The sequence below is a fragment of the Anabrus simplex genome, chromosome 1 (assembly GCF_040414725.1).
Source record: "Anabrus simplex isolate iqAnaSimp1 chromosome 1, ASM4041472v1, whole genome shotgun sequence".
Taxonomy (NCBI): Eukaryota; Metazoa; Arthropoda; class Insecta; order Orthoptera; family Tettigoniidae; genus Anabrus; species Anabrus simplex.
The window spans coordinates 1,119,030,557-1,119,174,735 of NC_090265.1; the positions used below are offsets into that span (position 1 = coordinate 1,119,030,557).

The 144,179-nt window shown below is 40.1% G+C and overlaps 1 protein-coding gene across 10 annotated transcripts in view; it reads left to right on the forward strand.

The window, feature by feature from the left end:
- The window catches only part of Obsc (Obscurin), a 980,481-nt gene extending 972,137 nt beyond the window's left edge, over window positions 1-8,344 (forward strand). For all 10 annotated transcript variants that reach the window (XM_068225413.1, XM_068225414.1, XM_067137343.2 and 7 more), the window contains 4 exons: window positions 3,007-3,187; window positions 3,744-3,969; window positions 7,122-7,227; window positions 7,308-8,344. In XM_068225413.1, coding sequence (XP_068081514.1) covers window positions 3,007-3,187; window positions 3,744-3,969; window positions 7,122-7,227; window positions 7,308-7,451 — 657 coding nt within the window. In that variant the 3' untranslated portion in view covers window positions 7,452-8,344. The remainder of the gene's footprint in view (window positions 1-3,006; window positions 3,188-3,743; window positions 3,970-7,121; window positions 7,228-7,307) is intronic.
- The last annotated feature ends 135,835 nt before the right edge of the window (window positions 8,345-144,179 follow it).

Below are 144,179 nucleotides of genomic sequence, written 5' to 3' on the forward strand. Positions count from 1 at the left end.
AATGGTGAAATCCCCTGGGGCGGCCGACTCTCTGAGCGAAATGCTAAAAGCTCACGATGACGTAGCCATGACGTGGCGATGACTTGGCAGAATCGCCAGTATAGCACAATATAACAATGTCATATCCAACATCTGATACATCGAAACTCTCACTGTACAGGTATTTAATGTTAATCTACATATACGTATATATGCATACACTCAATTATAAATAATAATTATAACAAAATAATAGTAATCTCATAGATAAAATAATAATAATAATATGGACATAATAATAATAATAATAATAATAATAATACAGATAAAATAATAAAAATACAGATATCATCTTGTAACGGGATTTGAACCGTTACACTACGTTGCTCCAAAGTTACCAGTGTGTTCTTTCAAGGGGGTGAATAATTTTTTTGTCTGGTGTGCTTATGTTGTGGTATTTTGCTTTTTAATAATAATGCAACAAGAAACAAGTATTACATACTAAAAATTCATTGGATTATCACCTGTCGGTCTCATACTTGCCTTGTAGCTTGTGGTCTGCTTGTTCACTTGACATGCCATACCAAGCTCTGTCAGACATTCTATGTTGCAACTGTTATGATATGGATTTGTCTTGATGTTGACCTGAGAATCCCTGTATTTTTCCCTGCATGGGCCTGACTATGTTTGATAAGAAAATGCATCCAGAGTTGCCAACACTCTTTACAATTAATTGCTGTTCCATCATAGAGCAAAGGTAATGTGGTACTCTCCTGTTGCTTTCTGCATTGCATCATGGTTGTTACGACTGGCAATCAAAAGTGTTGACAAGTGTTTTAAGATCATTCATTTATGCATTACTTTTATAGCTTTAGAATTCCTGCCTGAACATTCACGGCTAGATTTTTTCCCCTCATTTAAAAGCATTGTATCATCATATTAAAACACTTGTCAACAAAAATATCGGCACATTCCTTACACACGATTCAATGAATTTACATTTAAGAGCTGGACAATTTTCCTTTTAACTTGAAGCCTACTAACAGAAAGAAAATCTATAAATTTAGCCTCAAAAACATTCAAACTTTCCCTATAAGCAATACTTGCTATAATCCCATTACATTAGGGTAAAGCAAATTTGCATTATCATATTGTTTCAACAAAGTATGTACATTTCTTAAATCACCCAAATTTTCTTCAGTGCTTGACAACGCATTACGGCATTCCAAATGGGGTAACTTGGAACACAACCAGCCACACTCATATGCATGTGTATTTTCCTGAATTAAATCAAAGCCACAGATCACACCTACAACACCACATCGGTATTGAAGGTTAACTGCTGCACTATACAATAAAATATGCGTATTATGTTTTAAGCCAGTTAAAATATGGGTCGAGCAGGTCAGAAGATTATGAAATACTATAAAACTCTCTTTGTCACTGGAAGAATATATATGCAAACACAATATTACTTACATTTTCTTGTCACGAGGGGAACGGAAGAAAGACCGGGCATTCTTCTCTACTTCATAGTTACTGCAGCCAAGCAGAGCACATACCTTTCCCCTCATGTTGAGAGGAGATATCAAGGAATGACACATGCTACTATTTAATTATGTCAACTCACTGAAAACGTATAAATAACACCGAAAACTTCACACACAAATACACGTGCTTTTATGACAGAATCAGTAGTTCTCAGGTCAATCCGCTAAAGAGCTCTAATAGCTGTCCCTCGATATCTCGCTAAGTGTCGCGTATTGTCTCTACTGTATTTGGTATATGCATGTAAACTGGAAGAAAAGCTACAATGTGGTACATTTTTAATGCTCTCTGAGCGAATTTCCACAGAGAGGTAAAGGTTTTACCAATTTAAGTGCAGTAATAACAGTTTTTAAGATGATGATTCAATATTAGACTACAGAATAAAACTTTCACCAAAGGAACAATATACATATGTATTACAATTAAACAGAAGTGCAACATGATTATACAATTAAAAATCATTTAGTATTTGACTACACACTAAGAAACTAACAGACAATAAAGAGACTGCCAGACGGATGAATGCGCGCGACAGTCGGTGAATCATACTTCAGTATCTTTGATCTTGGCAAAAAGACATACCCCTGCTACCCTTTTTCATAGCACATGCAACGTCTCCACCATTTAATGAGGCGATATGCAAATCGGTTAGCCGTGACGAACGACATTTTGTACGTATTTCCACTAATAAAGAAAATAAACTAAAGAGCTAGCTGATATAATGGGGCTCGTACAGGTTTTTAAATAATTCCAAGAATTCCTAGTTTCAGCCGGCTAAGATGGAATAAAAGTGTAATGTTTTCTCCACAAAGTGGGGTGGCGACTGCCCCCCCTCGCCCCCCTTAGTCGCCGCTACTGGTTACGACAACATTCAAGGGTCTCACACTGACAGTCTGCATCGTATTCTTGTCTGTTGGCCTATCAGCAGATACTGAAATAGTTTGCTACCCCTGTTTATACATAAATCTTATACATCCCCTTAATGAAGAACAACTACCTTTTCCTCTATTTTCCAAGTACTGGGCTGCCTCCTCTGCTACCTGCACTGTACCAAACACCTACTTCTTCCCCATAGTCCCTGTTGAGGACTTCACTGATTACTCTGAGCTTCAGCCCTCCATATTTATGACCCCTGAAGGAAAGGTGTCCCAGTGCTGTAAAGCTCCCAGGAGTTGGGCTACTTCTTGGTCCATGGATTCATTTTCATGAGACCTATCCACCACCTGAAGACACACCCTCTACAGATTACGGGCACCCCCAAGAGATTTCTACCTTTCTAACCTTATTCTCTGAATGGCATATCTGAATATCAGGCATTCCAAAATCGGATTTCATTTTGTATACATTTCCTTTCGTTTTCCTTTTCTATAACTGTTTGAATGTTTTTAAACATCTTTGGCTCAATTTATGTACTATATCTTGAATGATTATACATATTCTGTTATGTTAGGATGCCAATAATTTGCAATATTGTTTCAGATTCTGGATGGTCTACAGTACCTTCATTGGCGGGGTTATTGCCACTTAGATCTGCAGCCTGATAATGTTGTCATGGCTTCAGTTCGGAGTGTGCAGGTAAAACTGGTGGACTTAGGCTCTGCTCAAAAAGTCAGCAAACTAGGATCCATTGTGGAACGTGTAGGAGATCCAGAATATTCAGGTATACTTATCATGGTATTCAGATATATCTGTTCAGCAAGGACTGCTTTCTGAGTGACGCATTAAAAATTGAGCTCAATAAATTATAGTACTGTTATATTTCTAACCATTAGCCAGTATTTTATTCCAGACTGCAAACATTTAATGCTAAGTGTTAATATTCACATGTGAACTAGAGAGGTACCAGTTCTATTAAAACTAGACTTTTGATATCATCTCAGTTCCTATAAAAGATAAGTTTTGGTAATATTGAAGGATTATTCTTCAATAGTTTTGGAGGCCTATTCAGTTTTATCTTCTAATCACTGTTTCATAAAAGTACCAATATTGAATAGAAGTAGAAGCAGTGAGAGTTGAGCCTATTGTGTTTCTATTAAGTTGCAATGAAAGCCTTCAATTTTCATGCCTTGCATGGATTTTTTGCTGTCATATAGTGAGGTCTTTCACCTCAGAGGCGGCTTTCTTAAATCAGAAGTTATTATGAGTAGAGAGGGTCATTTTATTCAAGTCTATTATGCTATTTGCCAAACATTTTGAATTCTTATCATCTGTTACAGCACCAGAAATACTCAATGATGAAGCTGTGTTTCCTCAGACAGACATATGGAGTGTAGGAGTACTCATTTACATAATGTTGTCTGGAGTCTCGCCCTACCGTGGAGTAGATTCTGAGGAGACCAGGCAAAATATCACATTTGTGCGATACCGCTTTGAACACCTTTACAAGGAATTGACACAAGAAGCAACTAGGTTCCTTATGCTTGTCTTCAAGAGAACACCAAGGTGAGAACTTGACACTCAACAAATCTATCACTATATGTGATATGTTTTCCTGACCTTCCTTCTATCTTATTGCTGAATATTGGCTGGACCTTTTTAATTAAGAGATTCTACATGTATTCACAGTTTTCACACAAAATATGTAGAGGACTTGGCATCATAATACACTATTTACCTATTTACTCTCCATACTATGTACCATCTAAATATACTTGGTATATTTACCAGAGAAACATATAATTTTTTTGACATATTTACTTGTAAACAGACTTTCAGAAAATTAATGAAAAGATTATTGTGTACTTCAACAATAAGTTACAAGATTTCTTTAGTACAAGTATATTTTTGTCAATTCTACTCAAAAAGGCTCTCTGGGGCATCACGCGGAGCTCTGCCTGCAATTTCAGTTTGATTCCTTCATTTGACTGAAATAGTCATTCTTTCAGTTTGTTGGAATAGGAAAGAAGTCTGCCGGGGATAGGTCAACTGAGTAGGGTAGAATGAGAAACACAGTTCTTTGTATTGGTCAAAAATTCACAAATTTGATGCGTGATTGGTGGGTTGTCAATGTGGAGACTCCAGGAGTTGTTTCTTCACAAGTCTGATCTTTTTCTTCTGACATTTTCTCTCGTACATCTCAAAATTTTCAGATAATACCAGCAATTCACTGTTGCACAATACCATTATCATTATATTCATGCAGAGCTTTCATCCACTGGCTGAGTCTGTTTGGAACATGGGCCTCTCCATCATCTTCTGTCTGCCCGCCATCTCTCTGTCATCATTTTGCTCCAAATCTCCCCTGTGTTCTTCACCCACTCCTCGACTCCTTTTAACCATTTGTCTCTTAGTCTCCTGCCTTCCACTCCCATCTCATGCATCTTCCTAGATACTCTCTTCTTCTCCATTCTCTTCACATGTCCATACCATCTAAGCCTTTATTCCTGTATCCTATCTTGCAATAGTTTACTTGCACAGGTTCTCTTCCATTTTTGTTACTCCAGGGATCCTGAGTTAAATTCCTCAGCAGGTCAGGGATTTTAACCTTAATTAGTTCATTCATCTGGATCAGGGACTAGCATGTGTATGTGTGCTGTCTTCAACATTATAAATCCTCACATACACGCAGGTCACCTATAGGAATTCAAAAGACCTGCACCAGGCATTTCTGGAGGCCATATACCATCAGTATTTCATCCCATGCATCCAACTGCTCCTGATCTTCCTCCTTCCTATTTCTCCACTCCATAAAATTGCCTGCAAACACCACCGCTTTCATATTTTCTTCCTCAGTTTCCTCTGTTACTCTCATCATCGTATCATCCATTTTTACAATGAAAAATGAGAATGAGTTGTTTCAAACCATTCATTTCTTCCAGCCAATCTGTTCTGTCTCCTCCTCACACAGCTCACACTCATTTGATACACCTTCTTTACTCTCCATATAGTCTGTTCCCTAACTCCTTTGTTTTCCAGAGCCTTCCATATCTTGCTTTTGCAGTCACTGGAAAAAATAATCTGTTCTAAGGGAACACCAGCTCACATTCAACTTGCTCTCATTTAATACTTTAATATTCTTAAATAAAATTATTTCTGTGTTTAGATTGTTTTCATGCACCAGAATAATAGGTATGATATATTTTGGGTTATGCTGAGTGCAAAAGACAAATTGAAGGGAAACTTTACATTATGCAAAGACTTTATTCTTCTTCCTCAGAAATGAGCCACAACCAATTAGGATTGTTTTAATAATTCCAGCACATTTGAATTCAATTGATTCTTGAGCTATTGATGCTGTATAGTAGTGTATAAAGTTCCCTGTACTTGCAGCAGGTGTACATTGGCCAAACATGCTGGTTCACTGTGACTTGCACTGACGAACACACAAGAAATATCTGTCTCAACCAGCCAACAACACCAGAACATGCCTTATCTTCAGGTCATGATGTTGTTCTTTAAGACATTCAAGTTCTTACCCATACAAAGCACAAAATGTTAAAGGATCATATGGAAAGAGAATACTTGCAAAAATTCCAATAATTTTAACAGGGACTCATGCTATAAGTTAAAAGTTAAACAATACCTGGTTGCCAGTCATTAAAGATCTGGGAAGGTGGTTCTCTTCCCTGCCCTTCTTTGTCTCCATTCTTGTTTCTTTTCTTATTTTATTTTTAAATTAGTACTCTCCTGATTACTAGATGGTCCATTCATTGTGTCTGTTCATACATATCAATGAAGCAGTGTTTGATACCACACTGCAAGAAATCCAACCAATTAGACCCATTCTGTGCATATCCATTTATTCATATTTCTCTCTCTTGTCCTCTGAACATCTACCTATTTTTTCCAACCTTTCCATCCTCTCACTTTATACTTAGTTCTATCTTCATTCTCATCACAGTATTATTCTTTTCTGTCTTCTTCACTGTCTTTCATTGCTCCTAATTTTATTTTTTATGGGTATGATCTCCTTCTGTTAGCCTACTGACCTTGTTATTTTCTATTTCCTAACTGTCCAACTCTATGGCTGAGTAGTTAGCATCTTGGTCTTCAGTCCGCAGATTTGATTCCCAGCTGGGTCAAGGGTTTTTAATCTTAAACAATTAATTCCCTCTGCTTGGGGACTGGGTGTTTGTGCTGTTCCCAACATTCCTGCAACTTGCACACCACACTCAACACTATAATATCTTCCAGCACACTAACATGCAGTGTCTCATACATGGCAGGTGCTGCCCACCCTCATTGGAAGGGGTACCAAGAGCTGCATCAGGCTAGAAATAACCAGAGAAAATCATTATCATTTCCTAATAGATGGCCAAAAATGTCAGACTGTGTGAAAAAATGGTGAATAAGTCTTGCTGCAATTTGTCTCTTTTCATATGGCATAACCCCTAAGGTGTGATGGCTAACATTATTCCCGAGTTCTATACCTCTTTTACTTAATATACGTATCCATATTATACTGATCTGATGTAAAATATTCTCTTTGCTTTAAACTATAAGCACAGATCCTTTTCATGTTAATTTGATTACTATAAACTTCTCAAATTCTGTAGGGAAAAATCTAATTTTCTTACTTGAATGATACATTAATACATCAGAAGAATTGTTTAGATATGTGTTGCTAAATGAAATAATGTGCTACTTAATTGCAGCAAGCGACCAACAGCTGAAGAATGTCATGAACACAGATGGCTGTTGCCAACAGAATCCATGATCAAGAAACGTGAAAGAGCTGTTTTCTTAGGTAACAGACTAAAGGTGAGTCTAGGTTTAAGCCATACATAAATGGAAGAATTTTTGGAGTGAAACATTTACTAATGACTCTGGATTCATTGCAGGATTTCTCTGAGGACTACCACTCACGTAAAGCACAAGATGCCCTCAAATCAGAATCCCTGGCAGCTGCTTTTGATGGTGGAGCAACAAGAGCAAAGCTTGCCCGATCAAGCAGTATTCAGGAGGAACTACTCACATCTCCTTAGGCCACTTGGACCTTTTGTGATTAAACAGGCTACCCTTGCGATTTCTTTTGGGGAAAGGGATAGGGTGGGGGGTTTAGGGGTAAATACGTATTGAACGAATGTGGAGAAAGCGTGTTTTTTTTTTTTTTAATTACCTTTAATGAATAATCAAGGGTGCAAATAAGGGAAAAATCCTTCTCAATGATTACAGTGTACTGTTTTTTAGGAGGAAGTGATCATCAAGAAAAGTTATTAGTGACAGTGCATTCCTTAGACACTCGTCGGTTGTGAGTGCAGCGTCTGTCCAGGTGAAATACAGGGACTAGTATGTATACTTTTACAAACCAAAAACTTGGAGCATGAGATATCTGGAAGATGATCTCCTCATCTTGAGCTGGTTTTTTAAGAATCCAGCAAAAATATTTAATTAAATATTTCAGATAATCTTTCTAATTCTGAATCTAGCTTCATTTAAAAAAATTGTAATTCATGTCAGTAAGTGTAATTTCCTATATGCAACCCCAATGTCTTTCTTTTTTTATTTCTTCTCTTATTTAGCACCTGCTGTCAACAAGTCAATTTTTATTATCATAATTATGACAGTACAAGGTGCTCTGTCTAGTCACAGTGTCTCTAATGGATGACCAACGAACGAACACAAAACCGCCCTCGATTGCATGTGAAAAAGACTCTGCTTGTTCTTTATTTCTCTACAATAATATATTGTGGCTAACATTGCCTGAACCTTCCCTATGCTTATATAATATTGTCAATCATATCTACACCAATTTTAGCAATAAGAATATCATACATATTCAAAAGAAATTCTGGGGGAAATAATGAACAAGTCAGGTTCACATAAAGTGATATTACGTCCAAAATGTAGGTATAAATAAAATATTCTAAAAATTTCATTCAATGTTTACTTTGAATATTTTACTTAGTATCACCCATTATGATTATCCCCTCTTTGAGATTAATCAGTCACTACTGATCTGCATTTAGGGCAGTCGCCCAGGTGGCAGATTCCGAATCTATTGTTTTCCTAGCCTTTTCATAAATGATTGCAAAGAAATTGGAAATTTATTGAACATCTCCCTTGGTAAGTTATTCCAATCCCTAACTCCCCGTCCTATAAATGAACATTTGCCCCAATTTGTCCTCTTGAATTCCAACTTTAAATTATCCTTGATATCTTTGCCTAACATACCACTTAGTCGAGCAGCTCGTCTCCTTTCTTCCAAGTCTTCCCAGCCCAAAGTTTGCGACATTTTTGTAGCGCTACTCTTTTGTCGGAAATCACCCAGAACAAATTGAGCTGCTTTTCTGTGAATTTTCTCCAATTCCTGAATCAAGTAATCCTGGTGAGGGTCCCATACACTGGAACCATATTCTAGTTGGGGTCTTACCAGAGACTTATATGCCCTCTCCTTTACATCCTTACTACAACCCCTAAATACCCTCATAACCATATGCAGAGATCTGTACCCTTTATTTACAATCATATTTATGTGATTACCGCAATAAAGATCTTTCCTTATATTTACACCTAGGTACTTACAATGATCCCCAAACGGAACTTTCACCTCATCAACGTAGTAATTAAAACTGAGAGGACTTTTCCTATTTGTGAAACTCACAGCCTGACTTTTAACACCGTTTATCATCACACCATTGCCTACTGTCCATCTCACAACATTATGGAGGTCATTTTGCAGTTATTCACAATCTTGTAACTTATTTATTACTCTATAGAGTATAACATCATCCACAAAAATCCTTACTCTGATTCCACTCCTTTACTCAAATCATTTATATATATATATATATAAGAAAACATAAAGGAGGAATCCCCCTCTTAATTATTACAGGGTCAGATAAAGCTTTGCCTACTCTAATTCTCTGAGTTCTATTTTCTAGAAATATAGCCACCCATTCAGTCATTCTTTTCTCAAGTCCACAAGCACTCATTTTTGCCAGTAGTCTCCCATGATCTACCATATCAAATGCCTTAGATAAGTCAATTGTGATACGGTCCATTTTACCTCCTGAATCCAGGATATCTGCTATATCTTGCTGGAATCCTACAAGTTGAGCTTCAGTGGAATAACCTTTCCTAAACCAAACTGCCTTCTATCAAACCAGTTACTAATTTTGCAAACATGTCTAATATAATCAGAATGAATACTTTCCCAAAGCTCACATGCAATGCATGTCAAACTGACTGGCCTGTAATTTTCAGTTTTATGTCTATCACCCTTTCCTTTATACACAGGGGCTACTATAGCAACTCTCCATTCATTTGGTATAGCTCCTTCATGCAAACAATAATCAAATAAGTACTTCAGATATGGTACTCTATCCCAACCCATTGTCTTTAGTATATCCCCCGAAACCTTATCAATTCCAGCTGCTTTTCTAGTTTTCTCCTTTTGTAGCTTACTGTAAATGTCATTGTTGTCATAGGTAAATTTTAATACTACTTTAGCATTAGTGGCCTCCTCCATCTGGACCTTATCCTTGAAACCAACAATCTTTAGATAGGCTGACTGAACACTTCTGCCTTTTGAAGATTCTCACACACACACTCCCCTTGTTCATGAATGATTCCTGGAATGTCCTTCTTGGAACCTGTTTCTGCCTTAAAGTACCTATACATACTCTTCCATTTTTCACTAAAATTTGTATGACTGCCAATTATGCTTGCCATCATGTTATCCTTAGCTGCCTTCTTTGCTAGATTCAATTTCCTAGTAAGTTCCTTCAATTCCTCCTTACTTCCACAGCCATTTCTAACTCTATTTCTTTCTAACCTTTCTTTCCTTAAATTATTCTTTGTACCATAGTCTACACATAGTGTGCTATTTTGAAGAATGCAAGGAAATATCCAAACTCATACTATAAATATAAGCTTTTCTTGAAGAACTATTTTTCTGTTTGAATGAACAGGTACTTTAATATTGGTAGGACCTTGAAACCACTGAGATAGAGTTATAGCAATGTACGACGATTGAGTGATTTTTTTTCTCGCGAACAGGAGACAACACGGAAAATCTAATATATGCATTTGGAAATATAGGGCATATACTTATGCATAATGCCTGAAGACAAATTCTGACTTCAGGAGATTCTCATAGGAAAGTTTCACAACACAGGTCATTGGTAAACATTGTTTTATTATGGTATAGACACCAAATACACAAGACTACATACAAAGGACATGTCTCCACTGGTTACAGACCTTCGAAGTAATCACCCAAGGTTTCCATTGTGTGTTGCCAGCGGTGGAGCAGGCGCTGAATACCATTCGCTGCATGTGTATCACTAACATGTGACACCTCTCGCCGAAATGCTGTTACGATGTGCTCTTTGTTAGCAAACCGTTGTCCACTTAATGGCTTCTTGACTTTGGGGATTAGATCATAGTCACATGAGCTCAGATCAGGCGAATAAGGCGGGTGTGGAAAACCCTCCCATCCCCACCGTTGTAAGCAACGCTGAACAATGGCCGCTGTGTGAGCTGTCGCGTTATCGTGTAGGATTGTGGCATTATCCACAAGATCTGGATGTTTGGTTCACACTGCATGGCGCAATTGGTACAACAAAAAGGAATTGTAATAAACTGCAATGACAGTGTGCCCCTCACGCACTAGATGACTGTTTGTTGACTTCCATTTTGTGACGCTTTCACTCACACACTGAATTTGGGGGCATGCTTAGACCCACCCTGTTGTTTACATACACCATCTAGTGGCATCTTATGCAAGTACATACCGTACGTTTCCAAAATGGATATCTTAGATTTTCCGTGTTGTCTCCTGTTCACGAGAAAAAAAAAATAGTTGCCATGATTTACTCGGCCTATGTACTTCATGAACTTAAATTATTGTATAAAATGGTCTGCAATTCCCATCTAAATGCCCAAAGGCCAACAAGAGGGAAAAGAATAATCTCTCCACTATTCATACTTACCAATGGATATGTATGGTACTAGGTGTTCCGGCATATCTGTGGAACAGCAGAGGTGAAAGAAGGTGCCGGGATGAATGGGTCTAACTAAAGAGTCAAAGTTAATTTAAAATTTTAACAAAGATTATATTTTCCAGAAAACAATAGAAATTTGATAGCTTTTCACTTTAGGGAAATTACCAGGACACAGCAATCTAAACACAAAACTTAGAAGGATCCAAGAATTTTAACTCTCTTGGGCTACAAGACCCTAAGTTTTACAATTTCGAGCTCCTAGCTCAACGCCCAAATTTGTTCAAGGGCAGAAATCCCCTAATAACATTGAGCACTTGCCCAAGGCAATATCAGACTTCACATTTACTTGCCATCAAGGCACAACTTACACAAATGAAACGGGAGTATCTCGTACCCAATCTACTGGGCCGTAGCAGAAAAAGAACAGGTTAAGTAAATGGCCCGAAACACCAAGTTGAATGGAAGCGTGTACTTGCACTCCTAAATATGCATTCTTAAAACCTAAAAGGCATTAGTCCGATGAAACAGGGGCTGTTCCCAAACTACGGAGGTGACTCGTATAAGAATAATTTAAGACATTACAGAAAGGAAGAAAACCAGTTACAAAACGTAGTTACCTCAAACCAATAGGAAGGGGAGCTCGAGAGGGTAAATCATTCTCTATCCCCGAATTACAGTTGCAGATTTTATGGAAGTTTTTACATAAGCCGACAGAAAATTACATTTTTAGAAAAGTAGATTACATGGTAAAAGTTTCAGACCTTTCCCACGGGTTAAACTGCTGAGCTAGCAAGAAATAAAGATGTTAAACGGCCATTACCTTGCTGAAGAACTGCTGCCTGATGAAAGAGGCACCACTCAGATGTTGATCAAATGGCCAAGAGAAGTGAAAATCCGCAGTTTATAAACCCTCAGGGAACATTGGAGACCTTTCGTGAATAATCAAGCCACACCCTCTCACTTTTATTGGCTACCTTAAAGTTACACACCTAATCGAAGAAGAGCCGGTGATTGGTTAGAAATTAATTACAGAAATTCTGGATTGGCTGAATTCAAAACTGACGGAAAGAAAAGATCAATATTGCCAACCCAAAAATGAATGAACATAATTTAGTAAAGAACAAACTTATGAATACAAAATTTCTTCAAATAAAGTTCCTTCACTTCGCACCAGGGTGCATGATCATAGTTTTTTTTTGTAGTGACCTCTATGAGAGAATGTCCAAATTTCTTGATGAACGAAAAACGAAAACAAGTTGAAATACACACAGTACAGGAAACTTCACCATCACAAAATGAAGGTAGTGACATCTTCTGAGTAAAAGTTTAAGTAGGTATAATTCCAAGTTCTCTGTTTCTCCTGTAGAGAAGTTCTAATTGGCGCAAGATTTAAATGTGCAGCATAGAGGTGTACCTCCCGGTACACTAGGAATAAGTAATGTTCCTAGTCACAAAAATGTTAGGTCCCACAGCGCATGAGGCATTATAACCGTTATATGTAAGTTTGCAACATGAATCATACTAACTCTATGGAAAATATTGGTATATACTAATGCTTCTGATTATCCAAGTACACAAATAAACATGTAATACGGATTATAAGCTATCCGTTTCTCAACTAAGTGCATCCATATGAGTCAGGGTATGTGGATGTAAACCAGGGTTGCAGAAATGTTCTCAGAATTGAGGAGCCAGCAAAAATTCCACCAATCTGACATCTATAAATAATCAAGTTGTGCTACTTAGCGTTGTCCTAGGTATTACTTGTTCTAACCTTAATTTTTAAACCATCCAGAAATATTAAATTAAAGAGCTATAGTAGGAAATGTATTAGTGATAATGCATTCCTCAGGCATTCGTTGGTTGTGAGTGCAGCGTCTGTCCAGATGAAATACAGCAACTGGTATGTGCATTTTCACAAACCAAAAACTTGGAGCATGAGATATCTAGAAGATGATCTCCTCATCTTGAGCTGTTTTTTTTAATCCTACAAAAATATTTAATTAAATTCTGAATCTAGCTTTATTTAAAGAAAATTGTAATTCATGTCAGTAAGTGTACAGAAGAAATAAGGAGCAGAATATCTATGGGAAAAGAAGCCTTTGGAAAGGTGAGAGGGCTTTTGACATCTAAGGTAATCCCTATTGATTTAAGAAAGAGGTTCGCAAAGTGTTTTGTGTGGAGTGGAGTGTAGTGTTGTATGGAGCTGAAACATGGACATTAAAGAAAGAAATAAAGTATTTGGAAAGTTTTGAAATATGGTTGTGGTTTGAATGGAAAAAGTGAAGTGGACAGATAAAGTGAGAAATTATGAAGTGCTAAGAAAAGCAGGAGAGAAGAGACACCTGATGAAAACGATAAGGAAGAGGAAAATATCCCGGTTGGGTCACATACTATGTAGAAATTGTCCTCAACAGAAGGTGATGGAGGGAAAAATAGATGGAAGAAAAGGAAGAGGAAGAAGAAGGTTTAGAATGTTAACAGATGTCAAACAAGGGAGAAGCTATGAACAACTGAAGCAAGATGCTCAAGACAGAGAATCATGGAGGCTGTTGATACCTGTCTCAAGGTAGATTCACAGAAGAAGAAGAAGTGTAATTCCCTATATGCAACCCCATTTTCTTTCCTTTTTATTTCTTCTCTTCTCTTTGTTTTATAAAATTCAGGTGTTACTGAACGCAGATTTACAATCTTACAGAATAATGATCTAATTCTTGCATGGTCATTTGTGACCATGGATGTGTCTTGTGGTCTTGCTGCAAAAAACCACTTGCCCATAAACCCTTGCAGGTTAAAATTGGTTAACTGCAGATACATTCATATTCAGATCACCAGATCACACAGAATGTTTGTTTCTAATGATGATCTGAATCTGTCTTGTGTAAGGTTCATTTGACTAAATCCTCACACACATGATGCTATAAAGATCAGAAGAACACGCACAATAGATAGTAGGTGTCCTAGAATCTGTCACTGCTTGTGAACTCTAACAGTTCGAACAATGTTTTTCCTCTTCCAAGAAATTTGAACTCATACCACTCATTTTGTATGTGTTCTATGTAGTTCCCACCCCTTAAGTTTTGCAAATTGCTTCCTGAAGAGTTTTACCAACATTGAGATGTCATCAACACCATACTGTAATTTTCCAGGTGTTTCAGTTGGCCTTGCAAAGGTATCAGATAAGGTTGTGCACTTTTTTACAGTTCCATGAACCAAAAATCTTCTTTTTAGTTATCTGACACTATGACTAACCGGTTTTTCTTTCTGCAAATTGACAGCAGCTGGTCCCACTGCCTTCAGTTGTATGTCTTGAAAGATGCCACTGATGGAAGTGTTTGTTACAAATTTATCTTTATTTGGAAGAGCGGATGTTTTGAGTAATTAAAGTGATGGTATTGTACTTTTTACACATAGTGCTGAGAAATAGTTGCTCCCTCTGAAATAGGAGACAAATTCTTCAGGATTTCTAAAAAATCCAGAAAAAGGTGCAGCATATGAAAAAATATAAAATCAGTGAGTTTCCTCAAAAGACCTTTTCCCACTGAAGCTGCTTTATCTTTACTTGCAATTACATTTTTCAAGTGCACAATGACACATTTCCAATTAGTCACTAGAGCTGATGCACAACCAGCCTTGCTGGCCACCCATCTCACACTGTGCAAATACTGAAATTTTGAAACTTTCGCCTCAGTTTCTGTAGCCTCTTTGGAGGCTGCTGGTAGGGTTTGTAGAGCAACTGCAGTAATGAAACAAGTTCGTCAACGTAGTTCACAGTTTTTACAGAACTTGATACATTTAATTGAACCCTATATGTTATGCAGTGCACAGCAACAATTTGTTTGACCTTTTGTCTGATGTTATGAATTAAATCATTTTCTGCACCAAGCAGAGAAGCAGCACCATCTATCCCAATGCCAACTACGTTTGAACCTGACAATCATTTCAAGTTACTTTTCAAGTGCTTCCATGTACCCAGCTGCACTTCCACTTTCTAAAGGTGTGAGTGATCAGAAAATTTCTTTAATTTTGAAGTTCCTTACAAATAATACATGGAGAATTAGTTCTACAGATCCACTGTCACCCGATCCATCCAGCAGTAAACTAACATACCTTGCATCTTTCAGTTCAGAAATTAAGTCACTTCTTAGCACTTTAGCTATTTGACTAATAAATTCCTTATAACTATTGCCATATTCCTCTCTCAGCCCTGCTCCCAATTTCTCACCCAGTTCCATAATCCAGGAAAATCTGTGATTGGCTATTATTCTTTGCAATATAATATACAATATTTCAAGCTTCTTAAAACTGGCAAATATACTGATCAGCCAGAACATTATGGCCACCTACCTAATAGCTGGTATGTCCATGTTTGTCACGGATAACAGCAGCGGTGAACCTTGGCATGGAAGCAATGAGGCCTTGGTAGGTCGCTGGAGGGAGTTGGCACCACATCTGCACACACAAGTCACCTAATTCTCGTAATTCCAGGGAGAGGAGGCAATGAGCTCTGGCGCCATGTTCAATCACACCCCAGATGTGTTTGATCTAGTGAGTTGGGGGGCCAGCACATCAATTGCAACTCACCACTATGTTCCTTGAACTATTTCCATCACACTCCTGGCCTTGTGACATGGCGCATTATCTTGTTGAAAAATGCCACTGCTGTTGGGAAACACGATCGTCATGAAGGGGTGTACGTGATCTGCAACCAGTGTACGATACTTCTCGGTCATCATGCTGTCTTACACGAGCTCCATTGGATCCATGGATGCCCACGTGAATGTTCCCCAGAGTATAATTGAGCCGCTGCCAGGTTGTCTCCATCCCTCAGTACAGGTATCAAGGAGCTGTTCCCCTGGAAGACGACCGATTCGCACCCTTACATCGGCATGGTGAAGAAGGTATCTGGATTTATCAGACCATGCAACGCTCTGCCACTGCGCCGAAGTCCAGTGATGATGGTTACGTGCCCATTTCAGTCGTAGTTGCCGATGTCGTTGTGTTAACATTGGCACGTGTATGGGTTGTTGCTGCGGAGGTTCATCCTTAGGAGTATTCAGTACACTGTGTGTTCAGACACATTCTACTCTGCCCAGCATTAAAGTCTGATGTTTGTTCCGCCACAGTTCGCCGCCTGTCCTGTTTTACCAGTCTGCCCAGCCTACGACGTCCCACATCTGTAATGAGGGGTGGCCGCCCAACCCCTCGACGTTTGGACATGGTTTCACCTTGGTTTCGCCACTTGTTGAAGACACTCACCACAGCACTCCTCGAACACCCGACAAGTCGTGCAGTTTCCGAAATCCTCATGCTGAGCCTCCAGCCCATCACAATCTGCCCTTGGTCAAATTCAGATAGATTGCGCGCTTTCCCCTTTCTACACACGGACAGCACGCTCGCTGATACTACATGCACCGTGTGTGTGTCTGTCTAGCAGTCATTCCTCGTCAGATGATGTTGCTATCGCTCGGACGGATTTATATCGATAGTAGGTAGGTGGTCATAATGTTCTGACTGATTAGTGTATATTAGAACCCATTTTCTTTACACACATAGCCGGGGGTGTTGTTTCTGGAAACAGTGTTCCATTACAAGCTGCCACACTATTTGTGTGTTGAAGAGATTTGTTATGTTTCTTAAATGTTTCTAGTTTAAATAGTCCTGTAAATTTGTTACTACTTTCAAAAATTGATTTGAAGAATTTGTGAACAAAACACAAGATTTACATTGAGTCATATCTGCAGTTTTATCAAACACTAGTTAAGGCAGTTCCTTACACCACTCTTCTTTGAAATTTCCTTTACTTTGTTGTAGGCTTACTACAAATGTTACATTTCTGACTTCATGTTTAACTTCATTTAGAAGCTCTCTTGCTGATGTCTTGAAAGCCTGAACTCCTGTGCTGATTATGAAAGAACCAGTCATATTTTCTGTGCCTTTGTTTTCTCCAAAAACTTGCTTAATATGTTTGATACGTGAAGAATTGTGTCAACTTAGCCTGGTTTGATTTATCGTCACACTTGGGATTCTTATTGCATTTTATGTCAAAAGGGCAGCACAATATTAAATGTCCACACAAACACAAGATTTATGATTTATAGGCCTAAACCCTCCATTTATTAAAATTTGAATAATAAAAAAGAACAGGCATAGAACCACTAAAATGTAACACAGTACCAAGTTCACTGTAGTTTTGCCTACATGCGACTACGAATTAGTTCTCAATTCTTCCACCAAAGGCTCTACTGCTGTAACAGTTTATGGCCAACTGCATTATGCACATTGATTATCCACTATCATTAGTGTTAAGTCTTTCATTCATCAATATACATCGATGGTCCTGTGCCGAGAAAAAAAAATTCTCTTTGGTCCCACAGTTATTTATTTTAGAGAATATCATGACATGGTTTTAAGCTTGTTCAGTGATGTCACATCATATCTCAGAGGGCTTTATTGCAGACAGATGGTTAGGAAAAGAAAGAGAGTATGAAAAATCCCAGAAAATAGATTGTTTCGGGGTTCCAAAACTTAGGTGCCAGTAGCAAAAATATAGTCACCACAGCGACCTGGCTCCTAGGATTTCTGCATCTCTGATGTAAATGGTTAGATTCACACATGTAGTCATGGTTTTAAAAACTTGTTTTCATTTTAACATATACGTCTTCCAGTTATTGTGCTCCCTTTTCTTCCTCTATTTCTGTATGAACATCACAACCAACAACTTTTCTGAAATTTAACTTCTGTGAGGAAATCCACAAGGGATAACTGTGTTAGAACAAGGGGTACCATACAGTAACAGTATCAAAGAGATAGTAACGAACTGTAATGCCAATTAAAAATCAACTTTTAAAAATAAAAGGTTGCTTGGTCACGTAACGTCTTAAATTTATTTATTTAATCGTATAGTGATTATAACTACAAATGTGTAAGTCCAGGTCCAAGTGTTTCAGCCACTCTACAGCACTTTCTGAAAGATGATACAGGTCACTGGGGCTTCCGGAGTAGGCATGAAGAGGGCAGCGCAGGATGACATGGTCCATGGTCTGCTCCTCTTAACTGCATTCACACATTGGAGAATCCATCCAACCCCATTTATGGCGTAAGAAATTGCAGCGTCCATGCCCAGTTCTCAGTCTGTTGAGGCGACACCATAGTTTTCTTGGGAGGTCGAATCCCTTCATTTTCTGGGTTGGATTTAGGTCATGAGCATTTGTTCCAGATGTTGAAATTGACCACTCATCCCGCCAGCTCTGGTTTAGATTAAAATTATCCCTCAAGAGTCAGCCGGCGAGTATACTTGCTGGTCTCCTAGATCGAAGTCGTCGTGGCGATGGGTAACAAAATTCCTGGTGAACTGGTAATGAGGGAAATGACCAGATCTTCTTTGCTTCCCTCAGCAGAGCTTCCTTTCTCCTCAGGTGGGGTGGTGGGATATGACTAAGTACGGGTAACCAGTGGCGAGGTGTTGACTTTACAGTACCAGTTATTCAGCGCATGGTATCATTCAGCTTAGTATCCACTTTATGCACATGTGCACTTTCCAGCCATACCGGGGCACAGTATTCCGCTGCAGAGTAGACAAGACTGATACCCATTAATCTTAAGCAGTCAGCCGAGGCTCCCCAGGAACTGCCACAAAGCTTGTGCAAGATGTTATTCCTTGTAGCGATTTTGTGAGAGAGCTTGGTGAGATGTTCTTTGTAGCTCGGAGTTCTGTTCAGTAAGACCCCTCTAGATATTTCGGGAACGGGATGTACTTTAGTTTTTCATCAAGGAATAAAACAGATGGCTCGTAGTTTGCGAGTCAGTTGCTGAGATGAAAACATGAAACTTTGGTCTTAGAAGCACTTGGGACCAAGCGCCAAGACTTGAAGAATGTTGCCATTTTGACCAAGTCTGCTGAAAGAATGACTTCACCATCCTCAAAATTTCTGCTTTGAGCTACCAGTGCAATGTCGTCTGCATAGATGAACTCAGTAGCTGTGGTTGATGGTAAGTCATGGATGTAGAGGTTAAAGAGAACTGGGGCCAATACTGATCCCTGTGGCAGACCGTTATTTAATTTTCTTTTACGACATTTAGAATCACCTAGGAATACTACAAACTCTCTCTCACAGAGCATGTTGGAAATTAGGTTTGCAATTTCCAATCAGGGAATTACTTCCAGCACTTTAAGAATTAGTCCATGTCACCAGACAGTATCATATGTACTTGTCAGATCAATAAAGACAGGTGTTGATTTTAACTTCTTTTGGAAGCCTGCCTCAATGTGAGTGGTAAGGGACAAAACTTGATCAGTGCAGCTACGATTTCTTCTGAAACCAGCTTGCTCTTGGGGGATTACAGCTCATTGAGTGGTGCTATCCTAGTGAGGAGGACTCGTTCCAAGAGTTTATAAATGCAACTGACAGTGAGAAGTGCTATTGGGCATTAGATTGTTGGTGTGGTAGTCACAATAAAGTGTTAAAAATCCATTTTGAATTATATATAGGTTCACTGCACATCAATTAAATGTCATCAATAGATGCCTGTGCATAGTTCCTCTAGAGTTCCTTTTATACATAAATTATTAGATATACCAAACAATATTTAATTCTGCAAGGCAACCTACTGTCAGATTTAACATTATGTAAACTAAAGTTTAAACCTCTATAAATATTGAACAAGTGGACCAATCTCAACTTAAAATACACCAAAACTTATCTCCTTTTTTTCTGCATTTGGAAGTGGTATAGAATATATTTTGATGGGATTGGAAAAATAACATTTTTTTGACCTTCCATGTATATACCTCAATTTTAGAAACCTGTACAATGAAACTTCACCAGGCAATCATAAACAGATTTTACTACAAGCTTCAGAATTTTTTTTTTTTTTTAAACTACATTAATGAAAAAGTTATCATTCTAAGTGAAGAAATGTTTTTTCAGTAATGGGAACCTGGATGACGTTGGTGGTTAAAAGGTGACTTTACTTCCAAGTCACTGATGTTCAGTACTTCCATACTTAAGTAGACTCTTAGAGCAGGAAATGAATAAAATGGCAGATATTTCAGTGTAGTTAATTTTGTAGACAACACTGAAGAGATCCAGGAAATTACTCAGTTCGTTGTCCTAATCCTCGGCATGTTATAAGATATGCACAGAACCCAGTTGAATTTTATACAGAAAATGAGTTTTTAAAAAATGATGTATAAATTCAATAAAACTTATAGTAGGCTATTAGATACAGTATACTAATGAGATTTGAAGACTAATTAATGAAATACAATAATAGAGGCCACACCATATTTGCACTCATTTTAGGGGGACAGATGCTGCTTGATGGGTTTCAGCATCATTTCCTATACTGAGGGAACCTTCACACCATCTAAGAGAAGTCCTCAGCCCAAAGCCGTTGGTCCTCTTAGTGGGTCAAGTTATTTCTCGCCGCCTGACACTCAGTGCAGTGTCGCTAGCTGTATTCTATTTCCGTAGCGGATGGGACCAGCCAGAGAGATAAGGAATGTACTGAACAGAAGGATTGAACAATGGGAATTGAGGATCAAGATGATAAGTGCAAGACAATGATGATGAGCATGGAAGTAATTTAAGTATTTGATTCTGAGAACTGAACCGGGGCAATGGGACCAAAGGCAAGCATTCTATCCATTTAGCCACAAAGCCGCACTTTAATTTGCTAAACCTTAGGCTACCATCTCTACTGATCAAGTGTTGAGTATTGACTGTAGCAGAGGAGAGGACAGTAGCTTCTGAAACAGCCTTGACAACACAACAAGGTACTCCGTTGGCTATTAGCTGCAGCTCAAAACCTTTAAAAGGCTTGACATTCACTAAATCAACCATCGAAAAGGGGTAACCTAAGTCTAGTGGTAGCCCATATCTTGAACTCAGCATCAAATTAAATGAAGATTCTACTTCCTCACAAATGAAGAACAATATTATAAATTTTAAGAAGAGTTTCAGCAATGCAGCCTGTTTATGTTAAGAGTACAGAAGCTATGATTTTGATTGTTGGATATAATTACATGCTAACAATCAAAACCATCATTATCTACTGCAGATCCATCACTGCACTCGGTAGGACCGGCTTTCTTTTCGTATCCACTGGGCGAGTTGGCTGTGCGGTTAGGGGTGCACAGCTGTGAGTTTGCATCCGGGAGATAGTGTGTTCGAACCCCACTGTCGGCAGCCCTAAAGATGGTTTTACGTGGTTTCCCATTTTCCCAACAGGCAAATGCTGGGGCTATACCTTAATTAATGCCACAGCCGCTTCCTTCCCACTCCTAGCCGCCATAAGACCTACGGTGCGACATAAAGCAAATTCTAAATAAAAATAATCTTTTCATAACCGCTTTCAAGGAAAAGTTGTATCTGCGCTACTGGTCTGGACTTGTACCAAACCCACTGAAATAATTTTGTAGGTACGCCACTGCATCCACACACCATTTAAAGTACAAGGTAGGCCGGAAGAATGGTTGGATACTCAAAATACACCACCATAAATGATGCGGTTATGGATCAAAAGTACTAAAGAAAGGTAAGGGACAAGATCTAGTGGTTTAAGTAGAATCCGAATAAACAGAACGTGACTTCCCATTTTAAAAATGAGTCATGCATCGATTGTGATTCAAGCCTCGGCCATCTTGATGAGAAGATCGAACGATTGGAACTGAGTTATCACGCCCGCTAATTACAAAATAGTTATCTGCACTTTTGATGGTGCCATTTGAGGTTCCTATCAGTCCCCGGGCATTTAACAAAATACATAGGCCTTTCTATAGAACTTAGACACGCATCCGCGATCTGTCTTGCTATTGTTAGAATAAAAAATACTTTTTTCAAGTACTTACCAAGGATGCACATAGTTTTGGCTTCTTTATGACAAAACTGTCGATCTTCAAGAAAAGTTACTTATATGGCACAAAATGAGGAACTAACGTGCACCTCACAATCCTGTCAGTCTTCCCAATGCTGCAACTTAAACACAGCACCTCTCTCAACCACGGTACAACCCCAGGATCCCTAGGACATTGTTGTTTCCTAGAACCGATGTGCAAAAGCTGGCACGATATTGTAAGCTTGCAACTGTTTCTGGCCATAGCCCCCATTATCTCGGTGGTCACGCTCCGGCCCCCTACTGAGTAATCCCTTGCTAATTGCCTTTTACCTCTTCTCTTGACATTTGTCAACACAAGGTTATATTCCCTAGGCCTACAGGGAAATATCCCCACGCATCACAATCCTAAGTGTTTTCCTTTCATTCAAGCAGTACAAATATGGAGAATTATGCATGGCCCTACTGAGCCTTGCTAGTAGATTCTTTGTCACTGCGTTAATTTAAAATTTCGGCGTGAGTTTTTAAGCCAGACATTTGTAGAACAGAATGACAAACAAGGAAGGAAAGCAGTAATGAATGCTTTTATTATATTAGCAGACAATCCGTCCCAGCCGGGAGCTTTTTTTGTCATTCTGCAAAAGGATAATACGTTCAACTTCCTGTTGAGAAAATGGTGCATCATCTTCAGTATCAGGATGAATTTCTGAAAAATGTTTAATTGATGCTTGTTGTTCTGAGTCATCTTTTCCATCTGAAAATAATGTAGTTATCAGAACGTTGGCGGTATCAGAGAAATTTCTTATGTACCCGTTTTCAGTTTCGATTCAGGTGAGGTTGGTATTTACATTTTCTAGTTTCCTAGATAATTTATAAATATACCCCCAAGTGTTTTTTTTTTCGTTGGAGCAGAGCAAAATTCCTTCCAACATACTGACTTCCGTTTTAGTATTAATTTTCTGTAGTCTTCCTTAGTTTTCAAGTAGCCTACCGGTATACTTCTTCATATGTGACGTAAAAGGGGGCAACGACTAGGTACTCTTATACCGATACCACTTGTGACAAGCCAGTACTCGCTTTCGAAGTATAAGAAGTTCTTCGTTCCACCAGAATTGTTTACATGGCTTTTAGGTAAGTTAACCTCTGAAAGCTTTATTGTGGTTTCATTTAAGCAGTTTACCTACTATTTCATCCAACTCGTTCGCGAATTTCAGGCCTCTATCTTAGTTTCCATTTTTCCCAGATTTCTTCTGGCTGCCAAATGAAGGTGATCCATTTCACATTTTTGTTCTATATAATCTTGTTGGATAATTCGAGGCATTAATAGTAGGCCTGCGTGGCGTAGATTGATTGTATAGTCACAGTGGTTAGAGCATGGTCTGGAAGTGTTGGAACATCACTTACTTTCCAGTCTAAAATGAAAAAAATTAGTGAAGGATTACCCAAGCTCTGGGAATTACTTCGGAAGTACGATGGTTTGTCACCGTTATCGAGAATAGCTAGGTTATTGGCGCTTCAAAAGTCGTAAAAGAGTTTTCCTCGAGAATCTTCGATTTGGCTGCCCCATAATCCGTGTTTGCGTTTATGTCCCCAGTGAAAAGAATTGGTTTTCCTATCAAATCATCATATATCCGCTGAAGGCCATTCATATCGATGTTGATGTCCCTTGTGGATTTAAAATCAGCATTAAATAGATAAAGTTCACGCTGATTGAAGGTTGTGCAAATAACAACTCTGTCACCAGAGCAGTATTGTGATAACATTAACAAACTTTTCGCTTTTGTTAAAATAACTGCATGAATCCGTTCTTCAGGTGTATTATTTCTAAATACAATAATCCGAAATTCTTGACCAAATCCAATCATTTTACCTTTCCTCACATTGGGTTCTTGTAGGCATAAAACTGTCCTTCATCACGTTCTGTGTTAAGGAGAAGATCCTGTGTAGGCACAAGTGATTAATGCAAATTTTGTTGATACCGGTATATTAATAGATTAATCATAATTGATTCTTTATTTGATATTTAATATTTTCTTATAGATTAGACAGTCTATAGAAGTAGAAAGATGCTGGGTGTTTAGTGTGCCATGCTGGTTTCATAAAGTAATTTTCTAGTTTTGAGATTTACAGTTTACACATCCAATCTTCCTTTTGGGACAACTATCGATATTATGAGCTTCTGAGCAATGGGAACAGGTCTGTTGCTTTCTGCAGTCAGTAGAGATATGTCCGAAACCATGACACGTGAAACAACGTAAAGTGAATGAACATGCAAACACATTTTACGAGGTTTTATTAAACATTAGACGACCAACTGGTGCATAAACAAATTCAGTGGCAACAGTAACATCTGACTAGAAAGTGTCAGGGAAAATATTCTTCTTCTTCTACTACTTTAAATGAATATGGGCTCGTTATGTCACCCAGATGCAATACTTATCAATAAGTGTACCATTTCTACACTCGTACGAAATTCCTATAAATTAGGACACTAATGCTGTTCTCAAGATTATCCGATTTACAAGGACTTGCAGATTGAGTTAAGCAGAGAGTGCAGCTGACACACAGAATGTTTCCAGCGCACATCAAGTAGTTCACCAGAAAACGTAGCACATATACAACTGATGGTGATAGAATCACATATATCATGCATAGGATATATAGGAAAATCACAAGGACACAAGATATACTAGTCTTCACGCTAGAGTGACCCACCTCAGCGACTTTTTACAAGACGGACACGACCGGATCGACATTTAAGGTATAATGAGGGGTGAAACATGAAAGAATGTAGGACGCTGGACTGAAGGAAAGTAATAACAGGACAAATGATATTGAGGACATAGAATGAGGAAAGTGTTGTTGATGTCGGAAACAACTATCCAAGTTTCGTAACGCTGTGATGGTATGACGTCATTGAAAGTGTAAACGCGATTGGGGGAGGGGAGAATATGACAGTAGAGAGTGGATATGTGGAGTGGGTTAAAAGCGGGCGTAAGAGGGGAGGTAAGTCAAAAAGTAGATTCATAATATGAAATATACGAAGTGTTAGGGAAAATATTAAGAAACAATTGAAATTATGTCAAGTAATGTTTCTAATAAATGATTAGAGTTGTATATTAAAGTCATCTAAGAACTGATTTATTATACTGAATATCGTGTGAGAGGGATTGTATACCAGACATGCAACTGACGTCGGAAGAGGGTAATTTAAAGTTAGTAAGCTCGAGTACAGGCAACGTCGAGAGGGGTTATACAAAGGACATTGAAAGACGAAATGATTAATATCGGCATCTGCTGATCCACAAGTACATAGAGGATGCTGTTGTAAACGAAATAAAAAAATTTATAGGGGTTTGAGAGCGTGATTAAGGCGAAGGCAAGCGTGCAGATGTAGTCCATAGGTGTTGCCATGAGTGTTTTTATTGGCATTTTATCAGAGGAAAGAAGTCAGATACTGGAGCAGAAAATTTGGACGGGGTTGTAGTTAATATAGAAGCATCTTTGGCTAATCGATCAGCCTGTTCATTACCTGGCATGTTTTTATGTGCAGGTATCCAAATGAGTGTAATTTGGACTCCTAATTGGTGTAAATTAAATAGGTTGTGTTTTACATTATATACATACCAATTTAAGGTAAACTTGTTGTATTTTAATGATTTGAGCACACATAGGGAATCAGTAAATACAGTATGTTGGCGGAATGTATCGATGAATTTTTATGTAGGGTAACGTTTGTTGTATGGCAAGCAGCTCTGCAGAAAAAATAGAAAATGTGACGCTAAATGATACAATTCTACATAATGGGTTTGTTCGTAGTAAAAGGCAGCTCCGACACCACAAGAATTTTTGGATCCTTCGGTATAAATACTGTTACAAGCATGAACAGATGAGATGCGAACATTTTTAGAAAATAGGGGAAATATGTAAGCCGTTATGGGAGCATAGCAAAGGATGAAGCTTTAGAAAAACTAATTGAAGGAGTCTATTGGAGCACTTCATATGATACAGAGTAATGTGGTAACACATTGCTACGAATGATGTCAGTTTTAAATGGGGAGACGGACTCATAAGCTCAAATTAATGCTGGGGCTCTGATATTTTGTGAGAGAGGTGATGGGAATGATTCAGCAAGGAGTTGTATTTTGGGTACGAGCTTATTTGAGACCACGAGAAGTCGTTTGAGAAGATATTTAGAGGCAAGAAACATGCGGCGAAGCAGAAGAGAAGGTTCACCAGTTTCTACTAATAGTGCATTAGTGGGGGTGGTATGTAATGCACCAAAACAAATTCGCAGCGCTTGATGTTGTATCGTATTGGATTGAAGGGCGGAGTGTGATGCGATATCAATTATGTGTGCACAGTAATCAAAGCGAGCACGGATTGTGGTGCAATATACTAATTTTGCTGTGACAGGATCAGCTCCCCAGGAACGACGTGTGATATCTTTTAGTAGTTTTTTTTTTGCTAGGAGCTTTACGGCGCACCGACACAGATAGGTCTTATGGCGACGATGGGATAGGAAAGGCTTAGGAGTTGGAAGGAAGCGGCCGTGGCCTTAATTAAGGTACAGCCCCAACATTTGACTGGTGTGAAAATGGGAAACCACGGAAAACCATTTTCAGGGCTGCCGATAGTGGGATTCGAACCTACTATCTCCCGGATGCAAACTCACAGCCGCGCGCCTCTACGCGCACGGCCAACTCGCCCGGTTTTTAGTAGTTTAAGATATGTGGCAGTATTGTTTCGTAGGCGTTGCAAATGTTAGGAAAAATGTAATTTTTGATCAATTATAATGCCAAGATATTAATGATGCAGACGGATAGAAATTTCATATGTATTGCATTGTAAGGGTTCTGAATTATACACACGCTTGTTAGTAAAAAATTACCGCAGAGCATTTATCAGGAGATAATGATGACCCATGAGTACTTAACCAGGACTGGACTTTAATCCGGAGCTGAGTTATGCAATTCCGAGCGACATCGAAGTCTTTATGGGAAAAATAAATGACTATGTCATCAGCATACATGAGGATTCTCGCAGATTGGAGGGCGAGTTGTTCGAGGTCGGATGAATATAATTCAAATAGTAGGCCACTGAAGATATCTGCCTGAGGGAGCCCGACAGTAGCTTGACGAGGGGATTGTGCAAAGAGAGGAGGTTTGAAAATAAGAGTGTGATATATAAGCAGGTGGCGCAGAAGAGTTACGAAGGTAGTCGGGAGATCTTTCCGCGATAACACGTCCCATAACAGGTGAAGGGGTACTGAATCAAAGGCTCGTCGAGTATCAAGGAAGACAGCAACAGTGTGCTGTTTCCTAGATTTAGCTAATAATATATCGATTATAAGAATATTAATCGCATCATGAGGGCATTTACAGTATGCATATTGGTAGTTTGGGAGGAGGGAATAATACTCTAAGTACCAGCGAAACCGTTGTAGCATTATCATGGCAAATATTTTACGTATACAAGATGCTAAGATTATGCCCCTGATATTTTGAGTGGTGGTCGTGGGAAGACGAGGCTTTGGAACAGGGACTAAGAAAAAGTGTTCCATTCTGGAGGAGGAGTGATAGTGGTTAACACAAAATTTAAATACTGTACAAGCACTTGTAGGGCTTTGATAGGCAGTACATTTAACACAGCATAAGAAATATAATCGGGACCTGATGTGGATGCTTTACAAGAGGTAAGAGGATGTAAGCTCCAGGAGAGTTATGGGACGCGAAAGTACTGAAGACTGACTAGAAGAAGAACAAACTGCTGGGGTGAAAGATGGGACCACATGATCTGGAGTTAGGGATGTTAGAAATGCATTAAGAATATTCGACGTGATATGACGGCGTGGGATATGATTCGAAGCCCTGGTAAGAGCACGTACGGCGTTCCATAACTGAGATGCAGAAATATGTGTATTAAAGGAGGATATAAAAGTTTTCCAGGCTAGTCTTCTTTTTTGACTGAAGACACGTCGGACATGTGCAATATGATGCTTAAGATGAAAGTAGTGTGCAGGGGTTAAAGTTTTTCGATATGTTCTGAAAAGTCTCTCTCGATTAAGTGGCATTCAGAATCCCACCACTTTAATCTAGAGGTGCCAGATGTTCTGGTATTCGAAGGTGTTTTAAAAGGGTGGTAGAGGTCAAGATACTTTACTATCATTTGCATAATCGAATGATAGGATAATTCTGTAACTGGGCATGTCTCCAGTTGTTTTACCACGAATGACTGAAAGCACGAAGCATCAAAATGTTGTAGAGAGCGAAACTGTTCTGTGGCTGTCTAAAATAAACAATGTCACCCTTTTATAAATTCGTTACCATAATCATGTAATATTATTTGTCTCATAAAATTGTTTTATTAATGTCCCAAATGATGTTCTGCACAGTTAATATATAATATAATATAATATAATATAATATAATATAATATAATATAATATAATATAATATAATATAATATAATATAATATAATATAATATAATATAATATAATATAATATAATATAATATAATATAATATAATATAATTATTATTCGTTTCGGCCGGCTGTGGACCACGTTATTTCAACCGTTTGCATCCTTGAGCTTTAATTCTTTGCCAATATTCCCTCATTCGCTTTCTGTGAGCCTCATTTCTTTCATCAGTCCACTCTTTGCCAGTTTTCAATTTCGGCTTATCTTGGATTCACTGGTATGCTCGAAGTTTCTTCTGGAGAGGAACACGTTCCCGAATGTCTTCATGTGTGATCCCTATTTCTTGAAGGTCTTTTTCAACTTCGGTGAACCAGGGTCCCTTGGTTTTCTTGTTTACAAAGTAGGATAAGATCCGGTTGGTCAATCTCTGCGAGCTCATACGTGTTATGTGGCCATAAAAATTAATCCTCCGTTCCCGAGTGGTGTCCGTTATCGTTTCCACATGCAGATACAGTTCGTTGTTTTGCCGTCTCCTGTACTCGCCATTTTCTCTGATTTGTCCTAGGATCTTTCTCAGGATTTTTCCTTCTTTGGCTTCTAACTTTTCAATTAAACCCTTCCTGTTCAATACAAGGCATTCTGCTGCATAAAGGGCCTCTGAACGAATGACTGAACTATAATGTCTAAGCTTGGCCTTGATGGACACTGATCTTTTGTTTAAATATTTCTAGTTAGTTTGTATGCCACTTCCATCTTGTTGATTCTACAGTAGATGTGATTGCTAGTTTCTCAGAGTTGTTAGCTGATATCCACTCGCCTAAGTGTTTAAACTTTTCTGCTCGTTTTATTTTCTCCGGTTCTAAAATTGACTCTCTAGGAGCTGGCTCGATATTCGTTATAAACTCTATTTTTTTTCAATGGAGATCTGGAGGCCAGCCTTTGCTGCTTGGGTTTTAAGTAGGTTGATTTGTTTTGCAGCGGAATGTAGGGAATCAGAGAATATCGCACGATCATCTGCAAAGCTAGGCAATCTATCGTCAGGCCAGTTCTCTTGTATCCTATTTGAAGTCCTATCCCGTCCTCTTCCTTGGACATCCCATTGCGCCATTCGCGAATTATTTTCTCCAGTGCACAGTTGAAGAGTGGAGGTGATAATCCGTCTCGCTGCCTTACACCTGTCTTGATTTCGAAGATGTACGAAATCTCTCCCCTGAATTTCATTCTAGAGGTTGTGTTGGTTAGAGTCTATTGGATAATTGCTCCCGTTTTGTTGTCTAAACCCATCTCCTTTAGAATGTGGGGGAGTGTATGTTGATCTATGGAATCGTAGGCTTTTTTGAAGTCGACGAACGTAACCACAAACGTCTTATTAGATTCAGATAGGAAAGAACAGAGTTAAGATTCATGATCTGCTCTGCGCATGATCGTCTTTTTCTAAACCCACCTTGATATTCACCCAACAGTGAATCGAGCTGCTCTTCTGCCCGGGTCTGAAGGGCTTTCGAGAGTATTCTGTACGTTATCGAAAGGAGGGAGATGCCACCGTATTTGTTTACAACTGCTTTGTCACCTTTCTTATGAATGGGGATTAATCAGGGCTGTTTTCCAGTCACTTGGAATTTTCTCTGTTTCCCAGATCTCATGAATGATCTCTGTTTAGTTTGTCGATCGCCTTGTCACCTGCGGCCTTCCAGAATTAAGCAATTATTGCATCTTCGCCAGGTGCTTTGTTTTTCTTTAATGACTGAATGATCTGGTTGATTTCCTCTTTTGTGGGTTGGGACACGTGGTTTCTTCAAAGGCAAATTTTGATTCTGTTTCTTCACAGTTGAGAAGAGATTCAAAATATTTTGCCAAGATCTGACAGTTGTCCTTGTCGTTGTAGGCAAGTTTACCTTTGTGGTCTCCGAAATGTAGACTTGGAGGGGTATATTTTGTGAGGTTGCGTTTGAACGTTCTGTAGAAATACCTGGTGTTGTTCTTATTGAAATCTTGTTCGATCTCTGTCAGTTAGTTCTTGTCAAATGAGCGCTTTTTCCCACGAGTGACCTTTGCTACATATTTTCTCGCTGCCAGGAAATCCTCATACCTATCTTGATTCTTCTGTGAGTTCCATCTTTGCCAGGCGAGTTGTCTTTGTGCTATTGTTTCATCACATTCATGAGTCCACCACGGGTGTTTCTTTTGTTTTGTTAGTAAGACCGTCTCCTCAGCCGTTTTAACAATGGCGTTTTTCAGTTGATCCCAATTCTCTGGATCCAAGGACTCAAGTTTATGAGCGAACTCTCTGTCAGTTTTCAGCTTTTCAGTGTCAAATCTAGTAGTTTTCTTTGTCCGGACTCTTCTGTTGTTTCCTGGAAGAAGCTTAATTTTGATCTTGGAGAGAGAGTGGTCCGAATCAAGGTTAGCGCTTCTCAGGACTTCCACATTTTGAATATCTCGTGTTGCTTTCCGTGCAGTGGCGATATGATCAATTTGAAACTTGCCCAGGTTTGAATTTGGGGATGTCCACGTCTTTTGCTTCCTTGGCAGATGTTTGAAGGCTATCGATTTTAGAACTAGATTGAAAGCCTTGCAGAGTTCTATAAGTCTTTCTCCATTTCGTCGATGGGATAGGTAGTTTCCAACGTTTTGGAATTTCCTTTCTTTGCCAATTTGAGCATTGAAGACTCCAAGCAAAATGATCGTGTGTTTATCGGAAATTTTTGAGATGACATCTTCCAGCTCTTCCCAGAATTTATCTGTTCCATCTGGATCTTTCTTGTTTGCCTGGTTGATTGGCGCATGTGTATTCACAAGCGATGTCGATGACCGAGTCTAGAATCTTCTTGCTGACAATAAATCCTGTGCCGAGATGTGGAACAGTTTTTTTTTGCTAGTTGCTTTTACGTCTCACCGACACAGTTAGGTCTTATGGGGATGATGGGATAGGGAAGGGCTGGGAGTGGGAAGGAAGCGGCCGTGGCCTTAATTAAGGTACAGCCCCAGCGTTTGCCTGGTGTGAAAATGAGAAACCACGGAAAACCATCTCCGGGGCTGCCGACAGTGGGGTTCGAACCTACTATCTCCCGAAACAGTTTTCATCACACGTTTGCCAGTTTTCGCTTTGAAGATTCTATAACCTTGTGACTCAAAGGCATGTTCATCACTAGAGACGAGAATTATAGGCACTAAAACAGTTAAAATAGGCAGGCATATAGGCTCTTAAATTGGTCAAAATAGGCTTTTAAATAGGCACTAACGTATAAAATAGGCAACAAAAATAGGCATGAAAAATTACTTGCAATTTAATAACACACTCAATTACTATAAAAGGAATTTACAAGCAACGTTTCAATGTCTTCCGATAACAATATTGTTCTCCTCTGATGCATAATGTTTTTGTACTGAGAGAACTCTCAACATCACATGAAGCGATTGGACAAAACTTCAATGAAGTCACTTCATCTGGTTTTATTTCACTGACAGCGGCTGCCTTCCCAGAGGTTCGGTCAAAACTTCCCCTGACTTCTTCCACAATCCTAAATGACTCCACCAGGGGCATGCCACTCTTATCCAACTTGGTGATTGCTCCCGGCAGCTTGTTAAAATTTGAAGATGCTCCAGTATATGCAGGGGCCCATTAGCTCTCAACATTGTAGTTCATAGGTCTAAAGAAAATGGTTGTTGATCGCTGCCCAAAGTGGATTGGTAGGAAGGCTGCGTCGATACAGATTTCTGTACTCATATCAGATTCATCGCAGTTCATCTGTGTGGTATTTTTCTCACGTTTAATCTGAAATAAAATAAAATTGACATAAATTACATCGTCCCTATATCTTAAATTTCTGCAGTTGGGCTAATTGGTAATAATGCTTAATATATATCATGCATTTGTTTCATTAAATAAAAACTATTAGAGATGATGTTTCTAGAATTACAAAACTTTAAAGTAGGAACAAGGGAATTAGTAATTTACGTGGAAATATGTCCTCAAGGCTTTTCAGTTATAATTTGGCAGTATCGTGTCGAGTTCACCGGGTGAAAAATATAATAAAAAGATGTGAAACGATACCGGAGTAGCGTAGAGGAGAGATCCGTCCTTTATGCGTGCCAAGGACCCACCAAGCAGTATTCTTACTTATATAGAAGAATGAAAACGGAGGTACTATTAATCTCAGATTTGTGAACATTTTATTTGTTTCTATTCGCCGGCTTTGGTCAGCCGGGTCAGCTCTCATGAAGACTATTTTCTGTTGCCTGCAATAGATCCTGCATCATGTGTGCCCACAAGGCCACCACCCTCGTTGAAAATTAAAAACAGCGTAATTTGAAATTGTCGTGACATGCGCCCATAACTTTATTTTTATCACAATTTATCAATACTATAGAGGGGATGCTAGAGGCTTGTTAACCTGGGAGCTTACGCCCCTCAGACTTTCTTTGCTTCCCTCTCCCGCCCCCAAGCACAGCGGTTACTAACCGGACCTCACCAATCCAGACCAACGGTCTTTCCGCTGGCCTGATCTTGTAAAGATAGTCTTGGCAATCTTGTAAAACACGCTGTGGCATCGTCCTAGCCAGGCTACATTGGATCGGCAACCTGTTTTTCGCGAAGGCTTGGCGTAAGTGTAATCAAATTCACGATTATTAAGAGGAGTTTTAAAAATTGCATTTCAGTTGTAAATCTCTATTTTCAAAGGAAATGAATCACAGTTCAAAATACCGATTTAATTTTCATCCATTCTGTGACAAGAGACCACCGGCGTTCTAACTCCTCGTTCAGTAATTTAATGATTATTGACATTTGAGCAATATCAATTATTGAAAGTTCATGACTAATACAGCATTGCAACAAAACAACTTGCCACAATGCGTAAATTAATAGGCCTCTATATGCTACAACGAAATGTGATAATAGTTCTCAATCCCAAAAATATAAAAGGAACAAACGAACTTACCTCCTTACAGCAAGCTTGACAGGCTACCCGTCCATCCGTAGTGAAATTGGGATACCCTGTGATCCACTGCTTCAGCCAGTAGGACATCGACGATATTTCTTTGGGCATTGCCGCAAACAAACTTCTTCTTCTTCTTCCACTTCACAATAAATCACAACATGTTCTGAACATAAAGTGTACGCGTACAACAGTTCACATCGAAAAGGAGGTACAGGGCATATGGGTTGTGCAACATATAGTAGTTCACCGTTGACTGGTTCTCGCATATGTCTAAGGAGGGGTTGAAGGCTTCGAGGTCAAATTGTTCCTTGTTTCTCCTGATGGAAATTTCCCTAGAACTATTTCTGGTGACTTCTGAGAATTCCCATTTTTGTTCGTGGCGTAAACAGATATTGAGAAAAGAGAAGATGATTCTGTCGAGCACACTAGCTACGATGTAATGCAGTGGAAGAAAATCAACTTTTTAAAAATTCAGTCAAAAGGCATCAAATAGGCATGTATACTCCAAATGGGCACAAACCGCTGAAATAGGCATTTATAGGCACAACAAAACCAACGAAATATAGCTAAAAGACCCTAAAACGGATTTATATCTCAAAAGCTTACTTTTCTGAACACAGGAATAAAATAGGCAAATTCCCGTCTCTATTCATCACTAAACCTTGTTTCTTGAATTGCTGCGATTATGATTTCATAATGAGAGGGGATGTCTGTGAGTTGTTAGAGTTTACCAACATTCAAGAAGGAGTTGACCGGGCGAGCTGGCCTGCGGTTAGAGTCGCGCAGCTGTGAGCTTGCATCCGGGAGATAGTGGGTTCGAATCCCACCATCGGCAGCCCTGAAGATGGTTTTCCGTGGTTTCCCATTTTCACACCAGGCAAATGCTGGGGCTGTACCTTAATTAAGGCCACGGCCGCTTACTTCCCACTGCTAGGTCTTTCCTATTCTATCGTCGCCATAAGACCTATCTGTGTCGGTGTGACGTAAAGCAAAATAACAAAAAAGAAGGAGTTGGCATTGAAGGTTGCTGATCTTGTTTCTAGGAGTCTCCGATACCTCCAAGCATGTCAGGCTCCCCAGGATCCGAAGGTCCACGTGCGTCACTCAAGGCGACGGTGGATTGGTTACCACCTGGGGTACTATTTCCAGTTGAATTTTCCTCCATGCTTTACAGCTGAAAACTTGTAGTTTGGGGTCGATGGTATTGCACATCGACCAAGTTACTGCCTTGGAGAGAGCCTGATGTTCGGCTAGGAATGGCATTTCCTCCATACCCAACACTTCGGTTTTCCCGCCGGTACTCGGGTGGCTGATTGCAATATAATATAATATAATATAATATAATATAATATAATATAATATAATATAATATAATATAATATAATATAATATAATATAATATAATATAATAGAATATAATATTCGTCATTTGAGGTTAAGTTTTACACATTATACAATAGTTGTTATATTTTGCTTTTTACGTTTGACGGAGTTCATCCATGTGCATGAGAGTCAATTTATGCACCTCCTCTAGGAATCTCATAAGGCTCCGTGATTCAGGTGGCAGGCTGGGTTCCGTGGCTCAAATCCCGGTTACTCCATGCGAAACTTGTGCTGGAGAGGTTTTTCTCCGGGTACTCCCGTGTTTCCTGTCATCTTTCATTCCAGCAACACTCTTCAATATAATTTCATTTAATCTGTCAGTACCGGTCGAGTTGGTCGTGCGGTTAGAGGCGTGCGGCTGTGAACTTGCATCCGGGAGATAGTGGGTTCGGCACCCCTGAAGATGGTTTTCCTTGGTTTCCCATTTTCACACCAGACAAATGCTGGGGCTGTACCTTAATTAAGGCCACAGCCGCTTCCTTCCCACTCCTAGCCCTTAACTATCCCATCGTCGCCATAAGACCTATCTGTGTCGGTGTGACGTAAAGCCACTAGCAAAAAAATATAATCTGCAGTCATTAATCATTGTCCCACAGGAGTACGACAAGCTTCGGCAGCCGGCACAATTCCTATCCTCGCCTCTAGATCGGGGCTACATTTATTCATTCCTTACCAGGCGAGTTGGCGGTGCGGTTAAGGGCGCGCAACTGCGAGCTTGCATCTGGAAGATAATGGGTTCCAACGCTACTGTCGGTAGCGGTTTCCCATTTTCACACCAGGCTCTACCTTAATTAAGGTCACGGCCACTTCCTTACCATTCCTAGGCCTTTCCTATCCCATAGTCGCCATAAGATCTATCTGTGTCGGTGCGACGTAAAAGTAAATAGCATTCATTCCTTTCCTGCAAGGTCTATATACAAAAGTTCTGGTCATGATCCCACAATTCTTTGTGACAGCGGCCATTTTCGATACCAAAGCTTTCTACTTGGTGTCGTCTGCGTATTAGTCAATCAAATACGTTATAGAGAATACGTGACACTTTGCGAGATATCGCAAGCCATTGATTGCCAACGCACCTAGCGGGACGGCCTTGAAACTAAGTGTAGTAACAATACCGATCAGCTGATGTCGTGTGAAATTTTGGTCTTGGATTTGCGTTAAGAAGGTGATTTTCGTCAAAATTTAATTTATCCTGTCACAATTTTTTTATATACAAGCATTGAGCCATGTTTCATAAGGTTTGTGCTGTTTTGGCTGCAACAACTTTGAACTTGTTCAGGTATCGAAATCTTTCTTCCGCTTACCTTGAGACAAAACATTGTAAGTAAATTCCAATATTGTAAAATATTAGTGTATAAATCTCATTAGGTTTAATATTTATTTGTCGAACAAGTATTCCTATTATAGATTAATTACATGAAGAAAATTACAATACATAAAAAGTTCTTCTTATATCGCTTGTCCCAGATCTGTGGATTCGCGAGTACGAGCTGTGTCGCACATGTGGATTTAGCCCTATTTTCACGGCCGAATGCCCTTCCTGACGCCAGTCCTGTATGGAGGGATGTAATCACTAGACCTCGGATTTTAGAGAAAGGCCTATTCTTTATTCTTGCAGAGAAATGAAGCTGTATTTATGAAGTTAGAAGCGGTGGTCATATGGTGCCTAACCATACCTGAAATGACGTTAGAACCTATATTTGTTTATATACCTATAATCCAGGGGCGTATTCTCCTTGAATACAAAGCATTCATTGCATGCGTTATAGTAACACAAAGAACTGTCTGATGTACGATTTTAGGTTGTTTCAAGTCGAATATTAACGATTTCATCTCTCAGAAGTTCAAAAGGTCCGCGCAACTGTACTGGTTCCGTTGCTTGACTACGTGTGGTGCTCGTGTAGTCTCGCCGTCTACATCACTTTAGGAGGAAAGAGATAGCGAATGGAAGATTTAAGGATGTAAGGCATTCAATCTTAAAATTGCATTCGGTGGCAGACGTAGTTCTGAAACCCTCCGAACGATGTCGCTGCAATTGAAACTTGGTCAGAATTTGTTACCCCATACCCGTGCTACCCTCTGCCATCTGGGGGGAACTTGGAGAAAGTCGGCATCTTTACAGCGAACGGGACCCACAGATTACCCCCCAGTGAGAACCCAACGTGACGAAACTGACCAATGCCACTGGGGTGACTTACCTCCAGTGCTTGAGTTGTGGCTAACTAGTGAGTTAATTCATTGTGCTTTATTATATTTTGCGCACATGTGGTATTAACGATGGATGAGTCTAAAACGGATATAATTGTAAATCAGTTTGAAAAGCCAGTTACTGGCCGTTCGTTTGATGAAAAGATTCAAATAGTTAAAGCCGGGAGACCTCTACCTTCCCTCGTAAATTTCTTCTTCTTCCTCTTCTCAATCGGCTTACCCTCCAGGGTTGGCTTTTCCCTCGGACTCAGCGAGGGATCCCTCCTCTACCTCCTCAAGGGCAGTGTACTGGAGCTTCAGATTCTGGGTCGGGGGATACAACTGGGGAGGATGACCAGTACCTCGCCCAGGCGGCCTCACCTGCTATGCTGAACAGGGGCCTTGCGGGGGATGGGAAGATTGGAAGGGATAGACAAGGAAGAGGGAAGGAAGCGGCCGTGGCCTGAAGTTAGATACCATCCCGGCATTTGCCTAGAGGAGAAGTGGAAAACCACGGAAAACCACTTCGAGGATGGCTGAGGTGGGAATCGAACCCACCTCTACTCAGTTGACCTCTCGAGGCTGAGTGGACTCCGTTCCAGCCCTCGTACCACTTTTCAAATTTCGTGGCAGAGCCGGGACTCGAACCCGGGCCTCCGGGGGTGGCAGCTAATCACACTAACCACTACACCACAGAGGCGGATCGTCGTAAATTTAAAAACAGAAAACAGAATTGTGTACGCACGTTCAATCCAGAAACTTACAGTAAAACTGTTTGGCTCGAGTTCACCTACATGTAATTAGGGTGAGTAGAATTGAAATTTACTTAATACATTGTGTTAACTGCATGGTTACTAGTTGCATGCCTCAGTGGAGATTCCAGGACACGCCACTGCTATAATCTGTTTTTATCCCTAAATCGGATAAAATTCTATAACATATGCCGAGAAAATAAACCATTTCCTGACTAGTTTTCAATATCTTCAACAAAGTATTGAAATCGGAAAGCTGTAAAACACACTCCCGGGAAAGCCTTAACAACCTCCCGCAGTGAACAATTCAGTAGCCTGTACCAGGCCGTAGACAACATCCATTGACCTGACAAAAGTAACCTTCATTTCATTCTGTGAGAACATTTCGGTATTCCCGTTTGTTCAGTGTATAAATTATGCCGAAAGTGTCAGGTTCCAAGTCATGTTTAATTAAAGTGGTTGCATGAGTTTATCCATTTCACATCGGATGGTAAAATATTATACCTATTCTGTGACGTTTGCAGCAAAGACGTGAGTGGAACTTCCTTTATATTTCCCCCTAACGAGTTATTATCAATTTAGCATAACAAACATGGTATTTTAATTGATGCCTATTAACATACGTAAAATTGAAGCTGCCTAAAAAATACTTTAGAACCTATTTCAGAGTCTATTTTAGGCAGCTAAATAACATTTTAGCACCAAAAAATCCGAGGTCTAGTAATCACTATTGCATGTTTCTGTGGTGGTTGTTAGTGTAGTGTGTTGTCTGAATACGAAGAGAAAAGTGTTGGAGCAAACACAAACACCCATTCCCCGAGCCAGAAGAATTAATTAGACTCGATTAGCATCGCGGTCCCGTCGGGAATCTAATCCGTGACCTTTTGAACAGAAGGCATCAGCGCTGAACATTCATCCAAGGATTCAGACAAAACGAAATTAGTACGATTGAGTTTGATTATTTCTATCAGTATAAACATCCAACTTCTGTAGTAGAATTTCATTATTTCTATCAGTTTTGACACTCAACATTTGTAGTGTCAAACTTGGCGCCTGATGTTTAAGGTCTGGCCGCTAGGTGCACCACTGTCAACATGTCTCTCAGTTTAATACGGGGGAATACGGAAGTGTCCAGTTTTGTCTATAGGCTAGTGTATTTGTGTCAATGCAATAAGATTAAAGTAATAATATATCTCTCCAGATTGTGAAAGTCACTCATCTAAAGGGACTAGGTTATATAGATTCCCGAAATACAACAATAGGAGGGGGAAATGGGTGCTGAATTGCCGACGTCATAAATGACAGCCAACAGAACATTCACAGCTGTGTGAGGTTAGTATAAATTCTGCTTGAGAAAAATGTAATAATCACCAAGTTTATTATATTTTCTTTTGTAAAAAAAACCTTGTCTATCAAGTATTTTTAACTGACCATATCTTGATTATAATCTTTTCCTGTAGCTTCGTTTTGAGGAATGCCAATTCGAAGTAAAGAGAGCAGATGGAAGGAAACTGTTAAAATAGAATGCCACACTTCGATTTTGCTAATCCGCCGAAGTCTTTCTAGTGAGTCTGAAAGGCCCCGACCGTAAGAGGACTGCCTTCAACGCTGGTATATAAAACTGTGTTTTCCAGTTTATTGGGATGCAGTAGCAGTTCTTGACATTTTACTCTGGCAGGGCTGTGCCGCCATCTCTTCCCCCTCCTCAATCGGTTCAATTTTCACTGATCAGCACCACGATACTTCTAGATGAATAGACTAATAATAATAATAATAATAATAATAATAATAATAATAATAATAATAATAATAATAATAATAATAATAATAATAATAATAATTGTACCAGTTGGTACACCTCGACGCCGCAAATCTAAATTGTGTGCCAATTGAAACTCCTCTACAGGAGAAAGCCTGAACTTTAAAAACTGTATTAATTCAGCAGTTTCTCCGAAGAGGGCTCTGTGTGAATTTTGATGTGTTTTTGTTTATAATTGATCAAGAAGTGTGGGCGTTCTCTACCTGATGTCTCTACCAAAACTTTGATAACGCACTCTGGCGTAAAGGAATGAACTTTCTTGAAGGAATTTAGCATTCATAAGTTTTGTCTTTACTAAATTTTGTTCTGTGGTTTGTGGGTTGGCAACAGTTATCCTTCTTTCCGCCTGTTTTGAATTTAACCAATAACTAAATTTTGTAATTAATTTCTGACCAATAGTGTCTTTCTTTCTCGATGTTGATGTGTAACTTTTAGCGACCCAATAAAATTGAGGGGGTGTATCTACTCATTCTTGAAAGGTCTCGAATTCTCCACGAGGGTATAAAAACTGCTGATTTTCTTGTCTCGGGTCCACTTCAGTAACATCTTTCTTAGTGGGTGAATATGTAGCGGGGGGGGGGCGGGAAGCGCCAGTTCATCTACAAGGTAATGGCCTGTTAACATCTTCATTTCTTGCTAGCTCAGCAGTTTAACTCTCGGGGAGGGTTCGAAACCTTTAGTATGTAACCTACATTTTTAAAATGTAAATTCTTTTCTGTCTATCTATAAATTACAAATCTGTAAAGCGGGGATAGAGAGTGCTTCACCCTCTCGAACTCTCCTTCATTTTTGAAAAAGGAGGTGACTACGTTTTCATAACCGTTCTTCTCTTCTTTAATATAGTAAAGTTTTCTCATACGTGTCACCTCCCTAGCTTGGGATTAGCCCCTGTATGATCGGCCTAGCGCCACATAGGTTTTAGACAAATCTTGGTGTAGGAGTGCAAGTTATCGCCTCCATTCATTTGGTATCTTGGGCCATTCTTAACCTGTTTTGTTTTCTTCGTGCGAAGGCCCCGTAGGTTGGATATTAATAACCCCTGTTTCCTTGTGTGCCTTAAGGGCAGATAGAAGTGAAGTTTGTTGTAGCCTCTGATAGGCTTGTAAAATTGAGAGCGGGTCTGCTCTTTTCCTTAACATTGTAATTAGGACCAAGTGCTCCTCGTACTTTGGGGTTTTCTGCCCTTTAGCAATTGTGGTTGTGAGCTGTGAGCTCAGAAATTAGACTTGGGGCTCGAAGCCTAAATCTTGTAACAAACTGTAATTTGTTAATTTGTTGATCTGCTACTTGGTACCTGTTATACTTTGTTAATTGTTGATTTTGAAAAGAAAATATAACCTTTGTTAAAGTTTTAAATTAACTTTAATTTTGTAGTTGAGACCTATTCCAGCCCGCACCTTCTTTCACCTCTAACTACCACGGACATCTCCGTAACAATAATAATAATAATAATAATAATAATAATAATAATAATAATAATAATAATAATAATAATAATAATAATAATAATAATAATTCATGAGTTATATTTTTTGGGCTTATCCGTGTAAATAATTGTAAACACACTCTACGTTTCTAAAGGAACCTTGCCTTTCTTCATCAGGAGACAAAAGAGGAAAGAAACGACGTATTGATGGTTGCTAGGAGAAAGCAACAAGGAAGCTTCAAATGGTGCCCAAAGATGTAAAGGGGACGCCCAACGAGCTAGAAAGAGGACTATAGAGTGGCTATTGGACCACCATATGTGAATCTACTTGAAAGCCACGTCCGCCATATTGTAAGCGATCAAATCGAGTGGGCTTGTGATGAAGCAAGTACAGAGGCTGCGGGAATAAATACCGTTTCACAGTTTTTTATTTTTTATTAGGGAAGCACTCAAAGATGCGCAATGTCTGTTTAAAAGGACATTAAAAATACAAGATACAGGCTACGTACTTACATATTGTATAAAGAAAGAAAATTAGCGCATTTCCAGTAGTCCGAATTACAAAACAAATCACAAGACATTGCCAAAAATTTAAACCCACTTACAAGGAATGAAAATATAGAACAGAAACCCTTGAGCAAAGTAATATAACATCGAGAAATAATTCATATAACTTTAATAATAATAATAATAATAATAATAATAATAATAATAATAATAATAATAATAATAATAATAATAATAATAAATCCTAGTAACTTTCCATTTACCTGGAATTGGAATTTTGTATGGATTTAGCCTAATTTTACGACCGGATGCCCTTCCTGACGACGCCAACCCTAGGTGGAGTGATGTATTTACTATTGCATGTTTTTGTAGTGGTTTGTAGTATGTTCTGTTGTGTGTAGATGAAGAAGGTTATCCAGTCCCGGATCCAGAGTAATTAACTGTCGACTACCCGGTTAAAATCCTCAACCCGGTCGAATCCGGTGCCCTCTGAACCAAAGGGCAGCACGCTGATCATTCAGCCAAGGAGCCGACACTAAACAACTTGGCAGGTTCGATCCTGGCTCAGTACGATGGTATTTGAAGGTGCTCATATCCCTCAGAACTCCTGCGGGACAACATTCCGGCACCTCGGCTTATCCGATAAAGTAGTTAATAGGACGTAAAACTAATAATAATTTACGAAAAATAAGTATTCTAGAGCCGTGGGGTACAAGGTTTGAAGTGAACAATGGTGTAATAAAGTATCCCTTAATAATAATAATAATAATAATAATAATAATAATAATAATAATAATAAAATAACAAGAATTTGAAACAATTGTTGAAAAAGAGAACAGTTCTTCTTGTGATAATGATCTTAAATCACATAAGTTAACTTTCCTGAATAATTCACTTCGGTTATCTTTGGAAGAAGATTATGGTAACGCCGATTTTTATTTGCGTTATGTAGCACCCACTCAGACACGCCTTATAGCTACGATGGGATAGGGAAATGCTAGGACTGCGAAGGAAGTGTCAGTGGCATTAAGGCACAGCAGCCCCCGTATTTGCCTGATGTGAAAATGGGAACCACGGAAAACCAGCTATCAGTGCTGTCGGCAGTGGAATTAAAACTCTATATCCCGAATGCAAGCTAAGAGCTATATACCACGAAGCACGTAGCCAACTCGCTCAGTAGTAGTGATGATGTAGGACTGAAAGTCATCATATTACTCCGTATCGTTGGCAGAGGGGATGGGGTGACTAGGAAATTCTAAATATTGTAGGTGTGGCGTTGGACAGCAGGCGTCTTGTAACACCGTTGTTCACTTTATATTTATTTTCAAAATGCTGGGGAAATGTGCTCTGTAGGATACAATGTAATAATAAATAGTGGTCTTGGTTTTTCTTCCTACCGTCTACTTAGTACGGTTTTCGGAAAAGCTGAAGCGCCGGAGTTTTGCCCCGGCGGAGTTCCCTTACGGGCCGGAAAATCTACTGACACAAAGGCGACCTATCTGAGCATCTTCAAATAACAAATATGGCAACTTGGGCTCAGAAAGCTAGCGCTCTACCGTCTGAGCCACTTAGTCAGGCAGGATACATTTTTATCGTGTTTGGCTGCCAGTTCCTACAAGAAAATAAAAGTAGGCCTAGTGTGCACGTGCTGGATTGTGCTACACAGGCAACGTAATTCTGCTAATCGCCCAAAACTGTGTACTTTAGTAAAAAAAATCTTATGTGAAATGTGATATTTATTCTTCGTGTTTTCTCTGCAATTTATGCAATTGCATGCCACACACGTAGACAGCATAATTTCTTCGATCTAATCTGTTAAAAGTATCGCACCGTATGCGGAAGAAATTATATGAATGGCGCTTAAACTATGGAGTCGCTATTTCGTCTTGGCACCACCCAGAGCGCTGTAGCAGCCATGTTAGCCACTCTATAGTCCTCTTTCTAGCTCGTTGGGGACGCCATTTTAGCCCAATACTAGAGATAATGAATAGTAACAGCAAAGCATTACTCTCTAATCAACGAGCTAGAAAGAGGACTGGGCTTACACACACCAATAGATATCTCCACGCAGATTCTCACCATCACCCTGCCCAGAAACATGGTATCCTTACAACTCTGACTACCAGGACCAGGAGGATTTGTGAAGCGTCAGATCTACAAGAGGAAATTAACACCTTAAGAACCACCTTTGAGAGCAACGGTTACAGCAGAGCTTTGATCACAAGGGTTCTGAAATCGGCACATAATCGGACGTCTGTTAAGAAAAAAGATGTAAAAGGAACTGCTTACCTACCTTACATACATAACACGACGGATCTTATTGCTAAAATCTTACGTAGGTACCCTGTACGAACTGTTTTTGGAACATCAATTAAGATTAGGCAACTCCTGCGACCAACTAAGGATAGTTTGCCTAAATTACAACAACCTGGTATCTACAGAGTTCCCTGTACTTGTGGCAAGGTTTATATTGGGCAGACTTCGAGAACGGTGTGTACTCGCATCAAAGAACATACCAGATGTATCAGACTCAACCAACCTGATAAATCAGCTGTTGCTGATCATGCCTTAACACCTGGTCATGATGTCTTGTTCCAAGAAGTGGATGTTCTTGCCCGTATAAAGCAATATCGCCCAAGAATTATCAGGGAGGCGGTTGAAATACGTAAACACCCAGATAATTTGAACCGCGATACAGGTTACAACCTCAGTGAATCATGGCTACCTATAATCAGAACCATTAGAGAGTAATGCTTTGCTGTTACTATTCATTGTCTCTAGCATTGGGCTAAAATGGCGTCCTCTTTACATCTTTGGGCACCATTTGAAGCTTCCTTGTTGCTTTCTCCTAGCAACCATCAATACGTCGTTTCTTTTCTCTTTTGTCTCCTGATGAAGAAAGGCAAGATTCCTTTTGAAACGTTGAGTGTGTTTACAATTATTTACACGGCATAAGCCCAAAAAATATAACTCATGAATAGTTACACGGGCCGTGAAAGTCTAAATGATGATGATGATGATGATGATGATGATAATAATAATAATAATAATAATAATAATAATAATTGTACCGGCTGGTACACCTCTACGCCGCACATTTGAATTTTCCGCCTTAAAGTACTCTACAGGAGAAACACTGAACATAAAACTGGACCTACTTAAACTTTTGCTCTGAAGATGTCACTGTGTGAATTTGGACTTGTTTTTGTTTTCTATTTATCAAGAAGTTTGGACATTCTCTCATAGATGTCTCTACTAAAAAACTATGATCATGCATCCTGGTGCGGAGTGAGGGAACTTTCTTGAAGATATTTTGTACTCATAAGTTTTCTTATTACTAAATTTCGTTCTTTCATTGTGGGTTGGCAATATTAATCTTTTCTTTTCGCCAGTTTTGAAGTTAGCCAATCAATTATTTCTGTAATTAATTTTCAGTAAATCCCGTATGTCTTCTTCGATTTTGCGTGTAACTGTGTACTGTAGCCAATAAAAGCCTGTGGGTGTGTCTTAATTATTCATGAAAGATCTTGAATCTTCCCCGAGGGTATAAAAACTGCTGATTTTCTTGCCTCTCGGCCACTTCATCAACATCTAACTTAGTGTATGGACGTGTAGCAGGAGGCGGGAAGCGCCTCTTTCTTCAGGCAGCAGTTCTTCAGTAAGGTAATGGCCGCTTAACATCTTTATTTCTTGCTAGCTCAGCAGTTTAACCCGCGGGGAATGTCCGAAACCTTTACCCATGTAACCCATCTCTATAAACATGTACATTTCTTCCAGTTTATGTAAAAACTGCATATATCTGTAACTGTAAATCGGGGATAGAGAGTGCTTTACCCTCTCGAGCTCCCCTTCATCTTGTCTTGAGGTGACTACGTTTTGGTAACTGATTTTCTACTCTTCGTTAATGTGTTAAATTTATTCATTATACGAGTCACCTCCATAGTTTGGGAATAGCCCCTGTTTCATCGGCCTAATGCCTCTTAGGTTTTAAGAAGTTTCATGTGGGAGTGCAAATTCACGCCTCCATTCATTTTTGCATTTTTGGCCATTTACTTAACCTATTGTTTTTCTACTAAGGCCCAGTAGTCTGGGTACAAGATACCCGCGTTTCATTTTTTGTAAGTTGTGCCTTGATGGCAATTTAGGGTAAAGCCTGGTATTGCCTTTGATATGCTCGGAAAACTGAGAGCGGGTCAGCTCTTTTAAGTATTGGAAATGTGCCTCTAGGAGGCTTGACATTGTTAGGCGGGAGCAAGTGCTCCATGTTATTAGGGGATTTCTGCCCTTTGGTAAATATGTGTTTGTGAGCTGAGAGCTCAGATATTGTAAAACTTGGGGCTTGAAGCCCAGATTGTTAAATTGTCTCTAAATCTTGGCTTTTCCTGGTCTTGTACCTGAGTGTCGGTTATTTGTTGACTAGTTATTATTTATATACAATAATAAAGTTTTATTATGAATCCACCTGTTCAATACATTATAATGTTGTTACATTAAAATAACTTCATTAGTTAAAAAGTTATATATGGGACATGTTTCGCTCCCCTATAGAGCATCATCAGTCAAATCCGAATCTCAAACAATTGTTATTTACGTAAACAAAGACTTAAGAACCATTAGAAACTTTTGAACAAACTTAAAACTTATTCTATTAGAAAATCATAAAATGTAAAATCCTTGTATACATGGCTCAATTACATGTGCTTAATAGGAACATACATTAAAATTATGGAAGAGAGAGTACTAAAATATAAAATAAATAATATATATATCATGTCCAAAATCCTAGAAAGACGTGAAGATCAATCTTAGGAGCCAAATTTGAGGATCTTCTTAGCAATGAGATCTGGTAAAAAAGTTATTTATCCCTTGTGGATAAGAGTCTATAAAGATTCAAATTTATCGTCAATTTGATGATTGAACTTGTAACAGGATAAATGTTGGTCTTCAAGAAATTTAAATGCTTGTCATGTGACCTCGGCGAATGCTGTTGAAAAGATATGTTCTTAAAGATGTCAATGACCGTTCGTTGAACTAATGGATTTGATAAGGATGATTGAAAGGGACGTAAATCAACGTTTGTATTGAAAGCTGCTGCTTGGTTATCTTGTTGAATGTCTGTAACAAGAAAAGGAATCTTGTAAGTAATCGGAATTTGTGTTGCTAGTTAAGAGTGTGTTTCTAGAAACTTCACTTACCCCTCCAATTGCTGTTTGTCGGTCTGGTGTTGTCCGAGGTTATGTGGTGACTGTCTGTTCTGTGTCTACTCCTTGTGTTGTAAGAGTGAGGTGGTGGGGGTTGAGGGGAGGGAGTAGGGGTAGGAGGAGAAATGTTTGTGGGTGTGGCTTTGGAAGGGGAATGTCTAGTAGGAGCACAGGGAGGCGTTGAGTTCTTTAATGTTGGATGATTATTAGTTATTTTGGGAATGAAAACTTTGGCAAAATTACTTTTTTCTAGATTAAGCGTCTTTAAGAGTTTCGGTAATTGTTCGTGTAACGGATTTCTTATTTCAATTTCGTCATTTAAATTTTTTTCTTTATTGAAATACTGGTCTAAGTGGATATAAATATTTTCTAATTCTGTCATTAGTTTACCTTTTTCTATCTTCTTTATAATTTTTAGGTCTTTCTCTATGGTTGTAAATTGGTGGCCTGACTCTCTCATGTGAGCACTCATCGCAGAATGTTTGTTGTGCTTTGTAGCATTAACGTGTTCTAAGTATCTTGTGAGAAAGTTACGGCCAGTTTGGCCAACATATGAACATTTACATTCTACACATGTTAATCTATAAATGCCAGAACTTAGATAAGGATTCTTGTTGGAATTTATACTATTATGGTTGAAAAAAATGTTTCTGTTTGTATTTTGTGTTTTGAATGCTACATTCACATCTCGTTTTTTGATAGGATTAGTTATTTGAAAAATGGCTGGATTGGTGAATGTAAATGTTGCGAATTTGGACTGCTTAGTTTTTTCGGGAGTAAGATTAGTTACTAACTTTTGTTTTACTTTATTGATAATCCGATTGACTATATTTATTTTATATCCATTAATTGAGGCCAGATCTTTTATAAGATTGAGTTCCTTTTTTAAGTTACTCTCTGAAAGGGGGATTTTGAAAGCTCTATAAACTAAACTGTAAAAAGCCGCCTGTTTATGTGATTTTGGGTGAAGAGAATCATTTTTTATCGTTAGAGGAGCGTATGATGGTTTTCTAAATATTTGAAATACAAAACTATCTCTTATTCGTGTTACATTAATATCCAGGAAGTTTATTGAGTTGTTAGTTTCATCTTCTTTCGTGAATTTTATATTTGGGTCAATATTATTTAAGAAACTTAGGATTTTTTCACTATCATTTTTTTGGCTATCTATTATGACAAAGGTGTCGTCTACATACCTGATCCAAAGGCAAAGTCCATTTATTTTTGTGTTTATTTTGTTTTGCTCCAAATGATCCATATATATGTCTGCCAGTATGCCCGACGTGGGGTCTCCCATTGCTAGGCATGTTTGGTGGTAAATCTTTTTATTAAATGTGAAGTAATTATTATTTAATACAAATTTCAGTAGGTTTACGAATTCATCTATTTCACATCTACTTAATTTACTGTATGTAAGGAGATTGTGTTTGATGATATTGATGGTTTCTTTAACCGGTATATTTGGATACATGTTGGTTACGTCGAATGAAACCATTTTATGTTGTGGTTGTAAGTTGAATTTTCCTAGTTTATTACAAAATTCTATTGAATTTTTGATTGTTGATTCGTTGTTAAATTTGTAATGTCTTTTGAGAAAATAGTGTATAAATTTGGATGTTTTATACGTGGGACTATTTCTACTGTTTATTATAGGACGTATGGGTACGTTGGGTTTATGTAATTTGGGCAATGCCCTAGCTGTTGGTAACTTTGGATTCATATTTATCATTTTTGGTGTTCTTGTTCATTAAATAAAAAAGTAGAATTCTTGAGGATAATTTTTAGATTCCGTTGAATCTTATTTATGGGATCCTGGTTTACGACAGTGTAGGTTTTGTCTGAAAAGAATTCTTCTGTTTATCAATGTAGTCATTTTTATTTAAGAGGGCTGTGGTTTCACCTTTGTCTGCTTTGGTAACAACTACATTATTTTTGTTTAGTTTTGTTTTTAGTGTCATAATTTCTGTTATGAGAGTGGGATTAGAACTTTTGTTTATTTCCCTTGCGAAAGCCGGGAGCTTCTTTTTAACTTCAAATCTGATGTCGTTTTGTATATCTGGTGTTAATTTATTCAAGTTTGATTCAACTTCTGCTACTACATTGATTACGTCTTCTACTTTTTGAGAGTTAGGCCAATTAAATTTTGAACCTTTATCTAATAGGTTCATCTCATTATCAGTGAAGTTTGTGTTTGAGAGATTGATAGTGGTGGGAATGTTTTTAAGGTTAGAATTAGGATTATTTGCTCTATTGTTAGATTTGTTATGATTTGGTTTGTTTTCTTTTAAGAGTGTAAGTTTGTTATCTAGGGTTTTTTGTTTCTTGTCTAAAACGTCTGCAAGTTTCTCTGTTATATGATTTTGGATAGAGTTCCATTCTAAAGGAGATAATTCTTGTGCAATTTCCAAGTGTGTACGATATAATTGCAAGTTCAAAAATGATTTCTTCCTATATAGAGCTTTAATTTCACTTTTCAGCCAGATCTCATTTATTTTGTTTTGAGTATCTGCTACCTTTGAATTAGATACGTTTTTTCTTTGTATAGATTTTAAAAACCTAGGTACTAATTTACATTTCAAACATTCTTTCAAGAACCAAATATCTTTGGATATCTTACTGATTTTGATTTTGAGATTCAGATATCTGTTCTTTTTGTTTGTATTAGCCTGGTTGGCTATTTCATTGCAAGTGACTAATCTCATGTTTTAATCCGTATTGAAATCTGTTAATATACAATAATAAAGTTTTATTATGAATCCACCTGTTCAATACATTATAATGTTGTTACATTAAAATAACTTCATTAGTTAAAAAGTTATATATGGGACATGTTTCGCTCCCCTATAGAGCATCATCAGCCAAATCCGAATCTCAAACAATTGTTATTTACGTAAACAAAGACTTAAGAACCATTAGAAACTTTTGAACAAACTTAAAACTTATTCTATTAGAAAATCATAAAATGTAAAATCCTTGTATACATGGCTCAATTACATGTGCTTAATAGGAACATACATTAAAATTATGGAAGAGAGAGTACTAAAATATAAAATAAATAATATATATATCATGTCCAAAATCCTAGAAAGACGTGAAGATCAATCTTAGGAGCCAAATTTGAGGATCTTCTTAGCAATGAGATCTGGTAAAAAAGTTATTTATCCCTTGTGGATAAGAGTCTATAAAGATTCAAATTTATCGTCAATTTGATGATTGAACTTGTAACAGGATAAATGTTGGTCTTCAAGAAATTTAAATGCTTGTCATGTGACCTCGGCGAATGCTGTTGAAAAGATATGTTCTTAAAGATGTCAATGACCGTTCGTTGAACTAATGGATTTGATAAGGATGATTGAAAGGGACGTAAATCAACGTTTGTATTGAAAGCTGCTGCTTGGTTATCTTGTTGAATGTCTGTAACAAGAAAAGGAATCTTGTAAGTAATCGGAATTTGTGTTGCTAGTTAAGAGTGTGTTTCTAGAAACTTCACTTACCCCTCCAATTGCTGTTTGTCGGTCTGGTGTTGTCCGAGGTTATGTGGTGACTGTCTGTTCTGTGTCTACTCCTTGTGTTGTAAGAGTGAGGTGGTGGGGGTTGAGGGGAGGGAGTAGGGGTAGGAGGAGAAATGTTTGTGGGTGTGGCTTTGGAAGGGGAATGTCTAGTAGGAGCACAGGGAGGCGTTGAGTTCTTTAATGTTGGATGATTATTAGTTATTTTGGGAATGAAAACTTTGGCAAAATTACTTTTTTCTAGATTAAGCGTCTTTAAGAGTTTCGGTAATTGTCCGTGTAACGGATTTCTTATTTCAATTTCGTCATTTAATTTTTTTTCTTTATTGAAATACTGGTCTAAGTGGATATAAATATAAATAAGTGGATATAAACACACTCTTAACTAGCAACACAAATTCCGATTACTTACAAGATTCCTTTTCTTGTTACAGACATTCAACAAGATAACCAAGCAGCAGCTTTCAATACAAACGTTGATTTACGTCCCTTTCAATCATCCTTATCAAATCCATTAGTTCAACGAACGGTCATTGACATCTTTAAGAACATATCTTTTCAACAGCATTCGCCGAGGTCACATGACAAGCATTTAAATTTCTTGAAGACCAACATTTATCCTGTTACAAGTTCAATCATCAAATTGACGATAAATTTGAATCTTTATAGACTCTTATCCACAAGGGATAAATAACTTTTTTACCAGATCTCATTGCTAAGAAGATCCTCAAATTTGGCTCCTAAGATTGATCTTCACGTCTTTCTAGGATTTTGAACATGATATATATATTATTTATTTTATATTTTAGTACTCTCTCTTCCATAATTTTAATGTATGTTCCTATTAAGCACATGTAATTGAGCCATGTATACAAGGATTTTACATTTTATGATTTTCTAATAGAATAAGTTTTAAGTTTGTTCAAAAGTTTCTAATGGTTCTTAAGTCTTTGTTTACGTAAATAACAATTGTTTGAGATTCGGATTTGGCTGATGATGCTCTATAGGGGAGCGAAACATGTCCCATATATAACTTTTTAACTAATGAAGTTATTTTAATGTAACAACATTATAATGTATTGAACAGGTGGATTCATAATAAAACTTTATTATTGTATATTAACAGATTTCAATACGGATTAAAACATGAGATTAGTCACTTGCAATAGTTATTATTTGTTAAATTTTGAAATTCTATGTGAAAATTGTTAAGTTTTGCTATTTTCGAAAATATAACGTATAATGTAATTTTAATTCATATCTCGGCTTTGTAGTTAGACCCATTCACCCCGGCATCTTTGTTCACCTCTTGCTGTTCCACAGAAACCTCGGAATAATAATAATAATAATAATAATAATAATAATAATAATAATAATAATAATAATAATAATAATAATAATAATAATAATAATCCTATAACACGGGCTGAATAGAAATCTGTTTGCATTTCAACATGAATTAATTAATTAATTCATTTTAACTACACTATAATGGCATTTATGCACACATATTAACAGGCTAACAGCTAATGCAATCCCGACTATGGCACTGCACTGTTTCACAGATCACAAACATAAATGATAATAATGACATTCATGAAAACAAACAAACAGTGCACTCCCGAGTTTCTCTCTCCTTGCTCAAATTTCAAAGCATGAAATCGTGTTTAATAATTTGAGCACCCTACAAATAGCGTCGTCGCGTTATGGCTACATTTTGAATCTTTATTGTAGCTTCTTTATAGAACTGAATTGTTTAAATAGTCAGTTTAATGGAATGCATTGTTTTGTAAAATGTTTTGGAATTAATCTCTAGCAACAATATTAACGTAAGCCGTGGGGGGAAATCCTAGGTATGGTACATTGTAAAGTGGTTCGCAATATTGCTGAAGGCTCCGCCGTCAGCGCTTACATCCGCCTACACTCTTCCATCCCCTGACAAGCCGACACCGTCCTACCGGGCTCCTCCCGTACCCCGCACACTTGCTAAGTCTAGCAACCTACTGAGGGCTCTCCTGCCTCTGTCCGAGCGCCTCAAGACCTAAAGAGAAAACATTGTGCTTGCTGCTGAGCAGCTACGGTCTGAAATTATTTGCCATTTCCTTGAAAATAGAAAAACAAAATGTTTACAACCAAAATAATAAAGATATTGTATAACGGAATAGCACACCACATAAGATCGACTTTGCTACACAGGCTTTCGCCCAAATACCCACAATACCCTCCTTACCTTCTCCTACCAAATATAATAACTAATTTATATATAACCCAAGACAAATTAATAAAACAGAAATTTTTAGCTCCTGATCGGATACCATGGCAGTAAAGAAAATAAATGCCTTTCGGCGATATAAGACAGTAAAATAAATAAAACACATCGGCACTTTGTGGGGGTACCTGATCCTCCCCCATCCTCTGTGTCAGCAACACCCCTATTCACTTTCTCTTCACATGCACATATCTTAGCAAGCAGCCGCTGTCCTTGAACCATGTTCCTTATGCTTGAACCTGTCTGCTTGCTCTTAATCATGACTTCCTCTATTACTCCATTTTGCTGCACACCAGTGGCGTATGCTGAGTACAAGACGTGGGCTACCACTAGACTTAGGTTACCCCTTTGCGATGATTATTTAGTGAATGACAAGCCTTTTAAGCGTTTTGAGCTGCAACGACAACCAGTTGTCTTATGGGTAATACAGGATAAACAGGAGCATATTTATCCATACTACTTGGCCTTATGAGTAAAAGAGAAAATGTTGCACATAACCGACCATTAACAAAAGGCAAGGAGGTAAAACTCCAACACTCCTTATAAAAATTACTAAAAACCTAAGTGAGCTTACGGCCCTAAGGTACAGAGGTTAATCCCATACTATAAGAGGGTAACTAAAGGAGGAACCTTTAAAGACAAGGCGAGATTTTAAAATTTTAGAGTTTGAAAACTTCAGTCACCCAATTGCAAGGTTGAATGGGAGACGGCAGAGGGTCACCACTCTTCTTTCCCTTATATTACATATTTCCCGGTAGGGAATAGAAACAGAGTCCTCATAATTCGCCGAAACTCCTACATTTAAACCACCAGTTCAAAAAATTACATTAAAATAAAACGGCTAAAACCTTCCCCGCAAACTACCCGCAGGCGCTATCACATGTTTAGGAAAATTCTGCCATTACCTTGTATCGTAGGATATTTTTCAAGCAGGCCGCGCTCCTGTCACACTCTCAGGCTCTGGAGCAATTCAGACAAGACGGCACGAAAGTGTCATGCTTATGTAGTTCCACAAGGGGAAACTTCCCTATTCTTTGAACCACACTTCGCTGATAGTCTGGATTCCTGTACACAACCCCGGTTTTGATTGGCTACAGAACATATTTACAAGCTTCTGATAGATTGCAGTAGAGGAGGAACCAGCTGAAGTGTTGACAACTTCGGTACATTAAAAAAGTCTTCAGAAAAAGGTTTATTATAACAAAAATGAAATTTTCTAACTTCTAGGTTCATTTTTAGCGCGTGAGAGTGAGCTAGGAATCGATGTTAGAGCCATCTAACTGTAGAAAACGAAATTTTTTGGGAGTTTACAAGTTCAAGTCCGTTGGCATAGATGGCCGTAGACATGGCGCGCAGTTTAAATAGCCGGCAACCCTTGGTATTATTATTATTATTATTATTATTATTATTATTATTATTATTATTATTATTATTATTATCTTCATACACTTCATATACACAAAACACATCACACTACCATCCACCACAGAAACACGTAATACTGATGACGTCCCACCACACAGAGTTGGCGTCAGGAAGAATATTCAGCCGTAAAACTAGACCTAACTACGCTATGGGCTGACTAATGAATTTAGTAATTGAACAGGTTTTCCCCCTGTAGGTGGGGCCGGTAGATTACATTCACGGTATCTCTAGCCTGATGTAAAAGGCGACTAAAAGGGGTCCCAGAGGCTTTCATTTTTGTAGCACTTTTGAGCCGACATTGCTTCTAGTTATTTGTGTCAGGCTACTCGCTTTCATATTTCTGATCAGACCTCCCTTCGTCAATATAGTTGTTCTTTTTCTGTCCCGACGGTACTGGGTTTCCAAGGCCTGGGGTGTCTTTCATTTTCAAGCCCTTTATGGTATTTGTATTTCTTTGGCCAATACATTCATTCTAAGCATTGTTAATATTTTTCATATTTGGTTATGATGGTTGCCCAGTTATACTTTTCCTTGAGTCAATAGAAACTTGATAAAATGCATTCCTTCAGACCATTTATAAATGAAACTGACCAATTGAAGGGTGATGTACATGAAATACACGCATTAGTGTTAGTAACCACCAAACACACACTTTTCTTGAAATACAGTATACTGATGATTCAAATTTTGCACAATGAATGATGATATTACATAGATAATAATACGATAATAAACGTAAAGATAATCTCGTCTCTTCACGAGCAAGACTTCTCTAAAGAATGAAGGTTTGAATCACTTCAACTTAAGAATGCTTTACCGTTGTCTGTAGTAAGTGGTACTCTTGTTCGCCACTAGATGGCTCCCTGTGCGCAGTGTGAACCATCTCGTGATGAGAAGAATACGAATTTGGAAAAAAATGGAAAGAAATAATAATAGTGAAAGGACACCTATATAAATCCTTAATGGTTGGCAACCACGTATTACGTAAGTGACAGAGAGTGTCCCTGTTGAAATACGTATTTCCACAGCTTCCCGTATAATCCCAGACCTGTAGTGTTTAGTGTGGGTAAGAGCTCGAACATCGGGTCGGCAGATGCAGGGTGAGTCGGGGCCCACACGTGGCCACCGCTGGTCCGTAGTCCGACAGCTCTGCACTCTGACCGGCTAACTGAGCAGAGGAGGGATGGCCATGGAGGTCTACGCCCCTGTGTTCTGGAGACGGAGAGGGACTGGTCCCCAGCTTCGGCTGTCTTGAAAATTGTTTTCCGTGGTTTTCCATTCTCCTGCACTAAGGTGAATGCCGAGACAGTTCCTAGTACAGGTAACGAACGCCCACCCCCTCACTTTCTCCAAGCATCTCCTGGTCTGAGAGACGGCGTAAACGTCCAAGAGGCTCACCTCCTTCTTCAAGGAAGGAATGAAAACATATTAGTAGTAGTCGAACACCTTGGAGCGCGATATAGATAGGGCGTGCTCAGTTATTGCTGATTTGTCTGGCTGGTTTTGACGGATGAGATATTACGTTGGTGTTCCTTGATACGAGTACGCGGAACCGGAATGTTTGGCCAATGTATACCTTGCCGCAAGTACAGGGAGTTTTGTACACCCCAGGGTGTATTTTGTATGGCTTATTACTAAGAGTGATGCAGCCTTTGTAAGGCAGATCCTTTAAGGATGACGGGCACCATGTGTTATAAGTACAATGTACCTTTAAGAAATAAGGAAACAAGATCTTGCACGGATAAACTTTATTTTACAGGCACATAAAAGAACACATAGTAATACACATTGCTATTCAATATACTGTACTCACTATTCTTAACCAAGCTCTTGTTCCTCCACATCAAGACATCGATGTTGGTTAAGACAGAAATCTGCTTCCAGTTTCTGAAGCCACGTCATGCCGTTCACCCTCGTGCTTCATCAACGATCCGAAGAGATGGAAATTACTGGAGGCCTGGTAGAACGGTCATCGCCCAGTCCAGCTCGACAAGGTTTGCCTTTTTCTAGGTGAGATAAAGAGAATAATGCTGTGTTAGTATGTGTCTTTGGGGGGGGGGGGGTGCCGTGAGGCTCCGCCCCGCCTCACAGCCCGTGGTGACCTACCTGTTTGGACAAATGACCGGCAAGCGAGTACTAACGCAGGAACATAGCCTAGTACAAGAGTACAGAATAACTTGAGGTGCAAAGGCTAGTCTTCTGCCAGCTACTTCCACCCCTCCGTAAAGGAGAAGTTATGAGAAACCTCCCTAAACCCACCAGGCAATCCCATATCTCCTTTCGGCACTGGTTACCCTGTCGCGGTCATACCAAGACATCCCCGGCGCTAGACCACTGCCGCTCAAGAGCCACTGTCACCCCCGGTCCATGGCCGTCTGCAAGGCTTTCAAGGTAGAAAATGGAGAAGATAATAAATAAAAAAGAAATTCTGATGCGCGGTCGAGAGAGAATAAATAAATAAAAAGTAGTCTTGCAAACGACCATGCGGATGGCCAGTATTGCGAAAGCTCTTCCCAAAGGAGCTACTTCGCAAACCCCCTTCAAATTCGGATTTTATTGCAGCCACCACTTATAACATTAAGGACGGACCGCATAGAGAATGTGGTGCCGCACCATTGTTGCCATAGCGTTGGTGGTGAATATTGTTTGAAGTGCATGTACAACTGGGCAATCATCCTCCGATAACACTAATCAGAGGAGGGGGAGTAGAGGGGATACGACAATTAGAAAAATGAAGGTATCAGCCAAAGAAAGACAAAGTCCACTACGGGCATGAAAATGAAAGACTCTCTAGGCCTCGTGACATAATACCCTCGGGGTCTGCAATGTACAAGAGTTGATCAACTGAGGTCGGGTAGGACAGGTGAAAGTGAGGAGCCTGGCACAAGCAATGCCAGGGCTCAGCTAAAGACCCCTTGGTCGCCAATCCACGCTCCCAAGTGAAGAGCCCCTGGAGCCCCTTTTAGTCGCCTTTTAGGTCAGGCAGGAGATATAGTGGGTGTTATTCGACTGCCCCACCCACAAGGTGAGTTAAAGTATATTAAAGCTATCCCACAAACTTTATGTCTGGTAGAAGAGAAATAACTGGCATGGCGAGCATCACATCTCGACTAACATTCATCTCTGGTCTTCTGGAGGTAATTCCCCCTAATATTAACGTTGTTACTACTGGTTGTTTGACTAGAAACTGACGAATAGTACAGGGCAAGGTAAAAGCAAAGCAAAGTCACCCCCGTACAGGCCATGAAGGCCCTTGGGGGAGTGGAAGGTAAAGGCTTCCACCATTGTTAAACTCGGCACGTGAGGGGGTAGAGTGGTATATTGCGGAAATCATATTTAGGAGGTTGTTAAGAAAGGTTACATATCTCTCCACATGATTATGAGAGTAGTAAGGATGTAAGGAGAAAGCGTGGAAGTCTCTGGCAAGACCCCAGTGCAGTGTATGGGATCCTCACCAGGACTACTTGATACGAGAACTGGAAATGATTCAAAGGAAAGCAGCACGATTTGTTCTGGATGTTTTCCAACAAAGGAGTAGTATTGCGAAAATGTCACAAACTTTCGGCTGGGAAGACTTGGAAGTAAGGGGACGAGATGCTCGACTATGTGGTATGTTTCGAACTGTCAGTGGAGAGTTCGCGTGGAATGATATAAGTAGACGAATAAGCTTGAGTGATGTTTTTAAAAGTAGAAAAGAAGTTATGAAGATAAAGTTGGAATCCAAGAGGAATTTGGGGCAAATATTCTTTTATAGGAGGAGTTAGGGATTGGAATAATTTACCAAAGGAGATGTTCAATATAAAATTTCTTTGCAATTATTTAAGAAAAGACTAGGGGATGTGCCGTCTGGACGACTACCCTAAATGCAGATCAGTGGTGATTGATTGACAGGCAGGAGATACCGTGGGTGTTATTCTACTGCACCCCGCCCCCAGGAGATCGATCAATTGATTGATTGATTGATTGATTGATTGATTGATTGATTGATTGATTGATTGATTGATCAGTGGCTTATGCTGGGAGCAAGACATGGGCTACCAGTAGACTTAGGTTACCCCTTTTCGATGGTAGGTTAAGTGAACGCCAAGCCTTCAGCGTTTAGAGCTGCTGTCAATGCTCAACCCCTGATCAGTGGATATAGTAGGCGAAGGTTCAGCAAGTTAAAGTCCGGTTTTGTGGCTAAATGGATACAATGCTTGCCTTTGGTCCGATGGTCCCGGATTAATTTTCAGAATCAACTTCCTCATACTTTTAATTCCCCTGGCTTGGGGACTGGATGTTTATGACGTCGTCGCCATTCATTTTATCCTCATTAGGACACCCCCAACCCTACACAGATGCCATGCACCATTATTATTATTATTATTATTATTATTATTATTATTATTATTATTATTATTATCATTATTATTAAATACAAATGCTGAATATTACGGCGGTCGTACCCATCGTTCACTGCTTTATTAGCTTCCTCGGGAGATCAGTGGTGGTGTCTGATCCATGATCACGGATTCGATTCCAACCAACAAAAGAGAACTTAAAAGATTGCATTTCATTTTAGCAGTTCAGTTGTACCTATAAAAGTAAAACTATATTGCTCCTACAACAGCAGCCTTGCAGTGTATTCCTACAAGGAAATAGAAGAAAACGGGAGTGAAATACCAGCACTCTGTTATCTACGTGATTAAGTCAGAAGTATGAGCTGAGGAAGTATGTTCGATGAGTAACGCATGGTTGATAGTAGTGGCGATCTGACAGACCGAAGGCTAGTACACCTATCCCCGCCTTTTTTTACGGGGGGCCCCCGTAGCCCGCTCCCCCGGCGTGGCAATCGACACAATCTACATTGCCTCCGACATGCTATTAGTTCTAAGTAGAAAGAGATAGCAGGGAGAGTGGGAAGTGATACAAGGAGTATCTGCCTGTTTCCATGTTAAACACGTTACCAGGCGAGTTTGTATTGGTAGGATGGTGTTAAGGTTGGTATTGAAGAGTCAGGGAAAACCACATAGGCAGAAAATAGAAGAAGCCTACATGTAAAACCTGACATCTTTTGATAGCCCATGCAAGGATGTGGGCTGGGAAAGTCCAGAGGTTGTGTTAGTTAGGAGTATGTGTCATGCAATCATAACCATTTACCTAGCTTTTGTCAATTATTATGGGGAATCAGTCCTCCTTGTCACTGCCTGGTGCGGCTCGGGTCCGCTGGCGACTGGGCTTTGGGCCACAGGTTAGTCCCTTGGTCCAGCAGCCAGCAGTCCCTGGTGCCAAGTCTCCTTTTAAGGAGAAGGGGAGTAGTGCCAAGCCTTACTTATTGTAAGGGGCATCTTCTTTCTCGCCTGATGACGTCCCTTCTTTGCGGTGTTGATGGCACACACTTGTCTCTGTAACTATACACACACATCCTACCATATATACATTAATACTTTTCTTCTGTAGAGTGCGGGCCGCTTTTCCGCTCTCGTGTCCTGTAAAACAAGTACAACAAGTAAATTAATAGTTAATTGATATTAGCAGGGGTGGGTTTTCCGTCCACTCCTTTGTCACTAGCGGGGGGCGGGGTTGGATTGGATCGTCTCTTATTATGGCTGTGTTGCCTTCGTCATGTTGTATTTCTTCTCTCAATCCTCCTTCGCTTGATTCCCTGTGGTGGCTAAATCTACAACAAAGTAATAATATAGCATTACATAATCTATGACAAGGATATAGGTAGTAAACAGGCATGTACATATATATATATACAGGTGTTGTGGTGTGTGTGTGCGTAATGTTAAGAGGTGCGGTGTAGTGAGTTGGTGTCAGCTTAAGAGGGGGGCGGTTTTGGGCCCCCGGCCTCCTAACCCTGTGGCTGAACAGAATGTGTTTCGGTGTGGGGTATTTGGTGTATAGGTCGACGTCATAGCGTCCTATTCCACTGACTAGTGGGTTGACCTTACTACCCCATGACTTCGTGTGCATTCGGAGTGTTTGTTTTCGTATATGTTGCCTTATCGAGCTGACTTTCGCAATTGCGCGTACGTGGCGTATTGGTGTGTCATACGGGAGTCTAGCCGCTGCTCGAATGCATTTGTTTTGTATTAGTTCCAGCTTATCCAGGTTCGTCTTAGCAGTGTAGCCCCAGGTGGGGGCTGCGTACGTTATTGTTGGCCTAATTAGAGCCTTGTACATGTTGATTGCTACTCTTTTGTTAATACTGGATCTTTTATTCAGTATAGGTTAGAGCTATGACAGTCGTGCGTGTGTTTTCCACTGGATCTCTTTAATGTGATATAGCATGGTTAGTTTTCTATCTAGGACTACTCCTATATATTTGACCTTGTCGTGCTATGCTATATCTTGATTAAATAGTTTGAGCGGTTTGATATTGGCTGGCCTATGTGTGCGTCTGTTCTTCCTAGTAAACATCACAGCTTGGCATTTGTCAACGTTGACCTTGATACACCATTTGGCTAGCCAGGGCTCGAGGGTTCGCAGTGCTACTTGTAGTCTCTTTCGGGTGCATGCTAGCTTAGGGTGTTGTACTGTGATAGCAGTGTCATCCGCGTAGAGGTGCGTGGTAGCGAGTTCTGCTGTCGGCATGTCATTCGTAAATAGGATGAACAGGATTGGGCCTATTAGTGACCCCTGGGCTACGCCCGCCCTGATCGGTCGCGTGCTTGACAGTGTGTTGTGGACATCTACTTGGAACTCTCGGCCTTCTAGGTATGATTTAATTAATCTTATGTACCCTGGGTGGAATTCGAGGTCTATTAATTTCGCTAATAGGCCTTCGTGCCAGACTTTATCGAATGCCTTCTGGATATCGAGGAATACCGTGCCTGTGTCTCTCCGCTTGTTTAGTCCGATGGTCGCTTGTTCTATGACCCGGGTAAGCAGTTGCGGGGCTGAGTGGCCGTTCCTAAAACCGAATTGTTCATGTCGAATGATTCCTCTTTCCTTAATATGTGCTATTAGCCTTTTCAGCATTATTTTCTCGAATACTTCACTGAGGGCGTCCAGGAGGCTGATGGGCCTGTAATTATTAGGGTTAGACTTGTCCTTGCCTGGTTTGCCAAATACAAGGATTCTCGCCTTTTTCCACTGTTCCGGATAGTACTGCAATTGAAACATTGCATTGTATATTTTAGTGAGTAATGCGAGGGCTTTCGGTGTTAGCTTTTTTAGTATTATGTTCTGAATCTCACTGGGCCGGGTGCCTTCTTCGGGTTAAGGTGATCTGTTATCCACTTAATTTCGTGGATATTAGTCTTCTTAACCTCAGGCTTGGGTGCGTTTGCTGGGAATTCCGCTACCTTGGCCTCTGTTTGTCTAATGAAGGCGGGATATGACGGTTCGTCATTGGCCGTGAAGGCCGCTTCCAGTCAGTCAGCTATCACCTCGGCTTTAGCATGGTTTTCGTATAGTGGTCCATTAGGTCCCTTGATTGTTGGGATCACGTGTGGTTCTCGCGTGAAATATCTCGCTAAGTTCCACACCGGTCTGGTATTAGTGTCAAACGTACTCAGTTTGTTATTCCAAATCCGCTACCTATACTCCATTAGTTCGGTTTCGATTTCGATTCTGAGTTCATTTTAACCCCCCCCCCCCCGGTCCCCGCTCCTATCCTATATACAGCAGCAAGCCAGTATGGGCGAGTAGAGAAGAGAGGGACGAGAGTCAGGGCTGCGGTACCAGTCTCCGATGCTTAGCTCTCAGAAATACAGTACGTGCGACGTTTTTCCTCACTGCTTTCAAGTTTTGTAAATGGAACAATGTGGCAGATGCTTACATTATAATGTGCTTTAGACTTCCATCGTTCTCAATTGAGGTTTGGGCTTCACCGATAGCCTTGGTAGCCCTCAGTATACGCCACTGCTGCACACACATTATCGCTCCATCAACCTGCTGAGTTGTGCACTAACTACTTTTAACTCGAAATACTCTAAACCCCTGACTCACTATTGAAGAGTGGCACTTAAATCACACTCGCCAAGGCTTCTTTTTACAATTTTTAAGATACTTGGCCATTTTCTTCTACTATTTTGCCCACACACAATTTTTTACAGCACATAAGTATTTATGTAAATTACCGGTTCTTGTCCGTTCATTCGCCACACATTTTATGATGTTTCGTCCATCCTCCTGCTTAAGCAGAGCTTGTTCTTTTGGGTTTAATAACTTACTTCTCGTTTTTTCTAATGCTACACATTCATTAACCAAGTGAAGGTCATTGTAAACTTTCTCACACAATAAACACCATGACTTATCCGCCTTTCTAGTCCATCCCCTATGTTATACAGCCCCATAAACCACCATAACAAACCCATTCTCTCTGCTCTGTTTACGTTGATAAGGCTTATTCTTGCAACTTTTGTGACTTTATTGTAAAGGCTAAGAGAACACTTCTCCCTACATTCTTCTATCAGGCGCTGTCTTTTGTCCATCCATTGCATAATCAATTACAGAGTGAAATAATGTTAAATGTTTTTGAAAAGGAGGCGGGGTGGCGCCCAAAAGCCCTTCATGCACGAACCGCCACTGTTGGGATGGTAATTTATTGTAATACTCATTCTTTCTTTATTTCCTAATCCGTTTACCGTCCAGGGTCTTTTCCCCTCGGACTCAGCGAGGGATCCCACCTCTACTGCATCAAGGCCAGTGTCCTGGAGCGTGAGACATTGGGTCGGGGGATACAAAAGGGAAGGAGGACCAGGACCTCGTCCAGGTGGCCTCACCTGCTATACTGAACAGGGGCCTTGTGGGGGATGGGCAGATCGGAAGGAATTGACAAAGAAGGGGAAAGGAAGCGGCCGTGGTCTTAAGTTAGGTACCATCCGGCATTAGTCTGGAGGAGAAGTGGGAAACCACGGAAAACCACTTCGAGGATGACTGAGGTGGGGAATCGACCTCCCTCTACTCAGTTGGCCGCCCGAGGCTGAGTGGACCCCGTTCCAGCTCTCGTACCACTTTTCAATTTCCGTGGCAGAGCCGGAAATCGAACTCGGGCTTCCGAAGCTGGCAGCTAATCACACTAACCACCACACCACAGAGGCGGACAATTTTCTTCTTCTTTTTCTACCACTTTTCCCCACACCCGTGAGGTCGAGGGTGCGAACTGTATCGCACATGGGGATTTGGCCTTGTTTTACGGCCGTATGCCTTCTTGACGCCAACCCTACATGGAGGGATGTATTCAATATTGCGTGTTTCTCTGGTGGTTGGTTGTGTAGTGTGTTGTCTGAATATGAAGAGAAAAGTGTTGGGAAAGACCAAATCACCCAGTCCCCGGGGCAGAACAAATAATCAGAGGCGATTAAAATCCCCGACCAGGCCGGGAATCGAACCCGGATCCTCTGAACCGAAGGCTTCAACTCTGACAATTCATCCAATGAGTCGGACCACCACAGAGGCGGAAAGTAATTTCAATAATTTTCTAAATTCGTGTAAATCCTTGACCTCTCAGATCCTTTAACATTTAGACACGGTTTTCTTGATAATAGTAATGTAAAATTTAAATAGCTTATTCAATTATTATTGTTCCTGGGATTGTGTGGAACGCAGAGGTGAAAGGAGGTGCGGGCATGAATGGGTGGATATTCACAAGTCAGAAGAGTAATTTAAAACTTTAAAATTCGAACCTTCTTATTTTCTTTTCAAATTTGAATATTTACACTTGCTGAGCAAATAACAATAGATCAGAAACGAGGCTAGCTTGTAATCTTGCGTGACAAAATTATTAAAACCAACAACTATTTACAACAGGAGCTTGAAGCTTCCAAATTACAAACTTTACATGAGCACAACCGCTCCCTTTCAACCAACAGTCAAGGAGACGGATCTCCCAATTTCTTTTACACCAAAAGCAAGAGCATCATTGCTCTACAGTTTTACACTTTTCACGCCCATCAGAGGCACAACCTATATTTAAACAAAATTAAACCGTATTCACTGTTTTAAAGGCTCAAGTCTAATATTTTTAACATGAAATGAATGAAATAGAGTTTAACAGGGGTAACAAGTACCCATACTACATGGCCTATGATAAAAAAACAAAGGTTAAAGTTACTAGCCGAATATCCAAAATGCTAGGTGGCGAACTCTTGCACTCCTTGAAATTTACATAATATAAGTTAAAACCTACGGGGACTTATGGTCCGACGTTATAGAAGCTAAGCCTATACTACGTAGGTGACTAGACTGAAAAAAGTGTTTAAGTTACAGAATTTACTAGATAGTTTTCAAAGCTTACAAAATCATAGCCATCTCAGTATTAAGTTGAGAGTGAATACAATAGGGCAGGGATGGCGAACCTTTTCCAACTAGTGTGCCATTTTAAATCTGCTTTATTATTCTCAACTCTCAACTGTGCCACTTGTTATTTTCCTTTAAGAAATTGCTACAACCAACAACCTCCCTCCCCCAACCGCGACTTCCTTTCCAAATTCCAATTATGTTTCATAATATTTATTTATTTTATTTATTTACTGATTTATTTACTTTTAGATATATATTTTGTAAATACATTTGATTGCATGTTCCGTGGTCGTATTTTGCAAATACCGCAAGAAAAATATTTTTAAATATGTAAGTTTTTAGAATACCTAATATTATTTGTAAAAATATAAATAATAAGCTTCCATTGTAGCACACTTCGTCAATAAATGTTATTACCGGGCGAGTTGGCCGCGCGGTTAGGGCGTGCAGCTGTGAGCTTGCATCCGGGAAATAGTGGGTTCGAGACCCCTTGTCGGCAGCCCTGAAGATGGTTTCCGTGGTCTTCCATTTTCGCACCAGGCAAATGGGGCTGTACCTCAATTAACGTCATGGCGTTTTCCTTCCTACTCTTAAGCCTTTCCTCTCCTATCGTCACCATAAGACCTATCTGTGTTGGTGCGACGTAAAACAAACTGTAAGAAAATAAATATTAGATATAAAAATGAAAAATACTAATATTGCCAATGGACTTCACTTCCTCCTTTAGCTTTATTATCTTCCTATGTTTATAGTTCTTATGCTCAACAATTTTACTTATTTCTCCCTCATCACATCTCCACAAGAAAGTCAGCTTTCATCAAAACATACTGCATACATCTGGGAGTTATATAAATTAACTTCCAATTGCTCAGAAACTTCTTCACTCATTCTCATTATTCTATCCTTGACAGCAGTTCAGCTGGCTGGCATTCCTTTAATTCTGTTAATTATTTGTTGTTTGTTAGGGAAGTGCTCAAATAATGTGTCGGACGTTTTTCAAGAACTCACCGTCAGAAAGCGGTTTTCCATGCATGCTGTACTATCCAGTGAGATAGATATAACAGCCGCACTGATATTATTCCTAGGGTGGATGTATGATACAAAAGAACTAGTTTGTTTTGTGTAGAGTTCGATATTTTGTGAAACGAACTCTCTTTCTTCATTTGGCATGGAACAAACATTTGAATGATTAGTCTCGAAATGGCGCTTACATTAAATGAGGGGGAATACAATTGTTTTTGAACGCATGGCAATACATATTTCTATTATTCCGAATTATCTTGTCTACGGTTCTTGAAAAATCCGGCCATTACCTTTGTTAAGTTGCTGTTCTTTTCGGCATTGAAAACATGTTTGCAAGGTCCGTATATAAAACCACCAGAAAACGACACTTATCTCACTTGACTTTCAGATCTATCAGTGTAGCTGTGTTGCCATATTGCACGACCGAATGGAACAAGTATTTAGATTTTCGATATTTATTTCTTACTCGTGAAGCACTATAAGATATGTATTGTCTATAGAACAAGACGTATATTAAAACATTATTATGTTCATGTGGCGTGCCACCGAAATCATGTTCGCGTGTCACCTAGTGACACGCGTGGCATAGGTTCGCCATCCCTGCAATAGGGTATACCTCAATCTATATTCCCTGATTTCGGTTATGTTCCTTCGACTTGTTTGAAATTTACATGTAAGGTTTGACATTTACATTTGAGAAAATGAAGTTACATTACTAAAGATTTGAAACCTTCCCCTTGGGCTAGTTTCCAAAGACGATCATGTAGTTATACTGAATCTGCCATTGCCTTGAGCTGGTGGACCTCCCGAAGATGGACGAGGCGCCGCCGTCTCCGTTACAAACACACGCTAGACTGTAGACTGGAGCAATCACTAAGGCAACCTGGTCCCAAAGGTGCCAGATTTTATAGTAGAGGAGAAGGTTCCAGAAAACTCTGGGCAAGGCCCTAACACTCCCGAATTCTCATTGGATAATCAAATAAATATCAACATTTTATCACTGGTGCATACATAAATGTACAAAAACTTTTGATTGGCCAACACCGTAAGTTGGTGGGAAGAGCTAGAAGTGTTGATAACTGAAAATAAGAAAAACATTAAAGAATTCAGTCTAGGAAACCTTAACACACAAGATTTGTCTAGAATTTTAATAGTTCATCTTTACACCAGAGGGTACAGCCTGAGTTTATAGTAGCGACATCAGTTAAGAAAAGTCCAAACTTCTAGTACTAGTAGTTTCAAGGCTTATGTTTCAGATGGTATTCTCCAAGGCGCTTAATGTAATTACGCGGGGCGGGTGTACTTCCGGTACAGACCTCCAGCCCCTAAAGTCTATCCACATGTGACACAGTTTTGAAATTTTAGTTGTTAGAAAAATGTCAACTTATACTTTATAGTCAGAAAATTTATTGATGAAAGTTCATTTGTAAGTAATTAAGCCGTAAACAAGTCTTGAAGAGTTTATGAAGCCGTAGAATACTGGAAGTACCTTCAAGTTTGACGGCAAGAGCGGCCGCTACTGCCGATACATGGTCGGGGTCCTCCGGACCCCTCCCCTCCAGTACCCTCAGATACCATGGGATACCTTGAGAGGGGCAGCTATGGTGATGGTCGCCACAGACCAGATATTGAAGCACTGCCTCATGATGAAGTAGGTGGTTGTGGTACTGCACCTCAACCATTGCCAGTAAGGATGGTGCTCCGGTACGCTGTTATGAAGGAGACTGGGCTAGAGCGGGATGGTGCCTTACCCCACGCCAGCATCTCTCGCCAGATGTTGTAACTCGGCCGCAGATGACAATTAGGGCACTGAAATAATAATTTACTGGGCGACAGTGATTGTCTTTATGAAGAGAGCATGTTTAAATTTATGTTGGAGTTTCAGATACGGCGGGTGGCATCGAGGATGAGTGTGTGAAATGCAGGCTCGGTTTTGGAGGCGGGGGAAAGATAATGGCAGACGGGCGACAGAAGAAAAGCAAATCTTATTAGAGGGGCATGTTTGTACACAGGCGGAACAATAAAAGGTAATACACTAGATGTATATTAGCGGGGCAGATGGCCTCCACTTTTCAATTTACAATTTACATAAATAATTTTAAGATTCTGATCTGTTAAGGAAAGAAATAAAGTGTTGTTTGTTGAAAGTGAAACACCAAGACCGAGAGCTGTGATCACAATGCAATTTATTCCACATATTAGGGACATTACAAGACAAAAATGATTACAATTACAGAACTGTACATGCACGGTGACCGTGAAAATTCAGTATGACGTAACGCCAAAACGTGCTGCAATCAGAACCGCTAGACGTCGTGGCATGCAATCAAAGAGCGCCTGAATATGCTGCTGGGGAATACTCTGCCACGCGGTTTGTAGGCGCGTCCCAAAATCATCAACAGTAGTAGTATAATAAGCGGGTTCGGCGGCCTCCTCCTTCGCCCGCGGCGCGGGAAATTTGAATTCTGGCGGGAAATTTGAATTTTTGGCGGGAAATTTGAATTTTGGCGGGAGATTTGAATTTGTAAACAAAGCCACGTGCTTTTTGACAGCTGTCATCGACAACAACGCATCGCTAACCTCACTGCCGCCATCTTGACGTGCCTAAACCTCACTAGTGCCAACTTAACCTAACTAGCATGAGGTAAACAAAGCCACGTGTTTTTTGACAGCCACGTGCTTTTTGACAGACAACGCATCGCTAACCCCAGTACTGCCATCTTGACGGGCCTAAACCTCAGTAGCGCCAACTTAACCTAACTAATGTGAGGTAAACAAAGCCACGTGTTTTTTGACAGCCACGTGCTTTTTGACAGATTTGTAAACAAAGCCACGTGCGTTTTGACAGCTGTCATCGACAACAACGCATCGCTAACCTCAGTACTGCCATCTTGACGGGCCTAAACCTTAGTGCTACAAACTTAACCTCACTAGCTCGAGATAAACAAATCCACGTGCTTTTTTGACAGCTGTCATCCGCCATCTTTGAGCACCGTGCTGCCCTCTTTAGCTACTTACCTTTGACAGCTGTCATCCGCCATCTTGCATCCGAAACCTCAGTGCTGCCTGGTGACGGCAAATTCCACGTGCTCTTGTTTGGAAACAAAGCCACGTGCAGCTGTCATCCGCCATCTTTGAGCACCGTGCTGCCCTCTTTAGCTACTTACCTTTGAAATGTGGTACGTCACAGCTGTCATCCGCCATCTTTAATTCAGAGAGAACAGTGCTGCAATCTATGTGGTGGCGGCAAATTCCACGTGCTCTTGTTTGGAAACAAATCAACATGCTTTTTTTGACAGCTGTCAACCGCCATCTTTAATCACCGTGCTGCCCTCTTTAGCTACTTACCTTTGAAATGTGGTGGCGGTAAATTCCACATGCTTTACAAACCTATATGCTTTTCTGACAGCTGTCATCCGCCATCTTTAATCCAGAGAGAACAGTGCTACCCTCTATGTGGTGGCGGCAAATTCCACGTGCTCTTGTTTGGAAACAAAGCCATGTGCTTTTTTGACAGCTGTCATCCAGCCATCTTTAATCCAGAGAGAACAGTGCTGCCCTCTATGTGGTGGCGGCAAATTTCTGTTAGCTGTCATCCGCCATCTTTAATCAAGAGAGCACCGTGCTGCCCTCTATGTGGTGACGGTAAATCCCGCGTGCTCTTGTTTGGAAACAAACTCACGTGCTTTTTTAACAGCTACCACCCGCCATATTTAATCAACAGAGCATAGTGCTGCCCTCTATGTGGTGGCGGCAAATTCCACGTGCTCTTGTTTGGTAAACACAGCCACGTGCAGCTGTCATCCGCCATCTTTGAGCACCGTGCTGCCCTCTTTAGCTACTTACCTTTGAAATGTGGTACGTCATCCACCATCTTGCATCGCAAACCTCAGTGCTGCCCGGTGGCGGCAAATTCCACGTGCTCTTGTTTGGAAACAAAGCTACGTGCAGCTGTCATCCGCCATCTTGCATCACAAACCTCAGTGCTACACTCTATGTGGTGGCGGCAAATTCTAAATGCTTTACAAACCTATGCCCCTTTTTTGACAGCTATCATCCGCCATCTTTAATCACCGTGCTGCCCGGTGGCGGCAAATTCCACATGCTTTACAAACCTATGTGCTTTTCTGACAGCTGTCATCCGCCATCTTTAATCACCGTGCTACCCGGTGGCGGCAAATTCCACGTGCTCTTATTTGGAAACAAAGCTTTTAATCCAGAGAGAACAGTGCTACCCCGGTGGCGGTAAATTCCACGTGCTTTACAAACTTATATGCCTTTCTGACAAAAAATTCTGCTCTCGAGATACTTACCGAACTAGACGATACTATACTTACGAATCTGCTCATCACCTTCTTTCTTCTATGAGTAATAAACAAAAACTCTATCTTGCAAATAAGGAGCGGGAGGAAGGTAATACCTAACCTAAAATAAAAGAATATGCCAATTCTACATTATTTATTTACATCTTGTATGTACAAATTTTATCTCGAATCATTTTACCCTAGTGATGTTTGCGTACTTCTCGATGAAATTCTTGAATGTACAAGTTTAAACTTGCTGTACTACGCTCTCAGCGTACCTCTCCCGAATTGTGATGTAAGACAGCGTAACGTAAGTACACACCTCTAGCATAATGTTTATGTAAAGTAGTACCTATCAATACTACTATGCCCCCAGGCTAGCGTGTTGGTAGAATTTGGAATGACAAACCGTTTACAATCATCGCTATTAAGGGCTACCTTACTAATTAAATGAGTGTACAACTGGTGCTTCTTGCTTCTAATGACAGACATTTGCTTATGCAAAACAGGTGGATTACTTTTAATGCAATTGTTATAGTTTTCAAAACTTAGCTGATTCTGAACGACATTCTTTTTAACCCCCTTCAATCTCTTTATTTGTAATTCATTTAAGAGTTTTATGCAGTATGACTTGGATTTAGTACCTACAAATGAATCGATAATATTCCCAGCACATTCATCTTTCATTTTACCTAGAACCTTTTTGTTCACTAGCGGTAGATGATATTGATTATCTGCAGGATAGTTACTTGTATCAAACCTACCCAAGTCCGGCTTTATATCATTGTAATAGTCATCAGTTTTGATTTGATAAATAAACGAATCGGTATCTGTGTAGAGCAATTGCGCATTATGCGCGTACTTCTTCATCATATAATCGTAATGGAATTCATACATGAGTGTTTTAGCCAATTCGAGTACTGCAAAGCCGACGTAGGTAGGTTTGTCATACTTAACCTTAACACGATTCATCTGTATAATAACTAAATTCTCATGTATGATGGTGCAGCTGTGGAAATTGGTTTACTTATTAAATAGTTAGCACCATACCTTTTCTTAATATTATCCCAGTTTGTAATCAATTTTACATCAACGCGTTTGTCAACATTTTCCATAGTCTTACCAAACACACTGTTATTCATGAGCTTGTAGAAATCTTTTTCAAACTCGTTAACCGCATTCGTTCTTAAATTATTGTTCAGATCGATATATGGCTTTAGCCACGGTGACTGATTAAATTCTAGTACGCGGTGAATTTTGAATAACTTCAAACCATGCTGCAAACACTGTTTTAAATTTCGGTAATGAATGATATACTTAGATTTATCGCACAAATTAGCAATGAGCATTTTCGTCGTTGATGCAATGTACGGGGGCTTCATATTTTCAGGGCAGAACGGTAGGTCATTATGAGAAGTGTGTAACTCTTTAGGATACTGTAAGTCAACTTCGAAGAAATAGCCTTTATCAGCTTCATCACCTAGGGCGTGTAGCTGTAAAGCATCAATTTCGCACTGCGTCAGCCAGCGGAAACCACTCACCGGTAGATGCTGACTCATCGCCCACCCATACTGATTATTAGCATCGAGGTAAACGATATACCGAGATTCCTGACTGGAATCGAAACTCGGCATGTACTTATTATTCGCCCTCGAATACCGCCCGCTGCACTGACTCAGACCGCCTCGAATTGATGATTTTATGAAGTGCACCATATCGATATCGGTCAGCAGTTCCAAATTCACATGCGTGTGTTTCAACATAGCATCCCAACTTAACCCAGGTGCAGTAAAATACTGACATGGGTCAAGGCTGTAGGTGTTCATGCAAACACAGCGAAAATTTTCAAAAACATCAGCTAACAAAAGTACATCTGTCTTTAAATATAAATCGGAGTATTCACCCAGCGTTTGAATGTGGAACTGCTCCCAGATATGTTGTGCATGTAAATAGTCATCATCACTAATATCTGCTGAATTCAGCGAGCTGTAAAAGGATTGTTTCGATGGTAAGGCACGTTCTTCGAGGCGGTCTAAGCAGTCGAGATATTCATAACAAAAAACACCCTTACGCCGAAGTAAATTAAACTGTGCTTCTTCGGGGAAAACGCGTCGAATTTCTGTAAAATGTTCAGGCTGTAAATGACTAGAAAGTTTATCGAGGCTACTCGCCATAAAGCGAAACGAGTCAAGGAATCTCAGTTTTATAGAATGCTCAGCATCTACTTTTACAGACTTTGCAAACGCAATGTACCGCTCTTTATTCTGAGGGATTATATCTACTTTTTCATCTGAAGCTCCAAATTGTGAAATGATGAAATGAGAGTCGTAACCAGATAAGTTATGAAAAATTACAGGGATAAATTTAGGAACTCTATACTTAAGATTACAGCTATAATGAGCGGCACATCTGTAGAAACCAGTTAAATGATCATGATCAAAAACTTTAGGGTCATTTTCGGAAAATTCCCCATCACAAATGCTACACTTTGTAGCACGTTCATGATCATTTAACTGAATTTCGGTGAGTGGCTTCATAGGAATATTACTATTCAGAATACGACCGAGACGAACTGCATCACTTTCAAGGTATTACCTTCCTCCCGCTCCTTATTTGCAAGATAGAGTTTTTGTTTATTACTCATAGAAGAAAGAAGGTGATGAGGAGATTCGTAAGTATAGTATCGTCTAGTTCGGTAAGTATCTCGAGAGCAGAATTTTTTGTCAGAAAGGCATATAAGTTTGTAAAGCACGTGGAATTTACCGCCACCGGGGCAGCACTGTTCTCTCTGGATTAAAAGCTTTGTTTCCAAATAAGAGCACGTGGAATTTGCCGCCACCGGGTAGCACGGTGATTAAAGATGGCGGATGACAGCTGTCAGAAAAGCACATAGGTTTGTAAAGCATGTGGAATTTGCCGCCACCGGCAGCACGGTGATTAAAGATGGCGGATGATAGCTGTCAAAAAAAGGGGCATAGGTTTGTAAAGCATTTAGAATTTGCCGCCACCACATAGAGTGTAGCACTGAGGTTTGTGATGCAAGATGGCGGATGACAGCTGCACGTAGCTTTGTTTCCAAACAAGAGCACGTGGAATTTGCCGCCACCGGGCAGCACTGAGGTTTGCGATGCAAGATGGTGGATGACGTACCACATTTCAAAGGTAAGTAGCTAAAGAGGGCAGCACGGTGCTCAAAGATGGCGGATGACAGCTGCACGTGGCTATGTTTACCAAACAAGAGCACGTGGAATTTGCCGCCACCACATAGAGGGCAGCACTATGCTCTGTTGATTAAAGATGGCGGGTGGTAGCTGTTAAAAAAGCACGTGAGTTTGTTTCCAAACAAGAGCACGCGGGATTTACCGTCACCACATAGAGGGCAGCACGGTGCTCTCTTGATTAAAGATGGCGGATGACAGCTAACAGAAATTTGCCGCCACTACATAGAGGGCAGCACTGTTCTCTCTGGATTAAAGATGGCTGGATGACAGCTGTCAAAAAAGCACATGGCTTTGTTTCCAAACAAGAGCACGTGGAATTTGCCGCCACCACATAGAGGGTAGCACTGTTCTCTCTGGATTAAAGATGGCGGATGACAGCTGTCAGAAAAGCATATAGGTTTGTAAAGCATGTGGAATTTACCGCCACCACATTTCAAAGGTAAGTAGCTAAAGAGGGCAGCACGGTGATTAAAGATGTTGGTTGACAGCTGTCAAAAAAAAGCATGTTGATTTGTTTCGAAACAAGAGCACGTGGAATTTGCCGCCACCACATAGATTGCAGCACTGTTCTCTCTGAATTAAAGATGGCGGATGACAGCTGTGACGTACCAAATTTCAAAGGTAAGTAGCTAAAGAGGGCAGCACGGTGCTCAAAGATGGCGGATGACAGCTGCACGTGGCTTTGTTTCCAAACAAGAGCACGTGGAATTTGCCGTCACCAGGCAGCACTGAGGTTTCGGATGCAAGATGGCGGATGACAGCTGTCAAAGGTAAGTAGCTAAAGAGGGCAGCACGGTGCTCAAAGATGGCGGATGACAGCTGTCAAAAAAGCACGTGGATTTGTTTATTTCGAGCTAGTGAGGTTAAGTTGGTAGCACTAAGGTTTAGGCCCGTCAAGATGGCAGTACTGAGGTTAGCGATGCATTGTTGTCGATGACAGCTGTCAAAACGCACGTGGCTTTGTTTACAAATCTGTCAAAAAGCACGTGGCTGTCAAAAAACACGTGGCTTTGTTTACCTCACATTAGTTAGGTTAAGTTGGCGCTACTGAGGTTTAGGCCCGTCAAGATGGCAGTACTGGGGTTAGCGATGCGTTGTCTGTCAAAAAGCACGTGGCTGTCAAAAACACGTGGCTTTGTTTACCTCATGCTAGTTAGGTTAAGTTGGCACTAGTGAGGTTTAGGCCCGTCAAGATGGCGGCAGTGAGGTTAGCGATGCGTTGTTGTCGATGACAGCTGTCAAAAAGCACGTGGCTTTGTTTACAAATTCAAATCTCCCGCCAGAATTCAAATTTCCCGCGCCGCGGGCGGAGGAGGAGGCCGCCGAACCCGCTTATTATACTACTAACAGTGGCTGCAGGAGGACCTGAACGAACAAGGTGCCAACCGACCATACCCCAGACGTGTTCAATGGGTGACATATCCGGCAAACGGGCAGGCCAGGGAAGCTGTGGCATCCGTCGTTCTTCGAAGAAGATTTGCACATTGCTCGCCACATGTGGCCGGGCATTGTCCTGCTGGAATATGGCGTCTGGAACGGCCTGCAGAAGGGGCAGTGCCTTGGGTTGCAAACTCTCCCTGATATAGCGGTAGCTGTTCAGATTGCCCTCAAGACGTAGGAGGCGAGATTGCATGTTATAGGCAATTGCGCCCCAAACCATCACACTTGGCGTTTGTCCACTATGCCGCTCAACAATAAGTCTGCCCGATGACGTTCACCACGGCGGCGTCTATTGCGTATGCGGCCATCACTGTAGGGCAAGTTGAAGCGGGACTCGTCCGAAAACACTACAGTTTGCCACCCAGCACGCCAGAGTCGGTGTTCACGTGCCCATTGTAGTCTACGGCGTTGGTGGTTGCTGGTCTATGGAAGCCAGCGCAATGGCATGCGAGTAGAGGAGCAGTGGGGCTCCCAAATTCACTGAGTCAGCACTTTTCTGCTGCGTCGGCACCCGAGGTCATTGACCCCGACCAAGGGTCATTGACCTCGTGATGTCATGGCCACCTGACCATGATGTCACGACCACGGGCTTTTGTTTGTAAACAAAGCAACGTGCTCTTGTTTGTAAATAAAGCCACGTGCTTTTTTGACAGCTGGCAACTGCCATCTTTAAACAACAGACTATCGCTAACCTCAGTGCTGCTATCCTTACGGCACTTAACTACATAGCTGCTACCTTAGCCACGTGCTCTTGTTCGTCTCGTCTAACTTTTCAGTGTTCCGTAAAAACAGAGGTACCGGTAAGCGTGGGGGTGGTGTAATGATTGCAATAAGTAATAAACTTAAAGCCCGTCACAGGCCCGACCTAGAAACTGAATGTGAGATAACCTGGGTTGAAATTACGATCACCAGAAGTAAAAACTTGTTAGTTGGCTGCTTCTACCGCCCACCCTCCGGTGATATCACAGCGTTAGAAAATTGCTTTAATTCAACGGTTTTGGCTCTAAATAAATCCAACGATATTGTGCTAATCGGTGATTTCAGTTCGCACATATCCTGGCAATCTACAACCACTGGAACAGTAACCGACCCTGTGGACTCATTTATTTTGTCTAATTTCATAAACGGCCTTCATCTACATCAGTTCTGCTTAAAACCCACCAGAAATCTGGCAACATTGGGCCTCCTCTTCTCTACAGTAACTAGTGTTAGTGTATCTGTTGGCAGAAACATTCTTAGCGCTGACCATGACGCAATCGAAGCTACCCTCAGCCTACCTGCTTGTCAATATAAAGACTTCCCACCCGCTGCGAGGCAAACATTTCCGCTCTGGAGTAAAATAGACTGGCTAGTCGTCAACCAGGACTTGTCATCCCTCCCTTGGTGCTGGTTATCAGCTGAACGTGACGTCAATAGTGCGGTTTCCCTGTTTGAGGATTTAATATTTACCACCATTAAACAGCATGTACCTTTCTCCAAACCCAGAACACACAAATATCCCCCCTGGCTGAGTGCCGAAACTAAATTGCTACTAAAGAACAAAACCCGTGCGTGGTCACTTTGGAAGTCTATCCCCAATTCACACACGTATAATACTTTTAAACACCTCAGGAAAATCTCAAAATCGCATCTTAAAAATGACTACAACCGGCACATCACTTCTATAACTGGAAACCTTAAAAACAACCCTAAAAAGTTCTGGACCCTATTTTCGTCACGCAGAAAGTCACCCCGGATACCACTGAATCTTAAACTACATAGTGATGATGTCCCAACTGAATTAAGGTCTCAAAAATTCAATGAGTACTTTCACTCTACCTTTAGCCCTCCTGCACCTATCACAGAACTACCACAGATCAATAGTGTTTGCAGTTACTCACTGTCACAAACATCAACGACCCCTAACGAAGTACAAAATATTCTCAATAGTCTCCCAACAAACCGCTCCACCGGGCCCAATGATATTAGCCCTATATTCCTCAAAAATACTTCTGCATCTCTCTGTGCACCGTTATCTACAATTTTAAACCTGTGTATGGCTACTGGTACATTCCCCGACAGCTGGAAACAAGCTGATATCACACCTATTTTCAAATCTGGCAACAAATATGATATCTCATCATACCGCCCAATATCTATCGTTCCAATACTATCCTCTGTCCTCGAAAGAATAATCCACCGCCGACTCCTCTTTTTCACACAGCCGTTCATATCTGAAGAACAACACGGATTCACTCCCGGAAAATCATGCCTCACTATTCTCACTGTTCTCAATCACCACATCATTTCAGCAATGGAAAATAAATCTCAGTTAGATGCAATCTATATAGATCTGGCCAAGGCATTCGACTCAGTGGATCATGCACTTCTTCTTCATAAGCTCGCTACCAGATTTAATATCCATGGCCCCGACTTGTCATTGATAACAAGTTTCCTCTTCAGCAGAAAACAAAGAGTGGTACTCCCTAAATCTGCCTCATCATGGTTATCTGTGTTATCAGGAGTATCTCAGGGCAGTATTCTGGGACCCCTACTCTTTGTTCTCTATATGGATGACATAATTTTTTGCACCCGAAATAGTCAGTGTTCCCTCCTCTTGTACGCCGACGACCTGAAAATCCTAAGAGAAGTGTCTACGCCTGATGACTGTGACGAATTACAGACTGTTCTCAATTCGTGTGGTGACTGGTTTAAGAAATGGAATCTTTCTCCCAATTTTAAGAGGTGCAATACAATCTCCTTTTCATTGCTAAAGCAAGGAATGAACACTGCATATACCATCCACGGAAATACATTGCAATCGGCTTCTCAGGTAAGAGACCTAGGTGTTATAATAGACTGTAAACTAACCTTCTCTGCTCACATTCACTCCATAAAATCCCGTGCTATGCGTACTCTAGGCATTCTTTACAGGTTTACTGAAATTAATGATATTAACGCCTTAAAATTATACTTTGTCTCGTATTTCTCCCCATTATTGACTTTTGTTCCCCTATTTGGTCCTCATCTGCTATCACAAACATATCTCAACTAAATAGTATTTTTAACTTTTTCACTTTCATTGTTAAGACTCGCAATCCTGTTTTTAAGAACAAAACTAGATCTGACATTGTTACCGTGTTTTTGTGGTAGTTATGCATGAAAGAAGGTGCTGGGTGGTGAATAGGTCTCAAGCTACTAAAGTGAAATTAATTTTAAAATTTAACAAGGTTATATTTTCTTTTCAAAATTAGGTAACAACAAATAGAACAGGTACTTAGTAGCCGAAACACGATTGAAAAATACATTTACATAGGTACCCCATTTGGGGCTTCAAAAGTCAGAAACATAATTCTTGAGCAATGAGCCCAACCTTACAATGAACACCATACAACAAAGGGGCCGAAAACCCCCAAACATGCCAGAAACATTTGCTTCCAATTACACCCAAAAGCCTCCTTGAGGCAGAAACACAATTTTCAAGAAAGGGCGACTTCCCCCTAAAATACAAGCCTATCATAGGCCACTCCGAACTCCACCTTTAAGCTGTCCTCAAAGGACATATACACAGGGGTAAAATACCCAACCTACTGAGGTCTGTTAAATGACAAGAAGGTTAATACATGACCTCTAAAATACAATTTGAGAGGAGGCGAACTTGCACTCCTAATACACTTTGCTTAAGACCTACTTGGCACTAGGCCGTTAATACAAGGGCTAATCCCATACTACAGAGGTGACTTAATAGCAATTTACATTACATTACGGAAGAATTGGTTGAGAAAAATAAGTTCACCTCAAGACGATGTGAGTGGGAGCTCGAGAGGGTTAAGCACTCTCTATCCCGATATATCGTTTGAAAATAGAATAGATACCAGTTGTTTTTACATTTTAAAGGAAAGTTACATGGCGGAAGGCCTAGAACCCGCCCCGAGAGTTAAACTGCTGATCTAGCAACGAAAGAAGTTATTAATTGGCCATTACCTTGTGTTGAACGGCTGGAGAAGAAAGAGGCGCTTCCCGCCCCCTGCTGAGTACCTTACGCACTGAGAGATGGAACAGAAGTGGCCCGGAGACCCTAAAATCAGCAGTTTATATACCCTCGCGGAAGGTTCTAGTCGTTAGGGGAAAGAAAACACCCTCCCACAAATTCTTTATTGGGTAGGACCCCGCAACCGATACAAGTTGGGGGAAGATACACCAGATTGGTCAGAAATTAATAGAAGAATTTCGGGATTGGATACATTCATAACAAGGGGAAGAAAGGGGTAAATATTGCCAACTTAAACAATGACAGAAAGAAATTTAACAAAGAACAAACTCTTGAAATTAAATTTTCTCCAACAAAATAGTTCTTTGACTCCGCACTAGGTTGCACTATTGTAGATCTTCAGTAGTGTCCTCTAGAAGAGAAAGTTCACACTTCTTACTTCAAGCGAAACAAAAACACATCAAAAATGACACAGTTCTAAAACTCCAAAATTTACAGGTAGTGACATCTTCTGAGAAGGTAGAAAATTAATACCGTCAATAAAGTTCAGACTTCCTCCAGCAGAGGAGTTTCAACAGGCGCACATTTTAAATTAGCGGAGTGGAGGTGTACCGCCCGGTACAGACATTATGAACTACCTGGGTATACTTGACCTGAGAAGCCGTTTACAGTTCTCTGATCTATGCTACCTTCACAAAATAATCAATGGCTACACCAAATGTAATTCTCTTCCAGCATACTTCCCTATACACGTTCCTCCCCGCCCTACACGCAACCGGCGCACCCATCATGTGTCCCATCCGCGCCTAACCTTACAACAACGCTCTATCTTCCACCGTCTTCCTACTCTTGGTAATTCACTGCCCGATATCGACGTATTCACACCTTTCGCATCCTTCAAACAAAAAATTAAAAGATTCCTTTGAAGTCCTCTCCAGGTTTTCATTTTTTTCCGTCCCTCCAACCCTTGACCTTTCTTCTTCCTAATTTCTGAAACCGACACTTGCCAGTTACCGTTGTCATTGTTGTTACATTGTTACTGTTAAAATTGTTAATTATTGTTGTTACTTAATATTGCTGTTTATACCTTTGTTATCTTTTATACTTATTTAAAATTATTATTATTATTATTATTATTATTATTATTATTATTATTATTATTATTATTATTATTATTATTATTATTATTATTAGTGTAAAATGGCCCTCCATAGGCTGTATCTAATAATTAAATAAATAAATAAATAAATAAAAAGTAAACAAAGCCACGTGCTTTTTTTGACAGCTGACAGCAGCCGTCTTTGAACAAGAGCGCATCGCAAATTTCACTGCTATCAACCTGATTGGGGCTAAATCCTCATGGCTACTACCTTAGGCACGTAGTAGCGGATAATTTGAAAAATTCTACGTGCTTTCTTGACAGCTGTCAGCTGCCATCTTTAAACAAGAGAGCTTTGTGCTGGCATCTTGACGGCGCTAAATCGTCACAGCTACTAACTTAGGCACGTGGTAGCGGGCAATTTGAAATTCCACATGCTTTTTTTGACAGCTCACAGCTGCCATCTTTAAACAACAGATTATCGCAAACTTTAGTGCGCCTTGTTGACACATACTTACCATCTTATAGCGAGCTGCTCTTCTCAACATACTATTACCTTAGAGAACCTAGTTTTTAAACCAAGCTGGTCTTTTCAACACTTTGTTTACATACTTACTATCTTAAACGATGCTGCTGTTACAGGTGTTGTGAACACTGATTGCTGTGTTCAGAATATGTTTATTGCATAGCAGGAGATACTTTTGTAGATGGATTTGAACAGAGAAAAATTGTCAAACCTAGCTGCTCTTTTCAACACTCTAAGACTTCGTTCACATACTTACTATCTTAACCTAAGCTGCTTTTGCAAGTGTTGAGAACACTGATTGCTGTGTTCAGAACATGCTTATTGCATAGCAGGAGATACTTTTGTAGATGGATTTGAACAGAGAAAAATTGTCAAACCAAGCTGCTCTTTTCAACACTCTTCGTTCACATACTTACTATCTTAACCGAAGCTGCTTTTACAAGTGTTGAGAACACTGATTGCTGTGTTCAGAACATGTTTATTGCATAGCAGGAGATACTTTTGTAGATGGATTCGAACACAGAAATAACACTGATTGTTGTGTTCAGAACACATTTACTGCTTAGCAAGAGATACTTTGTAGATGGATTCGAACAGAAAGAAAAGAAAATAAAGCTTTCTCAACATACTTGCCGAGCTGCTCTTCTCAACATACTATTCTCTTAAAGAACTTAGTTTTTAAACCAGGCTGCTGTTTTTTTCATGCAAGCTGCTCTTCTGAACACACTAACACTTTCTTTCTTGACATACTTACTTTAAAATGTAATAGCCTCTTCCTCCTCTTCCCCTGGTGATGTGCAGACGTAGTATTTAAGCAAACGATCCAAACTTTATCTTGCAAACAAGAGGAAGGAGCGGTACGAGGAGAAGGTAATACACATGTCGACAAAGGAATACATAATCTAAAATAAAAGAAAATGCCAATTATACATTATTTATTGACATTGCATCTTGTCTGTACAAGTTTCATCTTGAATCATTTGCTGTACTTTAGCATTTGTGATTTACGCTTTATATATGCACATTCTCTGCATCTTACAATGTTCGTGTATCTCTCCCTTCTTAAATGATAATGCATCTCTCTTTATTACAAGTTAATGATGCTAATTCTACATTGCATCTTGTATGTACAAGTTTCATCTTGAATCATTTGCTGTACTATACTATTCGTGATTTCACCTAAAATACCTCTCCCTTATTAAATGATCATGCAACTCCCTCTTTCTTACAAGTTGTTGCTGTACCCCCATGGAACACTGGTAAGGGAATTATTATCCCTTATACGTTTGTCATCGAAAGGAAGCAATGTGCATTTATTTTGCTCGATCGTATATACATGATGTCTGCGTTATTTAATCCTTTTTTTGTACATAAAGTGACATTTCTAGAGGCGAGTACATCGCGATAGTGTTGAACGTGTAAACGGCTGACGACGCTTGAACGTATGCCTTTTACTTTTTAAACGTATTGTGTTTTTTGGGTGTCATAGGCATACATTTTTGGTGCTAAACCAATAAACTCAGTCATGATATTCATGCTACATTCATCTTTCATAAACCCTATGACATTCTTATTCTGTGGCCGAATGTTAAATTTTTACTAGGTGAAAAGGGAGAAGTGACAAAGTATTGAGAATGGTTTCGCATCACATCGTAAACGCCTGTCTTCCGAATATGATAAATGAAACTACCTGTATCCATATACAAAAGTGTAAGATCAGAAAACTGTTGCTTTGCAAATCCATAATGAAACTCATACATTTTTAATTTTGAAAATCAAGTATAGCCATTCCTAAAAAAATGGCTTGGCATTGACGATCTCAGTTTTTCGTTTCAACATAAATAAGGTCACGATCAATAACATGATAGGCTTTGAAATTTGGTTTTGAGATGTACTTGCGTGCCCCATACCGGCCATCCCATTGATTAATTAAATGAATGTCGCTATATTTGCGTACATTTTCCATGCTTTTGCCATAGATCGAGTTATTCATCAGTTTGAAAAACGTACTCTCAAATGATGTTGTAGCACGTTGACGATGTTCAGTATTCAAATCTATGTACGGCTTAAGCCATGCTTCTTGCTTAAACGCAACGATACGATGGATACACTCTAACTGTGAGCCGTATTCGAGACATTGAACAAGACATTGTATGTGGATAACATAGCGCTTTTTCGGAAAAAGAGTAGCTAGCAGTTTACTATGTTTTGATGTATCATTAGGTGGAATCATTTTTTCAACACGAAAAAGGGAAGGTCAGAATGTGAATCATGCAGATGAGATAGGTATGCAAGAGAAGCTTCGAGCACGTAGCCACGATGAGGATCTTTAGCAGCCTCAAAAACTTCAAAATGTTGAATTTCAGTTTCAGTTAGCCATACAAAATCTTTACATGGTAATGGCTGTGACATGGCCACCCATACAGATTACTGACATCGAAATACATCAGCTAATAATCTTCTTTCTCTGAATTATACTCGTAGTTGTCGAGGTAGGGATTATTCGCGATCACATGCCTGTTGACAAGCGAAACTAGTCCGCCGCGGATCCTGCGTTCAAAAAGCAAAAGCATGCCGACATCCGTTAGAAGATCAAGTTGAATACCGGCACACTTTAGCATCGCATCCCATCACAGACCGGGTGTTGTGTAGTAATAGCAACGGTCTAGTCCGTAAATAGTTTAACACATTTTACGAAATTTCTTCTAATGTTCGAAAGCTCTGAATATAGTCATACAAAGTTTAAATTGCTCAGAATCTAGAAAATACTCTCGAATGCATTTCAAGTCGTCGCTGGAAAACCCATTTACAAGTGTATCAAGTAAAAAGTTCATAAATTTATAGGAATCTAGTAAGCGAATTCTGATATCACCTACACGATAACTGAATGAAATAAAGCGTTCATGACTTTGCGCAATCACACGGAACTTTGTAAAATTTAATTGTGCAAATTCACGAACGGTGAAGTGGCTGTCGTAGCCTGACAAGTTATGGAAAAAGCATGGAATAAATTTAGGTACACGGTACGAAAGATTGCACGAATCATGTGCAGGTCCGCGATATTTCCCAGTAAAGTGGCAGTGATCTCTAACCTTAATCTGTGGGAAAATAATTGGCTGTTCACAGATGTGACATTCAACAGGTCCATCATGCAAAATCATCTCATCCAACGTCATTTGAATGGGCACTGGTTGCGAAATAAGCGTATGAACGCGGTGCCAACTCTTGTAATTCTTTTAACAGCCATGCCGTACAGTTTTCTCCGCGATACATATTAAAAAAGGATAGAGATGCATCGTAGGAACGAACGACTTTGTAAGGTACTGAAAACGGAGTGTGCTTTTGTACGTAATCCGTGTAGGGTTCGCTCTTGTCTGGTTGGCAACGATCAAAAGGTACATTAAAACATTCAAAATCTGCATAAACAGTGAAGGGAACTTCATTTCTGCATTTTCCGTGGTTGCCAGAACAAGTTTTACGGCTGTATGTGTTGCACAATCGTTTACGTGTGTAGCTAACAAGCTTTCTGTTGTAAAGTACTGCAAATATATGTCACATATATACTTTTCTCTATCGTGTAATGAAAGTTGAGAGTTTAACAAACGTGAAAGGCTAGGTATAAGGCAGAAGTGGCTTGTGTTTTCAATGCAAACATATAAAAGATTAAGATGGTGTTGTTTCCGAGAAGAAGCGGTGTAAAGTGGTCCTACATAAAGGTCTCCGTCGACACCGTATACAGAAAAGGAAAACTTCGGGTTGTTTTTCTCAAACGTAGAAATATTTGTTAACTCCATAGGAAAAGAAACACCTTATGGCGATTATACTAAATTTAGACGTGCCCTGCCACCCAGTGTACTTGAGAAATGTCATAACGAGCATTATTCTGCATGTTTGATGTTTCGGTTTCCTTGAACTGTCAGCGGGTTGATTCAATTCATTGCGCTGCCCGGTGTTTTCGCAATAGTTCCGTTATGCGCCGCTACAGCTGATCTCCTCTGAGAGCCTGACTGTATAGTGGAGCCATCTATTTGAGTTGATGGAAATGAGACAGTCGTTTGTCAACGCATGGACGTGCGACAATGAAAAGTGTGGCAGTTGTTTTGGTTGTTGTCGATCATTAGAAGCAACGTCCTCCTTTCTGTGCTGCAGAAATTTAATATAAATTAATTGAAGGAAGAAGAAATGGTGCTACAGGCTGACCCGCGGTAAACCAATAGCCGGTCGGCGTAATGCTGAAACAAGTCTTACATTTTGTTTATTTCTAAAGGTTTCCTGGAAATTGTAAGTAAGCTACCAGTCCTTCCTATCTGAAGCCGAAATGATGTGATCAATTCAACTTAAAGTAAAACTGCAAAAAGTTCTTCTAGTTTTGGGCGACTAAATTATGCTTTAATTGCGTTGAATAACTTCCGGAAAAATGAAATTACTTTCGAGAAGAGAATAATATTGTGTTTCGGTCATCATCATTATCATTTAGTGAATGTGTTCTAAGTTATTTGGAGTTTATTTTGATGTAATATTTTGAAGAATACGTTTTCTTGAGCGACCATTTCATAAATTTGTTAGATATCAAGTGTTGTTTGTTAAAATTTACGTATTGTACTGGGTCGCAAAAATCTGTGCAACTCGTTAACTGTAATGTCACGAAGATCCATAGGCTACTGTTACTAAGTGAAGGGTGGTTTTACCCAGTGTTTTCCTTATTATGGGTTGATTTACTAAACTCCAAGCTTGGGGGTAAATTTATGAGCCGTGAAATTGTTTCTTTGACTAACTCAATTGTTTGGGCAGCCATGTTTCTTTCGGTGTCACGTGATGTGTTCCCATGGCTACTCTTAGTAAACATATTGTGGGCGTGTACGATTTTCACTTTGACATTTGACGTACGACCTCATTATTATTGTTTTTCAACATATGAAGTGAGTCTCTTGTGTAAATGAGACATTTTCGTGAGGGTTACGTTTGTGGGCTGGTGTATGCCAAATGTGTCAGTGTAGATACTTTTCTTTGCATAACTAATGTTTTAATATAACTTGTTTCTGGAGAGTTTGCTGTTCGGAGATCTTTCGAATTATTTTCTGTTTTTTATTTTCGGTGTATTGTTCTCGCTGAACTTAATATTGCCGAGCGTTCCGTTGGGTACGTCTTATTTCGTTTTGAGATAGCCATAAGAGACTGTTTTCGGCTCCCAAATTTTAAATCAAGTGTGATTCAAGATCACAGAATTGTAAAGAAAGTAAATCTCGATTTCCTTGATAATTGATCAATGGGTTGTAAACCGTAGTAATTATAGTTTAGCATCATCTTATAATCCGTGGTTTTGAAGTTTGGAGTGTTTGTTTTCTTGAACTGAGCTTAACGTTTAAATTTGAATTCATGTGAACTAGTAATTATTTTACTTTCCTTGGGCCTTAAGATGTCTGGAAACCTAATTAATGAATTAATTAATTTCACTTTATTAAAGTTATCACTTTCTCATATACAGTGTTCTTATTTAAGTCAGTATATTAGAATTCTTGCTTCTGGTGATTCATTAACCCTCTTGGGTCTTGTTCGCTCTCTCGTTTTCACGACCTTTGGACTGTGAAGGTAAGCTTTGTTTAATTCTTCTCATTTCTGTTTGTCCTTGGTCGTGTAACAACTATCGCTTGAATGTCAGGAAACTACGCGATAACCTTCAAAATTTAATGTCTGTTGCAACTGAATAAACATATCCTTATACTAAAAAGTTTTTGAATGATTACGTGTTGCTGGTTTCAACGCCATTGCGATACACCATAAAAAGCAATAGTCATCGTTATTCTGAATATTGATCACTGTACTCTTATTTACAATCGTTTGAGGGAGTTTAATGTATTGCCTACCTGAATTCAAGGGGTCCAATTACACACATTAATTTGAAGATGCGAAATACTCTCGAGTGCCTTATTACTCGCCCCTTCTTCAAACTTTTGAAATTTAGCCAGCAATTCGTCGACCATGTGTTTGCGAAACCATTCCGAAATATTGTCTGAACTTAAGAGTTTCGTCATTTTAAAAGAAATGTAAAATGTTTCATGAATTTCCTGATTATCTTTGAAAAGAATGAAGGAACAAGCAAGGGTGGCTGGCGTTTAGTTTAAGCGCCGTATGCATAGACAGCAAAGAAGTGACTTTTTCTTCAAAAACATTATAGCAAGAGAGTAAGAAAGAATTTGGATCTAAAACATTCAATGAATTTCGTATAATACCGCTTAGTATACGCGATGAAAAACATGTATGTATAGTTTCCCAATTTGTTGTCATAATTACACATCAACAAATCTAATCACACAAGATTCGTTCTCTATAATACAAATAGAATGTTGATTTCGTTGTTCTATTTCTAAATCTGTTGGCACACTGGGTAGAAATACTTGGAAGTCGTCACAGACGCACGAAATTCTTTCACCAAATTTTGGTTTTAGTTTTCGAAGCGAAGTTACTTTAAATCGCTGATTTAGTAGAAGATTGCTGAGCCGCCTGGTTAATCCGATCGATATTTCTACAAAAAGCGAAATACCATTTAAACAAATTAAACAATTTATACATACCTGATTGATAAAAATTCGAAACATACCTTAAGATGTGCACGTTCAATGTAGATATACCTTGTGTAGACAGAAAACTGCGACTCGGATGAAGTAAACACCAAATACTGATCACGATGATAATCCTCGTTGTAGCTAGAAAAAATATTAATGTAAGTCTGTAGCTTGAAAGTTAGATAAATCCTCAACAGCTCTGCTATAGATAGTCTAGACATCACTGAAGAGGCGTACTACGTAAGGTAGTATTCTTCACCGAGCTAAAATACATGCAACCCTATAAGCATTATTTTTTAAACTCTACTCTAAGGTTAGTCGGATCTTAAACAGCTCCGCTATGATAGCCTAGCTAAGCATCACTAAAGAAGCGTTCTGAGTGAGGTACCGAGCTAGAAATTTGTAGCCGCATGCATTACACGATTTATAACATGCACGTAGCTCGAATGTTATTCGGATCCTCAACAGCTCCGCTATAATAGGCTAGGCATCACTAGAGAGGCATAGAAAGTAAGGTAGTTTCCTGTTGCTTTCCTCATTAAAAGTAAGATCGTCAACAGCTCATTTATAGATAGCTTAGGCATCACTAAAGAAGCGTACTAAGTAAAGTAGTTTTCTTCACCGAGCTAAAATACATCAACCATATAAGCATTCGTTTTTACACTCTGCTCGAAGGTTAGTCGGATCCTCGACAGCTCCGCTATGATAGCCTAGCAAAGCATCACTAAGGAAGTGTACTGTGTCAGGAACATAGCTAGAAGTTTGTACCCCCATACATTACACGATTTATAGCAGGCACTCAGCTTGAAGGTTAGTGGGATCCTCAACAGCTCCGCTATACAAGCCTAGGCAACACTGAAGAGGCCTACAAAGTCAGGTGGTTTCCTCACTGAAAGTCAGATCCTCAACAGCTCTGCTATGATAGCTTAGGCACCACTAAAGGAAGGTAGTTTCCTCACCGAGCAAAAATGCAAGCACAAACCGACTTTCACTAGCTCAGATGCAAGTTAAATCCTCAACAGCTTTGCTATATATAGCCTAAGCATCACTGAAGAGGCGTACTAGGTAAGGTAGCTTTCCTTACTGAGCTAAAATGCATGCAACCCTATAAGCATAAGTTTTTACACTCAGCTCGAAGTTTATTGGATCCTCAGCAGCTAGCGTAGCCATTACTAAAGAAGCGTACAAAGTAAAGTAGTTTCCTTTTGCATTCCTCACCGAGCGAAAAGTTGTAGTCTGCGAAAATGCAAGCACTAACCGACCGTATAAGCAACTGTTTTACATTAAAACACTAGCTCAAAGGCAGGTTTAATCCTCAACAGCTCTGCAATGATAGTCTAGGCATCACTAGAGGCATATTAAACTTACTTTTTCTTTAGCAGATCTCACTGGAATAATGTAGACGGCAGATATCAATCACGATGATGATGATGATTTTATGAAAACAAAAAAAAAAAAGAAAAATATATACAAAAATCGAAAATAATAATATGCAAAGAATTAAACTTACTTTTTTAGCAGATAGCACTAGACGGCAGATATCAATCACCATGGTGAGTTTCGATGAAAGTGAGAGAATTTAGTAAATTCGTTATTCGTTTATATACACACAATTTCATATGATCAGCACTTAACACGCGGAAACTGCGACTGTCTGCCGTGCGTTCCACACACACAGAGTACTTCCTCCTAACAAATGACTTTTTGCTAGAGAGAGAGAGAGAGCAGAAAATTGTGTATGTTAGAATGCTCATTGAGTACAGTCCTAACAAAAGTTTACTCACTGACTTCTTTGGTCATTTCTTGTTCTTTTCAAACTTAACAGTTAAGTGCCCTATTCTAACATTGCTACCTCAAAGAAGCGGTCGGTACAATGCCTAGTCAAAAAACTACTACTACGATAGATAAAGATATAGATATATTTTACCTAAGCGCTAATTCGCGCAGGCCTTCAGGATGAGCAGTGGTCACTTGGTAGACCAAAGCCCTTCCCCTAGGAACTCCCTAGGGCTCTTCTGAACTGGAGAGTGTGAGTTGGCGACCACGGGGCCCTTAGAAGCGGTAGAATAACGCCGAGAGTATCCGCTGCCTAACGTAAGTGGACACTAAAAGAGTCCCCAGGCCTCCGAACTAGAGAGTGTGAATTGGCGACTACGGGCCCTTAGAGCTGGTAGAATAACACCGAAGGTATCCACTGCCTAACGTAGGAGGACATTGAAAGGAGTCCCGAGGGCTCTGAACTCGAGAGTGTGAGTTGTGACCACGGGGCACTTAGCTGAGTTACAGCATTGCTTTCACTTATAGCAGGTTCCTCGCTTGAAAAATATGTCGAAACAATGGTGCTGTCGGTAGGGGCGGTAGAATAACACCTACAATATCCCCTGCGTAACGTAAGAGGCTAATAAAATGGGCCCTTAGGCCAAGGCCCTTCGCCTAGGAGCCCCCAGGGCTCTTCTGACCTGGAGAGTGTGAGTTGGCGACCATGAGGCCTTGGAGGTGGTAGAATAACACCGACAGTATCCAATGCCTAACATAAGAGGAGACAAAAAGGTGTCCCCAGACCTCTGAACTAGAGTGTGTTAGTTAACGACTACGGCTCCATTAGAGGCGGTAGAATAACTCCAACGGTATCCCCTGCATAACGTAAGTGGACACTAATAGTGTCCCAGGGGCTCTGAACTCAAGAGTGTGAGTTGACGACTACGGGAGACTTAGATGAGTCCTAGCATTTTTTACTTAGTTATAGCAGGTTCCTCACTTTGAAAATGTGTTGAAACAAACGTGCTCTTGGTAGGGTAAAACTAGACTCAACTAGGATCGAACTTGCTAAGTTAAAACAGCAATATCACAACTGATTAAGCTACTCCGAATGGGCTGTCGGAATACATTTGTGTATTTTTTTTTAGTACAGTTGTGATGTACTTTGTTCTCTCGCGAGCTCGGCGAAAAGTGCTGATTGTTACATACCATAACCGGAGAAAAGCGGCTGTGCTCTCGCAAGAGCTGACAAGTCTAGCACCTTGTCTTGGCTCGAAGCTCTCCTAAAAATATTCTGTTTATGCTAGCTTCTTACTCTAAGTTCATCTTCCAGCGAAGAGGTCTGATATAATACATCGAACAGTAAAACGACGTTTTCTGTGGTTGTACTAGAACAAGGTAAGACATCACACACTCATCTCCCTGTAGGTAGGGGCGGTAAAATAACACACACGGTATCCCCTGCCTGCTGTAATAAGTGACTAAGAGAGGATCCAGAGATTATTAACAACACCCACGGTATCCTCTGCCTGCCGTAAGAAGTGACGAAGAGGGAGCCGCAGGGGATCTTAACTTGGAAGCATGATTTGGCAACCCTAGGGCCTTGAGCTGGGTCCCGACATTGCTTATACTTACTTGTATCAGGCTCCTCACTTTCATCTATCCTATCCGTCCTCCCTTGGTCAGCTCTTGTTCCTTTTGAACCCAAACACATCTCCCTGTGGTTAGGGGCGGTAGAATAACACCCACGGTATCCCCTGCCTGCCGTAAGAGGTGACTAAGAGGGATACACAAAGGCTCTTAACTTGGGAGCGTGAGTTAGCGGCCCTAGGGCTCTGAGCTGGGCGTTTAGTCCTGTAGAATCAAACTCGGCGCTTTCGTGTTTTATGAGCTTTTAGCCAGAATCAAAGATACTGTTTTACCGCCAGATAACATTCCTGACAAAAACGCAAGGATGTAATTACTAGAAACTAGCTCTATGAAGTAACAGAAACAAACACAAGAACCCGTTTTACGGCCGGATGCCCTTCCTAACGTCTATGAAGAAACACGGCAGTATGTCACCGGGATTTGAACCGCAGTATCTATCATTTTATATGTGTCTTAGCTGTCTATACGCGAACAAGGTGATGTGTATTTTGCTGAGTTGTCATGTGACTTCCGTGCAAGCAGTAGCAGAACCTCACACTATTCGTTCTCTCATTTCCTCTTATAACTTGGCGCAGACTACATACAAAAATTATTATGCTTGTCCGCAGCGTAGCTAAGCCCCGCGCTATAAAGTTTACTCTGTCAATATAGCTCAAGTAAGACATGTGCACGTAGTTAAAGATGGCGGCTGTCAGCTGTCAAAAAAGCACGTAGAATTTCAAACTGTCCGCTACGACGTACATAACGTAGCAACAGTGAGGTTTAGTGCCGTAAAGATAGCAGCACGATAGTGTCTTGTTTAAAGATAATCGCTGACATCTGCCAAAAAAGCACGTTGAAGTTTTCAAATTGCCCTCCAACACGTGCCTAAATTTGCAGGCATGAAGTTTTAACCCCGTCAAGATGCCAGCACTGAAGTTTGTGATCGTTTAAAGATGGCAGCAGACAGCTGTCAAAAAAGCACGTGGAATTTCAAATTTCGCGCGCCCACGTGCCTAAGGTAGTAGCCATGGAGATTTATTCCCGTCAAGATTCCAGCACTGAAGTTAGCGTTCGTTTGTTGATAAAGACGGCAGCCGACAGTAGTATAATAGGACAGTTCAGCGGCCGCCTCCGCCTCCGGGCTCACAGGGGCCCCTCCGCCTCCGCCGCACGGGAGGCCCTCCCAGGGGCCTCCTCCGCCTCCGCCGCATGGGAAGCCCTCCCAGGGGCCTCCTCCGCCACCGCCGCACGGGTGGCCTTCCCAGGAGCCTCCTCCGCCGCAGAATTTCGGCACGAGATTTGAATTTGTAAACAAAGCCACGTGCTTTTTGACAGCTGCCATCGACAACAACGCATCGCTAACCTCACTGCTGCCATCTTGACGGGCCTAAACCTCAGTGGTACCAACTTAACCTAACTAGCGCGAGATTTGAATAGGTAAACAAAGCCACGTGCTTTTTGACAGCCACATGCTTTTTGACAGACAACAACGCATCGCTAACCTCAGTACTGCCATCTTGACGGGCCTAAACTTCAGTGGTACCAACTTAACCTAACTAGCGCGAGATTTGAATCGGTAAACAAAGCCACGTGTTTTTGACAGCCACGTGCTTTTTGACAGACAACAACGTATCGCAAACCACAGTGCAGCCATCTTGATGGGCCTAAATCTCAGTGCTACCAACTTAACCTCACTAGCGCGAGATTTGAATTTGTAAACAAATCCACGTGCTTTTTGACAGCTGTCATCCGCCATCTTTAAACTACAGAGCACCGTGCTGCCCTCTTTATCGCAGTAGCTGCAAATTCGTCACCTGTCATCCGCAGTGCTGCCATCTTAACGGGCCTAAACCTCAGTGCTACCAACTTAACCTCACTAGCGCGAGATTTGAATCGGTAAACAAATCCACGTGCCTTTTTGACAGCTGTCATCCTCCATATTCAATCTATAGAGCAGAGTGCTGCCTTCTTTAGCTACTTACCTTTGAAATGTGGTGGCGGATAATTTGAAAAATGCTTTTTGACAGCAGCCATCTTTAATCTAGAGAGCACGGTGCTGCCCTCTTTAGCTAGATACCTTTGAAATATAGTGGCAGACAATTCCACGTGACAGCAGCCATCTTTGAGCACAGTGCTGCCCTCTTTGTGGTGGCGGCAAATTCCACGTGCTCTTGTTTGGAAACAAACTCACGTGCTTTTTTCTGACAGCTGTCATCCGCCATCTTGCATCACAAACCTCAGTGCTGCACTCTTTAGCTAGATACCTTTGAAATGTGGTGGCGGCAATTTGAAAAATTCTACATTCTCTTGTTTGGAAACAAACCTATGCGCTTTTTTGACAGCTATCATCCGCCATCTTTAATCCAGAGAGCACCGTGCTGCCGTCTTTAGCTACTTACCTTTGAAATGTGGTGGCGGCAAATTCTACGCGCTCTTGTTTAGAAACAAACCCAGGTGCTTTTCTGACAGCTGTCAACCGCCAGCTTTAATCCAGAGAGAACAGTGCTGCACTCTTTAGTTGAAATGTGGTGGCAGCAAATTCCACGTGCTCTTGTTTGGAAACAAAACAACGTGCTTTTCGGACAGCTGTCATCCGCCATCTTTAATCAAAAGAGCACCGTGATGCACTCTTTAGTTGAAATGTGGTGGCGGCAAATTCCACGAACTCTTGTTTGGAAACAAATTCTACGTGCTCGTCAGCTGTCATCCACCATCTTTAATCAAGAGAGCACCGTGCTGCCCTCTTTGGGGTGGCGCATAATTTGAAAAATTCTTTTTGACAAGCAGCCATCTTTAATCCAGAGAGAACAGTGCTGCCCTCTTTAGCTACTTACCTTTGAGGCGGTTAATTTGAAAAATTCTATTGGACAAGCTGTCATCTTTAATGAAAAGAGCATCGTACTGCTATCTTTCGGGTAATTTTTAGGTCACAGCTGTCATCCACCATCTTGCATTGCTAACCTTAGTGCTGCCCTTTTTAGCTACTTACCTTTGAGGCGGACTATTTGAAAAATATATTTGACAAGCTGTCACCCGCCATCTTGCATCGCAAACCTCAGTGCTGCACTCTTTAGTTGAAATGTGGTAGCGGATAATTTGAAAACATTCTTTTTTGACAAGCAGCCATCTTTAAACTACAGAACACCGTGCTGCTATCTTTATCGTAGTAGCGAGCAATTTAAAATCTACAGTAGATGCTTTTTTCTAACAGCTGTCATCCGCCATCTTTAATCTAGAGAGCACCGTGCTGCCCTCCTTGTGGTGGTGGTAAATTCCGCGTGCTTTACAAACCCACGTGCTTTTTTGACAGCTGTCATCCGCCATCTTTAATCAAGAGAGCGCAGTGCCGCAATCTATGTAGTAGCGGATAATTTGAAAAATTCTTTTTGACAAACAGCCATCTTTATTCAACACAGTTACCGCTATCTTACATCGCTTACCTCGGTGCTGCACTCTTTAGTTGAAATGTGGTGGCGGTAAATTCGAACAAGTTCAATCATACATCGGAGAGGTAGAGTAAGCACGTGCTGCAGTGATGACGTCATCATGCATGTTTAGACTTGTTCGTTTTCTTAAGAGTAAGTCAGTGTAAAGGAATGCAATAAGTATGCATCATAAAAGCAAGAGTTTGCATGTGCTGCAGCGATGACGTTATTGTAGGTGCGCCTGTTTAAACCCGTTCGTTGACTAAAAGCTTTAGTCTTCGAGAAACAGTGATAGAGAGTGGAGTGCAAACATGACGAAAACATCAATAGTTGATGTGCAAAGCTTTAAAGTAAACGGAAACAAATTTATGCTTAAAGAGGTGGCTGTGTTAGATTGCAGTGTGTTGTGGGCACCAAACTTGTTAGTTTAGTATTTAGCCCACCGTTCCCTTACTGTTTGCAAACAGATGAAGATAAAAAGCAGACTCAGTGGATTGAAAACAATTTAGGTTTGAAGTGGGAAGAAAAAAGGAATACCTTTTCGTTTTCTACCTTTAATGATGAATGCACATTTGTCAAGAGCAGATCTTGTTCCTTTAAAGGGTTGTGAAAAGAAAGAATGGTTGCGTGATTTTCTACCATCATCGTGTGAAATTATTGACATGCATGAATTGGGGTGCCCATAATTTAAAACTCTTCCGAAAGAGTATAGTAGAGAAACAAGTAAACAGTCTTTACAACATATATGCATGCTCTTTGATTGGTTGTGTTGCAGTGCATGTCGGGAAGTGAACAACATATGTAAACTGCAGTGTCGAAATAACCTTAGTGTAAAAGAAACATTTGTAGAGTAAAGACATCATGTCATTTCTAACAGTTACTAAGTGTATCGCAGTTGAAAAGGCGATCGTAAAGTTTTATGCATGCAAAAAGAAACTAAACACTTTTACTGAAGAAGAGTTAATGCATTTCCAAAGGCATTTTTTGTTAATGTAGCTGCGAATGCTGTAAAGAAGATTTGGGATAAGGTGCCTCGTGTGCGGACTCAAGATCCTGTTTTGTCAGAGCTTCAAACGTGTAGTTTACATCATGAACACGTGAGTTTAGGTAGAAGACCATCTGTGAGACAGTGCTGTACATGTCAACTAATTAAACTGTATCACGGACCGAAAGCTAACGAGTTGTCTTCGCTTATAAACACTTATCATGGCTGTGGAGAGAGTAAACAAGGAAAAGGTGAAGAAACGTGCTGGGAAAAAGATGAGGAAGCATGTTGGGCGTGGACTCATCAATAAAGTGATTGATCTTCTTTTCTTCGTGCTTCATCTCCCCTGCGGCCCTAGAACACGTTCGCCTGACACGTAGTTACATGCTGCCTGCATAGAGTATGTCGTGTAGCTGTTAAAATCTGCTTCGTAAAGTTATGCTGCCCGTGTGTGTGTGTGTGTGTGTATGTGTGTGTGTGTGTGTTATTACCTAGTGCTTTAGCTGCTCAGAGGATAGCAGCAATTGTCGTTGTTGGTGCAATAAAACGAAAACTGAGTGACAAAGACCGTAAAATAAACAAAGGGTAAAAATGTATATATATTCTAAAATAAATATGAATTGTCAAAACATATTACAGGTGTTGTTTAATCCTACAGCATGTGCTAGTGACTTAGAAGAAAGGAAACGTAGAGGATTAATAGAAAACACACACAAGATTTAAAGTACATCCTCTTTATTAATCCATGAATTAAAGCTGTTATTAAAACCAAGCCATTTAACATACAGTTTATTGCCACGACTTCGAATAACACGTTCAACTAAATAGTGATCAGGATATTTTGTTTTCTGCAGTTCTTCGATGTAGAATCCTCCTTCAGTAGGCTGTCCTATGAGATCGCGAAGTAAATACGTAACTGGATTAGTAAGCTTAACACTTCTGATTTGAAAAATATCAGTGCTCCAGTTAGGTGTGTATCCTTTTGCAAAGATAGACTTGTGTTTGCTGATGCGAACAAAATCACCTTCTTTAAAGCGATGGTGACGTGGATCAGCTGTTTTAATTACAAGATGAATAGCATTTATACGAGGTGTATTCTTTGTAACAAGACGTGGCTTTGTTCCGATAGTGCGATGAGGTGTATCGTTGTAGGTAGATGAAAGTCTAGGTAGCAGATCAATCCAGCGATATGAACCTTGTGCTGTAAAATCTCGCCACATCATTGTTTTGAGTGTACGATTAAAGCGTTCTACAACACTTGCCTTGAGATTGCTGAACGTAGAGTAGTGTTGAATGCCAAGTAACTTGAGGTAAGAAGAAAAATCCTTGTTGTAAAACTCTTTACCTTGATCAGTTTGAAGAAGCCTTGGGTAGCGTTTCGATTCTTCAACAATATGTTTAAATGCTTCTTTAACTTGAGCTGCTGTTTTAGAACGCACGGGTTGTGCAAAAGCAAACTTCGAGTACACATCGATAACAGTAAGTAGATACTTATACCCTTTATTACTAGAAGCAAATGGAATCATTTCTACTAAGTCTGCTTGCCAGAGATCATCTTTTCCTCGTGTAATAACGCGTCTGCGACAGTAGGTGCGACGTGCTGGTTTATGTAACTCATGTGCGATGTTTACCTTTACAGGTGAGATCTTCTCTTGACGAGCCATTACAAAATAATACCGGCATAACTTAGTTCTCTTCCTATTTCTAGAATTTCTGATCCGTGACCAGTGTGACCAGCCTCTTGCGATGCTCTTAAAAGTTGTAATCGTTCAACGGGTAAGTTTGGGTCATTCCAGTATCTTACATCCACATACGGCAACAAAGGCTTGTAGATAACATCAAGACTACGTGCAGTCGGAAACAGCTTAGAAATAAACTCACGATACTTGTAACTCTTATTCGCATTTACAGCTTCTGTTCTCTTGTAATTACGTCGTGTTGCGTCAGTAGCAAAAAGTATTGCTTTATATTTTTTAAGATCATCTTGTAAAATTATATCCTTGTCAGGTATTCGTGAGAAAAGAAGTTCTAAGAGTCCTTTCGTATGTTTATAGGTAACACCTTTTACAATGAGTTTGTTGTTATTATTCTTAACATTTGAATTTCCTATCCAGAAACAGTCATCTTCGTAGCGAATACCGTAGGTAATGTCAGTTTGTCCTGTAAAGAGTTTTTCTATATAAGGTGCAAAGAGAGATCCATAGGTATCTTGAATAAAAGTTCTAAACTGATTGCGATACTCCGGTGTAATCATAACCTCAGACAAATATGGTAGATTTTGCGTCGATGTAGTAGGTGTTTCAGCAATAACATCTGTAGTTAAAAACTCAACACGCTTAGATGGTGATGTATCATTAAGTTCTTCTTCTTCTTCCTTATCTTCCTCTTCCTCTTCTTGATCTACATCCTGCTTCTTCTCTTCCTTATCTTGTTCATGCTCTTCTTCTTCTTCTTCTTCTTCTTCTTCATGCTTCTCTTTATGATATGATGTTTGCATAGAAGCAAAACTTGAAGTAGACTGCGGTAATGACGTAGAATTAAAACTTTCTTTGAGTGGTGTACTTAGTTGTGTTTTTAAAAATAAATCCGTGTCTGCTTGAATACGTTTAAGCTCTTTAAATTTCCCTCGAATATTGTTTCGAGCTTGGATGATATGTTTTGTGATCTCCTTGCTAGATGTTAACATGATGATGGTTTTTAATCAAGTAGTTACTGTAATTCTGTGTAAATGCATATAAAATGATCGAAACCCATGCGATATCGTCCATGCTGAACATCACATTCTTTATCAATAACTAAAAAGCTGTAACGGTGTAATGACCAACATTTAGCACACAGACGTTTAAAGTCATCGAATGTCATATCAGTGTTAATATGATCGTTATACACATGTCGCATGTTGCGCTCATCTTGCCGAAAAAGCACAATAACATTTGCGTTGTCGCGTATCAACTGCTTAGGCACACGAGAATAGGTTTGGCACAAATAGATGCAATCAACATATTTATGCCGACCCATACTAAAGAATGCACGAATAACGTTTTGCTGTTCTGTTGCAACATCATCAAAGATCATAAGAGAATTAGGAAGCACATCGTCTGGCGATGGTACTTGCTCATGCGAATTAAATTTAAAATATCTTATTCCATCTTTAACTAGATCGTGCATTACAGTTTGTAGAATAGTATATAGCGGCTGATAGAGTGACTTTGCGAAAACGTAAATATTCTCGAAGCGTACACCCTTTACAGAAGTAATAAGTGTGAGTAAAATATTTGTTTTCCTGCATCCCGACGGACCTGATATAATACATCGAACAGTAAAAGGAAACAACGTTCCATGACGTTTTCTTGTAGTTGTACTAGAACTAGTTAAGAGATGTGGTACAATGTCGGTAACAGGTAGTGTGTCTTGGTGCTTTATAATCTTCATGATAACTGAATCATAAAGTACGTAATAGTAATATATATATTAAACGAAACAAGAGGCAACGGTTAGTTTATGATTTGCTCTTGACTTGTAAAGTCGTGTACAGCATGGTGAAACAACGATATCCAAACGACATGAAGAAGAAGAACAAAGTAAAAACTGTTGGATGGAAAGAGGTTATAAAGGCTGCGCAAAAAGCTATTTGAGGGGAATACAATCCTCGTGTAGCTATTACTAAGGCGTTACGCGCAGCAAGAGCGAGAATTTCTCCAAAGTGCAGAGCAATATTTCGTAAACGTGCACGAATTATTCCTGTACCAAAACGAGGAGGATTTCTTCCTGCGCTGTTTGCTGGCTTAGCAGCTTTAGGGTCATTGCTAGGTGGTGCTAGTGCTGTAGCGAGAACTGTCAATGCTGTAGAAGAAGCGAAACAACAGTTGAAAGAGAGTGAACGTCATAACAAGACGATGGAGGCAATTGTGTTACGAGGCAAAGGTGTGAACATGATGCTAGCGCCATACAAGAAAGGGCTTGGTATCTACATTTCTCCAAAAAACGTCTACTGAATGCACTGCCACATCGAGCTCTAACGCATGATGAAGTTTTTACTTTTGCTAAACAAGTAGGAATTCATTATTTTCGAGGAGTATATATGCGCGATCAACTACCAGCGCGTCCACGTGAACGTGAAAGTGCCGTAATTAACTTGGACGACAGTCGTGGACCTGGAACTCATTACGTTGCTTATGTAAAACGTAAATCTAAAGTATGGTATTTTGATAGCTATGGAGACTTACCTCCTCCTTTTGAGCTCATACGTTATTTCGGAAGCAGTGCAGACATTGTTTACAATAAAAACCGTGTGCGAAACTTTAATACAGGCATGTGCGGACGATTATGTCTTATGTTCTCATATCAAACCCAGACAGTAGAGAAAGTGCATTAGTGTCTACGTGATGACGAACAGTGAAAGAACGTTTGCTGTACGTGGAGAAGGACCTGAAACAACCGTCTATTTTAATCCACCAATCGAACTTGGCTATCAGCCGCATAGTCTTGGACTAGTATCGTTTGAAAGCTACAATAAAATCTATAATGTGCGTGATGGTGTATACAAGTTCTATTACGATGAGTATGTGCTAACACTACCCTCAGGTAGTTATACAGTAGACGATATTCACGACTATATTGAAAGTAAGTTAATTGATCAGTTTGGGGAAGATAGTTTTAGGAATCATAATCACAAGTTCTCAATCACTATAAGCAACATTACACATAAATGTGTTATTGAATCATCATTTAAGATTGACTTCAAATCACAACCTGATTCGATTGGACCACTGCTTGGATTTTCATCGAGGGAGCTCCTACCGAACGTACGTTACGAGTCTGATCAACCTATAAAACTCTTCGATGATTATAATGTGAACATTACTTGTAATATTATTACAGACTTGAATAGTAATCTACAACATTCGCACATCCTGCACGACTTTATTGTTACAGAGGAACGTGGATATACTATTTGTGAGAAACCAGCAGTAGTTCTTTATCATCCTGTGTCTGTAAAACACATTAGCAACATTACTCTTAGACTTGTAAATATACATAATCAGCTTATTCATTTAGATCAGCACGCATACGTAGCTTACAAACTACATCTTAAACCAGTACGAAAACCATCTATAAAACACGGTGTACATTCCGAAGACATACTACATGTGTGCAGAGACTCATCGAGTTAACAGATACCCATAAGCAGATACTCCAAGATTTAGGATATACACTACTACAACAGAATGGAAGAAATGCTAGACATTACGAATACAGTAGAAAGTCGTGAAGGTGTAGTACGAAGTGAGCTTCATTCCTATCAACCTTTAACGTTTGGATTAAATAACAATGATGAAATTCATTTTATTATTAATCAGCAAGATGTATACACCTTACCACACGAAAGCTACCTCTATATTGAAGGACAACTAGAAAAGTCGGATGGAAGTGGACCAAGCACTTCACATCTAAACAACCATGCTCTAGCTTTTCTCTTTTCTGAAGCGCGATATGAAGTAAATAATGTTGAAATAGATCGAACGAAGAATGTTGGTATTACAAGTGCAATGAAACTCTACCCTTCTTTCTGTGATGAAGAAAGTAATCCTTTGCGGATGGCTGGATGGTGTCCAAAAGCTACTAACAACTGGATGATTAATGAGGATGGAACTTTTACGGGTATGCTATCACTGAAACATATTTTTGGATTCGCAGAAGACTTTACACGTATTATAATCAACGCAAAACAAGAGCTTATTCTAATCCGTGATCGAAGTGATTACAATTCTCTTAAAGCAGTAGAAACACCAGTAGAATAGAAAATAACATTGCATCATATACTGTGGAGGATTCCACATGTAAACTTATCTGATCGTGAAAAACTTCGATTGCTCAAGATTGTAGAAAATGATACACCATTACCTATACGTTTTAGAAGTTGGGAGCTGCATGAATATCCTGTGTTACCACCTACAAACAAGCATAGCTGGGCTGTTAAAACATCACGTTTTTCTGAGAAGCCCTTGTACATTATTTTTGGATTTCAAACTAATCGTAAATTCAATCACGAAAAAGATAGCTCACTGTTTGATCACTGTAAATTAAGACACGTTAGACTATACCTCAACGGAATTACGTATCCCTACCAAAACATAGACATTAACTTTGAGAAAAATAAGTTTGGGGATCTCCATGACATGTTTTGTAAATTTCAATCATCGTATTATCAGAAAGAAGATCGTCCGCAATTTACACCTCAAGGATTTAAAAATAAAGCGCCGATTGTAGTTATAGACTGCTCTTATCATGAAGAATCTATAAAAGAATCTCCAGTTGATATTCGTTTAGAATTTGAAACATCTGAAAACATTCCTGCTAACACAGCAGCCTATTGTCTTATTATTCATATGAGTAATGTTACCATCCGCTAACGAATATTGTTACGAGACTATAAATAAGAATAGCTCTTTATCATTTTCATTAGTGTGTGCTTCGACATCGTACGCTATGGAACAAAACTTTAAATGCGCATGCTGTTTGCATGCTCATACGCAACATCTTATTTATCTTACACGAGTGAGTGAGGCTATTAAGATGTTCTATAAACATAGATCGTCAATGCCGAAACATCTTATTCAATACTTACCACCAGGATTTTTATCTACGTACGCTGCCTCTTAAGTACATAATTTTTGGGGCATCCTTCCTCTACATAGTAAGATGTCGATCAAAGTAGCTTTATGCAGAACTTGTCAACGACATTACAAGCATCGAGGAGAAAATGGTGATGATGATTGGGATGGTCCAAATCCGAGGAGCGAACACTGTACCAGTGTATGAATGAACTTTCTCTAGTACCTCATGATGATGATGATGATTCCGAAAAGGAATAACAACAAGGTAAGAAGTATATGATCTTCTCTGTAAAGCATAACATACTTAGTATAATATATTTCTAAATGTTTTGTTTAATTTGAATGTTGCAGGAGGCATTTCACAAACATACGTTGTTAAGAAGCATACCAACCTCGTCAGCAGCAAAAACGAACACTGTTGTAGTACATTTGTAAATAAATATTTGATCCCATTCAAAAATGTTGTACTTATTGCATTGCTTTACACCGACTTACTCTTAAGAAAACGATCAAGTCTAAACATGCACAATGACGTCATCACTGCAGCACGTGCTTACTCTAGCTTTCCCGATGCATGTTTCAACTTGTTCGAATTTACCGCCACCACATTTCAACTAAAGAGTGCAGCACCGAGGTAAGCGATGTAAGATAGCGGTAACTGTGTTGAATAAAGATGGCTGTTTGTCAAAAAGAATTTTTCAAATTATCCGCCACCACATAGAGTGCGGCACTGCGCTCTCTTGATTAAAGATGGCGGATGACAGCTGTCAAAAAAGCACGTGGGTTTGTAAAGCACGTGGAATTTACTACCACTACAAAGAGTGCAGTATGGTGCTCTCTAGATTAAAGATGGCGGATGACAGCTGTTAGAAAAAAGCATCTACTGTAGATTTTAAATTGCTCGCTACTACGATAAAGATAGCAGCACGGTGTTCTGTAGTTTAAAGATGGCTGCTTGTCAAAAAAGAATGTTTTCAAATTATCCGCTACCACATTTCAATTAAAGAGTGCAGCACTGAGGTTTGCGATGCAAGATGGCGGGTGACAGCTTGTCAAATAGATTTTTTCAAATAGTCCGCCTCAAAGGTAAGTAGCTAAAGAGGGCAGCACTAATGTTAGCAATGCAAGATGATTGATGACAGCTGTGACGTAAAAATTACCCGCAAGATAGCAGCACGATGCTCTTTTCATTAAGGATGGCAGCTTGCCCAATAGAATTTTTCAAATTAACCGCCTCAAAGGTAAGTAGCTAAAGAGGGCAGCACTGTTCTCTCTGGATTAAAGATGGCTGCTTGTCAAAAAGAATTTTTCAAATTATTCACCACCACAAAGAGGGCAGCACGGTGCTCTCTTGATTAAAGATGGTGGATGACAGCTGACGAGCACGTAGAATTTGTTTCCAAACAAGAGCTCGTGGAATTTGCCGCCACCACATTTCAACTAAAGAGTGCATCACGGTGCTCTTTTGATTAAAGATGGCGGATGACAGCTGTCAAAAAAGCACGTTGTTTTGTTTCCAAACAAGAGCACGTGGAATTTGCTGCCACCACATTTCAACTAAAGAGTGCAGCACTGTTCTCTCTGGATTAAAGCTGGCGGTTGACAGCTGTCAGAAAAGCACCTGGGTTTGTTTCTAAACAAGAGCGCGTAGAATTTGCCGCCACCACATTTCAAAGGTAAGTAGCTAAAGAGGGCAGCACGGTGCTCTCTGGATTAAAGATGGCGGATGATAGCTGTCAAAAAGCGCATAGGTTTGTTTCCAAACAAGAGAATGTAGAATTTTTCAAATTGCCGCCACCACATTTCAAAGGTATCTAGCTAAAGAGTGCAGCACTGAGGTTTGTGATGCAAGATGGCGGATGACAGCTGTCAGAAAAAGCACGTGAGTTTGTTTCCAAACAAGAGCACGTGGAATTTGCCGCCACCACAAAGAGGGCAGCACTGTGCTCAAAGATGGCTGCTGCCACGTGGAATTGTCTGCCACCACATTTCAAAGGTATCTAGCTAAAGAGGGCAGCACGGTGCTCTCTTGATTAAAGATGGCTGCTGTCAAAAAGCATTTTTCAAATTATCCGCCACCACATTTCAAAGGTAAGTAGCTAAAGAGGGCAGCACTGTGCTCTATAGATTGAAGATGCAGGATGACAGCTGTCAAGAAAGCACGTGGATTTGTTTACCGATTCAAATCTCGCGCTATTGAGGTTAAGTTGGTAGCACTGAGGTTTAGGCCCGTTACGATGGCAGCACTGCGGATGACAGGTGACGAATTTGCAGCTACTGCGATAAAGAGGGCACCACGGTGCTCTGTAGTTTAAAGATGGCGGATGACAGCTGTCGAAAAGCACGTGGATTTGTTTACAAATTCAAATCTCGCGCTAGTGAGGTTAAGTTGGTAGCGCTGAGGTTTAGGCCTGTCAAGATGGCTGCACTGAGGTTTGCGATACGTTGTTGTCTGTCAAAAAGCACGTGGCTGTCAAAAACACGTGGCTTTGTTTACCGATTCAAATCTCGCGCTAGTTAGGTTAAGTTGGTACCACTGAGGTTTAGGCCCGTCAAGATGGCAGTACTGAGGTTAGGGATGCGTTGTTGTCTGTCAAAAAGCACGTGGCTTTGTTTACCGATTCAAATCTCGCGCTAGTTAGGTTAAGTTGGTACCACTGAGATTTAGGCCCGTCAAGATGGCAGCAGTGAGGTTAGCGATGCGTTGTTGTCGATGGCAGCCGTCAAAAAGCGCGTGGCTTTGTTTACAAATTCAAATCTCGTGCCAAAATTCTGCGGCGGAGGAGGCCCCTGGGAAGACCACCCGTGCGGCGGTGGCGGAGGAGGCCCCTTGAAGGGCCTCCCGTGCGGCGGAGGCGGAGGAGGCCCGTGGGAGGGCCCTCCGTGCGGCGGAGGCGGCCGCCGAACTGTCCTGTTATACTACTGCCGACAGCTGTAAAAAGTATACGTGGCCTTGTTTACAAACAAGAGCACGTGGCTAAAGTAGCAGCCATAGGGTTTGGTGCCGTAAAGATGGCAGCACTGACGTTAGCCATGCTCTGTTGTTTAAAGATGGCAGCTGTCAGCTGTCAAAAAGCACATGGCGTTTTTACAAACAAGAGCACGTGGTCATGAAGTCACGGGGTCAATGACCTCGGTCTTGACGCAGCAGAAAAAGTCCTGACTCAGTGAATTTGGTAGCCCCACTGCTCCTCTACTCATGCGTGCCACCAGTCCAACCCACAGAAGACGGCGTCGAACCGTCGATGCAGACGTCCCCACATCCGTTGCAGTGCTCCAACGTCGAGCCAACACCGTGGACGAAGCTGTTCTGTCCGTTACGACCAAGCGGACAAGACGGCGGTAATCTCGCGCTGTAGTCACACTGTGTCGTCCATACCCTGTCGGTCCTGTGTACTGCCCTCTTCTCTCCATTGGTTTTACATACGCCTCACTGTTGAAGCAGCGTACCCTGTACGAGCCGCAATGTCGCGGAATGACAGACCCATCTTCGGGTGCCCTATCATTCTACCCCGTTCGAACGGACTCACATGCTGATATTCCCTCCTGTGATGTCAGCGAGGCATAAGGCACTGAGGTACACGGTTCCACTTCATGTGACGGCTCCGCGCTGACTGAGCGTTGCGTAACACTGCTCTGGCCGTTCACAGACAGAGGGGCACTGCTGAGCCTACGTGCACGCCATCTCTCTGCAGTTTAAATCATTTATTATGGTTTCACTGTTCGACACGTCCTCTGATTTTGGCGTGTTTCAGACCATTGCTTCTGAGTGTTTGACTTTCTACAAACAGAAGTGTATAACTACTTATTTATTGCCGTAACTTAGTGGCGTATACTGCCAAACAAGAGAGTTCATACGGGTTTAATTTGTGACAGATGAACCCTAAGTATCCTTTCCGTGCCTGGATTGCTCACCAGAAATGTGACCGGTGTTAAGAAATCCAAAATAATACATGGCTCATGAAGTCTGGGGGCAAGCTTGCCTACTTAACTTTAACCTGATCTCCGATCTTTAAATTGGTGGGCCGCCGGCCACGATCATATCTCTCTCTCTCTGTAACCATCTCATGAGAAGCCTTAAGGTCACTTTTAGTCTTTTTCCACAGGTCCCTGATTTATTGTCTCTGAAAATATATCATTGATGGACCCAAAATTAGACAACGGCGTCCTGGGAGCAAACTTAAACATGAGAGAGGCAGGAGTAAACTTGTGTGGCTCATGAATATCCGAATTTATAGCAAAAGATAACCAATGCAGAGAAGCATTCCACTCAGAATGATCTTCATGATGAAAAGCTATCAAAGCAGATCGAAGGTTACGGTTAACACGATCAGTCACAGAAGGTTGCGGTTAATAAGCAGAGGTAGTGAGTGACATGGGATATGGACAAATGAAGACAGAATTTTCGGAATAGGTTAGAAGTGAAAGCCTTTGCATTGTCGGAAACTATATATTTACAAGCACCAAAAGAAGCAAAGATAGTATTAAGGAAAGAAATGGTAGACTGAATGGTAGCCAGCTTGGTCGGAAATAACCACGAAAATCTGGTGAAGCCATCTGCACAAACAAGCATGAACTTATTCCAATTCCCCTTAGATTGAGGGAAGGGCCCGACATAATCTATATATAAACGCTCCATAGGACGAGATGCTTGATGAGATGACAATAGTCCTAGATTAATAGACGTGGTGGACTTATTAAGCAAGCAAGATTTACAGGCTTTGACCATTGCCCTGATTTCGGCGTCCATACTCTTCCAGATGGACATGTCTCTGATTTTTCTCTGGTTTTGAAGATGCCTAAATGTCCCCATAATGAGGTCTCATGATAATATTTGATCATGCACACAAGAACCACTGGAACAACTAATTTCATATTCTGATCGTGCCTCGAAGAGCAGCACAGAACCCCATTCCTCAGCACATAAGGGACAACATGTTCCCCAGAAGAAATTCTTTCCATTATTGGAGCCAGCATTGGATCTTCGCATTGATATTTCTTGATGTTACGAAATAACATAGGGGAATCAGTGAAAATAGAACTAACACAAGAAGGTATAGGAATGGAAGGAGAAGAACTTCCCTCCTGTTCAATGGACTCAACATCACTAGAATACATGCGGCTTAACCCATCTGTGACCACATTCTTTGATCTTCTACTGTGTCGCACGTCGAGTCGAAAAGCAGAAATACGGATAGCCCAACTGGCGATACGTCTTGTACGACGAGGCCTAGATAAACTCAACTTAAAGCTTGATTGTCACTTTCTAATTCAAATTTAACAAGCTTCAGATAAAGGCGGAACCTCTCCAAGGCAAACAGGACAGCAATTCCTTTTATCTCATAGATGGAGTACTTGGCTTCTTGAGACGATAAGGTCCTAGACACATAAGCAATGGGCCGCCTTCCGTGTTCAGTTTCTTGAAGAAGGGCAGCAGCAACAGCAGATGACGAGGCATCGGGTTGAACTATGAATTTCATAGACAAATCTAGCATAGCTAATACTGGGGCATTACAGAGAGTTAACTTCTTCAACCGCAGCTTGCTACGATGGCCCCCATTCGAACTTGACACCTTTCCTACGAAGTAGGTTTAGGGGCGCTGCTCTACTAGCGAAGTTGGTAATAAATTCGAAGAAATTCACCATGCCTATGTACTTAGCGATTACCTTGTCGTTCTTAGGAGGCTTGAAGTCACGAATAGCCTGAGTTCTAGAATGATCGATAGAGACTCCATCGGGTGACAAAATATGCCCTAAGAATGACATAGAAGGCTTAGCAAAAGCTACCTTGGGCAACCTATCAACCCAGCCTTACGAAGACGATTTAGAACTTCCTTAAGATGATCTAAGTGTTCTTCAAAGGTTTCAGAAAACACAACTACTTCGTCAAGATAATGATACAGATATTCAAATTTGATGTTGGAGAAGACTCTAACCAGGAGCCTAGTAAGAACAGCCGCGCCCGTTGGAAGCACGAAAGGCAAGCAGTTGTATTCATACAAATCCAATCAGTAGCGAAAGCAGTCAGATGTTTGGATTCTTCCGCCAGATGAATCTGATTATATGCTTGGTTAATATCTAAGATGGTAAAGAACTTAACCTTACGAAACCATGAAAAACATGAATGAAGATCAGGAAGGGGCACTGATTGTAATACGACCTTACAGTTTAAAGCCTGTGATCAATGACAGGCCTGAAACCACATTGGGGTTTCGGTGCGAGGAGAATGGGCGATGAATACGACTTAGAAGGTCGAATTATGCCATCCTTCAACATTTAAACGATGATCTCCTTAAAGAGCCTTCATCTTAGGTGGAGATAGCCTATATGGAGGAAATCTTTCAGAAATCGAATCCGTTACCTCAATCTTATACTCAGTCCGGTCATTGACACCAAGGGTATCCGAAAATACATCAGGAGAAGACTGAAACAACTTTCGAATACTCTCAGACTGGTCCTCAGGTAGATGCCTAAGATCCAACGACATCTCATTCTTCGTAGACGAAATATATTGAAATGACGCAAAATTACACTTTAAAAGAGGAATATTTACGTTACTAGAAAATTTGAATGTGCACGACTTGCTCTGAAGATCGAGCACAAGACCGGAGTGCAGCAGAAATCAGTCCCCAATATGACAGGGCAAGACAACTGTTTATTAGCAAACAACTTCATTTTCCATGTAAATTTTGAAATGCTACTTAGGAGAAACGAAGCCCAAAATGTATAAAGGTGAAGAGTTTGCCGAAACACATTTGACAGAAAACCAACAATAGTCTGGAAATTTACAGCAGGCTTTCAACATAGAGTACCACTCCTCAGAAATAATTGAGCTAATGCTTCCTGAGTCTAATAGTGCCATGAGAGGTTCGTTATTTACATTAATTTTAAGAAATGACACGAATCATAGTCTCAGAAGCCATTCTAAGGCATTCCCTCGGGCATTCGAATGATAAATTACAGGTTGTTACTTACTTGAAGGATTCGGCGCCTGATTTAACGTGGGCTGAGCCTCGGGGTGTAAAACATGGTGACTCAGCCGACGACGCTAGTCACTTCTATCACCTAAAATAGTGGACGTTGAACAGGAAGGCGTGCAGTTAAGTGAAGTGCAATTTTTGGCTAGATGGAAAAACGACCCCCACTTGAAACAACCTTGGGACGGGCTTGCTCCGTTCCTAGTTCCACCAGGCTTTACCAAGGGACACTTATTCCTAAGGTGTTCTGCCGATCCATACGCATAACACTTGCTCGGAGGGAATGTTCGGCGAGGTGGTGGCCGAGAACTGTTAGATGACGGAGTGGGTTCCCTAGCGACTCGTAAGGTCTCAGCGTACCTCACTCCCATGTCTGACACTGCCATTGCATCAAGTTCGGAGAAGGTTTGAGGTCGAGATGCAGAAAATAAGTACGACCTATAAGAAGGGGAAATTCCTTCGACATTGGTTTGAAAAATTTGATCTTCAGGAAAATGAAGATTGAAGATTATGACCCTGTACAAATTAGAGAATTTTACTTTTGTATGTTGACAGTTGATATAGATAATGACGAAACAGTTGACAGTAGATTATTATATTGTATGTTCACGAGACGTAATAAAAAATCACGATCTGCTACTTTTGTAATAGGTAAACACGCTTTCAATTAACACCCGTAAAACGTATCATGGTGCCGAAACCCCGGGAACACGGAATACAGGAGAAAATAACATACAACAATCTTTAATCTTGTGTAATACGTAATGAGGTGTTGATTGAAAAACTTGTGAAACTGTACCTATTGGCCCCTTCGTCAACCTACGTTTCACCACGACAAGGGAACAGATAAGTACTTACACGGCATTAATACTATTTTGAATGTTGTAAGAGCACTAAAAACTTGCTTTTATACACGGTTGAGTGCTCCTTGATTTTCAATCATCTCAAAATACTATATTTGATTGCAATATATTTTAGCCGCCATGTTATTGTCATATAACCTTCAAAGAGATCATAATCTCTAGGAGACTCTAACAGCGACAGGGTGTCAACCAGCGCTATCTCCTGAGCACTTCTGTAACTACAAAAGAAAACACATTGTCAGACACGTCACGAGAAAATTCACGGAACATTATTACACTAACCGACTAACAAGAAAGACTGTCTCAGTCCTCGCTTGACAAGCTAAAAAGGAAACGCACTACTCAGCGTTCCAACGTTACACGTTTTACTAAACAGATAAATGATTTCAGCGATACTGCGGCGCTGGACGATGTAGAACACTGCTTGGAACGCCTTAAAGACATTTTTGAGAGCTTAATCGTTCTAGATGATGCTATACACGATCTGATTGAGAACGACGACTATGACGAGGATATACAAGTCTGTGAATACATAGACAGTGCTAAACGTGCAATGCGGAAGGCTAATAAACTTATAAAGCCAAAGAATTCACAAGACGCACATGTTTGCTCAGCTACTACTACGTCACCCATAGCTACTTCCGAAGTTAAGCTTCCTGCTATTAGAATAGAGACCTTTTCAGGAGACATAGAATCATGGCCACGGTTCTGGGAGCAATTTCAGGCTTCGGTGGACAAGAACTCAGCGGTATCGGTGATAAGCAAACATGTATTCCTTCGTGTATATCTCCACGGCGAACCCAAACATCTGGTGGATGGAATATCAGTAACGGCCGATACTTACGAACAGGTGAAGAAGATTCTGGAGTCCCGTTATGGGGATAAAAACAGAATTATTCAATCCCACCTGGATTTTTTGGAGCATCTGCAACCTGCACATTCCGACAGTCCTGAGATTCTCAATGCCACGTATATTGAGTGCCACCGACGGATTCAAGCGCTGACAGCACTAGGTGAAGATGTAGACGTCTATGGAAAACTGTTAGCCCCTAAAATTCTTCGCGCATTTCCTGACGATCTTTGTCGCCGATGGCTACCTAACGCCAAGAGGTCGGGAATACCAGAAAGCAGTATCTCGCGTCTAATGCAGTTTTTGAACGAAGAGGTGGAGTATGCCTTGACTACGCAGAAGATACGTTGCGACCGGCCATTTTAGACTACTTATACTCCGACGGCAGCGGCTCTCCATGTTAACACCAGACCTAACAAGCCAAAGAGAAAGAATATCAAACAAGTCACAGAACCGTATTGCGTTTTTTGTGAGAATCGAGGTCACTGGGGTCAAGATTGTCAAACAACGAACAACCAGGAGAGAACTGAAGAACTGAAGAAAGCGAACAGATGCTTCCTTTGTCTTATACGAGGCCATCACTCTAAAGACCGTGCGAAGAAGAATAAGGTATCATGCTCCATATGCAAGAAGACACACCACGTGTCAATTTGTGGAGGAGATGAGAGAAGCTGTAGCGGTGGGCAAGATAGATGTAAACACGCCCTCCAACTTCACGTATCTTCAAACTGCTCGGGTTTGGATAACTGGCCCGACTTGATTGACCAAACTTACATGGTGTATTTTAGATGCTGGAAGTCAGTCCAGTTTTATCGAAAGAAGCCTCGTGGATCAGCTCAAGCTTACTGTTGTCGAAAAAAGGAAACTGTCTTTTACGACATTTGAGTGTGATTGACACACGGTTACAACAAGTAGGGTTGTCCAGTTTAACAACAGTGGCGTGTGGTCGAAAACTAATATAATGATAACAGCTTTCGAGAGCGAAAACAAGTATTCCCCGCATCCTGCTGTTTCACACGATGTCTATTCTTTATCATGCGCCCGAACGTTGCAATTAGCAGACCCCAAGGACAATGAAAGCGACCTCCCTACTGAACTTCTCATAGGTGGTGATCACTACTGGAAGGTGATCCGAGATGGCCAACCAATACGCCTTTCTGAGTCCATAGTACTTCTCCCGTCTAACTTGAGTTGGGTTCTTAGCGGAAACAAGTCAGGAATCACAGTCCATCATGTCGCTATAAATCATGGTCACACAAGTCAAGAATCTGAACCTAAAGACGACCATGGGAATAAGAGAGCAGCAAGGTAGAACACTCTCTAGGAAGGACGCTACCATTCTTCAACAGTTTCACGATTCATTTCGTATACAAGAGGGGCGGAGAGTAGTGTCTCTACCCAGAAAACAAGAAGTTATCTTGCCATCAAACCGCGTCAACGAAAAGAATCGCTTTAGATCACTTGAAAGGAAACTTCACGACAATGCTGAGTTTCGAGAAATGTACTGTTCACAAATGACTGACTATATTGAGAAGAGTCATGCTGAAATGACTGCTGAAGAAGATAATCTAAGCGATGTTTTCTACCTACCACACCACGCAGTCCAGGAAGAGAGGAATGGAGCCATCAAATGAAGGATTGTTTTCGACGCTTCGTTACACGAGAGAGACTCGCCATCTCTTAACGACGCTCTGGAAGCAGGACCAAACCTCCTTCCTGAAATTCTGTCAACGTTAATCCACTTTCGTACATATCGAAAAGCAATAGTCGGGGATGGAACTCAAGCCTTTTTGCAACTGTACCTAGATGAAAAAGACAGAGACTTAACCAGAATTTTCTGGTATCACGTCCAGAAGGGGGAAGATGGTAACTGGCAAACAGCAGATGAAATTGTCACGTACAGGTTCACGTGGCTACCGTTTGGTCTTACGTGCAGTCCGTTCCTTCTTTCTGCGACTCTACGTGAACTGGCTTCAAGGTGCAGTAACACATACCCCACAGCAGCAGAACTCTTAGATCAGAGCACATTTATGGATGACTTCGTTGCTGGTGCTGACGACGACAATGGGGTAATAAGCTTATATTACGAAGTAAGCTCCATGATCAGGCACATACGACTACCAATGGATAAATGGGCAACGAACTCAGAAACACTTAAGAGCTTATGGCAGTCTGAGAGACGAGATATCAAACAAGAAACTGGAGTATTAGGTATCAGGTGGAACACAGAATTGGACTGTATCCTTTTCGATCATCGAGAAATTACTGAAAAGCTAGCTCACATTCCTACCACGAAACGTCAGCTCTTACAAGGAACAGCAAGATATTACGATCCACTGGGGTTATTCTCACCCGTCTCAATTGTTGGAAAGTTAATCTTCCAAGATACTTGGTGTCGAGGCATCGAGTGGGATGAGATTCTTCCATAGGATATAGCCTTAAAATGGTAACTTTGGATCTCGAGCATCAAACAGCTGTCACTTATAAACGTCCCGAGGTGGATTGGAATGTGAAAACAGATGCCAAACGCTACGCATGTCCATGTGTTTTGTGACGCTTCTGAGAGAGCATATGGAGCCGCATTGTACACTAGAACGGTAACAGACGATAATATATCAATACACTTGGCCTGCAGTAAAAGCAGACTGTCTCCAGTTAAAAGGATTACACTCCCACGACTAGAACTTCTGGCTACTTTGATAGGTTCCCGCACCTTCTGACGCGTGGAATATTAGCGACAGATCTAAATTCCTCTTCATTATGGTGGAATGGACCACAATGGCTTGCTGAGGCTCCCACTTCTTGGCCACAGGAAATCTCACGTCAGAAAGTATCACTACCCGAATCCAAGGAGGCAAACCCTCAAGTCCTTGTAATCAGTGCCAATGAATCACTGATAGATATTTTACGATATAGTTCGTATTGGAAGGTAATACATATCACCTGTTGGATTTTACGTTTCGTGGAGGTGACACGGAGAAGAGTGCAGTATCCACGGCATTTGACAACCACAGAATTAGAAGCTGCAAGGCTCTACTGGATACGCCGAGTTCAGGAGGAATGTTTCTGTACAGAGTTTACTGCCCTGACACGAAAGGAACCGGTACCGGCTACATCCAAGATTGCACGATTCCATCCGCTTCTAGAAGACAACCTGATTCGACTTGGTGGTAGGCTCCAGTTTGCAGATCTTTCCGAGAATGAACGAAAACCCCTACTTCTTGGTGGCTCTCATCATTTCACTAAATTAGTGATAAAAGAAACGCACGTAAGAGTTCATCACATGGGAGTTCGTGTTGTGTTATCAGAATTGCGTCGTGAATTCTAGATTTTGAAGGCTAGGCAAGTAATCAAGAAGGTCATTTACTCATGCCTTCCCTGCAAAATAACACACGCCAAGAGATGTGAACAGATAGAAGCTCCTTTGCCAATGGACCGTGTTAAGTTTCAACGGCCATTCACCGTTTGTGGTGTAGATTTTGCAGGCCCGTTGTTCGTGAAGGCTGGAGCTGCAGAGAAGAGATGCTACATCGTGTTGTTTACCTGCGCAACGGCAAGAGCCATTCATCTCGAGCTTACAACTGACTTGTCAACTGATAAATTCCTACTTGCCTTTCAGCGCTTCGTAGGAAGACGTGGACTTCCGAACACCATGTATTCAGACAATGCTCGAACGTTTCACGCCGCCAACAAAGAAATATCCGAACTCCAGGAATTATTAGAAGATTCAAGAGTACAAACTCACTTGTCACACCACCATGTTACATGGAAATTTATAGTACCAAGAGCCGCATGGTGGGGAGGCTTGTGGGAAAGGATGGTAGGGTCCACTAAGATGTGCCTCAAGAAGATACTCGGACGAGCTCAAGTAGACGAGGAAGGGCTAAATACTATTTTGGTGGGGACCGAGGCCACTCTAAACTCGCGCCCTATTACCGTAGATGATAGTAACTCTGATATCCTGACACCTTCACACTTCCTCATAGGAGAAAGGCTGATATCTCTTCCAAGTACTCCAGATACTTCCATCTATCAAGATTTGACTATGGTGTACAGACAGAGAGAAAAGCTAATCTTACACTTTGAGCAAAGATGTAAAAGGGAATACCTCCTTCAATTAAGGAGTTACCACGAAGTGAAGCAGATCAAAAAAGAAACCGAAGTACGGATAGGTGATGTAGTACTTTTACAAGAGGATCTGAAGCCCAGACTGGCGTGGAAACGAGGCCGAATTTGTGAACTGCACCGAGGACGAGATGATAGAATCCGAACAGTCATTCTTCAGCTCCAGGATCGCTCCATGGTCACAAGACCAGTGCAGCAGTGGCGGTTCGTACATGAAGGGCTTTTGGGCGCCGCCCCGCCGCCTTTGCTAAAACACGTAACATAATTTCACTCCGTAGCTGATTATATAAAGAGATGGACAAATGTAGCAAAGTCTAACTTACGGTAGTGTGTTATTCAGTTATTCAATGTTTTCTTTATTGTTTCGGCTGTAAACGTTTCGCTTTTTTATTTTCAAAGACATGGCAAAGTCTGCCTGACCGTGGCATCCGTTCAGCAAGCACGATGTTTTCTCTTTAGTCCAGCACAATGTTTTCTCTTTAGACATTAGGTGGTCGGGTGCTGGCAGGAGAGCCCACAGTAAGTTCCTAGAATTTAACAAGAGTGAGGGGTGCGGAAGGAGCCTTGGAAGACGATTTGGGCTTGTCAGGGGAAGGAAGGGTGCAGGCGGGGTGTATGCTTAGAGCATTTAATACTTGGTCTGTCCGGCAGAGCCCGTAGCAACTTCGCCAACCACTTTACAATGTACCTAGGCCTTTTCCTACGCGTCTTACGTTAACTGTTGTTAGAGGTTAATTCTAAAACTGTTTACAAAACAGTGGATTCAATTAGACTGACTATTTAAAAAATTCCGTCCTAAAAATAAGCTAAAATAAAGATTTAAAATCTAATCATAAGGTGACGGCACTATTTGTACGTTGGTCACATTGCTTTGAGATTTGAGGAAGCCGAAAGGAACTCGGGCGTGCATTGTTTATTTGTTCTCGTGAATGTCATTGTCGTTTGTGATCAGTGAAACAGTTGAGTGTCATAGTAGCCGTGATTGCAGTAGCTGTTAGCCGGCTAATGTGTGTGTGTTTAAATGCCATTGTAGTGTAGTGTTGCTGTGCAAGTGTTTAGTAGAAAAAACTACGGCACCGTAATAGTTTAAATAACATTGTACATTCTACCTTCAGTTTTAAGTGTAGTGTCAATATCTTCACTCATGTGTTTAGTACTTATCTGCCCATTTGAAAACTAAATGTTACAGTCTTAATTTAGGAAGACAAGGAAGATGAATTCTGTACATAGTATTTTAAGTAGTGACGGGAATTTCAGTTTTGAACGTAGGATAGAATTAAAGAAATTAGGGCCTCCTCGGCCGAATTTAAATATTGCACAAGAACAGAAGAGTTACAAGAACAAAAATGCATATACTAGGAAGTTCAGTCCGTCACTTTATAAGCAGGCTGACTGGCTGTGCGGATGTGAGATAAGGAATGCGTTCTTCTGTTACTCTTGTTTAGCAATGAATGTCGTTGACGCTCCATGGACATCAATCGGGGTATCAGACATAAAACACCTAGGTGAAAAAGTGAAAAAGCATAAAATGAGCGAGAAACATATAAACGCTGGTATTTAATTTGCTATGCTAGAGTAGATATACGATGCCAATTAGACAGTGCATACAGACTTAATATTAAACAATCAAATGAACAGGTTTCGAAGAATCGATACATTCTTAGTAAATTAATTGATGCTATTAAGTTCTGTGGGAAGTTTGAACTAGCGCTCAGGGGCCACGATGAGACATACACGTCTGATAACCCAGGCATTTTTCGAAGTTTAGTCAATTTAATGTCAGAGCTAGACAGCACACTGAAAGAACATATCGAAAGAGCAAATAACAGAGTATTTGTTGGGTTATCTAATACCATACAGAACAAGCTTCTGAATTCAATCTATGCCGTGTGCCATCAAATGATTTAGGAAGAAATCTCTCAAACAAATTTTTTGGCAATTCAAGTTGATGAAACCACCGATTGTTCCACCTTATCTCAACTGGTTTTTGTTGTACGGTACGAGCTGGGTAGCAAAATAAATGAATGATTCATAAGTTTAGTGTTGCCTGATAATCACTCAGCAGAAGGCATTACCTCTGCAGTATTCCAGGAGTTGGAAAAACTTAAGCAGGACCAAACTCCGGACAAAGTCATTGCGCAGACGTACGACGGCCATTCAGTAATGAGTGGAAGGCAGACTGGCGTTCAAGCAAGGGTCAAGGTCGTTTACAAAAACGCTCATTTTGTGCACTGCTACTCAGAATAAGCAGGTCAGGATCTTTTTTAGTAATTTAGAAGGGTTTTCATCATTTTTTTCAAAATCTGCGGAACGAACTGCTGTTTTGGACGAAGTGGTAAAAAGGTGCATCCCAAGAAATGCCGCCACAAGATGGAACTTCAAGGCACGATGTGTAAGTACGGTTTTTATGTACAGAAATGAAATATCTGAGTCTCGAGAAGATCGCCGATGACAATAATGACTATTCAACAGTGAGAAAAGCCGTAGACCTAAGGAATCTACTGAAGGATCCCGATTTTCTATTTTGGCTAGAGCTATTCTCTAAAGTTATGCCTCACTGTGACTTTCTATTCAACGAGCTTCAGCACCGCGAAATTGATAGTATAAAAGCTCAAAAAAGTATATCTGATTTCAAGTTATCGGTGCAACGAGTCAGAAACTCTCTCGATTACGACCATCACTGGCTTAATAGCACAGGCACCACCGATGGAAATCCAGCAGGCTCAAGTCAGAAACGCGCACGGTTTGAAGATAATAGAAAGATTACAGCAAGAGAGGCGTGCGATGTTATTTTATCCGGGATAGAGGACCATTTTTTGTTCAGTGACCATCTGTCTGTTGCCAAACTCTTCCAACCTAGTTTTTTTTTCGAGGTATAGGATACTGTTCCCGCAAATTGAATTTGAAATTGCTGCTAGATTATTTCCTATTAACCAAATTGAACTAAGGCATGAACTCTCAGTTTTATACGGCAGAAGTGATTTTGCTAACCCTTCAGGTGCCCTAACTATTCTGACATGCATTTGTGATAACAACCTGGAAGTACTTCTTCCCGAGTAAATTAAGTTATTACGAATTATTTGTACAATTCCGACGACAACGTCAGAAAAGGAAAGGTGCTTCTCTTCGCGGAAAAGGATTAAGTCGTTCACTAGGAATACCATGGAGGAAGACCGACTTAACGCGCTTGCTATGTGCTCCATCGAGAAACAGCTGTTGGCAGTTCCTAACTTCAACGAACGTGTCATCAACCACTTCGCAGAGCAGAAGGAGAGGAGAATGGATTTTGTATACAAGCAAGTCAGCTAAGGTATCGTTACCTACTTTCTGCATTATTTTCATGTGTATCTTCATCCCGTCATTATCATCATTATCATTATCATCATCATCATCATCATCAAAGTACGAACTTTATACTTATAATAACAATTGACTGACATTTCGTAATCTACTAGAATTGTTTTTCGGATTCAGTTGTTCAGTTTTCTTGTTAGTGGTGTTCGCTCTGCTGTCTTCACACTTCATTTCCCTACATGTGTTGTAATATATTAGCCTATGTTTTTTTGAACCTCAACCTGAAAAGTATATCGAGTCATGAATTTAATGGTTTTGTGAACATAAGGTATATGTTTATTGTCGATGTTTTAAGGGTATGTAGATTGTAATGCTTCCGGATTTACGGTGCTTTAAGTTTCTACTTTTTCCGCTTCGCGATATTATCTGATTTTCGCTACGTGATCGTTCTGCCTCGGAAGAAGATGCCTACAGTATTTAGCCAGTGTCATCGGATTATTATTATTATTATTATTATTATTATTATTATTATTATTATTATTATTATTATTATTATTATTATTATTATATTTCATCTACAATTATCGTGGTGCTGGCCAGTGAAAACTGGGCCGTAGGAGCGGGGGAGGGGGGAGTAGATGACGGCACAGCCCTGCCAGAGTAAAATGTCATGAACTGCCACTGCAGTGCAGCTGGTCGTTCCCTTAGAAATCGACCGACCAGGGTGGGGAGGATGTTGAAGATTATTTTACTTTTGTATGTTGACAAGATAATGACGAAACAGTTGACAGTAGATTATTATATTGTATGTTCACGAGACGTAATAAAAACCACGATCTGCTAGTTTTGTAATAAAACACGCTTTCAGTTAACACCCGTAAAATATATCACCCTCGTATAGAATTTAATGTCTTGGATGAAATCGGCCAAATTTTCGTCCAACCTCTGAACTCGGAAGTAGTACTTCTGTATTAAAGATGACATGGCTCTAACCGGAGTGAAGTTAGCCAAGAGATGGGGATGGAAGTCTTCTATAGAAGATCTATAGCTATTGCTTTTACAATTTTGTTCGAGAGGATGTAATAGTGTTGTCAGCTAACGTCGTAAGTACGTATAGTGCTGATATGATATATAGTTATTGTAATATGATACAGTTATTGCAATAGTTAATAGATAGTTTAAGCATACAAATGGTAGAAGAAGAAGAGAGTTGTAATCGTGCAAGCAAAGAGGAAGGTTGTTAAGTGAGTGAGTGCTGACACGGGGATGTCAATAAAATTGTACCGGGCGACGATAGGTCGCTGGCACGGTAGAGGCAGCCCCATGAGGCTTAACATAAATTGCAGAGCCGGACAGCAAGTGAGTCTGACTTCAATTATGATGGATGCATCAGTGATGGTCATTGGAGGGGTCGAGATGAACCCCGAAGCTGACACTGCTAATGCGGTTGGATGGGAAGAGATGGAGAAGATAAGGGAAGTCGTTAAGGGTCAAGCAGAAAAACGAGAGAGTTACTACGAGAGCAAGCCAATGAATGACAAGAAATAATGAAAGAGGAGATAGTCAAGGTGACAGAACTGGTGGTCAAAAATAATAAAGAAATATCAAGTTTGAGGGATAAGGTGAGAAGAATGGAGGAAGAGGTAAAAGAACTGAGTTGGCATAAGAAAAAGCGCCAGCAGGAAACCCGGAAGAAAAATATTTTTAAATATGGGTTACCCGAGGACACTAAAGAAAATTTGGTATCTACAGTACTGGAGCTAATAAACGGGAGGTTGAAGATCAGCTGCAGGGAAGCCTATATAGACGATATTCAGAGAATGGGGAAGGCAAAAGGCAAAGTGAAAGTGAGATTCGTGTCAATCCTATTAGTGAAGACGATTTTGTAGAATACAAGCCGATTGAAAGGTGAAAAATTATGGATTAAACAGGAGCTGGAGCAAGAAACTTTTAGGAACCAGAAAATGCTACAGTTCCATCTGGGAAAAGCTAGGCGCGCAGGATTAACTGCTTACATAAGGGGCAACAAATTAGTGGTAGGTGACACCAAGTGGACTAGGGAGGTGGAACAATTAAAGCATATGTACAACACAGAAAGTACAATGGCCGATGAGAAAGGTGAACGCACAAGGCAGCTGAGGTCAGCAGAATGTGGAGCAGCGAGCGGCGACCAGGAAGTGAATCGAAAAGGACAGAGAGGAAGAAGCTGACGCAGAGACAACTAATAATGAGTGAAGTCCTGGTGACTTACAGCGGCAGCTGAGTGCTGACTCCGCGAGAGACGCAACACCGAAACGCAGACGTGTGAGTCTGAAGGACTTCTGGCACAGAAAAGGTAATTTGAACGAGGGTGTTCTCGATAGGGTACGTGTTAATACACTAGATGAGAACTCTAATGAACTGAATGTTCCTAGGATTACGAGATCCAAGACGGGCAGCTAGAGTGACTGGCGGAGGAGGAAGAAATAACTAGAGATAACATTAGGGTGCATCAATACTGAAGGCCTTAGAAGTAAGTTACAGAATGAATCTTTTAAAGAGTTGTTACGAAGCTTGCATATCTTCGCGTGTGTGGAAACCTGGATTCCACCGAAAAGTAAGGTAGAAATAGAAGAGTTCACGGTTTACTATAAGACAAAAGAAAGACGAACCGGCAGGGGCAGATACCCGGCTGGGATAATGGTTAGGGAGGATTTGCAAGCTAGAATAGACCATATTGAATCAGAAATTGAGGAGATGATTTGGGTTAATATAAAGATGTACGATGAGAGTGAGCGAGATTTATGTATCGGTTTTGTCTACAACGCTCCTAAAACCCCTCCATTTGCGAAAAAGGATTTCTTTGTTGAGTTGGCATTAGACATTAATAGATCTCAAAACATTTTTGAGGATTTAGGTATTCTAATAATGGGGGACTTCAATGCGAGGGTTGCGGATCAGAAGTCGTTGTACGACAAAGAGGCAGAATAAGTTTATGTACAAAAGAGAGTGAGTCAGGATAAGGGCTGTAATAAAACTGAAGAAAAGTTGTTAGAGCTGTGTGGTACGGTAGAACTATTTATTTTGAATGGATGGTGGCATAGCGACGAATTACGGAACATGACATACATAATGGAGGCAGAGTGTAGTATCATAGATTTGGCGCTATGCTCTAGAAATGCGTTGCCTCTGATTAAAAGCATGAAGGTTAAGGAATGGGGACAGTCACATCACCTACCAATTATTGTCAAAATAAATGATAGAGAGGGTAGGGCATTAACAAGCAACACGATGAAATTCAAAGAAACGTTGGTTACTAAATACACGTGGAGAGAGGAACTAAATACAGAGTTTATGAACTATTATGAGGGAGAAATAGGCCAGATAGTGAATGTTGGAATAGACTCAATGATCTAGAATAACCTAACGAGTGCGGCAGTAAAAATAATACAAAACACTGTATAGATGGCAGGGAGAAGGCGAGGGTAAAGGAGGGGAAGAACATAATAGGAAAGGGTTGGTACAATGACGAATGCAAGCATAAAAAGTATGTACTGAAAGCATTGAAAGCGTATAGAAAGCACGGCGGAGAAAATCATAGGATTGAATTTTGTAACTTGAGAAAAGAATATAGAGAAATACTGCATACAACTAAGTCCGAACGGCAGGAGCAGAGAACTGTTGAATTGAATAGTAATGCGAAATAGAATGAAATAGAAAAGTATGGGGTACAATTAAGAGGATCTGTGGAATGCAAAAACTTCCTCGGCAGGCTGAAATAGGTTAGGTGGAGACCGAAAATAGAAAACGGAATATCGGTAGGGTTGGGGTGTACTATGCCTGCATTAGACAAGGAAATATCGATAGAAGAAGTAATAGAAGTCTAAGGGAAAGCCAAGAAAGGCAAACCAGGAGCGATTTCGGGTATCACTAACGAATTTTGGGTGCAGGTGGCGCAGAATAAGGATATCCTAGAAAGTATGGTGAAATTATTTAACATAATATTTCAAGGGGTGAGTTTCCCAAATCTTGGCAAGAGGGAGTGATCTGCCCAATCTACAAGAAGAAAGGAGATAAATCTAACCCGAATAATTATAGGGGCATAACGTTGTTGGATACATTCAGTAAAATATACACAGGTGTATTAGCAAAAGGATTATGAAGTGGGCTGAGGGGGGTCGACTCTGGAGACACTTCAGTCAAGCTTTCGAGAAAGGATGAGGACAACTGATAATATTTTTGTAGCACTAGCGTGCATTCTGGGTATGCAGGCTAAGCCGGGCTTACCCGTTGGACTTGAGAAGCAAAGTAAGCAGTAATGTAACTGTAAGTGCAACAAATAATTTTATCTTGTCAGTTGGCAATACTATTTTTTTTAACTGAGAGCGTTTGCTGCAGTATGGTTTTCTGCAGTATGCAGCAAGATTATTTTGCAGTACGAATTTCTGCATTAGCGAGGGTACGCGACACACCTACCGCTTGGCTCGTCCAGCGTTGAGTTCAAAGTGGCGCATGCGTAGTAACCGCGCCAGTAAGTGAGCTTGGTAAGCCGACAACTGAACGCTGCCCGGCTTGATCGGATGGTGTAGCAGTGTGAAGCAACTTTGTGCTGGTTTGTGATACGTTTAGTTATTATGATTTGGCTCATTGCTGAAACAGCTCTTGCGTGTTATAACTGACAACAGTGAAGAACGTTTTAAAAGTACGAATACCAGTTCATTTTAGAACTGAAAATTATTTTATTCTTAAATGTAAGTGTGAGGAAAACTTGCCTACTATATAGTAGGTACCAGCGTTGATGTGGACCATGTGGCGTGTTTGTAGGGGCGTACGTTCTAATGATTTTCATAATACCGGTAATAACATGCAACGTGGACAGTGCTGTGTCGTGAGTGCATAATTGTGTATTTACGTAGAAGTATTAGTGAAATATACGGTACGGTAATTTCTTATTAGTTTCAACTAACGTAATATTTGCGATGGCTGACTCTATTTGTGTGATTGAACAATTGTTGGACAAACCGTTTCGTTTTAGGAGCTTATGTGATAAACTAGGAATTGCTTCATCTGGAAAACCTTCTCCGGATATGCCCAATCTTAAAATGACGCATAAAAACAAAAGTCAAGAGTACGTTCGTTATTTCCAAACTTCACAGTACAGTAAAACAGAATGGATTGCTAGAAGTTCCAAATTTAATAAACTATTTTGCTGGCCATGCTTACTCTTTGCAAGAGACCGAACTGTTTGGTCTGACACTGGTTATGACAATCTGAGTAACTTGCACAAAGCTATTCAAAACCATGAGAAATCGCAGTCACACATTTCTGCATTATTACAGCTGAGAGCGTTTGGAAAATCTAGAATTGATATTCAGCTTGACGCTCAATTGCGTGCAAGCACTGTACAATATAATGAAACCGTTCGGAAAAAACAGAGAGGTGCTCAAGCAATTGATTGATGTTGTGTGTTTTTTAGCTACTCACGAATTACCATTTCGTGGACATTCTGAGGGTGAAGTTTCTTTGAACAAGGGTGCTTATTTGGGTGCATTGAACTTACGATGCGACGTTAAATACACATCTAGAAACATCGACCGTGTTCCGTGGGACTTCAAACAGGGTACAAAATGACTTAATAAGGGCAGTCAGTGATGTAGTTTTGGAAAAAGTGAAGTCAGAAATAAAACACGCTATTTTCGTTGCCCTTCTTCTTGACGAGATTTCAGACATTATGAATTTGTCTCACCTATCAACCACTCTGAGATACGTTGATTCTGAAAGTAGTGTTCACGAAAGGTTCATTTCTTTCACTGATGTCAGCGCAGATCGAACAGCCAGTGGTTTGTTTGTACATGTGAAAAACATTGTTACTGAGTTTGACTTAAACTACAGGTTGGTTGCACAACCGTTCGACGGAGCAGCTGGGATGGCCGGCCACACAAGTGGACTAAGAACCAAAGTACAAGAACTCTTTCCGAAGGCCATATTTATTCATTGCTTTAGTCACGAGGTTAATCTGATTTTGTCACAGTCAGTTTCCTGTATCAAGGAATGTAAAATACTTTTCAAACCTAACGGGATTAGGATCATATTTTTACAAGTCCTCTAAACGATCTCATGAACTGAAAGAATTTACCGCAAAGAGGATGCCTAGAAATGCTCCAACACGGTGAAATTTTTACATCTCGTCTTGTTCACACAGTGAAAGAACATCGCACTTCATTCCTTGAATTCTTTCGGAATGTTTTAGATGAAAGCTCAAACTGGGACAGTGAAACAGTTGTAGCGGCACAAGGTTTCATGACATTTCTAACAAGCACTGAAATTTCCTTTTTGTTACTGATTTTTAGCAACATTTTCATCTTCACTGATACCCTTTTCAATATCCTTCAATCCAAGCATTTAGACGTCCTATATTGCTCCCAAAAAGTTCAGGAAATCAAAAGAAAGATACTAAACCTCAGGAAAAAGTGCGACGTAATTTGGGCCGAGGCTCTGGTCTATCATGGTGTCGAAGACCCCCTACCAACTAAACGACAATGTCGGGAAGAAGATCCAATAATGTCAAGGAAATGCCTTTACCACTCTAGTTTTGACAACATTATTGTACAATAAGACGAACGATTTGTGTCATTAAACCAATTACAGTTTACTTCCTTGTTGGATCCTCTGAAGTATGAAGCGTACAAAGCTACTTTTCCTCATTCTACTTTTGAAAATCTTAAACTGTCCTATAAAGACTAGTTTGATTTTATCCGATTGAATAATGAACTTACCGTGCTGTATTCGTTTGATGAATTTTATGGTTAACACCCTCATCAGATAGTGTGTTCGCTGAAAAGCAAACAACTAGATACAGCCCTGGGTGAAGTGTACAAATTGGGTGTACTTATAGTAACTGTTCCAAGCACAACAGCGTCAGTTGTAAGATCGTTTTCAGCCCTCAGGAAGATTAAGACTTATCAGAGGTCAACACAGAGTCAAGAGCGGCTATGAAACTTGGCAGTTCTGTCCATAGCAAAGGAAGTTCTGCACCAACTGAAAAGCACGGACACATTTTATGATAATGTCATCACAACATTCACAAAACAAGAGAGAAGACTAGATTTCACCTTCAAGTAGACTCAAAGCAACCAAAAATCTTGTAGAGGGACTTAATGCATAGTTTTTAGTAGTAGAGCATACAGTGGACAATAGAAGAACTTCTCACAAAAACGTAGCAAATAAGTTACTATCAATTTTTGATAGGCCTATGTGTACAATGTAATATGCATGATGCTGTTGCATTAGTGTCAGAGGTATTTCAAGTTGGCTTCTTGCTGAAGAGTGAAAAGTGTAACAGGACAGAGAGTTTTCTGATACATACATAAAAGATCAAAGAGTTTTTTAACTGAATAGTGAGGGGTGATACATGAAATAGACGTGATTTCTACTAATCTATGCACTTTGATGTAGGAAACTGAATAAAATAACACTTTTTAGAAAAACGCAACAATGACACGTTTGTCTTCCTTTTCTTAACGAATTATGCACTGTCATTGGGCATAAATAAACTATTTCTACACATCTCAATAAGTTAATTGCAGCTTTAAAAATTATATTGATTTTTTAAATCTATAGATTTGATGTCACTAGTTATTTTGTGTTTCCTGAAGAGCCAAGGATTTGACATGATACCGTACGCTCTGGTTAGAAGTCCTTCAATTTCCATGAGATTACACATAGGTAAGTCTATATGGTTACAGCTTGGTTACATTCCTTTATATAATGATGCACGTTAAATTATACTTCCTACGCCCGGTAATTAGTACGTCCTACCTTGGACAGCATACCCACTTTTCAAAACCACCGCACGCCACTGTTTTGTAGTGGAAACAATAATGGATATGTATGTAAAAAGCGTAGGTGAAAAATTGTGCATTACTGCTATTGACTTGGAGAAGGCATTTGATTCTCTAAGCCGAGGCGCAGTCGTAGCCAAGATGAGAAGATTATAAGAGCGGTTGAGAACGTATACTCAGAAGTGAAGTGCTCCATTAAAATTAAGGAGGGAGTAGAATTTGGGGAAATATTCTCTAAAGTATGCTTGAAACAGGGTTGTAAGTTGTCACCTGTACTGTTCTTATTGCTTATAAATGATATCTTTCAATCGAAAAGTTTTGAGGCAGGGGCTTTCCCAAGTCTTGAGAACCAGCATATTCCGGGTCTCATTTTTGCTGATGACATCCTTCTGCTCACTTTGACACCCAATAGTATACAGGGTAGTATAAATGTAGTGGTAAATTACTGTAAAGAGTGGGATTTTAATGAACAGGAAACCAAGGAAATGGTGGGTAAAAAAGGATATAAATTGTCAAAGAATGAAAAAATGGTGGATAGGCGAGACGAGATTAAAAGGAGTCAAGAAAGTAGAATATTTGGGTATGATATTAAGTGGAAATGGAAAATGGGCAGAGCATATAAAAAGAGCTAAACGAAATGGTATGAGTGCACTGTCAGCCATTAACATACTGGAGAAAAAGATGCCAACACAGATTACAGAGTGAAAAAATGTTAATGCATTAGTTAAATCTAGAGTGGGGAGTTGAAGGGAGGGTTGATTCACTTGATACAATTACGAGTAAATTTGGTAAAATAATTAGGGAACTACCCAATTTTGGAGTGAGAATAATGTGCAACGATATAAGTCTGCAAGTGGATGTTATCAAAACGATAATAAAGTATTGGTTGAGACTGAAGCTGCGAGAAGGTGGCGAATATTACAGATAGCATGTCAACACCAGAACCATGGATACTGGGTGGATGGGGTACGGAACATTTTGGAAACGATAGGAATGGGATATCACTGGAAAAGAGACTGTATAGAGAAGACGAGAATATGTAAAAAATAGACCTAAGAGTTAAGGATATTGAAAAACAACGTATTGCTGGACAATGTAGAAGTAAGAGGTCATTTGAAGAATTTTGTAATGCAAGTGGGAGAATTAGGATAAATGTAGAGATTACAACAAAAAAAGGAATGAGGGGTATAATATGGTGGTTAATAATAATATATTTTATTGCAGCCAATGGCCAAAATATATTTACATTAATACACAACATTAGTCATCTTTGCAGAAGGCTGTCATCGATTTGCGCCGACAAGTACAAATCATGGCATGATAACGTTCACAGCTCTTACCACAACGTTCACATACATAGTCCGTGTCTGGTTGAAGGAATGTCTTTGTTTTACACAGCTTATAATGAGATCTGTGTATTGCAAAGCGTGTAATCAAGTGTCTGAGCTCATATCCTCCTCCTTGCCAGTCTTTGTAAATCATTGCGTCCGTCGAGTAAAATTCGCTCCATATGTCTCTCTCCTTTGCTCTTAATTTCTCTATGAACTGTAGATATGTAGGTGTAGTTGGTAGCGGTGGGTGACAACGGAGGTCCTCTACGTAGAAAGGTTCGCGAGTCAACTCATATACAAGCCTTGAAGGCGTATACTTCGAGACGCATAGTGCCTTTTTCAAAAACGCAGCTTTCACTTTTTCTAGTTGCTGGAACTGTTTTATTTTTAGATGCGGCCATACAATTTCTAATCCATAGGTGATCACTGGTGACACTTTGATGTCAAATAATTTCAGTGCTGCTTTGATAGACAAATTCAAATTCTGTATGTCGTTGATGACTCTGATTGCTGTATTTGTCCTGTCATTGATGTGGGTAGAGAAGACATTACCTTTACTTTGTAGTGTGACTCCCCGAATACTTCAAGTTCGATACATTCTCTAGAGGTCTCCCCTGTATATGAAACTCTGAGGCTTTACCTCCTTTCCTAACTGTCATTGATACTGTCTTTTCCTCATTTAACTGAAGTTTGTTCTATGCCGTCCACTTCACCAACGCGTCAAGTGTCTCTTGCAGTTTCTCGCTGGACCTCGAGGCAATCACGATATCGTCTGCATACATATATATGCTTGTTTCTTCAGGGATTACTTCTAGAATAACCGCCGTAGCAATTATAAATAGTACTGGGCTTAGTGGATCCCCTTGTAGTACACCGGTGGTTTTTTGAATTGGGTTAGACTTCACTATTCCGTCACTAATTTCTATGCAGTTTGAGGCCAGTATGTTCTGAATTAGTCGTTTGAGACTTGCATTACTTCTCATTAATCTGTCTAGTTTCTCCATTATGATTTTTCGGCTGATAGAGTCGAAGGCTTTGGAGAAGTCGACGAAAATGGTGTACAGCTCGCCTCCCGCTCTAGTTATACCTGCTTCAGTATCATCCAGTAGACACTTGATGGCCTGAATCGTGTTCCTCCCTCTTCTAAAACCGAATTGTTCTTCTGGTAGTTTGGAATTGACTTCTCTAGTCAGTCGTTGACATAAGAGTTTTGTTAGGATCTTTAGCATCGTACATTCGAGAGCGACGCCTCTATAAGCGTTTGGATCTTCAGCGCTTCCCTTTCCTGTATATATCATTTTGACTGTGGACATTCTCCAGCTGCTTGGAATCGTTCTTTGCTTAAGACATATGTTATTGCTTCTTTTAGTGTCGGGAAAGCAATTTTGATGTGTTCATTGTAGATATTATCCGGACCGCAAGCCTTATTATTCTTGGAGCTATTTATAGCATCTTCTACTTCCTTGAATGTAAACAATTCAGTATCTAGGTCTTCTTCTCCCGTGGGTGTTTGAGCTAGAATACTGCAAGGACGTATGTTTCCTGTACTTAATACGTGGACCACATGATTCTCCCAAACTTCAATAGGAATATTTCGCGGATATTTTGGGCGTCTTGAGTTAAGAGCTTTATACGGGCATTGCTCTGATTTTTTCTATCAATTTTTGTTCTTCCTGTTCCTGAAATGGCTTTTTCTCCTGCTTTATGAATGCCTTATAGGTCCGTCTCTTGTTGGTGTAATCTTCCAGTAGATTGGTGCTTGGGGCTTTAAGGGCTGCGTGCAGCGCTTTCAGTGCAGTCTTTCTTGCCATGTAACAATTTTTCTTAAACAAAGGCTTTGCTTTCCTTTTAAATGTAGGCCCTGAAATGTCTGAAATGGTGGTTAATGGGGACACATAAAAATAAAACATACAGACAAAACAGAGATGAAAATGAATGTTTGCTATGTTCTGAAGGAATGGGATGAACACGCCTTATAAAGGATTATTCAGAGATAAAGCAAATACGAGAGAAATTCTTAGATGAGGAGGATGAAAGAAAAATTGATAACGAAAAACAGCTGTATACAATTGTAAAGTTATTGAACAGAGAATGGATTCACCCGGAAACGATCGCAAAATTATTAACATTATTAGGGGAATATGGAGTAGGAAACTGAGGGAAAGAAACGGGGTGTGATACATGTCAACCAGAAACTGAATTTTGCATGTGGTAATCTAGACAATATAACTCCGTTGAAGTCTATAGCAATTAGGTACGTAGATTTAAGGTATAGTATGGAACTTCTTTGTCGTAGTAGTTCTATTAGTCTGCCGTATTGCCAATAGTCTGAAAAGACAATACTAATTTTCATTTTTTCCTTTTTTCTCAATAGTCTGAAAAGACAATATTGAGATTCTTTGAAGTTTTGTTTATAGTCTGAAAAACAATACTAATTGTCATTGTTCTTTCTTTTCTCAATAGTCTGAAAAGACAATATTGAGATTCTTTGAGATTTGGTTTGCGTTTGATAATAATACTCATTGATGTTTCGGTTTTTCTTTTAAAGTTCCATCTATCAACACAATTCCAACATTCATTTCAGGTTATTCTTTATCCGTTCAGTTTCTAATCATCTGTGTTTATATTAATATTAATTGAAAGTTCCATTTATTAACACAATTTCAATAGTCATTTCAGGTTACTCCTTCTAATTTTTGTATACTGCATGTATCACAATTTATGAAACGATTACAATAAACAATACCCTCTCCCTAATCTATGGTTTTCGAAATTAGGGGAGACGGGTATCTTTGTCTTGTCTTGTCTTGTAGAAGAATAAGCACAAATAATAATAATAATAATAATAATAATAATAATAATAATAATAATAATAATAATAATAATAATAATAATAATAATAATAACGACAGAAACGCGGAGGGGGAAGGAACTATGCCCAGAGAAAATAACAGGGACAAGAAATTAACAACGTAAATAAGATATATATTTAACGACGAATAAATGAGTAATTAAACGTTTCTCAACAAGATAGTAAATCCCAGACAAGAGTTTGCTAGACAATAAAATATATAGAGGAAACCTCAGAAGAAAAGGAAAAATGTGCCACATTTATAATATAGAATATCAGAAATGCATCAGGAATTGTAATGTACAATAAAGAGTGGTAAAACTCCAATAAAAGGAAGCAACCTAAAAAATGACAAGAAAAGAAGATGCAAAAAGAAGGGAAAGGGGAATGGAAGTAGGGATCGAACTGGCGAAAGGATTCTCTTCGCCGGGTGTTGTTACGCTTCAAGATGTTTATTTATTTCACAATGTAGCATTGGTACTAGGAAGGAGGTGATGTGAGATCAAAGTTCCATGTTCCGAAGTACAGTTCGTGCTTTAAAATATTAAGTAGCAATAAAGTCTTGCATATTTAATTTTGATACTATAATAAGCTGGCGAAAGCAAAGTTCAACCGGGAAAGATGGTCCAATGAAGAATCTAATGTCAAAATAACATCATGATAGGTCTTACCCACCTAATCCGAAGAATTATAGTCCAGATGGCAATGACCATGTAAACGGAATAGGTATTTATTAATGAACAAAACAGGCTTTCAGCCCCGAATACACGTTCACAATAATAATAAATAAATAAATAAATAACTAATAATAAACGCAGTCCAACCCAAGCCACCACCCTCCACCACATACAAAATAAAATGAAATGAACACCTCATCAGCCTGTTCTATGTTTACAATCTGCTGCTGGTGTTGCAACTTGCTGCTTGTTATCACTCACACCACGCGACCTTCTTGCTTCAGCAATTCCATCACCTCTATTGTTTCCTGACCTACTCCAAAATAGGCTACACCAGCAACATTACACTATTGCATACCAAACCAGCCATGACACTAACATTGCATTCAATCTTTCAGATTCCACCTCCTATAGTACAAGTCTAAATAATAACAACAATATTCCGTCATAACATTCCAATCCATCATACCACAGCTTTTACCAATCAGCGTTAACATTGCTTCATATCATTTCAATCCGCCATAACACTCCATAATAAAATTACCTCTCCATCTCCCAAAAATTTCGACCATGCATAACAAATACCAATCACGCCTATACCAACACCTCTCCAACATCATACTCCTTCCTCCTCTCCATACAAACAAACCACAATTTACAAATTTGTAATAAAATCACCTTCCTCCAGCTCCAAAAATTCAATACTCATACCAGACACCAATACAATAATACTCTCTCCCAACTTCCACGAATTCGGCCGTAAATAAACCATCTCAATACCATACCATACATCACCCAATCATACATACTAAGCCTCCAATGCTTCCGACACCATATCTCAGCAATACAACACATACCAACACCTCTCCAACATATTTCTTCCTCCTCTCCATACAAACAAACCAAAATTTACAAAATGACAATAAACTCACCTTTATCCAGCTCCAGAGATTAAATACTTATACCAGACATCAATACAATAATACCACCTCCCAACTCCCACGAAGTCAACCATAAATAAACCATCTCAGTACCAAACCATACATCACCTAAATACTAAACCTTTATATACCACCTCTACTTATATCACCACTTCTCCCACACTACATTCCAACGATATAACACTTTTCCAACACCACATTTACCACCACTCCTTCAACTCCAAATATCACAATAAATATATCACTTCACCATTTCCACATCTCAGCCTTCACCAATTATTTACCATCATAACCTAATGAAATTACAATGAATAACCAATACCAGTCACGCATATACCAACACCTTTCCATCATATTTCTTCCTCCTATACCACTTCTCCATTACCATATTTATACCACCACTCCTCCAACTCCACATATCCACAATAAATATACCACTTCACCATTGCCACATTTCAGCCTTCACAAATAATTACCATCATAACCTAATAAAATTACAATGAATAACAATTACTAACATATCATATACCACTTCACCATTGCCACATTTCAGCCTTCACAAATAATTACCATCATAACCTAATAAAATTACAATGAATAACAATTACTAACATATCATAAAACAAACAGACCATGCAATCCTGCCCTCTTACCCAACTCCACCTAACTAAGTACTCAGTCCCTATCTTCCCTAATCCATTAGAATTTTAACATACTATCCCCTTCCCTTATACAGATAACTATTCCACCCCCCTATTCCCCTGCCCACCCTCTAACTCACTCTCCTTCATTTTACTCTCGCAGGCCTTTTTTGTCGCACAAAAATACCTGTTCAATTCACCCCCTTTTTCCCATTGTTTAATAATCCATCTCAGTATTGCGTTCTCATCTCCTCTCCCCAGTATTTCCCGATGCTCGGCACTCAATAATCCATGTCTTAACCCCCTCGTTACCTCACAGTCTCTTAGCAAGTGAAACTCATCATTTACATCTCCACAAAGTACACACCTTGTCTTATCCCTGCCTTGTAACCAGCCTTTATTCCTTGGCAGACCTAAAAGCCACCACATCATCCCATATCGTTTTGACCTATCGACGTATCTAATATTCAACCCTGCTATCTCCTCTATTTTCGTCAAAACAGTCAGCGAATTTCTTAGTCTGCTTTCCCCCAATAATTTCTGCCTATGGATATCTCTAATTCTCCTTTCCAGTATATTCATCCCTCTCACTTCTGTCTTTGACCAAACCTCCCCCCACAGGTGTCCTAATCCTATCCTCTCCAAATATCCCTTTATTTTTTCTAACCATCCACCCTTATACATGCTCTTAAATTGCTGTACATATGCTGCCTGTAAAACTCTCCCACCTTCCTGTCTTTTTAAATTCATCCAATATCTAACTATTCTTTTCACACCCTCTGATTCCAAATCCTCCCCACACATTAATTCCGCCCCTACATTTGCTGTACACCTCGGTAAGCCCATCACTAACTTGGCAAAACTACTAACAATCCTTCTTAGTTCCTCTCTTTTCTCATCCAGCCCCCAAACTTCTGCTCCGTATAATACCCTCCCCACGATTACCGACCTGAACACGAGTCTCAGTGTTTTGTAACTGATCCCCGGGTACTTGAGTAGCAAATTTCTGACTGAGGCTAAGGCTGCCAATCCTCTATATTTCATTCTTTTGATCTGGTCACTCCAAGTTCCTTTATCATTAAAAATAACTCCTAGATATTCCAGCTTCCTTACCTGTTCCAATCTTTCTCCCTGAATTACCCAATTCCCTTCTATCTTTCTTCTCTTGTTCACCTGTACTACCAATATTTTAGACTTATTTCCATTAATTTTCAATCCCCATTTCCTCGCAAATAGCATCACTGACTCTAAGGCCCTATTCATCGCCCCTGAAGTTAACGTCATCAATAACACATCATCCGCAAATATCAGTCCTGGCACTTCCAAACCATTAATTACTGGTACAGCCCAATTTTCTGCCCCAAACCCCTCTAAAATATCGTTGATAAATAAAATAAACAGTATGGGCGATAACTTGCATCCTTGTTTTAAACCCACCTTGGACTCTAATGGTCCACTCATTCTCCCTTCTCCCAATTTTACACAAAACCTGACGTCCCTATATATTCCTTCCACTGCCCTCAACATCTTCTCCGAAATCCCTAACCTACCTAATTTCTCTAGTAGGGCCTCTCTATTTACCTTATCAAAAGCTTTCTCAAAATCTATTGCTGCTACATAAACCGTACTTCTATCCATATTCTTATACTTTTCTAAAATAGTCTTTACTATCATTATATTATCCACTGTTCTTTTCTTTTTCCTAAATCCCCCTTGGTAATCTGTCAAAATTTCATTTTCTTCCGCCCACCCGCTTATTCTGTTCGCTAGCACCCCAGTATATATTTTACTCAAAGAATCCAACAGAGATATACCTCTATAACTGTTCACATTGTTCCTACTACCCTTTCCCTTGTATATAGGGCATATAATTCCTGTTTCCCATTCCCTAGGGTAATTTCCTCCCTCGAATATCCTATTGAATAGTTTCACCATGCCCTCTATCATTATCTCATTTTTACTAATTTCCTTCCAAAACTTATTATTTATACCATTACACCCCCCGGCCGACTTCGCTCTGGCTCTGCTTATCACTCCCCGGATTTCCTCTCTTGTGATTTCTTTATCCAAGTCATAAATTGCCACTCCCCTATTCCTCCAAATTACTTCTTCTCCCGAACCTCTCCATCTATCACCCCCCCCTTTTTTCCTAGTAATTCATCGAAGTGCCTGACCCATTGCACTTCCTCAATACTCGTTCTCTCCATATTCCTTCCACCCTTCATAATTCTATTAATCTTATCCCAGACTCTCTCAAAATTGTTAGTCTTGCAGTCATTATTTATGGCTTCCATTTGTTCCTCTAACCACGTCTTTTTTGTCTCAGAGATTTTCTTTTTATACTCCTTCCTCAATCTACAGAAAAACTCCCTTTCTTGGCTCCCACCTTTCCTTCTATATTCTCCTAACGCGTCCATCACCTTTCTCCGCAATCCTTCACACTCCCTATTAAACCATTCTTCTCCCTCTTTCTTATTTCCTTTTCTAGCTTTCACCTTCTGCGCTATCATCTTTATTGGATGTAGCAACAATTCCAAGGCTTTATCAGTATCATTCTCTTCTAACGCCCCTTCCCACCCATATTTCAGAAGATGTAGCTCCTCCTTTACTACCCTATTCCAATCCCGGCCCACCTTCTCTGTCCATTTGTACTTATTATAACCCCTCCCTCGTTTATCCTTTGTCTCATTTTCCTTCATTGTACACTTCTCTTCCTCTCTTTTCAGCATAACCCTCACCGGGAAATGGTGTGACTCAATCCAATCTCCTATTTCCATACTTACAACTTCCTCAATCATCCCTTCCGAGCTCAAAACCATATCTATCACACTACCCCCTTTCTCCGTAACATATGTCAATTTCCCCGTCCTGTCGCCCTCTATCCACCCATTCAGAATATACAAGTTTCCCACAGCACACATCTCTAGGAGCTTCTCTCCATAACTATTTGTAATTTTGTCCTCACTCCTTCTGCTTTCTAACAAACACATTCCATCCTCCCTACTATAAACTGGGCTCTGTTCTCCTATTCTCGCGTTCCAATCCCCAAATAACAACATATCCTCCTCCCCTGGATACATTCCCCTTATCCTACCAATATCCACCAATAACTCTTCAAAAAAATATTTATTTGCATATTCTGAATTACTAGGGTGGCAGTAAACAAACGCTAGATTTATTTTCTTCCTCCATCCCTCTCTCCCTCCCAAATTCAATCTCAGCCATATGGTTTCCATCATATCGGTCTCTATATCCTCTACTCTTTCACTAATTTCTTCCCTAATTAGAACTATCATCCCTCCTGGTGCTCGTCCCTTATTCCTCTCTTTTCTTCTATATTTATATTTTATCTCAAACCCCTTCCATGCAATCTCCCTCCCTGTTTCCAACCACGTCTCCAAGAGTGCCACAACATCGAAACTTTCAATTACTTCCCTAACTTTCTTGTTTCCTAATTTGCTCCTTACTCCTTCAATATTCACACATCCTATCTTCCAATATTGTTATAACTTTCCCTCCCTCCCTTCTAGGTCTCCCCCTCTATTCTTACTTCTAGTATTTATCGACCTCTCTCCCTCTGTATCCTCCATCCCTTTACGTACTTTTCCCCATATGTCTTTTAAGCTCCTACTCCTGACTTTACTCATAATTTTTTTACCTTCTTGTCGATCTGTCTCCTCTTGACCTTTCTTGTTCACTATACCACTGCACCCTGCACTCACCCTTTCTTGCTGCTCACCCCCACTCTCCCCCTCACTATTTTGGACTTCTGAATCCACCTCCCTTTGTCCTTTCTTGCTCACTGCACCTCTACACTCTCCTCTCCCAGTTTCTTGCGGCCCACTCTCACCGTCCACTTCACTATCTTGGTCTTCTGTCTCCCGGCTGCACTGCCCATTCTCTTCCGAGATGCCCTGCTCTCCTGCCACGTCCCTCCTCCTCTTCTTTTCTTCTTTCTTCTTCCCATCTTGCCTTGTCCTCTCACCACTCTCAACCCTCTCGTTTTCGTCCATTTCCTTTAGCTTAGTCACTGAATGAACTCTGACCCATCGCCCGTTTGTCACCTCCAACCTCAGACCTCTTATTCGGGCCTTTAGCCCCTGGTTCCTCGCTCTCCATAGGTGCCTATTCAAGATCTTCGCGTTTTCACTTCCTTCTCTTCCCATGTCTCCTTTCACCCCTATTTTCCGCCCTTGTAAATTCTTACTGTTCCTTAACACAGAATCTGCCATTAAGGTTGAGAACAATTTAACCCTAATTAATGACCATGTAAACGTAGCACAGGTGTTCGGTGCTCCACCACTCCGAGACGAAGGCAGACTCAACTAAGAGAGGTGGAGCCCGGAAATATAAAGCGGTATAGAAGCGTCGAGAAGAATAGAGAAGTAGAATGTTCCAGAAATAAGAACGTCATAATCACGTGTCCAATAGAGGTTAGCACAAGCACACGCAACAAGGAAGAAGGCCGATGACATCAGGTCATGTGTTGAGCGGAATAGCAGACAGCAAGTGAGCAGAGCAGTAGAGTAAGTGAAGCAACGGGAGCGTGGTCGGAGAAAAAGCAGCATGCGAAGGTAGGAAGTATACGTAGCATTTAGCGGAGATCGTAACAATAGGGGTAAATTATTTGGAGAATTTGGTAATGAGACAGAGCAAATACCAAAGCATGATCCTGAAATTCAACTAGGAAACTTACAAATGAATTTTCATCATTAGTTGAATTAATCGAAAATTTGGATATTCCCTTATGCTTCGTGGCTAAGGGGTGGGAAAAACTGATAAAAACTCTGGCGAAATAATAGGGGACGGCATTAAAGATTGGGAGGGCTCAAAAGCAGCATTACTCATAAAGAAAGGTGGAAGTTGTTTTAGATGATCCGACACTTGTTCCGATGGGGCCGCCGTTTGTTGTGCAGCTACCGATTTCTTACTCTCAGCGGACCTACTAGAGTCCTTTTCTGTTGTTGAGTTGACAGTTTGAATATGGCCAATTTTAGCACTAGTCTCCCCTGATAACAATTGACTAACCTTATATGACATGTCAGAATGGTGTTCCAATAAATTACTAGCTTCCTTCGCATAATCATCCTTTAGTTTTAGCGACAATAGGTTCCTAGCCCTATTGTAAAAAAAAACAGTCTAGCCTGAACACTCTTATGTTGATTAATAGAAGGATCACTTACCTCAAAGAAACTAACGACAGGTGCTAGCTCAGTGGTATTGTCAGTGATAGTGGTCAGAGCCTCATCAATGACCTTCTTCCCGAATACTGGGATACAAATGGGAAATTCTAAAGATTCTTTAAGTTGGGCAATATCTGCCGCAACCGTGCCACCAGACTGGACCTTCCTAATTAGAAGTACATAGATTAATTCCTCCTTGCACAAGTGCCCAGGTGCATGGACTTCTCGAGAACCAGACAGGGTGATAGAAAAGCTGACCAAAGTTGGAAAATTCCAGCAACCAAAAAATTTTTAGTGTTCGGTATTGATTTTTATGAGTAGCCGTCAAAAGGGGCTTTGTCCAGACCCGTTTAACCACGCTTCGCTACCACTTGTTCCGAGGATTGTGTGGAACGCAGAGGTGAAAGAAAGTGCGGGCATGATGGGTGGATATTCACAAGTCAGAAGATTAATTTAAAATTTTAAAATTGGCAGTTTTATTTCCATTCTAAGCCCTCTTGTTTTTCTTTTCTAATTTGAATATTTACACTTGATGAGCAAAAACAATTGTTCAGGAACGAAGCTAGCTCGTAATTTTACGTGACAAAATTAGAAAAACCAACAACTATTTACAACATGAGCTTGAAGCTCCCAAATTACAAACTTTACATGAGCACAACTTCTCCCTTTTAACCAACAGTCAAGGAGATGATCTCCCAATTTCTTTTACACCAGAAGGAGGAGCATCTTTTCTCTACAATTTTACACTTTTGAGGCCTATCAGAGACAACCTACATTTAAACCAAATTATACAGAATTCACTGCCTTAAAGGCTCAACAGTATTATATCTTTAACATGAAATAAATGAAATAGAGTTTAACAGGGGTAACAAGTAAAATATCGCTCATAGGGTCGGTTGGTGCATGCATTTCAGTGGGCTTGGCAGACTGATATGTAATAGTAATGGCTGGCTCAGTGAGGAAAGCAACGGGAAACTACCTCACTCCTCATTTCCCTAGTACGCCTCTTCATTGATGCCTAGGCTATTTATGACAGCTGTTGGCGGAGATGCACGAGGATCAAACCAGCCTTCGGGCTGAATACCCAGCATACACAACAAGTACCCATACTACATGGGCTATGGTAAAAAGTTAAAGGTTCAAGTTACTGGCCGAACATCCAAAATGTTAGGAGGCGAACTCTCGCACTTCTCGAAATTTACATAAGTTAAAACCTATGGGGCTTATGGCCTGACGTTACAGAGGCTAAACCTATACTACGGAGGTGACTAAATGGAGAAAATATTTAAATTACAGAATTTACTAGATAGTGTTCAAAGGTTACAAAAACATAGTCACCTCAATATCAAATTGAGAGGGAATACAAGAGGGTACCTCAATCTCTATTCCCTGATTTCGGTTAAGTTCCTTCGACTCGTTTGAAATTTACATTTGAGAAAATGAAGTTACATTACTAAAGATTTGAAACCTTCCCTTCGGGCTAGTATTCAAAGACGATTACATAGTTATACTGAATCTGCAATTACCTTGAGCTGGTGGACATTCCGAAGATGGACGAGGCGCCACCGCCTCCGTTGCGAACACACACTAGACTGTAGACTGAAGCGATCACTAAGACAACCTGCTCCCAAAGGTGCCGGCTTTTATAGTAGAGGGGAAGGTTCCAGAAAACTCTGGGCCAAGGCCCTGACACACTCCCGAATTCTCATTGGATAATCAAATAAATATCAACATTTTATCATGGTGAATAAATAAACGTACAAAATGTTTGATTGGCCAACGCCTTAAGTTGGTGGGGAGAGTTAGAAGTGCTGATAACTTTTGAACTTCATATAAACACTAAAGAATTCAGTCTAGGAAAATTTAACACACGAAATTTATCTAGAATGTTAATAGTTCACCTTTACACCAGAGGGCACAATCTGAGTTAGTAGTGACATCAGTTGAGTAAAGTCCAAACTTTTGTACTAGTAGTTTCAAGGTTTATGTTTCAGGTGGCATTCTCAAAGGCGCTAAAATTAAATGCTCGGGTCTGGTGTACCTCCTGTACAGTTATTATTATTATTATTATTATTATTATTATTATTATTATTATTATTATTATTATTATTATTATATAACATTTATATCATTCCTAATAATAAACTCATGTCCTCATCCCGAGATGGTGTAGCTCCCTTTTCAAGCAGACCCCCAATGGAAGTGAGCTGTACATACAATTTCAACTACATACCAGCCCTCCTGCCATTTTCAAAATTCTAGCAGTGCCGGGAATCGACCCCGGGCCCTGAGGACGGTACCTAATAGCACTAAGCGTAACGCTACGGAGGCGGACACACTGTTGTAATGAATCGCAGTTTTCTAATATTTGCCTGTTTTCCTGTTACTAGGAATGCAGCCTAAATTGCTGACTGTACTATTTATTGTAATAGTGTTATTTTAGGCCACCAAACGGGCTATTAGCTGAGGTAATTTCCAGTGGCGTATGCTGGTATCAAGACGTGGGCTACCACTAGACTTAGGCTACCCCAACGAGCTAGAATAACAAAGAGAAGCGGAAGCGCTGCCTGGGTGAACCTAATAGAACAAACGTCCGCCATGTTTCCTGTTGTCACACAAGCAAGGGGGCATGGCTTTTAAATGACGAAAAGTGTAGAAAATGCGCATTTTAGAATCGCTGGGGGAGAATTAAAGTCCGTTGCCGAAAGCTTGAAGCATGAAAGCTAATACCACCACTTCATCATATTGCGGCACGAGGCCAACATCACGATCAGTTGATTGTAGGGTAGTTGGAAATCATCGCACAGTGACATACGAATAGGCCTCGAAATCGGAACAAGAGCGTTACCCTGCTTGGCTGTTGTGGTTAAGCGTAAATTAGAATAAAAAAGATGGACATAAATATTTATGACAGGAAACCTTAAAATCAAAGGGACCTATAATAGGTTACAACCTCATTCTGTTAATATTTTTAAAATTATTGCATCCTCATGAGTACTGTGTTCCTTTCTTAATCTGTTTACCCTCCCGGGTTGGTTTTTCCCACGGACTCAGCGACGGATCCCACCTCTATCACCTCAAGGACAGTGTTCTGGAGCGTGAGACATTGGGTCGGGGGATACAACTGTGAGGGAGGGCTGCACCTGCTATGCTGAACAGGGGCCTTGTGGGGGGAGAAGGAAGCGGCCGTGGCCTTAAGTTATGTACCATCCCGGCATTTGCCTGGAGGAGAAGTGGGAAATCACGGAAAATCACTTCGAGGATGGCTGAGGTGGGAGTCGAACCCACTTCTACTCAGTTGACCTCCCCAGGCTGATAGAATCCCGTTACAGCCCTCGTACCCCTTTTCAAATTTCGTGTCGGAGCTGGGAATCGAACCCGGGCTTCCAGGGGTGGCAGCTGCTCACGCTAACCAGTGCACCACAGAGGCGGCCCATGAATACTTTACCACAATAATCGTTTAGTGTAATTATTTATTATAATATAGGGGGGATATCATGTTTCCCCCATTGCCATATCATACTGGGATTACTAGCTTGAAAGTTGTCCATTATGAAGTGTGGCATAGTTTTAAAAACCAAGGCAACAGACATCTACAATAAAGGCTGTATACATTTCAAAAATAGCAGTAAAATGCTGTATTTATCATACTTGGTGTACGTTTGAACGAAATAAGTGATTTTTTGTGGTTACGTTTTCTTGGTGGTGGGCGTTCCATTTCCCTTATTTGTAAATGTGAATGAAATTAAATAGGGCTGGAAATGTACAGAACATAAGCAACTGAATTGAGTGGGATACCATTTATCTCTTTTCGCCCTCACAACGCATTGTTCAGTTAATTCCCTGTTCTTTAAACGAAATCTGAAACAAAATTCGACAAATAATTACCGCGGCTATCCGTACTTTCGCTAAGTAAACAATAAAATGGATTTAATTACAAACAGACATTACAAAAAGGAATCTCGGCTATAATTCAGTAATACTTACTTAAAGTACGATATATCCTTGGTTTTATTACTCCGATTAGTACAACCATACGCTGAGCTTACTGCTGGCATTCTTGAAAGCCAGAATCTATCTTTTCACTTCTTAAAACTTAGGGAATTAAATTGGCATGCACGATCTCCCTGTCACCTCAACATATGCTCTCACGCCAATTCGCTTTGTTTTGACAACCGTTAACATGGCTGCCCCTTATCAACTTGCTTCAAGCAGGGAGCGCTGATGTCAGGTATACAGCCCCTCTATGTTATTCTAGCTCGTTGGGCTACCCCTTTTCGATAGTTTGTTTAGGGAACATCAGGCCTTAAGCATTTGGAGCTGCAGCCAACGGAGTTGCCCGCTGTGTTGTCAAGGCTGCTTCTCATTCGGTGTTCGGCTGTTGTGCAGTGCACACGTCTCGCTCCGGTCACTGGTGCAGCGGCTTTTTCCCGTCTGTAGATAGGTAGAGTGTTTTATGTTTGTGTTTGTATCCTAGTAATTTTTCTTTTGTGTTTGTTCCGGTGCTAGTATAGTGTAATCCCCTTTTGGAATACTATGTCTGTAGATAGTGGTGGTGGCCCTTTAGGACGACCTCCTGATATTGGTAAAGATGCCGTGCGTGAGGACTTACACATGGACGCTAGTAATACTGATACCCAACGAGACAGTTCTCAAGCTTCAGTACGTGACATGGATCAGCGTCCGCACGTTCCTGTACCTACCTATTCTAACACTCATCTTGGCCCTTACATAGTATTTGTCGAATCGACTGAATCTCAAAATAAAATAGGACATATTCACCCTATGACTCTGGGTCGGATTTTCTACGAGAGGCAAATTGGTGATGTCAAGGCCATCCATAGGAAGGGAAGAAATAGAATTCAAGTTACTTTCATGTCTAGTAAGGCTGCAAACGCCTTTCTTTCTCATCCCATTCTTACAGAAGAGAAATTGACAGCTTTTATTCCGTCCTCGAATATTCAGCGAGTAGGGGTAATACGGGGAGTAGACACTACTATTTCCGAATCCGACATTCTCACCTATTTAGACTCACCATATCCTGTAGTGAAAGTACAACGTCTAAATAGACGTTCATCCAAAGAAGGAAAAACTGAATATATCCCTACAGGTACTGTGAAGGTTGTATTCGAAAGTCAACAACTTCCGAAAAGTGTGTCCATTTTTAAAGTCATTTTAGAAGTTCAGGCCTTTATATTCTCTCCTTTATTATGCAAACGATGTCAGCGGTATGGACATACCGCTACTAATTGTCGTTCCAGGGAGCCGAGATGTGGAAAATGTTCCCTTACTGTACCATTTCATTGCCCTGGTCATTTAGAATCGCGATATTAAAATCGCCGTTTTGCCGTGAATAGCGATAAAGTGTCGGAAATCATGCGGCAGAAAATACGACTTGTAATATACAGGCGTGCAGAATTAAATAGGCCATGAATATCTTAGAAGAAAGTGCAGACATGTGGAATCCAAATGGCCGTGATTTAAATGAATGCAGTGACTTTTAATTGGAAGAAACAACAATAAGAACGGGTGAACATCGCATGAAGTCGCCAGGAAGAGATTTACGTATGAATTGATAGGCAGCTAGAACAGAAGAATATATTTTTCGTAGTCGTAACGGAAATCTCAAGCAGAGTATCAAAAAAAAAGGGAATAAACAAAGAAAATAGTGGAGCGCAGGTTCCGAAAAAAACTAGCGAAAATCGATCAATTAATGTGTCTAGTGAAGACACAGCAACACTTAAGATACCTCTTAAGATCATTCAAATTATTATATTGACGTTTGTTACATAACCTACTCTGCTCAACTTAAGTATAGTTTAAGGAAGCTAATGATGTCTTCAAATATGTGTTCTATGCATGTCTTCGAGAGCTACGTGATGACCGGCTAAACTGAAGATGGGACGAGAGTCTGACGGTAACCCGCCAACCATTCCTACGGACCCGAGGATCGTGGCCGCAGCCCGGTCATGATGCAGCGATAACCCGGAGATGAACGTCCTAGGAGAACCAGGAAGCAGCCATCCCAGTCCAGAAACGCAGATGGATTAAGTTAAGTTTCACAAATTTCTTTTCTTAAATTGTAGTTATATGGTGATATCAAGTTGTCGATGGTGATTGTACGAGAGCTAGGTCGATATATATCTTCGAGAGGTGATCTCAATATCGAGTTTCAGCGCGAATGTACCAATGTTGATGTTTAACTGATGGATTTAGGTAATCTTCCAAAATTAATAAACACTCCCATGTGTAGGAAAGATAACACTCGCAAATGATGTGCTTTGCTTGCAATGTTTAGTTTTCTTTCAAAGAATATTGCCGTACATAATGTGAAATGAAATATTTCAAACGAGAATATATAGTATATTGAATTATAGCTTAACGTACGGATACGACGTCAACTTTTACCTAATGTAAATTGGTACAGGCCTAGTATCTTCATACTTTAATGAGAGAAGTATGCGTCTATATAAATGATAGTTGTTGATCCATATAATGTGAATTCTGATGAGATATTGAATATAGTGAATTGAGCGGTACTTTGAAAAGAATTAATGATGTTTATATTTACGGTGAGCTCATATACGTCGGGAATATTGAGGTAAGACTTGTCAATGTTATAAATAATATATGCATTGAGATATTAGGCGTGGAATTGTGATTAATACGACAACGAATAAGGAATTGATGTCCGTTTATTTCAAGCAGCTATGGATCAGGATATATTTGACGCATATAGGGATATGTAAGATGGCTTGTCTTATTATTTGAGTTATTGACATTTGGTTAGTGAACTTGCAGATTGGTAATAACGTACGATCCTCAAAAATAACCCTAGATAACCTATAGTAGAGTATAATGACGGCATTTTCTAAGAAAATTTTACATGTTACTCAATATTTAAAATGACTTAAGTGGGAACAGTAAATCATTGACAGTAGTGTCTTCATACTGTTATGTTATTGCTATTTGCGAGTGTGAAAGTTTCATCAACGGTAGCCCTTGACCATTAGCACTCAATGATTGGATTTATAAAGCATTTCGACCTTCATTTGACCTAGACATAAACTTGTTGAGATTTTATTGAACAATTATTACATATTTCTTAGGGAATATTTTGTATATGTCCAAGTATGATCAAACATATATAGGTATATATATATATTTTTTTTATGTTCATTGGTATATCAGCCTAGGTAGCAATTGAAAGCTACACATGTGAAACATTGCTTACTCCATCTACGTTATTAATGATACAGTTACAAAAATGAAATAATGTTAGGATGAGACACCAAAAAGAAGCATTCTTTAAATACAAGGCCGAACAAACCTTTTAATAATTACGTACATATGTAGGACATAATATTATGTAATTATTCAAGATCTTGATAAAAGTTAATAACAAGTTAGAATTTGATATTTAAGGAGAATTTGAGAGTCCTATTCTCAGATAATTTCATGTTAGTTCATTCTTAATATAACAGTTCATTAATTTTGAAGTAGCCAAAGGAATCATAGAATTATTTTTATGGTAGTTTAGTGGACTGATCATTTTAATTCTTTTATATATGAGACTGAGGAGATATAGGAGGTAATCCATGTCAGGTCAGGAGAGCTTCCTGAAATAATATAATTCCCCAGAGAAATTGAGGAAGATAATTCTGGAGTGGAGCTGGGGGGCGATATATATGCCAAAATTAAAAAAAATAAAAAATAAAATCATGGGAAATTAAAGAAAAC